The following is a 101,283-nucleotide window of genomic DNA, read 5'->3' as shown; positions in this document are numbered from 1 at the left end:
ATCAGGAGTCGTATCCCTGACTTTTAACAGTTAAAACATGAAGTTTCTGGCTTGAGCAGAAACTGGAAAGTTAAGTTTTGATTCCAAACAAATAGCATATAAAGAGGGCTGAGTTCCAGATGAAAAGCAAAAGCAAAAGTCCTACATAACTGGGCACTGGTAGGATTCTCATGAAACTAAAGATCTATTCTGCTGCTGATCCTGTTTAAGCTCTCTTGGGACTGAATTCCTTCACAGGGGAGAACTCTTCCTTAATCGCAATACCTCCCATATGAAATCCTCATCAACATGTGCCCCAAACAACTCACACTGGGACTTCAACATTTATAAACCATATCCCTTACCCTAACCCTCATCTTAACTGTGGGCTGACCTTAGCCAAACACCCCAAGGTACGGCCAAGATGGAAGAGTTCTCAGGGGACAATTCTTTGTGATGCACAAACCTGCCCTTGGTATCTCTTCTGCAGCGCCACCTTCACCTTTGTCTCTGTTCTAATCCTAACCCTTAAAGTGGCCAGGTAGCCCTTAAACCCAGAAAACCCAAACCCTAGCACAGATGAAAAAGTTCTCAGGAGAAAACTGGTTTGGCAGCCCACACCTTCCCTTGCCAGCCTGTCTGCAGCCCCACTTCATCTAGATTCCTAGCCTTTGTCTCTCTTCCAACCTTAATGGTCGAAGCGCATAGACCTTTAACAGCAGACAGCCCCAGATGTGGCCCAGATAAAAAAGTCCCTACAGAATTCCTTCTACAGCCCCACTCCAGCTAGACCCCTAGGAACTGTCCTTTCCGCACCCTAAATGTGCCCAGGGCCTTAAACCCAGGTAAACCCAAACATGGCCCTGATTGAAGTCTTTGAGGGCAATTGTTCTGCAGACCTAAACATCCCTAGGCAGGCCCTTTGCAGCCCCACCACAAATACACCCCTAGCAACTGTCTCTCTCCTAACCCTAAAATTGCCCAGGACCCATTCTGTAGCCCAAACCTTCCCTTGGCAGATTCTCTGCAGTCCCACTCCACACCCCCCCCTAGGCTTTGTCTCCCTCTACCCCCAGCCTTAACCCAAGCCATGTGCTGAGCCTTACCCTAAGACCTTAAATAAATAATAGCAATCATAATAAAATAATAATAAAAATTAAAAAATTGTTAAGGGAAATTTCTTTGTGGCTAAGCTTTCCTTTGACACTATCTTTGCAGCTGCACTCCATACATGCCACTAGGGTCTGTCTCTCATAAATGTAATGCTAGCCATAGCCATGGGCTGACCCTTATACAAGGATCCCAAGCCATGGCCAAGATGATGAAGTCCTGAGGGAAGGGGTTTTTTTGCAGCCCAAACCTTCCCTTGCCAGTCCATTTGCAGTCCCACTTCACCTGGGCCTCTGCACTTCGTCTCTTTCTCATCAATTAAGTCTATCTATGAACAGCCAGGGCCTTAAGCCATGACAACTCCAGCTGTGGCCTCCTCTCAGCTGAGCAAGCTGCCAGGCAAGCAGCTCACAGCTGAGCAAGCCCTCAGCTTACCCTTTCCGTCTCAAAGATGGAGGCTTCAACAGTGCATCTGTGTGTGCACAAACTCACAGTTTCACTACCTACTCAATGCTGAGAGTTCACTTATGGTAACTGTCCTTCTCCAGAGGAAGGAATCAAATCTTGATTTGGCTCCTATCTTCTGGACTCCTGGATCTTCAGGGTGCAAGCATTTTAGCCCATTCTTGACTTTGGATTTTTCCTAGCATGCCTACAATCTCTGGTGGCCAAACCCTAACCTATTTATTCAAATGCTGTCTTTCTGACACGCTTCTGAACAGTAGTTTAGTTACAGTCGGTCAGCAACTTTGGAAAGCAAAACAGCTGCGCTGTCCTGTCTATCTTTTGGCCTTAGCCAGAACTGGTTGCCAGTGGAGCACTGTGAGCTGTAACCTCTGCCTTTTAGTACGTCGTCAGCACAGAGAGGCCGTCAGATCTTTGTCAGACAAGCCACTTGCAAATCATGACAGCTGGGGACAGAGAACAGGCAGGCCGTGAGGCCGGGCTTTCGGTTTCCGCCTTTACGATGCTCTTTGCAGCCCCCGCATACGGCCCGAGCCGGCACCTCCGCAGCCTGACAGCGCCGGGCGGCAAGGGGGCAGCCGGAGGCCGCAGGCCACGGGACCGCCCCGCAGCGAACAGGGCCGCCCGTGCCTCTCCGCACCGCCAGTACCCTCGGCGGGCAGCTGCCCCGGCCCGCGGCCTGCCCGCCGCCGGGGGGCCATGGACGCCGCCAGCCCGCCGGTGAGGTGACCGCCGGTAGCGCCCACCGGCCGCACCACCGCGCTGCGCCCCCGCCACAGGGCCGGGCCGAGCCGGGCCGGGCCGCTAGGGGGCAGGAGGGCCAAGTCGCAGCGGGGAAAAAGCGGCGCGAGCGCCTGGCGGGGCCGTCACTTCCTGCTGGTGCCTTCGTATCCGGGTGAGGGGGCAGCGCTCAGCTGGAGCGGTAGTTGCCCGCGTCCGGCCCGCGCTGCCGCCTCGGGGAGCCTGCGGAGCGCGGGGGGCTCCTCGGCGCCGCCTGCGGGCCCTCCCCGCCTGCCTCGGCTCGGGCCCTCCCCGCCTGCCTCGGCTTGGGCCCGGCGTGAGTTTGCCGGCGCAGCGGGGGTCCCCTGTTCCTGTCGGGAGAGGTACTGGGGGGGGGGTGTCGGTCGGGGCCCGAGGGGTCAGGGTGGTCGGTGGTCCTGGGCGCCTCCCGCTGGGCTGCCAGGGGCTGAGGCTGTGGGCTGGTGGGGCTCCGGTGGCCGCGGGAGCGGCCGTGCGCTTGGGCTTACCTACACGGGAGGTGTACCGGCACCTACTTGTGTGCTTCCCCCAAAAGCACACGCTTATTTGGAAAAAGTGCCCGCTGGGACAACTGTCCTGGAATTGTAAAGATTATGAAACTCTTTTTGGAGAGCCTGGCAGCTTCTGCCAGCGTAATCTCTACTGAAAGTCACGGTGAATGCTGTTATAACTCCTGTGAGACGGCCGTGTTACTGCACTGTTTTGTTTTGGTTTTGGGAAGGTAACTCCTCCGTTGCTTTTCTTTCTGGTATTTACAACTTAAAAGACTGAAACAGACGCGTTACTTGTGCAACTCAGTCTTGAATTCTGACGTACAGGTTTGTTACTGATGAACTACATCCATAAACTCCTCATGTACGCTCTATGTGATGCTGAGAGTGCCTGGGCTGCTTAGAGATTAATGAGGTGTGTTTACAGGTGTTACATTGCTTGTCTGTACTAGAAATGGAAAAGTTTAGACTGCGCATAAGTACCACTCAGATTAAATGTAAATGTCAGGTGACTTTCTTGTCATGCAATATGGGTTTGTTTCTTCAGCAGGATCAAAAGTAAACATCCCCAAAATAACTTTCACCAATACATAATACTTAAAATAAAAACCACATTCCACTGTAATATGTTACTTTTCCTTGAGATGAACACTGTTACATCTTGTGTCTTGTAATTTTTCTAAAATTAAACTTAAAATGAAAGAGAGCAAATAAAATTCACTTTTAAACATGAATAAAGTAAGTAGTAATTGTGAAACTTAAAAGTATGTAGTATTTTTATTTAGTTAGTATCTTCTCCTGAAAGGAGATAAAACTAGCCCACAATCACAATTCTTTTAAGCAATTTCTGGAAATAAATTGCAGATTATTTCAATTTTTAAACCAAGAGTTTAAAAGGTAACTAGTATTTCTTGTTGCCTAATTTCAATTTCTTTTTTTTTTTTAAGTAGGTGGGAGGATACATGTTCACTTCAAGTAGAAAGGAGAATGTTCCCAAATTCCTCCAACTTGGGTCGTCCATCCTTCCCTCCAAAGCAAAAGCAACAACAACAACAGCAGAGTGATTGCTTCAATAAGCTTCCTCTAAATACACCACCTACTCTTCTCCCTCACCAGCAAGTTACTGATACTCGGTTTAACTTTCAGAATGAAGCGTAAGTACAGTAAGGTTTGATAGTGGGGATTGGGTTCAAAAAGAGAGTTACAGTCTTTTGAAAGAAGTATTTCAGTTTATGGAGAATGTTTGTCACTGTTTTTAACATTAAACTGCATTAAGCTTTAAAAAAATAGGAAGGTGTCCTGTAAAACAGTTGTATAATTTCTGTTAGTGACCTGCAAGCTTTAATGTTCTCCTGCATTGTGCATAATGCATGGGATGCCATTGCACAGATGAGATTTAATAATCCACAGTTCAGTTTTAAAGATCTTCAATTGTATTTGTTTACTGAAGAAAACAGAGAGGAGATGAGAAAGGGAAGAACGTTTATCCTTGGGGCTAGATTTGGAGATACCCTAGTGTTCTTTAGGCTCTTAAATTTAACAGTACCTTAAGTTAACTTGTTTGCTAACCAATTCTTACACATGTGCTATGAAAAATGACCCTCTTCTATTTTTTTTTTAATGAAAAATATATTATATACTGAAATATCTTTTCATTTTGAGTAGAAAAGACAGATGTATTGCTTCTAAGAAAAAAGTGATGTGACTTGCTGAGTTTAATGTTTGCTTAAGAAAAACTACCAACCCATAAAAAGCATCTTAGTTATGATATGAATAACAGTTGCTGACTGTGGTCTTTCCAGGGCTCTTCTGAGTGGGAACCTTGCAACTATTCCAGCTGTTACACAGCAGCCAATGCCTAATGCAAATGACAGTCCAGCACATATGTCTGATGCCCCCATAGCCTTTCGAGGAAGAAAGTAAGTTCTTTGTGTGTGTGTGATTAATTCTGTTTCTAAAGTACCCATGGTGAAGCTTGTCTAATATAAATTTCTTGTGCAACTTAAATTTTGTTAGAAATTGCAATACTGAATAAAATGTTTTTTGATGAAACAGGCCATGTCATGACTCTTTAAAGCATTTATGTACCTGCTTTTGAGAATTTTAGTACTCATAAGTGACTTAGTATGTGTAGTTTTTCCTCTTCCAACAGCTGTAGCCTTACAGAACTGTGATTTTTACGTGCTTTATTTTAATACTATAATAGATCATAGTCTGTGTGTGCTTGACTATAAGAGGGTTTGTGGTAATTGAGTGTTCTCTTCCTGTTAATTTGTCAAGTTAAGAGTAAGACTGCACCCTCAATGTTTTATGGGAATGTGATGGTTTTCTGATGACATACTAGATGTTTCTCCTGATTTTCTTAATTATGTGGTGCTTTATTTTCCAAATACTAAGTGCTAAATTCAAGCATATGTAAGTTAAGTTCTTTTTTTTAAGGGGAATTTCATGGAAACATAGTTTTTCTACTTTTCAAAAAAGTAAACTTACTTTAATTGACATTAACTTCCTTTGTTGCTTTGGGTGCAACAGAAAGAGGAATTTCAGATTATTATTCTTTCAGAGGAATATATGGTTTTGTTTTCTTTTAACATTCTAGAAAAAAAAATCACTTATCATTTCAGAAATAGTAGTTGATATCTGTTATAATTCTGTGAATCAGCTGATAGGCAGGAAGATTCATGTAATCTGTCTTGAAAACTGTTTCCTATATGCTATTTCTTTTCCAGATTTAACAGATGAGAAAATAAGTGCAATTAAATATATGGTATTAAGTTATCGTTGAGTATATAATTATCATATTAACTAAAGAAGTTCCTGGTTTCATGCTGCATGCATGTTTTCCTCTTGACCAGTCTGGTTTATGGAAAGCTATGCTGTTTTAGGAGATTTTTAGTCAACTAGTTAATCCTTAGATCTTGAGTTGACTCTTCTTAAGGTATTTTTGCTGAACATGAGTTCATGCAAGTTATTCTCAGTCAAAATAGGCTGAAACAGCATTATGTTTTGATTTAATGTTACGTTATGAGTTCCTTTAAGATTGCAGTTAGGTAATGTTATCAGAACTTCTCTCAGACTTGAAAATTGAAATGATGACTTGAGGTCTCTTCAGCTGAATTTTTATTATTAATAATACTATCTGTCCACGTCCCCACATTACTTTGATGCCAGCTTTTCTGACTACAGGAAGTGACTGTAGTTTTATTAATAGTTAATTCTTTGATATATATGAACATATGATTTCATGTTCTTTAATTTAAAAAAAATAATGTACAAGTACCACCATACTGGTCAATCTTATGCAATACTTAATGTATAAACAAAACATGAATGTCCTCTGTTATTCTTTACTGTGGATGGACCACAGCATTCAAGTACTGATCAGCTTTCAGTACAACTTTTTCTTAATGAAGAGTTAGATGCCAAGCGACTGTCTGTAAGATCACTACACCTCTTCAAATACATTTGAATTGCTGTGACAAATGACTTAATGAGGACATAGGCTAGTGTTTGAACATGGAACATTAGGTTTATGACCTGTGTAGCTTAATACAATCATTAGTTAGATTTGTCAAATTACTAATGTTTCTTTTCTGCCCAGATTACACAGTTTACTGTCTGTGCAGTCTAAGACAGAGACAAATGCTACATTTTTGAATGGCTATTGTGATAAGTTTCTCTTCTCCCCTCCCCGCTACTGAATTTATTTTATTCATCACTGGGTTTTCAGAACTGACAAAACTTCTCACTGTATTTATGTTGATTTAAAAGAAAAGTACCCTTACGCAGTCTATATGTATCTTTTAAAAAAAACAAAAAACAAACCCCCAAACCCCTATGTTGTCAGCAAACTAGTATGACCAGCTTCCCAAGCTGTGCTGCTTAACTGAGCTTGCCATTTAGGTTTCAATTGGTTGATACAGACATTCTTGTAAAGCAGTTCCATCAATTCACTTCAAGGGTAGCTGCACTTTTGCAGTCGTGTGTTCTCTTTTCCCATTCCAGGTTTATTTTAACTAATATATAGAATGGGCACACCTTTTGTTCTGTGGAATACTAGCTTTTAGTGAAATAGTCACATAATTAAGCATTAGTATTTGTACTTTGTAGCAACTGTCTTCTAATGATAGGTTGAAGCTTGCAAACTAGAGCAATTACTGGTTTTCTCTCTCTCTCTCCCCCTCAGGAGACTCAGTGATCAAAGTATTCCACATGATGTCAAACGGCAGCGGTTTAATTCCCATCGTTCTGAAACAACCGTTGTTAACCAAGCAGTGCCTTTACCCGTGGAACATAGATACTCCCTCCCAGGATCAAATCAATCACCACTGTTCCATGCACATTCCATACCAGATTTAACTGGATGTGTCCCTCCGTTGCGATATACTTTGTTTCCAGACCCTATAGAAACCCCACTCCCTGTGGCCAAAGATAAGGTAGTATCTTTCTATGCCTATGCTTTACATCTGCATTCTGAGTAAGCAGGGTCCAATGGTGCTGTGGGAGACCACAAAAATTTCTGCAATGTTATTTGACAGTGTCATGGCGTCTCTATCACTGAGCTGTCATTAGAAGGAATATCAATAAATGTAGCTGCCTCTATGGTCTTGTGTAGCCTTGTTGGAGTTTGGAGCGTTTTGGGGGGTAGAGGTGTTTTGCTTGTGTTGTTTGGTTTCCATACTAATGTCAGGAAACCTACGTGTCCGCTCCAGGAAGTAGAAATTGGAGTGATAGTCCATGTGACACATGATTGGGAACAGGGAAAATCCTGATGGGGAAAAAAAAACCCCCACCCTAGTAATGTGAGAGAAGCCCATTCTGAATAAACACAGTATTTGGCCTGCAAAGATGTCCTCTACATCTCTTCAGAAGGAGGTAAAAGTTACTGTCCTAGCTGTTCGGGAATATAGAAGAGGATGTCTTCTTTAGGTGGACAGTGGAGTTGGAAATGTGTGGGCATGTGGCTAATCAGTCTTTGTACTTTATCTGCACCAGCATGACAGAAGTTTGGGGTTGGTTTTTTTAGTATAAATATGCCTGTTGATTGTAACATATAACACTGTTGTGAAAGAGAAACAGTTAATACCTCCTTCTACCAAAGAACTGACTACTTCTTTAGTAGTTTGTGTGGGATAAAAAAAAAAAGCTAACTTAAATCAGTCTTAATATTCATTTTTCTCCCTATTACCGGTAGGCACACTGTTGACATTGAAGTCAGCAGAAGATACCTCTGGTATTTCACTGCTTATTCCCTGAAAGGCTGCAGGTACTGATGAGGCAAAAACTATTTTCTATAGATTGAACAAATTTAAATTTAAAAGCTTTGCAGAAGTTTCTTCCAGGGAGTTGTTCAATATGAAGTCAAGGTGGGTAAAACTCTAGACAATGGAATAGGTCATGTGAAACAATGCTGGATTTTTTTAAATTTTTTTTTTTTTTTAATGGAGTCCTCTGTGTTTTGTGTAATTGCATCTCTGGCAGGAAAGAATGTTCACTTTTCTGTATCCTTACTTTTTGAATATGTGTGTCAAGTTAAGTCAGCAGGTTTTGGAGTTGTTTCAAGCATGTCAGCAACAGACCTGTGATTTGAACAGAAAAGAGCTCTGCAGAACAGAACTCCAGAGAGAAATTCAGCAAATTTTTCCACGTATGTTTTGAATTTGATTACTTAATACCAGTTTGAATGTTCTTCAGGTTTGCAGTTTTTCCTTCCTTTTAAACTATGATATGTTACATCAGTTTTTATTCTGTCATTCTTCTATTACAGAGAGCAGACTCTTTTTGGTTGGGTCCTCGCTGAATGGGTTTGGCACTCGTAGCAGTGATGGTGACTTGTGCCTGGTGGTTAAAGAAGAACCAGTAAGTAATTTAAAACATACAGTTAAAACAAAGTCTGCTTTTAAAATGAATATGCTTTTATAAGACTGGATTCTAAAATGAGAAACAAATGGTCAAATCCTTTTGATTTAATAACATATTTTTGTACTCATAATAGCTATGAACTGTGGGGCCAATAATGTTGCAAATATGAATTTAACCCTATAAAAAATAAGCATTACCTTCACTTCATAAGTGAAAAAAGCACAGCATAACAGAGAAGTAAATTTCCTAGAATCATGAAGAAAATTGTTTAGAGAACTTTAACTCATTTTAGATGCAGGAACAACTTTTAATAAGTACAATTTTTTCATTTCATTATTTAGATTCATAGTCACTAATTTTAGTGAGCAGGCATAAGAAGGAATTTGATATTTAAAGTATCTTAAGTGTTTTTGGTGAGAGAAGATGTTTAAGTAGAATTTAGATTTCTTTTCTCTCAACCTAAGTAGAGCATAACTTTGAAAGAATTGAAGCATCATTGAAAAGGAAGGAAAGGACATTTTTGTGTAAGTGGGGCTAGGTTTTCATCAAGTTCTGATTTGTGAATGTCTGATAGTTACTTTGCATACTGAATAAGAATTGTTCTGTCTGGCTTTTGCCACACTAAATGTATACGTAGGCTGTGGAATGTGTTGGCACACATGTTCATGTCTTATTCTGAGAATTGATTCTATTTGAAAAGTAAGGCATGCTTACTTGTAACCTCTGACAGAGAGATACCAACTCTTTTCTTTAATTTTGATGTCGTATTTCAGGTGAACCAGAAGACTGAAGCAAGGCATATACTCAGCTTAGTCCAAAAACTCTTCAGTACTAAACTTTGTAAGTTCCCAGTTATAGTGAGGTGGTAAGATTATTGACAATTATGGAAGAAGTATTGATGCACAATTGTAACTAATTTATGTAATTGCATCGTGTCTAGCTTCTAATCATAGTATTGTTTGGAGAAAAGCTATAAGTACTTAATAATGTTACTTATCTTGGTGCTGGTGGATAGTAATTAGAAAAACATAATGGTTGCCTTGCAAACTAGTGGACTTGAAAAACAGGTAGCATCTAAAATGACTTTTGAATTGTAAAACACAATTGGAGGGGTGGGGAGTAGATTTCTGTTTGGGAAACCTGTTAGTGAACTCTGACTACTCTTTTAGATTTCAGTGCCTTCCTGGGGACAGTAGTCTAAGAATTTGTAAAATAAGATGTCACTCACAGTAGACTGTGTAGAATTGATTATTGGGGGGCAAGGGAGGGGCTTGATAACAGTGAAATAATTAACTTAGGTGCCTAGTGAAGAAAGTATTAACTGTTGATAGTACCAGCACATATAGGAGAAACAGGTAAATTCATAGTTTGTAAGTTGTTGTTTAGACTCCCTTCAGATGAAGAATTCACATGGGCAGTTCTTGACTGAAACGTGAAAGCATCCTATTTCAAAGAGGCTTTGGTACCATCCTTTGAATTATAAAAGACCCTGTCATTTATTGATATCAATGACTGTGTCCCCCTCCTTCTCAGACTTGTGATATATTCTTTGATGCCACTCCTTATGTTGCTTTTCTGAACACTCCTGCAATGGTGAAAGGAACAAACCATGCAGACTTCAAAATTTCTTCATTGGCAAGTATGCATACCCAGATTTCAACAGCTCACTTGAAGAGAGATCCGTTGCAGAATAGGCATCTGATATTTAATGGCTTATTACTATTGTATATTGATGTTTGCATAAGGAGCCCAGAACTTAGTTTGGGTTTGCCTAAAATGCAAGTCATTCTAGTGCTTTCTGAGAAGCACCATGATAATATAGTTGTGTTTTCAGGGATCAGAAAGGGAGCATCTAAATAAACTTACAACCCTCTTCTTTTTTCAAGAGTTTGTGTTCTGTGACAGAGCTTTAGACAAAATCAAGTTTGTTTGCCAGGGAATATGAGATGGACATGATGGTCATGTGGGAGCGATCCCTGAAGGTTTTTGTGCCATTACTCATTTTTTATGCTTTCCTAATTCTCCGTTATCTTGCAAGTGCCCTTGGTTCAGCTTCATTTAATCAAAATATTCTTTGGAATGTGAGGCAAGACAAAACACTACCGATATTACCACTCCTGTCAGACTCTTAATTGTGCTATGTAGACCTCTTAGATCATCTCTTCATAATCTTAACATCACTGTGGACATGAATCCCTATACGTAGCCATCTGTCCTTCTGTCTGTGTATCGATGCTCTGTGGATAGAACTGATAGATAAAAGTTGTTTGAAAATGTTCACCTGATTCAAAATTAAAAGGCTTTGCCATATGGGTCTTCCCCTTTGGATTTAGTTCATTTACAAACTGTAGCTCAACTATGCTAAGGTTCAGTACTTCTGAAACAAGGGGCTTGCCCAGTTATTTTGGTTAAAGCTTATTTAGGCAAATATAATTGCTATCATCCTTAATTTCAAAACAGCTTGTGGGTTGGTTTTGGTTGGGGGCAGGGAGGGTGTTCCCCCCAGGCTAGACTTCAGAAGCTAATAGATTCATGTGCTTTTTCTTCGCCTCTGGGGAAACAATCTTAGCAGTACGCACTTCAGTGGTGTCCTGTTGGCACTCTGGGTCTGTGGAGTCAGGTTTATGTGCTTAGAAATGGCTGTTCATTGATAGCTCCAGATGAGCTGCTAAGTTCTTTTTTAATAGAACTTCAGTTTAAGTGATTTCCTACCTTCTGCTGTCTTCAGAAGTCAGCTGCTGCTTAAACATCAAGGATGTACATACATTTAAAGAGAAAGCCTACAGAAATTGTAATTCTTCTGAGGTGTTACTTCAACTTGAACCAGAATTCTAGATTTGCAAGTTTTAAAGGGTTAGCAATGCATGTGTGCTGCTGCCGTGTACAAGCAAGTGTAAGATTTGTCTTACCAAGCTTCTTTAAGAATTGCAATTTCATTCCAACAGTATTCTGTATTTTATTGCGTGTGCTTTTTAACAGCATAAAAGGTATGAAGCTTCTTCTGATCATTATTTTAAAGTTTTGTGCTGTCCAGTTTATATGCATTCCTGCAATCTTAAGGTAATCCCTCTTTGACAATACTAGTTAAGTATTTCTTTCTTTTGTAGAAGAAAGACTGCAGCGTGTTCTCAACAAGTGTATGAGCTGTCATTAAACTTATTCCTTGCTTCACACAAGAGAAGGAAATAAAAATAGTTTGGGCCAAACATGAAAGCTAGCAAAGTATGTTCTAAGATGTAAGGGAAGCAAGAAGGGGGAGGAAGGATGTTATTTAAAACAAAGTTCTTGGGCTGGTTTTGTGGAAGAGTTGAAAGACAACAAGAAATGAGGAGGAGATTGTGGCATAGGTAATGTTCTAGAGCTTTTTTTAACTTTTTTACAGATCACTTCAGAAACTTGGGAGAGGTTTTTTGTAGCTGTGCCTCTCCTAACATCTTCCTATTTGTTCTTGCACTCTGTGATGTTCCTGTACATTTCAAAATAAGGGCCATAAGAAGAGTGTGATTCTCTGTTTGTTTCACCTTAATTCCATGATTGATAAATTAGGAAGTATTGCAAGTACAGATTAGTTCAGTGTCTTTCACAATTTGTCTTTCTTTAAGGTAAATCACCTTCAGAACTTGTAAGTGCCATCTCTTCTATCCTTTGTATACAGATAACTGTGGTTGGTAGATTAGTGTTTCATTCTAGGAGGTTTGGGAAGTAGATTCAAAATTTATCTAAGCTACAGCTTCAGTTTCAGTCTTGCAAAAGGTAACAAGTGTGAGCAAGGAATTTGAGCCCATCAGATTTAAAGTCTTAGAGAATAGGCTTTTCTGTGTTGTCATTCTGCATGTAGAATACTGCTTGAAATGAAGATGTGTTCTTTTTTTGAATAGTCACAGAGTGAAGTAGGTCTTAAAGGTATGTATTGTCCTTCTAGAGCAGAGAGATGTAAGGATAGCAGTAATACATCTTCTGTTTCAAAGACTAGCAGAGTACGTGTAACTTTGACTTATTTGTTCAGACACCTGCACATATCTATTTCTGACAATATTGGCTAACATTCCCAGAACTGTACGCTCAAGTCAATGTCTTTTAGAAATGTGAAACATGAATTCGGGGTGAAAACTGTTACAACGTATTGAAGAGAGTATAATCCAAACCACTGAGAGTAAATATCAAACTGATTACTCTCTTTGGATTCGTCTTGGCAGGACTCATTTGAAAAACAACTTAGCAGTACTGGGTTGGCTGGTGTTTACTATCTGAATAAATAACGAAGAGCTCATTTTCTCTTATATAAAGAGGTGCAGTAGTGTTGAGACTGGGCTATCAGAGTGGAATCTGCCTAACAGTTTTCTTGTAGGGAATGTGCAACAGCTAGGACAAGCAAGGGAACTTGAACTTGAATGACCATGAAGGACTATGGAGATCAACAATTAATTCATCCTGTGCTGTGTTGTGCCCTCCTAGATTCTTTATGACTCTGGATTCAGACTTCTGTAGTGTAAGCCTATCAATGAAAGCAGGCTGTGTGTGCAGGATGCCAAAGATCTTTTTGGCATATATTATGTTTGGGATTAATATTTTGTACAATTGCTTAATCATTTATTCTGTAAAAGAAAAGAGAGACTTAACGCTGTTTAATGTGAAATTCTGCATGAATAAGTTATTTATGAAACAGTGCTTAGTCTTCTTTGAAGTGGTTATATTCTTTTTCACAACAGCTGAAGTGGCATTTGTGACTCTTTCATAGACATGCCCAAAACTGTGGAGCCGCTATGTGGAATTCTTCACATGTATTTTGGTATAGCCCCTCTAGTCATAGCTTCAAGGTCAGATAGTCAGGTTACTGAGGCACTTACTCAACCTATATGTATTTCAGTATTCCACATCCTGTGTTTGTGACTTATACATACAAGGGAAGAAACAATCTAATGTATAATAGGGATTCTGCTAACAGTGTCGTTGGTGTGAGCCAAGAAAGAGGGTACCAGCAGCAACTTACTGCCTTCTAACATCCTCTTTGCTTTGTTTCACCTTGGGAAGCAGATTGGGATTATGTTTGGGGATTTTATTTTTTTTCTTAGCCAACTAATTTGGCACAAGCATCCATGAAGTGTTGGGAGGCATTTGCAGACAAGGATGTGTTTGGAAATGGATTGCCCCTAGAATGAGTTCAGTTAACTTCTGAAGGGCACTTGAGAAAGGTCATAGTGAGAAAAGTTGAATTGCTGTGGCATGCAGATAGATACCCACCGTTGTCTACCATGTGCTAATGCGTTGGGCATATTTGTCTTAAATTTGATAGTGAAAGGAAAGGCAGAGAGGTCTACATGCTTTATAGCTTCACTCTAAGAGCATTCTAGGATGTTGGAGGAGGGATGCTTGGATGTGTCTGCAGGTGCAGCTGGAAAGAGGGGACTCCTGCGTAAGTTGTACTAGATTGTATGTTCAGTGAACTTGGATTTGAGTTCTGTAAGATGCTTCCTTTAACATTAGTAAGTTAATAAGATTATATCTTTTTGAGTGCCACTCTGTGTGTTACTTAGGATCATACAATGCCTTTAAATCCAGATAAAGGATTACCTCAGGTCAAATCTGTCTAAACATGTGTATCCATAGAACACTTTCAGAAAGTTTCAAAAGAAATTTGTTTTAATTGAATATTGCACAGTAGGGTTTTATCAAACCTGAAATTGTCATCCAGATGCAATGGAGATGACACTGTTTAATCAAGGTTTCTATTCAAACTATAGAAATAGCTTCCCCGCACTCCCTGCCCTGCCCCCCCGTAAAGTGAAGATCAGCTTTTATTTAAGGTTAGTTTGCATTATTTCTAGCTATGTCATACTTATTTATGCTAATTTGAGATTGATTTATAGAAGCAAGGGGAAAATGTATGATGTTAGATATGGGCAAATTCAAGTGGTCCTAGATTTTGCAACAGAAGAAATTACTAAAATCGTGCCTTTTGCCCAAACTCATATCCTGTAACCTACCGGTTCTGCTTTTCTTTGTCTTTTCCATTACTTTCTTGGGTGCATTTCTCACTTGGGATTATGGGCAACTACTAAATATAGCCTGAGATATCATCAAGAGTAGGGAAATTGCAGATAATATGACTCATGCAACAGTTTGGGGGAGCTGAGTGCAAACGTGCATTTGCTGGCACTGTGTGAGTCTGGCAGAGCTTCGTATGTTTGGGGTCGGGTGGTCTGGCATTGAGCCTATGTGTCTATACCTTGTAGGTAGTCACCTGAGGTGCAGTCCTGTGACTGTATATTTATTGCATGTCCTATCACCATTAAAACAAAAGGCAGGTAAAGCTTACCCAATCTTTGATGGAAAGCATTGTCCTGTTTTCTCTAACAATTCAACAGGAAATGTGTTTCTTGGTATGTATCTTAGTCAAATAAACAGTTTTTAAGGGAAGTTTTAAGCATAATCAGTGCATAGTGAAGACACAGTTATGTTATTTATTTTACTGATCAGAAAATATTGATTTCAACTGTAAGCAAACTAGACACGATTTAAAAGTACATGGCTAATCGTGTGTCCCTTGCTACAATGTAGTGCTGGGCTTAAGTGTCTGGCCATCCTGGATGGATATGTTCTTGCTCTCCTCTTTTTGACCCTTAATTATAACTATTCAGGATTTCTCTTACAAGTACTGCTCAGTGAAAGCATTATAGAACTGCATTCCTTATGCTCAAATTTCTTGAATATACTTCCCACAGAAAATCTTCCACTAATGTTTTTCTCTGATGTTTAGTGCATTCCCCCCCGCTTTCCTAGATTGTATTTTTGCTGCAGTTGCTAAAGGTTACTTAGTTTAGCACAACCCTTCTACAAATATTTTTGCTAAATTTTATAAGTTACTGTTTGCTATAAATCAGTCAATAGGACTCCACTTTAGGTTTTTGGGGTTTTTTTGTTTGTTTTGTTGTTGGTTTGGTTTTGTTTTTTTAAGATCGGTATCTTATATGAAACTTAATTGGATATTTTTCTCCCTTTCAGCAAGCTACATTGAGCGACCTCAGCTGATTCGAGCAAAAGTGCCAATAGTGAAGTTCAGGGATAAAGTCAGGCAAGTATTCTGTTCAATATAATTTTTTAGACTGACACAGGAAAGTACTCTATATATGTACTGTCCATACGAGTAGTCCCACTGAAGTCATGCTTTGTATATTTGTGTCCTACTATAGTTCTATTGCAAATTTGTACAGCTAGTGTGCAGTGGCAGTCAGCTTACTTCCTTGATGGCCTGACAGACCTCTTGTGGTTGAGATGCTGTTCAGTTTCTGTGGTGTGAATCAGTAGCAGTATATCGCTGCCATGGTTTAACCCCAGGCAGCAACTAAGCACCACTCAGCCACTTGCTCACTTCCCCTGGACCCAGTGGGATGGGGGAGAGAATCAGGGGAAAAAAAAGAAAAACTCGTGGGTTGAAGATTAGAACAGTTTAATAGGACAGAAAGGAAGAAAATAATAATGGTAATTATAACAATAACAAATGACAATAATAATAAAAGAATTGGAATATACAAAACAAGTGATGCACAGTGCAATTGTTTACCAATCACTGACTGATGCCCAGTTAGTTCCCAAGCAGCGATCCGCCCCCAAGGCCACCTCCCCTGAGTTTATATACTGGGTGTAACATCATGTGATATGGAATACCCAGTTGGCCACTTTGGATCAGCTGCCCTGGCTGTGTCCCCTCCCATCTTCTTGTGCCCCTCCAGCCTTCTTGCTGGCTGGGCGTGAGAAGCTGAAAAATCCTTGACTTAGCACTACTTAGGAACAACTGAAAACATCAGTGTGTTATCAACATTATTCTCATAATAAATCCAAAACATAACACAATACCAGCTACTAGAAAGAAAATTAACTCTATCCCAGCCAAAGCCAGGACACACATTCATGTAATAACATAGTTTGCCTATTCTTTGTAAATAGGACTTTGAACAACTGTCTTGTATCTAAGTATCTTATCCTGCCTATATCCTTGTAAAATTTTGCAGCCCTGTCTCTGTCTTTTAAAAACAAATAAGCCTACTTCTGTGGCCTCTCTTTATAAAGGCATATCACAATATGCTTTTATCACAATATGCTTTTATCACAATATGCTTTTATCACAATATGCTTTTATCACAATATGCTTTTATCAGGCAGAAACCCTGCTGTGATAAAACTGAATCTGTCATATTTACAATTTGAACTAATAAATGTCATCCATTTGAGCTTTTCTTGCATCTGAGATAACACTTGTTAGGGTTTTTGCTTCATACTTTTATCATTTACACCTAATCCCATATTTACTTCTGCACACTTCCTGCCTTTTAAAAATTTGAATAATTTTTATCTATTAACTTTCTCCGCTAACAGTACAGAAGGTTTTTTCTCCCATGCTATCTGAAAGCATTAAACTTGTCAAGCTAAGACTGGAGTTATATGGCTTAGCTACATATAACAATGGTAGTCTTTTCATAGATACACAAAATGTTAAATTCCTGGTACAAATATTGAATAAATTATGGGGTTATAGCAAAAATTCTTTTTCCATTTTAAAATCAGAAAATAAACTTTAAAAAGAACCCTTAAGTATGGAAGTGATTATGTCAGAAGATTGAAGTCTTTTTGTAGGCATTTATAGTCCGTACCATGGTCACTTGCAAAAAAAAGTAACCGTCATATTATTCATACACCTCGCAGACAGGATTTAAAGAATTCTTTATTTCCTACTAAATAAAAGTATAATCTTCTTAGACTAGAAGATACCTATTACATTTTTCAGAGGAAAAGACAGTTCTGTTCACCATCTGGTTTCCTGTGTTCTTTTTCTGGAAGAAGGGAATGGCAGGGAATGACATGACTTTGGGTTGCTTTGTTTTGTTTTGGTTTGGGGGTTTTTTTGTTTTTTTTTTCTCTTTCCAGTTATCCTTCTCTTATGTAACCTGTCACCTCCACCCATATTTTGTCTCTTCATTTAAGCATCTGTCTTCTTCCAATCTCTTATCAGCCTCTGTCTTTCATAGGCTTATACATATACATAAATGCACATTCATTCATTTTTTCAGAGGTCTTGAAAAATGGATTGAATGTTCTGTACCCAGGTCACTAAGCTTATTTTAGCGAAAACCAGAAACTAAACATGACAAGCTTCCTGTGAAAGCTAGTTTTCTTGATGCCCAGCTGCTGGCAGAAGATGGTAGAATTCAGTGTGTGGTATCTCTGCATCTGCATTCTAATGTGTTGCCAATGGTCCATATTATACCTGAAAATTGCCATTTCCCACTTACTTTGATTTGGTGAATGAGAAAGCATTCAGATGGTGTTTGTTCTCCTTTTTCATCTTAAAGGGGTTTTTAGTGCTATAACAGTAAGGGAAGATCCATTGCACTTAAAGACTTACTATCTATTTGGTTTTGTAGTCTTTCCCAGGAAATAATTCCAATGCTGGCTCTGCTACCAGACAAGCCTTTGATTAATTAAAAAGATTTCTGTACTACAGAGGATGCAAAAGCTTCCTCTTCTGCTACATTTGATGTGCAGTTGACTCTTTTCCTCATCTTTAGTGCTTTCAGTAGGACTTGAGTCCCAACAGTACAAAACCTTTTTCACTTGCCATAATTGCTACATCTATTAAATGTGCATATTGAAGTACAAAATAACGGCAATAGAACTTGCTTAATCAGCATTTGGTAAATAGTAATCTTGTCAGTTGGGGTTAATTGGAATTGCACATGCAGCCTGACATTTATTTATTATATTTGCTCATACAACTAATATTCTTACTGGTGTTTATGCTTATTTTTACAACTGTCAAGCAGTAGCCCAAGCTTGTAATTTCCTGTACTATTACGTACTATGCTCTTAAAACATAGGCTTGATATTAATTCTGGTTTGAAATTATGTAACATTTCTGATGTAAAGAATGTTTTAATGTAGTTAATGATGTCAAAAACCTTTTGTAGGCATCAAATTAATGTGTTTTATCCAGTTTAATAAATTCCAGGTCCATGCTCCCCTTACAACAATTCAAGAAAATCGAAAGGAATATTCAGGCAAACAAATGCTATGTGAATTAGACTTGGATATATAAAATGGAAGTAGCTGTACATTGCAGATACCTACTTCTTTGTCAGTAAGAAGCTCTTCCTGTTGCAAGTTATGGTGTTGCTATAGCTTATTGGCTACGAATTTAATATCTTTTATTGAGTACTGTGAGTAGTTAAGCTCTCTATGCAATATGAAATTCAGACTTTGGGGTGGGGTGTGATATAAATAAAGCAGGTAGTGCTTGTTTGCTGTGTTGTTATTTGCTGTTAACAGCATGAAACAGTTATTAAAACTGTTTTATCACAAAACATGTAATGTTTATTTATAAGCAGTTTTCATTTCAAAGCGCTTGCTCATTATCTCTGACCATTGTTCCAGAAAAGAAATTCTTAACTTTTTGATCTGTTCCAATTCTCCTTCTCAGTTCATTGGCATGATTTCCAAAACTAATACCTCAGAGAATCCTCCTTGGCATCAAAAGTTATCCATAGTAAATCATGTAGCGTGAGTCTAGTTGGGAGAAAGATTTCTTAAAAACAAAAAATAAATTGTGTGTTAAATTGTCATAAGGTCTAAATCTGGATATACATGTATTCTCTATGTAAAACAACAGTTACATTTTCGTAACAATGAAATTCAAATCTATAAGCAATTCAGGTACTATAAACAAAACAAGAGCAGAAATCACAGCATCAAAATTCTTTTTGAAGAAAGTTTCTAAAGTATTATCTTAAAGTTACCTTTCTTCACCTCTGTTACCAAGTAGGCAATAAATATTCTGAAATTGAATACCATGATGCTTCATTCTTTTTCTTTTCTCCTCCCCAATAGCTGTGTGGAGTTTGACTTGAATGTAAACAATGTTGTAGGAATAAGGAATACATTCCTTCTGAGAACCTATGCATACAGTAAGTTTTGAATGTATTTTCTTATTTCTATAAAATTTGCTTTTTGAATTTGTATTTTGATATTGACAGAATATTAAAATTCAGTTGAATATATCAGGTTACTATATGTATACCTAATTAGCTGCATTAGATAGCTTTAAGATAAGTTCTTGTTGCTCACTCTAAATATATGCAGAAAACTGATATATCAGCTAGGTATGTTTTTAATTGAATATTATAATATTCAGAAGATAAAGATGCTTTGTATTAAGGTCCACATGTTTACTACAAGGGCTGCTTCAGTATTCTGCAGATAACGAGATCATTATACTAATGATTATCTAGTGGTATAACCTCCAGTTTCTTTTATTTCCTTACAGCCACTGATAGGCGTGTAGCTGATAGCTAGCTGTGTCTGTATGCTGTTACAGAGTCTTTCCTTGGAAAATCCAAAATACTGTTTCCATTCTTATACCAACCCCAAAACAAAACTGGTGTTTGTCTCCTCAGGAGTTTGCATTTTGGGGAAAGATTGTGCAACAGACTTCTGAAGGGGAAGTAATAAGAACAGTACTCGGTGCTAAACTAGGGTTTTCTTACTTAGCATCACAATGTCATTTGGCAGATAAATACAAAAGGAGTGGACTTTGTGCTAATTCTTCTAGGCCACTGGCAGTTCTTCCTTTACCACCTTCTTCAGTTCTTGCATACAGGTATGCAAGGTGAGGGGTCACTTCACCAAGTCTAATGTTAATATAGTTGTTCCTAGCTTCTACCATGGATTTCCCCTTTATTGGCCATGTTGCATGCTAACTTTTTTATATACTAATTACTAGCACTAGCAGACAGAAGATCTTATCTCAGAATAAGGTCAATTAAAAAGAGATCTTTTCTACAGTGACACACACATGCAAAAGAGTCCTGTTTGGAATTTGAGCCTATCTGCATTTTTCTCTCATGGAAAAATCCTGTTTCAGTTAATGCATGCTCATATGATGTCAGTACAGGAATTCTTCTGCATCTCACAGTTAGTGTACTAATAGTCGTATTTTTTTAGTTCAACCACTGGTGAATAATGTCAGGAATGAGGTGACTGGTGGTAAGGAGTTTTGTTGTTTCTAAAAGGTCTTCCAGATCTAGGACATTCATTCTGAGAAGAAGAGTGCCACTGATGGGGTCATGTGTGCTGAACCAGTGTGGAGAGGTAGTGAGAAAATCACATGCTTGATAGGATTTTCAGAATAAGAGAGCACCCCTACTGGTGCTGTTGTAGCATGTCTGTTGTCCTGGATGAAGTGATTACCTATTGATATATTCCTGTCCTAATCTAGAGAATACAAAACTTTGCGCAATGATGTCAGGTTAGAAAAGATACAGAAGAACATATAAGGCATTGTAAGGCCATCATAAGGCACTTGACCGAGCTGATATTCTGCTTCCATGTATCTGCAAATAATAAATTAAGTATGCTGCGAGGTCCTGTGGTGGTGGTGGTGGTGAGTGATATCTCCCTACAACAGATTACTACCTTAATTAGAAGGCTATCTACATTCCCTAGAAATTCAGAAGATCATACCGAGAATAAGACTGTATTTATGTCTTTCCTCATGAAATGCATGTGTCTTGATTTAATGAGATATTGTATCTAACATCTCATCTACATAAAAAGCCAATGAGGACAAGGCAGATTTAAAATTAATGTTTGTATGCAGGGGTTGCTGCTTTCATGGATCTTGAGGAAAACTTACGAATAAGCTCTGTGTCCTCCAACCAGGAGAATTCTTTTCCCTGCCCTCAAAGTTTATATAACCTAAACTGAAAAACAAACAAGAAGTGGTCTGTCATGGCAGCAAGTTAATTCAGGGAAAATTAGTACAGTGAACTGGAGAGAACTTAAAAGTAGAATGTGACACTGCTACAGCAACTGATGAATCCAGTCTTGTCTTATCTGCAAGTTACCTGGCATACCCCTTGTAATGTGTCTGTGGATCTTAACTACTCAAAAAACTGTTTTCAAATGCAAGTATTTTTTTCTGATTTTTATAAGATGGAGAGTAGCTGTAGAATAACTAAGTAAACACTATAAAATGGTTGCAAAAGGTAACCTTAGACTACAAGAGTATCATGTTGATCAAGTAGGAGCAAATGTTGATTGCTGTCCAGTTAAATGTGCTTTTTTTTCAGATGTATTTATTTTACTTGCAGTTGAGAATCGAGTTCGTCCATTAGTACTTGTTGTTAAGAAGTGGGCAAGTTTTCATGAACTAAATGATGCCAGTCGTGGTACTTTAAGCAGCTATACACTTGTGTTGATGGTTTTGCACTATTTACAGAGTAAGTACTTTTTTTACATGTTGAAACTGTCCCTTTTAAGTTCAGATTTGTGTAGTTTTCCTCTTTAATAAAATTAAACACCAGCAGGAGTCATCTTCCACACAGAAAAATCTGAAAATAAAGTGGGTTTACTCTGTTTCCTTAGCGCCTTGGTGCTGCATTTCTCTTTAACTAGTGGACCTCTTCTCTGGAGGCAGAGTTACCAGCTTTAAAAAGGTGTAAAAAAAAAAAAAAAAAAAAAAAATATATCAATGTACCTGCAGGACACAGCGTAACTATAAAATAAACTCAAGCACAAGTTAACAAAAATCTACCTTTTCACAAAGGGAATAACCTAAACATAACGATTTCGGGGGGGGAGGGAGCAGGTTGGTGTGTTTTTGTTTGGGTGTTTTGTTTTGTTTTGTTTTTAAACTTGGGAACTGCCAAGAAAATTCAGAGGGGCAAGAAGTGCTGTGGGGTCATTTTTTGCAAAGGCCTGAACATGAGCCACGTGTATATGCAAGAATGTACTACCATGTGGTTAGACTTTTCCACTGATTGCCATTTCCTGTAAGGTCGCAGATGTTTAAGACCATTAGAAGTTGGAATATTTGACTGCCAGTGGCAGTAGCTTTTCTTGTGACTTCGGTATATTGAAACATTGAACTCTATGGAGCTAGAGAGTTTTACCTGAGAAACTAGGGATCCCTGTTGAGAATTCAAGAAACCCATGCAGTCCAGAAATGGTTTTGAGAAATAGATTGAAACGAGCTTATCTCCCGTTTCTTTCTTTCTTTAGAGGAAGTCCATGTTTGTGATTTTTGTAGTTTGCAATTCTTGCTTAAGATTTAAGGAATCATTTAAGAAATCATTTAGCTCAGTATGAGTTTCTTCGTTGGTTATGGGGAGCCAAGTGGCTTCAGAAAGGAACACAAGGAACCCCTGAAGTGTACATGTTGGGGAGTAACATCTCTGTAGAAGTATTTTCTTAGTTCCTGTCAATTCATGTATAGACTGTGTATTTTGCTGCTTGTATTCATTCTACATCTTTGATTTTTTTGTAATGAGCTGATTATTCTTGTTCATGTTGGTTTAATGACAACTGGGTTTTAACATTTTATGATCATATCTGTGGGCAAATTGCATAGGCTCTCATTTTAGACTTTTCTTCTTTGTCACTCTGTATAGGTTTTAATTTTATTTTTTCTAAATCAGGTAGAAACAATGTTTAGCTCCTCTGACAGCTTGTTTGGCCTGGAATGTAGATACTTGCTGTTACACAGATAGCCAACTGTTTATTAGTTTCAAGATCACGCTACATGGACTCTGTACTAGGGTGGAAAGCTTTTTATGATAGTTGACTCAAGCTGGTGGCTTGCTTTCAGCAGAACAGTATGTGTAGTAGAGGACCTAGGAGGGTGTTTTGTGTTTTGGGATCTGGCTGGCTGGGTTACTTGAATTCTTTGATGCCCATACTGTGTGCTTGTTGTTAATGTACCAATCGTGAGGACAGTAGGACGTAGGGTAGTCTGTCCAGTGACTGTGGTTTTTTCCTCTACATCTACTATGGTGGCATTCCACAGATTTCTTTGTTTCTGTGGAAAGAGAAGAAAAGGCAGCCAAGTCTGTTGTCACACCTCTGAAACCATACTGTAGGTGACAGAGTACTTTAATGTGGAACCTTAATACACACCAGGAAAAAAAAAACATAATGGTTAAACAGGCGTTGATTTGGAGGAGATGAAATGACAACTTAAAAATGCCAAAGTGATTATTAGATACAAGATTGAAAATGCTGGGAGCTACTGGATGTGAAGATTGCTATGCAAAGGTGAAGTGCAAGCAGGAGAGGAGAAAATGTATCTTTACGTCGTCCAGAACTTAGTGACCATCTTACCAGTGACTTGATAAACACTTGATAGTTAATGTTACACTTAATGGAAAAAGGCCTTTTCACTTGGAAATTTATTCTTGAAATCATTTTCATTGTATTACAGTTACTCCAGAGACTTGTATTGGGTGCTATGTGCAGTCATGGATAGCCAATTACTGAGCTGTGCATGAAAGTAATGCACAAAAGGGAAGAGAGTAGGACTTACAAGGAAGCATAAATGCATAGGCTTGCCAGAATGTTAACAACCCTGCAAGCATGAGGGCATTTGCTGTAGTCATTTGTGGCAGCTGCCACAGCTGTCTAGGGAAGGGGTGAAAAAGTTCAAATAATCCTTTTCATGCAGAACTGATCAGTTAGCTGCCTAGGAAGGATCAGCAGTCTACAAACCAAAGAGGAGCCTTTTGCCTTGCTTCATCAGCCTTTTCTGCTAAAAAAGGCTGAACTGTGGCTCTGGACAAAGATCTTGCACTAGCTGTTTGGATTCTGATGTTTTCTTCGTGCAGATTTTAACCTTTTTTTTTTCCCACTTCTGCTACATGCATGTGATGCTACTGAAAGTAGCTTGTGTCCTAGTCATAGAATTTCTAATAGAGCTTTTGTTGGTGTTACAGAGGAAGGGAAAAAATAAAAACAAAAGCTTTCTTTTGCAGTAGATAGTGTTTCTGTCTTCCCTAGGCAAATTTATTTCCTTCACTGCTTAATCCATTTCCATACTCTTAGATTCTTGTGGATGTCTTTGCACCTAAGGTTAAGGTGGCTTGAGTTTATTTTGTAGATATGTCAGTGACTTGTACATGAACTTTCCTCCAGGTAAGAGGTCCATCTATCTTGTACCGTAGGAAAAGGAAAACTCATGTGGCAAATGCTAGTCGTAAGTGGTAACTTTTCCCCTTAACTCCATCCTCTTAGTATAGCATACAGACGCAGATAAAATATCTTGATTGCTTGTATTGCTCAGACTTCGTTCCCTTTTACTTTAGTGTGGCAGAGAACTGGAAATTATCCAAGATGCTGCAGAAATAAGATGCTCTTGCATATTTCCAAACACCCACAAACAAAAGAAGAATATTGTTAAAGCAGCTATGATCATATTCTTAGCAGGCCTGCTAGTTGATATAGTATACTCTTTGAAGATATCCCAGTTCTGAGAATTCTGCTGTTCTGATTATTAGTCCCTAAGGAAAAACGATTCTGTAACTTCTCTTCCCCTGTGACACCTTGTCTGAAGGGTGAATTCAGTCCCAAGTCAAAGTCCTGTGTGCGAACTTAGTTATCGTTCTCCCTAGTGAATGATGTAGACCAATAGTTTAAAAAAATATGCTGAAGACCTGATGTTAAAGGTGTGCTCTATGTGGTGTTAAAAAAGTGGAGTGCTCTAACAGTTCTGTAGCTGCTTTAAGGCTTGAGTGGGATGTGAATGCTTTGGGATTTCTTTCTGTCTATCTGTAGGACCACCTAACCTTGGAGATAAGTTTTTTCCCCTGTTATTTTTATTATGCAATGGATGCTCTCCCCATCCATGACTTTATGAAAGTTAGAATTGTTTAGTTAATTTTGTGTTTGTTAGTTATCATTAATATCTACATGATCTTGATAATCTCTTTGCCATTTAGTAGACCAGCTAACAGCATTAGGCTGTATTTATGTATTTTATGGAGATTTTTCTAGCAATGCCTACTAATTGTGTAGGGCATTTTATCTTTAGGTTACTTTTGGAGACTCGGTATGTAATACTTTGCAGCTGAAGAATATGTACTTTTGCAGTATCTGGAGACTTCCTTTGCTGTGATAGAATCATGTGGTATTAGATGTAGGAAGAAAAAAAACAGTGAAGCTCTGACTTTTCCTTTAGGGAATCTTAGATGAGTTTCTTATGGCCATGAATGAACATGAATTTTAAAAGTGAAGTTGTACCCAGCTGCTGTAGAATTTTTCATGTCTTCTACAAATAGTAGTATCTTAGTAATAGCTTCCCTTAGCTGAATTAACTCCTTATACTACTATATACAAAATATAGTAATAGAAGTATTTGTGAATGACTTTTATTTTACAAAATGCATGAAAGTGAAGTTCTTGATAGATGGTTTTAAGGTGGAGTATCAGTCCAACCCTTTGGTGTAGCTGATATGATAATTGTTTCCCGTGAATTACATGAATCACAGCAACTTTAAACTTTTTTTTTTTATAGCCCTACCTGAACCCATCCTTCCATCCCTCCAAAAAAATTACCCAGTAAGTGTTTCTTACAAATTTACTACATCGTGTATGTGTATTAAGCTGCTTATCTAAAATGTATGAGTTCTTAAATATCTCTAATGCATTAAGTTAAACACAGTCTGTAAGCCTGGTCATTGATACACTAAACATAAGTGTTAAAAACGTTATTTGCTGCTTTTGATCATTTCTTCAGTCGAAACAGTCTGTTATAAAATTTCACACACAGTTGGAAATGAGTGCTGATTAGAGCTGCTGACCTAATTCTCTTTAAGCTGGCCTGAAAATATCCCTGTGTCATCTGTAACTTTCTGATTCTTGTTTCTTAATATGTTAAGTAGTGTTTTTTCCATCTACCTGTGGTGTTTCAGAATTCCATACCTTCCCACACCTGTTGAGTTGCCTGATATTTCTGGATGCAGAGAGTGAATGATGTTTACTAAGGAGACTTTTGAGAGACCTCACAGAATTGGGCTTCAGTCCAACAAGAAAACACCTTTTGGGGCCTTTGTTGTTATGTACAGATCATACTCTATTGATTTCCAGAGAATTCTGAGAATTGGTGTGCTATGATTCTCTGCAGAATTAGGACTGTAATTAGTGAGACTTAATCTAAGGAAGATTACCTAGAAATAACAGCTACACTCCTAAATATTTGTCTGGGGACAAAAAAGCTATTGCTTAATAGTTCTATGCTATCATTTATTTACAGAAATACTTCAATTATTTTCTTTCTTCTTTACCCTTCCTCTCACGTGTCACTTCCTTAAATTTTTCTTTATTCATAGTTGCTGTAGTTCAGTGTCCCTGTCTATGTATGGTTTTTTCTTACTGTTGCTGATAATTGTGCTGAGTTAGTATTAGAAAGCCATTCTTTCTTTTGCATATATTTTCTATAATGCTGAAATGGGAATATTTGATGACACTGTACATCAGGGAGAAAATACTGTGATGTCAGCCATTTTGGGTAATTAGGATAACTGAGATGCAGAAGAAAGCTTTTAGCTATAGTACACTGCAGTTTTATTTCTATTTTGTAAACCTGCTTAGGCATACCTCGGCTAAATTTTTATGGTCTTTATTTTTTTCCTCTGATTTTTTTTTTACTGTACTGTATACCTTCTAATTTCTTCACTGTTAGTGCTCAAAAGCATTTAAAGCTGTTTTTCATTTCTTGTACACTTAGCTTTATCCGATGGGTTTTTTGAATTGCAAAATTTGCTAATTATGTTTGCTTAAAGCTCATATGCTATAGTGTTTTAAGTTTTGTGTAGCATGTAATTTAAAGAAAACAACTGTAAGCACTGTTAACTTCTGACTCCTTTGTAATAATGCAAACATTTATATATGTAGTGTTTGAACTGTGTAAAGGCCTTCAGAGCACTGCAGATATTAATGGCTTAAATGATTAAAGCAAAAGTATACAATACCATAAGCTGAAAAATCTAATGGATTTGTGCTAAATGCAGGGTTTTATCTTGTGTCGTGTGAAACTGGCAAATCACTTGCAGGTTCCTGTGTTTCTAGAATGCTGCTGTAAGAACAGCATTTTTTACCCTGTTTCAACATAGATTTTTTGTTGTTGTTCTTGTTAGTTATCTTGCCTTTGGAGGATGGACTAAATATTCTAGGAGCGCTAATGAAATAAAAAGAGCGTTTTAGACATGCTTACTATAAAACCAAATCAAAACTATGGGTTAAGATAAATTATGCTAGAAGTTGGCAAATATATTTTTGGTCTACTGTCTCCATTAGGAATATAATTAAGTACTTAAAAATTGTGAAATTACAGCTTCTGAATACTGATATTGCAAAGAAATTTAAAATGAAAATGAGAAAAAACACCAAAACAATTCTGGTCTTGTAGTTTGCAGTAGTAATTACAAAGCATGGGCAAATGTCAGTATCCAAGGGAACCATATATTTCTCTTGTGGTTTTCATGCTGGTCAAAGCTGTGTCTCCATCCCAATACTACGCATAAATACTGCTGCTCCCCTTCTGAAACAAACCACCCTACCTACAGTTTTTCAAAATCAAATCTGCAGCTATTTCTGCAGCTTGAAAATACTTATGCATTTGAAGGAAACTGCCTGTTTTAAATTGTAGGTGCTATTTAAGAGAGATGTGCTTACTTTGACCAAGAAACAAAAGGCAGATTCTGTGACTCAGTATATCCCTTATTGCAGATGTGAAGGGTGAGAAGTCCTGGAAAGCCACCAGATCTGCCCACCTGTGCGTTCTGTTGTCATGGGGGAGTCTCCAGCTGGCACCGAGCTGTTGTGTTTTGCATCCACTAGTTTAGAGGGAGTACTGGACCATATCAGATGTGGGGCTGGATTCTGGGGCTTCCTGCCACCCTAGCCAGATGGGGTAGATGAGAGTAGCCCACAAAATGTGCTGATTGGTTCTGAAGTCTGTTTAGAACTTGCCTCCAAGTGAGGACTTTTACAGATGAGCTCTGGAGAACCTGTGGTGGCTTAGGCCATTATGGCTTCTGGTTGTTTTGCCTGTGTGTTTGCCAGAGGTGAACATTGCTGCAACTGGGAGTCAAAGGAATGTGTGCCTGAGTCTCCAGTGTTCCAGAGCAGCCTGGCATATTAGCTTAAATCCAGATGGAGGTGTATCTCCACTAGTGCTCTGGGTTGTGAACTTCATGGACTCTAGCATGAGCAATTTTTCGGCTGCCTCAGCTTCATGAGCAGTCATATCTTGCAAAAGGTGGGGCAGAAGATGGGATGGTGCTTACTGTAGCTCCTTCATGCACAGGAGTCAGTCCCTGGGTGGACATATTTGCTTCACTCGGAGTTGCACTTTTTAAAAGTATAAACATGAGTTAAATGTTCGTTTGTAAGACTGGGCAAGGGTATTTTATATGTGGGCGAATATAGATACCTATCAAAAATGGCAAGATACTATGCTGATGTTACCGCTATAAACTCTTTTGAAGGGAGAATCTTGTAGAGAGTTAAACTCGTACATCAAGATATTCAAATGTAAAGATTTTTTTGACGTATGCTTGTGTTCCTTTCCAGTGTGTAAGGGGGAATGAGAATGTGTGTAAGCATTATGTAACTTGAACATGAAGCATGTTATTGAATGCTAATGTTTTCTTGAGAAATAAGCCAGCCAAGGTAAAGATCAGAGATCCAGTAAAACAGAAAAAAAGACTTTGGGGTCCCTTTTTCTGGGGTATTTTGAAATAATGGATAGTTCATTTACATTTGTTGCTCAATCAGATCCTGAATTTCTTTTCCATTTCTTAAGATGGCATGAGGCAAAGACACAGCAAGCAAATTAGGGACTAGTTTTAAAACAAGCTGAATTTTTTGCCTTCTAGGGAAGACCTACTTGAAACTAAGCTAGTTTGAAGGATGCTTTGTAATTCTGTTATATTACCGACCTCTCTTATGTGCTGAAACTGTAAGCTGTACCTTGTTCTGTTTATCTAGTTATTCCCTGAGTCCCTCTGGCAGGAAGAAAAGTACTGTTATCCCTGTTTTACAATAGGTGAATGGAGGCAGGTTGAGGCTAATGGATTTTCATGGGCTGTCTGTGGCAAAGCAGAAAAATGAGTGTAGGTATCCTGTGGCTGGTCTGATGTCTTGTTCACTGGACACTGAGTGATTACTTTGTTAAGAAATGACCTTAAACAAAAGACATTGTTCGTTATTGATAATATTGAATATTGGTATATCTTGTCAGACATTTTTATTAAATCATCCCATACCCAATTTTAAGTAATAATTGATTTGGTTTTACATGTAAAACCTTCTAATCTGGTAATAGCAATTTCTTCGATAACAAATTTTCTGTATTGCAGAAAGATGAAACCTTTTTTTTTAATTCTACATGTGGTGATCAGCAACTCACAGTGTTTAAAAAAATAAGTTGACTGACAGTATCAGAAACGTGATTAACAGTTTGCTTTAGTTAGTGTAAAAAAAATTATTCTTCTAGAAAAGTAGTTTCAGTCATGCTTTCTATTTTGTAATACTTCGCTGTCTTTTTAAGAGTCATTTTCATAGTGGTATAACCCCTAAAGCAAGTGCAGTTGGGAGTTATTTATACGTGTGTCTCTTAAACTAGGTGGTTGGGTTTTTTAATGATTAGTTGCTGTAGACTGTAACTTGCATTTTTACTAGAGCACTCATATAGAATAATATGTGGGTTTTTTCCTCCTCTTTTGCCATAAGTTTTACTACAACTGTATTTGATAAATACTACTTTTGCTACTAGTATAACTGTTGATTTATTTTTTGTTATTCAAATGATGTATGAACACTAATTAATTGTGATCAATATACAAAATGTAAATAAAATGTACTTAAGGTCAAGATTGGTAAGAAAAAGCAACATCCTCTCTAAGCTTGTAATAGTGCTAAAGATAATAGCTTACTTACTATTCTGAAAAATAATATCCCAAAGTCTAACTTTTTAGCTGCTCAGGATGCCAACCTCACTGTAGTGGAAGATTTTTCTTTCAGTTGAGTTCAGGCATTTGAACATTAAAAACAAAAAAAAATTTTGTTCTCCTTTTCAAAAACGTCTGCTGCTTCCAAACATGTACTTACTAGTCTTAGTGGACATCTGTTGTGGTAATTTCATTGCGTTTCTGTTTTGTATTGTTTGGAGGTCAGCAGCCCTTGTTCCTTTCCCACCCCCACCCCACCCTGTGTCTGTTTCCTCATGAGCTGTTGTACTGCTAATACTAAATTCATTTGTTGTGACACTTCTACAACTTTGTGGCCATGGGCAAGGAGTGACTTTCACTCTAGTACCTGTCTGATTAACTTCAGGATTAAAACTGTATATACTGTATAACACAGGAAAAGCTGTTCCCCTTTCAGATCTTTATCTGATGCATATTTGCTTTTTATGTCTGTCTGTCTCCATGTTTTTGGTGTGTTCTGTTGGATTGTAAGCTGTTAAATTCTGAGCTCTGCTAACTATGATAGTATTTTATATGCAAAGGTATATCATGTAAGAACAAGACTTGAAATTTTTCATAGCTGGAAGAATGGCCTTTTTCTCCAGAAGGTGTTGCGCAAGGTTCTGGGAAGTTTTGCTAGAATTGGCAAAAGAGGACAGGCATCCCAAACTCTTCAGTCCTACTGGTTTGCTCGCTAACCATGCTTTTTCAAAGGAAGTGCTGCTGGCTGTGAACGTGGAAATAGTATTACAGTGTATAATGCTTCTGTAGTACTGTAAAGGTTGAGTGATGCCTGATAGGACTCTTTAAAATAACAAAGGAGTGGGGTGGAAGGGGAGATACAGTAATGACTGAATAGGTCCTTAAATTTACATAGATGTATTTCTTTGAGTGTAAAGCTTGGTCTTGTGTATCTTGGGTTCATATTCCTTAAAATAAACAACATTACCGTAAAATGTAGTATCCTGGTATTACCAGGTTTTAAAAATTGTTTCTCTAGCAAGAGAAGATATGTTCTTCTCCATGTACCCCAGTCTCTCGGAAGAACCTAAAGGATGCAATGGACACCCAAACAGTATAGCAAATCTAAAACCATGTTAATTTAGTCTTGTGTAGATTCCTTTTTAAGCTGGCAATAGTAACTTCTCTTTATAGCAAACCTGACTTTTTCTCCCCCTCACTGAAGAAAAGCATACTTCAGCTTAAATGCTGCATTCTGTATTCAGTCTTTTTATATAACTTTTTTTTTATTCTTTCAGATAGGTTGGCTAGAGGAGGTGCTGCTGCAGTCTTTGAACTCATGATGTGGGAGGATGCAGGTTCATATTAGAGCCAGTGGGTTGCATATGCAATTTTAACTCTATGCTGTGGGAAAAATGTCAGGCCTTCCTTTTGGACAGTTTCTGTACCACAGTTATGGGAACTTGGTGATAAGTCCATTAGCTTCACCTACCTTATCTCAGTTCAGCTGCAGCCAGCTCAGTGCAGGCTACATTACTCAGCTTCTGTTCTTGTGGTTTCACTAGCATGTAAACAGAAGTCCAGTTCAAAGATTCTCCCATGTTAAAATTCTTTAGCAAACAGAAGGCAAGCGGTGGTCTTGGACGCTCCTGTGCAAGATCATTCTACCTGAGTTCAGGGGGAGCAACTAGTATTAAACAGAGGAGCACAAGAGAAATAGAGTCCTTTGCTTTTAAGTTGTCCTTGAACTTATAATAAGCAAATGATAGGCAACTTCTTTTATTGTGAAAAATACATGCACCTAGATTAAGGGTCTGTGTGTATATATACATACGCTCTGATTTTATTTTGACAGGAATCTTTTGATCCTACTATGCAGTTGCATCTTGTTCATCAAGCTCCATGTACCATTCCTCCTTACCTCTCAAAAAACGGATCAAGCCTTGGGGATTTGCTAATAGGCTTCTTCAAGTATTATGCCACAGAATTTGAGTAAGTAATAAGCTCATCTTAGTGTTTCAGAGTATGCAAAAATTTGATTTCTTCTATTCAACATATCAACACTTTATAACACTTGAAGAGAAAGAATAGCATTAATGCAGGAGTGGTAACTGACAGAGAGGAAATGGGTGAAAAGACTAAAGGACAACAGGAATGCTCATAAAGAGTGTCTGACATCTTTTGCTTAGCCAAGCATCCTATCCTGTAAAAGAGCTGCTGGAAGTTAGAGCTGTGTCCTTTAAAAATAGCTGGGTTTTGTTATATTACACTATTCTGTAACTGCTTAGCCATGAGTGAGAAAGATCTGTTCTTCTTAGTTGTACTGTAAGGTATTGATTGTGATGTGAATTATTTGGACCTTAATAGGGGCACTTGCCTTCACTGTCACCCCGAGTCAATGGAGGTAACTGACCAGGTGGCTCCTTACTTTGACTATAATATACACCAATATAGTCCACATCTAGTGAAGATTTCTCCCATATATAGTTGGTTCACTAACTTGTCAGTTTCCTAGAATCTGAGTTTAATTCTGGCATCTGGACTTGCTTGTAGAAGAGAAGGAGAAGCTAAAGTTGTGAGGACATCTGAGAAAACTAGATTACGAACATTTTGCCAAATTGTCACTCGAGAATTTCTTAGGGAAAGTGCTTGTCCATGTGAAATACAAATGGTTGTATTTCAGAAAGCTTAAAGATCTTCTAAAGGACTTGTTTCTGAGGCAGTTGGTTCATACGTGTTGCTGTCCTGTGTGTGTATGTCATATCCATTTCCTGGAAGGAGAACAAAATGTTTAACTGCTGGATACTCATTATAATTTTTGAATGTTCATATTTTACTTCAGTGTAAGAAGTGAACAATCATGAAATCCATAAAGGAAAACATTGCTGGTGTGTGCACCACATGTGGAATATGTAAGCTAAATCCATATGGCCTGTGGCAATTCATGAACTAATTGTCCTTTGTGCGTGCTTAAGCCTAATTCTGAGAGATTTTCACATAAAGGATTTTCCTTCAATGATCTCTGCAGATAAGGGAATGGTCTCTTGTCCTAAAAGTTTCTCCTGAGTATCTGTCCTTTCAGCTGGCAAGGTGCTGTTTGCTAAACAGGTGAATTAGAAGATACTGCTGGAGGATATCCTCAGGTTCCCAATTTGTGGGACACTAGATACATGCTTTAGTACTGGTCTGTATAACAAGCTGTTAATCTTCTCATACATGAAAGTAAATACCTTTTCCACCAAGGAAAAAATTTCAGGTTTGCTTGTGCAAATTAGCAGTGAAGATCTCATCCAAATGTAGGAAAAATACCCAATTTGACTTTTCTGGTTTGGGTGCTTGTCAACATGGTCAAGAGCAGATTTCTACATAAGTCAGTAGCTGGTCCAGGAAGACTTTTTTGTTTGCTCTTAGACGTGCAGGATATACTAGGGAGCATGAAGACTGAAAATGCTGTATTATTAGTACTTGAATTGATGGTAATCCCTGCATATTATTTTTCATGATGATCATAAATGAGGAAAAAATGTTACCTAAATTTAATCACAGAGGTACAGGGAAGCTTCTGGTTAAAACAAAGCTTGAAATAGTGGACAGTGAAGGTAATCATAGAATTGTTTAGGTTGGAAAAGACCTTTAAGATCATCAAGTCCAACCGTCAACCCAACGCCATCATGCCCACTAAACCATGTCCTGAGGTGCCATGTCTATGTGTTTTTTGAACACCTCCAGGGATGGTGACTCCACCACTTCCCTGGGCAGCCTGTTCCAATGCCTGAAAACCCTTTCGGTAAAGAAATTTTTTCTGATATCCAATCTAAACCTTCCCTGCCACAACTTGAGGCCATTTGCTCTTGTCCTATCACTAGCTACTTGACAGAAGAGACCAGCACCCACCTCACTACAACCGCCCTTCAGGCAGTTGTAGAGAGCGATAAGGTCTCCCCTCAGCCTCCTTTTCTTCAGGCTAAACAGCCCCAGCTCCCTCAGCTGCTCCTCATAAGACTTGTGCTCCAGGCCCCTCACCAACTTGGTTGCCCTTCTCTGGACACGTTCCAGCACCTCAATGTCTTTCTTGTAGTGAGGGGCCCAAAACTGAACACAGGACTCGAGGTGTGGCCTCGCCAGTGCCCAGTACAGGGGAACAACCACCTCCCTGCTCCTGCTGGCCACACTATTTCTGATACAGGCCAGGATGCCGTTGGCCTTCTTGGCCACCTGGGCACACTGCTGGCTCACATTCAGCCGGCTGTCAACCAACACCCCCAGGTCCTTTTCCACCAGGCAGCTTTCCAGCCACTCTTCCCCAAGCCTGTAGTGCTGCATGGGGTTGTTGTGACCCAAGTTCAGGACCCGGCACTCGGCCTTGTTGAACCTCATACAATTGGCCTCAGCCCATCGGTCCAGCCTGTCCAGATCCCTCTGTAGAGCCTCCCTACCCTCAAGCAGATCAACCCTGCCTCCCAACTTGGTGTCATCTGCGAACTTGCTGAGGGTGCACTCGATCCCTTCGTCCAGATCACTGATAAAGATGTTAAAGAGAACTTGCCCCAAAACTGAGCCCTGGGGAACACCACTTGTGACCAGCTGCCAAGTGGATTTACTTCCATTCACCACAACCCTCTGGGCTCGGCCATCCAGCCAGTTTTTCGCCCAGTGAAGAATGCACTTATCGAGGCCACGAGACGCCAGCCTCTCAAGGAGTATGCCATGAGAGACAGTGTCAAAGGCCTTGCTGAAGTCGAGGTAGACAACATCCACAGCCTTCCCCTCATCCACTAGGCGGGTCACCCGGTCGTAGAAGGAGATCAGGTTGGTCAAGCAGGACTGGCCTTTCATGGACCCATCCTGCCTGGGCCTGATCCCCTGGTTGTCCTACACACACCAAGTGCGCGCACTCAAGACAAATTGCTCCATAATCTTTGGCGGTTCTGAGGTCAGGCTGACAGGCCTGTAGTTCCCTGGATCCTCCCTCCGACCCTTCTTGTAAATGGGCATCACATTGGCAAGCCTCCAGTCATCTGGGACCTGCCCTGTTGACCAGGACTGATGATAAATGATGGGGGGTCGCTTGGCAAGCTCCTCTGCCAGCTCCCTCAGTACTCTTGGATGCATCCCATCTGGTCCTGTAGACTTGTGAGTGTCCAGGTGGCGTAGCAGGTCATTAGCTGCTTCCCCCCTGGATTATGGGGGCTATATTCTGCTCTCTGTCCCTGTCTTCCAGCCCAGGGAACTGACTACCCTGAGGATAACTGGTCTCGCTATTAAAGACTGAGGCAAAGACAGTTGCTGATGTCAAGGGAAGAAAAGATTTTTAAAAAACAACCAACCTAGCAAAAAAAATACCTGGCTTGTTTTTCCAGTGTTAAATGCCTATTAAGTAAAAATTTGACTGGTGATAATCTGTTAGAAAAAGCGGGGGGGGGGGGGGGAACACCACCAAAAAAAACCAAGCCTGAAACCACTAAAAAATAGCTATTAGAGTTCCATGAAAATGTTACATAGCTGAGAAGTCGTATCAGGAAATGACATGCCTAATACAGCAACCTATGTTATTTTGAACTCTTTCTGCTACAGAAATAAAACTTAGATTTACTGTTCACTTGACTATCTCTGTATCCCTGTCAAATATAAATCCTCTTTGAAGGGAGTAGGGTGTGTGTCTCGAAGATACTAAAATTCAGTATAGTTTCATAAAACCTGGTAAATGGCTGGAGAAGAGAAACCCAATTAATGCCCATGTAGGGGAAAAGGTGGGCAGAACATGGTGTTTAAACATTTGTGTGTGTGTGTGATAGCCAGCCACTGAGAACAGGTACAGTGTCACACTATCCACAGCACTTGTTATCTTTGCTTTGAGGTTGCTGATGAAAACAACGTTATAGGTGGGAATGACACTAAGAATTAAATACACACAACACGAAGACACTGTTAGTTCTGCCTTTCATGGAAGAACTAGTATTTTATTCCTGAATGTGTTGAATATTTTCATTGCTGTAATCAGTACTTTTTTTTTTCCAATGTTTGCTTTCCCTGTAAAACATTTACTAGTGGTTTTATGCACAGAAATTTTGAGTTTATATTTCAGATACTGTGACTATTAAGTTAGGTTATATTTAAATGACCTGTACTGTGCCTGTGAAATTTCGCTATTGAACTGTAATGTGTTTGAAAAGATTACTAAGGAGAATACTACTACAATTTTCATAAAAGTGACTTTTGAAGATTCCTATCTATGGTATAGGACACAACACTACCAGGTTTGATACACCCAATCTGTTTTGCTGAAAGAACAGCATGCAGTCAAGAATGATCAGATCATGTGCGAAGATCATAATTTTGGACGCAATGAGTAGTTGATGCCACCTGCCTGGAATGCTTAACTGATAACTATTTTACATGTATTGGTCAGGAAGATGAAGGCAAGATGGAGATACATTGTGTTAAACTTCCCCCTTGATCTAGCAAAGGCCACTAGGTATTTCAGTTAAAAATCTATGTTGTATTTTATTTGTAGTGAATAATATTTAAGGGTAAGATGGGCCCAAAGAGTAGAGCACAAAGGAGGAAACAAGAGTCTTGCATGCTGTGTAGCCGTGAGTAAGCTCATCTCCTTGTGCTGTATTTTTTTCCCTTATGCTTTTAATCTGCTTTGTTTATTTAGACTATAAGATGTTTCAGAAAATTGCTGATTACCATGTATTTATACAGTGCCCATTCCACAGTGCTAGTCTGGGATTTTTGGTGTCTCCATAAGAAGTAATTTTTATCCCCATTCATAACTTACCAGAAATGTGATTTGGAAATTGCTGCATATATTGGATTTACACAAGACATATAGCAAAGCTTGATTTGCTGACATGCCATAAGAGTTCAAGCCTGCATAATGTTTCTCATGATACAGCTGGCTAAAAGTATGCTTAGAATTCCATTTTAACGTTAAGTATTTCAAACTATCAAAGGTCTGCTGATCACGCAGTGAATGTGACCAAGTAAAAATGTATGGAGGTGTTCTCAAAAGAAAGTATTTGGAAACTGGTCCATGTTTACCAGGCCCTCTGAAGAGAGTGTCTGATTTCATTTCTGCAGCTGTGAGTGAAGGCAGCAGGTTTTCACTTGGCTGTCTCTTTGCAAAGTGAGACCTTGAAGCAAGGCCTTGCCACCCTGAAGTTACTGCTAGGGAACCTAGAGATTGTCCTTTGGGACTGTACTACTTATATTTATCGTTCCAAGCTATGTGGTAGTTGTTTGAGATAATTCACTGATTAAGTTGTATTTGGTGGACAGGATAAAAGATTGGGTACATATTGTGACAAAATACAGTTGCTTATGGCTTTCTTCAGGGTAGAATTCTTCAGGTAATAAAGGGATGATTTTTTATTAGTATCTTGAATTAAATATGCTTGCAATTTGTACCCACCTTAGTGTGTTTATGCAAGTGGCTTTGGCTTATAAGAACGCTCTGGAAAAGATAAGCTTTTTAATGCATCTGTAGTATATTCATACACACACCTGGAAATGCCTGCTCTTTCAGATTCTTGGCTTCTCCATGAGGAGCACGTACCTAATGTGGGCGGTGACACCAGAAATAACTGATAATTGGAATAGCTGTTTAAATGGTTATTACTAACTTACGGATTGAAAGTGTGTATGTGGAGAATATTTCCTTTGTGTTGGCAATAATGAAGTTATTGTGTGCAAGCCAAAATGGTTAAAACTGATACACAAATCATCTGCTATTGGTAATTCATTTCTAATTCAGGCTGATTTTGGTACCAAAGTGGGGTTAGTGAAGGTTTAATGAGACTATTAGATAAAATAGTTGTTTTCAAGTTTAAATAAAAAGCTGTTTAAATAGCTAGAAATGTCACTTTTTTGTTGCTTTTTGCTAAACCAGTGTATTATAAACACATTTATTTTTTGCTGAGGAATCAAGCCAAGTATAACCTAGAGAAAAAGAAGTCAAGAGAAGAATTACATGTTCGAAGTGGAACAATACTGCCTGGTTTAACCAAACACAGATCAAATACTTTGCTGCATGACTGTTATTTTTTTCCCCACTGGCCTGGCACTCTCTGATTTTTAAATAAGCTTTTAGAAAAAGCAGAAGAGTTGAACTGTCGGCTTCTGCTCTTGACCAATGTTCTGGAGCTGCAGTTTAAGCTTCTTTGATGCTCTAGTCACATGCTTTTTCTCTTTTGTCTTTTTTGTGGGGTTTTTTTGAGAAATGTATCTTAATTTCATGTTAAGCTTGTGTTGATGGTTGTTTATTAAAAAGACATGATACAAAAGTATTTGGTACTTCACAATATCTCTAATACTTGCAAAAGTAGTCTGCTATGGGAATTAAGGAGAGGGAGAGTGATCGGTTAGAATGAAAGCTTTAGTTTGCATTGAATGCTAGAAATTATCAGGACGTGTACTAATTTTCTAAAGAATATATCAAGAGAAATCTAAATATACACAGCAGTGGGTGTATAAGTAGTCTGAGGTATCCTAAACTATGCTTCATATGCTGTGTCCTGCACCTTTTTGAAATGGGCCCTATTCATATTCTTAAATAGAAGAATAATGTACTTGTTCTAATGGTTATTCAAACAGCTGGCTTTCATGAGTGGTTTTAATCATGAGTTGTACCCAAAATAATTTGTAGAATTACAGGCATAGATTTCTAGGTGGTATAAACTGTCTTATCACCACTGACTTAATGGAATTATGACAGCTGATCTGTGGCCTAGGGAACACAGAGCTCTTCCAGATTTAACTGATGAATTATAGACTGTATTTTGATTTACAGTTATATTTACAGATTTACTGCAGGTGGTTGATGCACCCAGCCAAGCTCCTCTCTCTTTGCATTATATCAAAAGATTGATTCAGTCAGGAGATCATGTCAGGTGTATATAACACCAGTACAGCTAGCAGTACACTACTTAGCTATTTCTACACCCCATTTAGTCAAGGCGTATGGTGACACGTTGGTGGTCTAGGTGTTTTGCTGATATCATAGTTCCCTTGTTTACTTAAGAGCACCTGAAAACTGGCTGGGTAGATACGAACATAAAACTTCAAGTGGTTACTTTGGCTTCCATCATGTTTGGCACGTTGTTGTGCCAAGCATCATAAGGATCATAAAGATGCTTGGCACATCATAAAGCTGCCCTGTAAACTGCCTGCTGTTCCTCTTCAGTGTCATCATTTCCTATGGTTTTGTTGTAAAAATGTGTGCAGAAAGTGGTAGAATATCTTCAAACGCATATTTGAGTTGTTGTGCTGTTTTTGCACTTATAGGAGATCTAAAATTCAGCATACACGGAGTGTTAGTGCTTTCTAACAATAGGTTTCTTGCACCAGAAATGCAGGCCTATAAGCAAGATATCTTTATATATCTTTATACTGTTTAATATTTTTTTAAATGGAATGCAGTATGTGACTTCATCTGCACTTACGCTCCTTATGTTCCTTTTCTCCCCACAGAAAACTCTGAAGGATAGATCTGAGACTATAATTTCTTTTGAAATTAGAAATAAATGTAGGTGTCCATATTCAAGTTGACATTGTTTTTTGAAAAAAAATTGTCATGAATATATGTTACTGATAGATGTGATGTTTTTGCAGACGTTTTGGTAAATAAACTTCTGTTTGTGGACAATTCTCTTGTTTCCTACCCATCATTCCTTACTCTTATATAGTGAATTATGAAGATTAGACTGTTAGACTAAATTATTCGTTATTATAAAGTACTGTGTTATTCAGGCTTATGACATAGCAATCTGACAATCTTTTACTGTAAACTGACATTACTAATTTAGAATCAAGAGTTAAAAGTTCTGCACATTGTTTTCTTTTTCCCTAGTTGGAGCCATCAGATGATTTCCATTCGTGAGGCCAAAGCTATTCCAAGACCTGATGGTATTGAATGGAGAAACAAATTTATTTGTGTAGAAGGTAAAATGTGAAGCCGCATTACCATTTTTAACTGTTAAGAGACTAAATACATAAATCTGTCAATTAGACTTTACCTTGGTAGTGTTTTAATAGTCCACATGCATAATACATTTATGTAGAAAATTAAATTTAACCAATGTAAATAGTTTTGGAAACAGTCCCGCCAAAAACATTTGAGAAGGAAGCTTTAAGTTCTATAGTGTTTAAAAATAGTTCTGACCTTTTCTTCAAGAGCACTCATTGCCCTGTTACTGTTGGAACAGAGATTAGGACTTTGACAAGGAATGGCCTTTATGACCAGTAGTGTGTGTTTTCCTGCTCTGTAAAAGTAGTCGTCAGTTTTGCCAAGATTGAGCTTTTGAAAAAACACAGCAGGCACATATTGAGATTACTCTCTTAAGAATATTCTTTGTTCTAGAAATGCTCTGATGTCCCAAGTCCTAGCAATGACTAGATCATGCATATGTTCATCCCCTTGTGGCTACTATTTTTGGCTGGCTTGTGAATGTACAGTTTCTGCAGAGACTGTATGAAGGCCTCCAGAACCAGAGGGTAAACCCAGGCTAACTTTTGGAGTTGCAGTTCTGAGCCTTCTTGGTGCAGGCTGAACTGGACAGTAGTGCTATACGGGGTACCTGCTTCATGTGCTCTTGATGCTTTTCGGCTGCTGTGGGGGACCTACATGGAGAAGATGAACAGTTAGCATGTGTAGGAGACGAAGCTTGGATGAGGGAAAGAGAAGAAATAGACCAAGAGAAGTATTGAGATGTTAGAAGAATGAAAAGAGAAGCAGGGAAGGGACTGAGAGGTGCTGTGTAACTGGAAACAGTTAACACAGAGAGATAAGAAAGGGGAGTGAGAATCAGAATGCAGTAGGTGAAGGGGAATTGGCTGGGCAAGGCACTGTGGATAAGGAACCAAAGTGGAATGGGGGCAGAATCAGAAGTATGTGGTTTAGGACACTGGGGTGAAGAGGGAAGGTTTGAAATGGGAGAGGTGGCCTGGGCCCAGGCTGTAAATAAATGGTGGCTATTAGGATCAGGATATCCAGGGTTGAAGTTTTAGGATAAAAGAGGAATAGAACTTGGATGGGAGCCCAAATGGTATGGAAAGAGTTGTCAGACTGGGAAAATTTTGCTGGGGCAGGAGGGGAATAAGGCAGAAGTCCTGTAGCTGGACAGACATTCCTCAACATTGTTGGGGATGGGAGCACACCCATGTGTGTATGTATGTGATTTCCTGCATTTGTGCTGCTCTGTGCAGAGAATAATTACCTACTGGTGAAGTTACTTATTTTGTTGCCCAGAGCGTACCAGCTTGACTATAATCATATGGATTGCAATGTGAAGCCACATGACGGGATTCCTTTCATTTGACTTTTGGGGTGAAAAATCAACTACCAGTCATAGGGGAAAAAGTACACTGAAAGACGACTGCATGCTTGACTCTACAGTCTCAGAGTTGAGAAATGTGAGAATTAAGAGTATCTGCACAGCTGAAATGATTCTGGATAGTGTCTGCAGACATTGCCAAGGCTCTGGTCTGAATGTGGGAGGTGGGAATGCTGGGCAGCTGTGTCTGCTGCTGTCACATGATGCTGATCTGCTGTGTTGCTGGGGAGCTGTGTGTTTCAAGCGCTCAGTTTTTTTTATGATGTTACAAAGTGGTTGAATAATTAGGTTTTCTTTCTGTCAGGTTGGAAAATAGAGTTGCAGCATACAGAGTAGGCACTTCAGAATTTGTATTAAATGGACATGGTTACATACAACTTTTTCCTTACTAGTGCATTTTGCATTTGAACTACTAAAAAAGCAAAATTATCTGTAGGTGACACGTCTTATCCCTTCCCGTTACAATGTACTTCAAGCCTTTATTAAGAGTGGGTTTTAGCCTCACAGACCAAGTTTTTACCTCTAAAATGGAAGGGAAAAATTAAATTTCTTATTTCAACTCAAAGTAGGCTTCATGTTTATAACAGCTGTTAAGCTGGACTAGTTTAACAAAGTATGTAGATAAACTTCAGTGTTCTTTGAGCTTTTAAAAGGTAGCTAAACATGTCAACATATTGTGGTTTCCAAGTCTTTGTCAGATTTTCCAGTTAGCAGACTAAAATTTCAGTAATCGGTATTAGTGCATATATTTTTAAATATTTTAAATATATTTGATAGATTACACAAGTCTATGCCTGCAAGTTGCCATATTCTGCATGTAGCACTGTATTTAGGCTCACTTACTCAAAGAAAATTTTGTGTTCTGTTTTAATTTTTATTGGCCTTGAGACTGATTCTCATTTGTGTTTCTGTTGTTAGAGAAACAAATATATTAGAGATGCTCTTTTCAGACAGTCAGGCTATTACCATTACAAGGATACAGAGAACACTGGGTTGAGCTGATGTTTGTGAACATTGCTTGGCAGAATCTCTAAACTGCTAGTGACTATTCTGGTTTCAGTTTAAATATTGTCTATATCAAATAATATCATATACTCTCCTATTGAAAAAGACACAGTTTGGAAAAGCTAGAAACATGGCAATTTTGTGAGACAAATTCATAGTCATTTAGGGAAACTGGATCAGAAGCTCTCTAAGCTGCAGCTGATTCATGCATGTACTTTTAAATCTCTCAGATCCACATGTTAAAAATAATTCTAAAAATAATTCCTTAGGGCTTGGTTTGCAGCAGTTCTGAAGTTTCATGATTTCTTGTATTTTCATTTGGAAAGACGATACCCTTTAGCCTTTCCCTCAAGCATCCATGTTGAAGTTGTATTTTTTTTTTCTTTTAATATTCTCATTTCTTTGTGTGTGAACAAAATAACTTATGATGGACTCTCACTGTCTTGATGGTTAGAAAATGTAGTGGTGTAAATAGTACCTGATTGCAAAATTAGTCTTGCTGCACTCCAGGGAATGAGTTTGTCTTTTGTCAGTCAGTAAATATGCAGGAAGAATAAAAGGAAGATGTGAGTCAGCTTTTGTGACTAGAGTACCTTTTTTCTCGCTGACAGTTTCAGAAGATTGCACAGCTTTGCTCTTGTTGCTTTAAAAAAATATGTATCTATTGATTCAACAAAGTACATGAAGGTCCTAGCATTAAAGAAACAGTTAATGTCACATTTAAGACACGCAAAAGAAATGCTGTACTGCTTCACATTGTAAGGGACATGGAATTCTTGGTGGCAGTAGGTCACTGTGTCAAATTATGTGACTGACTTTAGAGAATTATGTACCTTTTTTATCTGATAGTTTTTTGTTCCAATCTAAATGTATGATACGTTCTAAAGTAAAATACATTTGGCTGTAAAGTCCACTGAAAACTTCATAGGTAGTTTGAAGAGAAACCTTTTAGAAACCTGCCAAATACAACATTGATGCATGAAACAATTTCTTTATGAATTTAAATAGCTTGCAGAAATAAAAACCCAGTGCCATGGAGCATGTTCAACATTTGAAGTCCCACTCTCCATAATAGCATAAGCCCTTCTGATGTCTAATACTTTATTTTACTATATGTCCCTATTTGAATAAAAGCAATTCATAACCAACTTAACAAAAAAGCTACCTGATCTAGCAAAAACTTCTGTGGTTCTGTGGCCCTTAAGGACTTTCATACATTCTGCCAGTGTGAATATACCATGTTACTTAAGCAGTTAAGGAAAAAAAGACTTTAAAATCTGTTTTGTAGTGCATCATAATGCATAGTCTCTGCATCATGATTTTTTAGTATCTATCTCTTTAATGTTGGCAACCCTATCAGTAGCAAGGAGTACTTTTTTAATCCCTCAATATTTTTTTTTTTTTAAAAAAAGGTTCCAAAGTATTAATTATGTTAGCAAAAAAAAAAAAAAACACCAACCAGGGAAGACATCACATGAATTTGTAGTCTGTTAGATGGTGGAAGCCCAAAATTAACTTATGAGTAGATATTGTTTAATAGGTATGAACTGATAAAGTATATTTTTACAGCAGTTGACGCATCTTCCATAAAAAGTGATCGTAAATACTTTACTGTACTCCTTGTATTTCACTGAGAAGCTGTTGAATGAATCTAAAGTGAACAGTTCCAAGAGGCACATGTGTAGTAAGTTTCAAAACATTTTTATATGCAAAATCATGTTCTGATATCACAGACTGTTAAGCAGTAACAATTACTGATGCATAAATTCAGCACAATCATAGTGTGCTTCAACAGTTATAATAACCTGACTTTATTATGGATTACGTACCATTACAGCATTCAGGGTTTGGGGCTGCCTTTTTTTCTTTTTTTTTTTTTGATGAATGTTACATAGAAATAAAGATTGAGAAGCAAAGTGGAATCAGCCACTCAAAACACTCTTGGGAAGCAATGATACATTGACCCTTCTGGGTTTTGTCTGATTACTTGCTCAGTGAAGACAGCCTAGCTCTAGGGGTTTTTTTAACACTTTTAATGTTTGTGTTTGATCTTGCAGAGCCCTTTGATAGGACAAACACTGCTAGAGCTGTACATGAGAAACACAAGTTTGATATTATCAAAGGTGAAATTCTGAAGGTAAAAAGTGCATCTCATTTAATATTTCCGGTCACTTTGGCTTTCAAGATAGTCATACAAATGCTAGTCATTGACCTGCCTATTTCTGATGTTTGTGTTATGAATATTTTTATGCTTTGTACTATAGGAATAACAGAAATGTGTTGTCAGAAAATCTTATGGAAAATTATTTAGTAAGATTATTTATTAATGTCTGCCATTAAGCATCAGGCTTATGTTGAAATGGGTACTTGAAATAGTAAAACCTTTGTCTTTAGATTTTCTTGTGTGTGTAAAATTCTAATGATCGTTAATAGCTTTAGAATTACAACTTTATCTTCATTATTTCTTCCTACCTGAATTTGACTGGTCACAAACAATGTTTTATACTTCTTAGTATCCCTTTTTTATAAATATCACCACCAATGGTTATCTGTTGGTTTCTGACAACTGAATTAAATTGATGCATACTTCAGGGAGACCACACTCATGATTTTAGAACATAAGTAGCTCAGACTGGAGCTTTCACTGTTCCAGTCAGTGGAGGAGGCAAGGACACTTTTTGAAGAAAGCAAAGATTTAGGCCTCGGTTAAATATCTTTCTTCTAAAAATACTTGCTACCAATACTCTTTTACATTTGTCTCCTATCATAGGCATTGCATTTGGAATCACAGCTCAAATTCTAGTTTTCTGAGATCTCTGAGTATTCATAATGTAGTTATGCCTAGGAATTAGTGCACAGAACTCACTTTCAGCTTTAACCAGACAGAATCCCCTGTTACACTGTCACTGGAGGCTCCTGTTTACTCCAGTTAATCACGTCCTTAAATACTTTGAGGGCTTCTCCAGCAAAAAGGAAAACAGTACCAGATACTTGTAATAGAACAACTGCTATAAGGTGTTGCCTTAGTCAGAAAAGAATAATGTTTTTGCTTTGTAATTCTGTTCAGAAATGCAAGTTTCCTTCTATTTAACCATGTTAGCATACAAAATACTGAACTGTTAACATACTTTTACATAAAATACTTGATTTTGTGAATCTGATAAAGCAGTGCTTTACAGAGGAGCTTGGGCTCTGTCACTGTTCTGTGAAATCAGAGTGAAATTCTCTGGAAATAGTTTTCAGTTAAAAAATTGGCTTCAAACCTGTGTGGTGGTCAGAAAAATGCAAAAGCAGTTGTTTCATCCTAGCTGTCTGGAAGCCTATATTATATATCTTGCACTTTTTTTAAGAAGCCTAACAAATCTGTTTGTCTCATTGCCCTTGAGACGTTATTCTTCCTGTGGTTTTTATTACACATTGTGGTTTACATGAATTCTGTGTAAAGACAGGAGGGTCTCTGCAGTTATTTGTAGGTTCATGACCTGACAGATGTGTCTTGGAATTCACACTAGAATACAGAAGAAAATTGAAATAACCTATTTTAAAGACACAATTAAGTCTGGAAATGTCAGAGTATAACATATTCTATTAGGAATTTTGACATGTGTGAATTTGAGACAATTATTTTGCAGTCAGAATATCAAATGTAATGCTTAAATAATGTTAACATCTCAGTCTCCACAAATACGGTCTCTTCAAAGCCTGCACCTTCCTCAGTAGTTCATTGCATTTTGTATACCTTTTGGATTTTTTTCTTCCCCTAACACCCAAATCCACCCCCCTCTCTTTTCAAGAAGGGTAAAAATACTGACCTTATTTTTGTGTATCTATGAGGCTTACTGCTTACAGTGGTATTTAAGTATTAATGGTAAAGATGATTTAGCCTTTTAAAACCTTGTATTTTTTCCCCAGTCTTGGCAGGTATTACGAGACAAGAAGGACCTGAATTGCATACTACCTTTAAGAATGACCGTACAGAAAAGATAACCAGCTTCTTTCACTTTCTTCTTCTTACTGGATCTTGCTGAAATAAAGAGTATCAAAATCAAGAGGCAGTTACCCCATGGTTTTTTATTACATGTTTTTCTCTGTAAACTTTTGTTAAGGAAATGTTTATAAGAAAGATTGCATATTTTATTATCAACATTTGTTAATACAGCTGTTCATTCAAAGATGTTTTCTGAAAATGTTTGCATTGTTGACTTCTAGAAGAAACTCAAACGGCAAACCACAAGAATAAATCCATTTGAAGGAAGTATGGGAATATACCAACTTGTTGGTTCCATAATCTGTGTAATCATTAATTCAGGCACACTTAACCATGAAATGAAGACATTCAGAGCTAAACAATATGCAAGCCTGACTATATCCTTAAGGCATTGTGCACAGTATCCACTTCTTGATGAACAGACAGCCCATGCTTTACATCTGCTTAATTGCAGTAAGCACTTTTGTTCAACTTTCCAGTTTTATTTCTCTTACATGGAATAACAAGCAACAATTTATGAAAATTAAGCTAGTTTATGGTTGGTAGTGTTCTGGATATCAAGAACAGTAATCTAAACTGGAATTTCCAAGTAACAGTTCTACTACAAAGAAGTTGGAATAAAAAAGGACAAATCAATATAGATAAATACTTCATAGTCACACAGAGTAGGCAAGATACTTTTCAGTGCTTCCTTCTACATATTTGAAGTAGTAGTGATACCTGCTTTGGGGAAAACAAACAAACAAACCCCATACCAAAACACCCCACAACACTACCACTGCCACAATAAGGTGGGCTTTTGTTTTGATTTTGTGTAAATGTTTGTAAATTGGTCACCTACTGTAAATTGAATTTAAATAAGTAATCTTGAAAATTTAGCTTTTCCAAAAAAGTTGTGTACCCTCTTCTAGACTTATTGTAGCACACTTTGTGCCTCTCATATATTTGTTATTGAATACCAATAACATTGTTAAAATTGTACTTACCATTGATGTCAAGTTCACATTTTCATTTTAAGTCTAATATTTTGTATGGTGCTTAGTGGAATAAAGTTTGTATATGGAAGATACAGCTTATTTTTCCACTTTATTTTGTACTGCATATTTAAAATATTTCCTGTAATTAAGTAGAAAATGAAATGCCCTGTAAAGGTAAAATGCCTGTTGCAAATCATAAACTTCTGTATGGCTATTCTGTGCTGTGTCTCTGTACAGGTAAAAGTTTCATCTATTGCTGTATCTAACGAGATTGTGAAAACCATTATAACTGTGTGAAATAACAAGCACTATCTCTTGCAAACTTCTGAGCTCTAATTTATTTCAAGTTCTACAATTTAGAAGTTCTAGAAACTGTAAATTATTTGCCTGCTGTGAGGTTACTTACTACACAGTTCATCATCTAGTCTACGTAAGATTTTGACTTGCTTCTTAAAGCAGCTTCTTTCTGCAATTTAAACAGTCTTTCAGTTTTAATCTGACTCTCACAATCCACTAAAATGTTTTCCCTCCATGCGTGTGTTCCCCCTCACCGCCCTTCCTCTTTATAAGATGGTGGACTTGGCCTCAGTGAAACATTCACTTTGACCTGCTTTATGTAAAATGGAAGCACAAGTTTTTTGTACAGGGTGATGTCTGGATTCAAAGATGCTTTACAAGCCCTAGGTGGATTTTGGGGGGAGGAGAGGGCTGCTCTTTTTTTGAAAAAGGTGCTATCTCTTCATCTAGAGAGTTTAAAACTTTCACAATGTAGCCTAACTAAGAAGGGACATACATGTTCAAACTTGGCAAAATGTATTTCAAGTGAGCTGGATGTGAGGCACAAGACTTTGTGTCTGCCTCTTCCGAGTTTGCATTACATCACCTAATGTGGCAGCATCTCTCACACCTTAGATTACTGCTTTATGTTTGAAACCACTTCTTCCTAACTGTTTTAAAATGGACAGTTAAATTGTGGTACCTCCATGCAACTCCGTAAAAAGTGACCCACCAGGTCAGTGATCTTTTTAATACAAATCAAGATCTGTAACCACACTGGCCTGTGTCTTTCAAAAGAATCCTTTTGCCTTTCTTAATTTTATGTACTTTTGACAAGCTACATTTATAATCAGAAATATGAAGTCTAGATGGTAGTTTTCCCCAGTTGTTTGGGGACAAGCCTGTTTGTTGCAGCCTCTCTAACAACAGAAAACTCCCCAGTAATTTCCTGTGTTAGATAAGCAAGGTGCAAGGTGGTGTAACTTGATTTAGTTTACAGCAAAAGAAGCTAGTGGGTGACCTGGCGGGAGCATGGGAAGTGGCAGTGCTCTCACATGTTAACAAATTTCAGCAGATGTCACATTATATTATTCTCCTGTCAAGGCAAACAAGAGCAGAACCACTTTCTGTGAGTGGGCATAATGATACTGGTTAAATGGTGGGCTGTAGCTTTCATCAGAAAACTCCAGATAAAATAGAACAAAATAAATGGTTTGGGGACAGTGAGTAGGATCTGAACTTTAACTAACTTTGGATGCAGTTCTGCATAGTCTGAAGTTGTTCACAGGTTTAATGACCTGGATTTTCATCTACTCTGAGCAGGTATCCAGAGCAAGAAATCCACCAATGGCTATCATAAATCTTAGTGGTTAGCATGAAGTTTTCCCTTCTCCTCAACTTCAAAATAAAAACCTTCACACACCTATCCCTTAGTCTACACCCCACCAGGAATAGTTTTTCTGGGACACCTTTGGTAAAATGTGTTTTTCATGGCTGACCGAGGGAAGTTTCAGCATGTGTGCAAGATGCTAACTTCTCTGAGGCTTCTTACTGCCTTGAAATAAAAATGTTTTAGTTCAGCTCTGTTATTTTAGGACTAGTTTTGACTACTGATTTTGGCACTGGGTTTGCCTGTCATTTCTCACCTATAATGTCAGAAACTACTGGTGTGTCTCATTTGGGATTTTAGGAACTCTCTTTAGTCCTCTAGCAGTGCTTTTAATTAACAGGCTCAGAGGTGTACTGGTGGACTGAACTATTGCAAGAGCTTCCCATTCAGTAATAGTAGTGCCAGAACTGGCATAGGCTGTCTACTGTGAAACTTGGAAGTTTCTCTTCTAGCTCTCTTGCTCTCACTTCTAAAATGTGTAAGTGTTCTCCCTGTACCTTAAGGTGTTCTGACAGTATGGGAGGTTATTTTTAAGAAATCCTTTACAAAGAATTCAATATAAACCAGTTTTAAAACTCAAATTGAAAGGTGACATGGTTATTTGGAGAAATGGGCAGCCACGATAAATGGATGTAAGACAATTTGTAGGTAACCTGAAGTTAGTGTTTATGAATACCATCCCAAATGCTTATTTGGAACCAATGCTTTGCTTGAACTTGGGTCACTGGACTCAATTCACAGTATACTTGGTGTTAAATTTAAGTTCATCAGAGAATGTCACTCTTAATTTAATGGACTCTACTTGCTCTGGGTTCTCTCACATGTATTTTGTAGTGTTTGTTTTTGTTACGTTTGCCTTGTTTTCTCTCATACTTGTGTGTTTTATTAGAAATCATTCCCTCATTGGTTTTACAGAGTATGACACTTGTAGGAAGAGTGTGAAAGAATATGCTATTTTGGTCAACTTACAGGTCAAATTAAGTTGTGAGAAGTATAGAAGGGAGAGCACTAAATCTGGAAATAATTTGAAGGGATTCTGGTAAAAGGGTACTCACCTTCCTCTTGCCGAGCTAAAGACTGAATCAAAACTTGTGCAATATATATATGCTTTGTATATAAGCATTTCTAGAAGATTGTAATGCTCTTGCCTTCAATGTGTAAAGAATATGAAGTCCTCTACCTTAAATTTCATTGTGCTGTGTACACTGTTTCTGTGCTCATGATAAAATCTGGAGTTTAAGTTAGTATCTGCTTCAAGAACAATTTTTTGAGGAATTATGTTCTGGCCTTGTAAATTGTGTACCTCAGTCAAGAGAGCAGATAGGTTTTATCTGTATGTAACCTTTGGGAAATATTTTACTTCAAGTGAATCTGTCGGTAGAATTTTAAGTTAGCATTGCAGAGAGAGCTTGTACTCAGAAATACCTGCTTGGGTGTTTCTGTACTTGTAACACAAGGAAGAGTTCGCTGACTGATTTATAACCAGCTATTTATTGGGGGGGGGAGAAAGAAAAAATGGGATTGGAGTTATACGGTGCATATAGTGTTTTATACCTGAAATAACTTGGAATTTCTTTATTTAGAATCAGAGTTTCGGTGCTTCACCCCCTCTTCTAAAAAATTATTTTTTTTAAAGTCATTATTTTGGCTAGTACAGGTTGGAAATATTTCCATTTTGTCTGTGAAAAGCACTGCGTTTTGTGTGAAATGCAGAATAATAAAGGGTAAATGTGGCTTAACCTAAATCCTACATGGTATTGTAGTTTGTCCTTGCTTTAAATTAAAATCAGTTAAAGTCCACTCAAAGAAGAAATTTGAAATTACCTGTGATTTAAGACATTTACAAATTTGGGGGTTCAAATCTATTGCCTGTGTGTTGTTAAAAGCTACAGTGCATCTGATCACTCTTAGGGTATGGTATTAATTATTAAAGATGTGTGTCCTAGGCTCATCCACTAGAAACTGTACTTGACCTCTCTAGCTCAAATGTGAGGCACTCTGGGTGTGCTCAGGTTGCTTTTGAACGTACTAAATGCACTTTTTCTGGGGGCCACAAGGAAACTCTCCTTCCTCTTCATCTGTGCCGTCCACCCCAAATTCGCCAGAGGTGGCTTGGGAAGGTGTGCTGGGGCCCCAGCCCCTTCCTCCCCGCTGCTGCCTGGCTGCCCCGTCTCCACTGCAGAAACACCTTGTCGGCACTGGTGGGCGGGTGAAGGGGGCGAGCAGCTGGATGGGTGGATGGGTGGCTGTCGGGTTTTGCCACGTGTCCTGGCACCCGATTGGGTTGGTGCTAGGACCCAGGGTAGGACCAGCAGCAGCTCGGCGCTGTAACTTCACTGCCTTCTATTTAAAGACTGCCCTGAGTCAGGAGAAGCGAGAGCTGCTGGGGATGACAGTTGGTTCAGGCAACCCTGAGGAGGACAGGGTCGGAGGTAAAAATCACCGGCGAGGGCCTGAGCTGGGAAGGGCATGGAGGGTTACCGCGGCGCCGAGTGTGACAGGGTGTCTGAGACCTCGTCCTTCATAGAGGATGAAGAAGAAGAGGAAGAAGAGGAGGAGGAGGAAGAAGAGGAGGAGGAGGAAGAAGAGGAGGAGGAGGCTGTGGACCCAGAGGAAGCGGAGGAGCTGACTAACAGGTACTGTCTCTCCAGGGACTTGCAGCCCTGGGGGGAGCTGACAGCTCCATCCCAATACACCAGCCCAGGGGGATACCAGGACTGGGGGCCCATGCTGGTTTTAGTGCCTTTCCCCCTTTCCTTCCCCAACTACTGCAGCTAAAAAGTGGGGGGGGGCTGTTAAAGGGGGGGGGATGGGGGGATGGGTATGGCTGTAATTAAGTTTTGTGCAGTAAGCGCCTGCCCTGAGTTCCCTGAAAGCTTTTCTATTTAAAGATCTGGTGTGCCAGCTCAAGTGGCATCTCCCTCTGCACCTCCCTCTCTGTCTGACTCTGTCACATATTGATCTTAAATGTTCTGCAGATTTGCTTGTCAGGGAGAAGATAGTCAAAAATTATAATGGCACACTGAAATTTGTTCCTTTTTATGGCCTTTTCTTCCTTCCCATTTGTCCCTCCCTCTTTAGTCTCTTCTTCCCCCAAAAAGGAAAAACTTGTTGTACGTGCTCGCCACCACCAGTCACGATTTGTGTGGCTGATTTTTGGGGTGGAATGAGGAACACTTTATCGCTTTGATTTTTTTTTTTTAATATCTTTTTTTTTTCTTAATAACTCCCGTACAGAAACTGTTTGTTGTCCTAACACTGCTCTCCTACTGTCAGGAGAATAACGAGCAAGACAGTGGCCCGGTGCCCAGCACATGGCCTTGGTCTTGCGCAGGATGCAGAGGCGTCTGCAACCCGATCTGTGCAGCCGGACTCCTCTGGCTGTGCCAGCGCTTTCAAAAAGCCAGTGTCTTTCCAAAAGAGACTGTGAGGCCTGAGAGCCTCCCAGCGCATATCGGGTTGCAAGATTTCTTCCTTGTCTTGAGTAAAGCCTATCAGGTTTGGGAGAATACTGTAGGAATAACCAAAGACATCAATGTGGATGGTTTAAGGTATTTCCAGAAACAAGTTTTTTAAGAAATTTGGGCCATAATGTTCCTAAAACCTCAGTGCTGTAGAGCCATCCTGCATTTACAAGCCATTCTGGCTGTATCGCAGCTCAAGGTGCTTTCTGACATTGCTGATGATAGTCACTGGGAGAAAAAAGATAGCAGAAGAGATGCGGGGGCGTCTCTGTGCAGCCTAACCCTCCCTGAGTGCTGCTGAAAGCCAAAGAGGGAAACATAGCCCAGGACTGTAGGAAAACCTCCTTGCAGAGGGAATAGAGAGCTAGTTTGTCAAAGAAGTGGGGGGACGCCCCTGGTGTGTAATGCTGCTTTTCTGCCAAGGGGGATGTTGACTCTTCAGTCCCACACTGGCAGAGAGAGAGGTTACATGCCAATAAACGCTGCTTGCACATGGGTGCAACCCTATGAGAAAACCAGCTGAAGTCGGTAGAGTGGAGCTAGTCACTGCAGACAGCTAAAACACAACTGACTGGGTATTTTTTAATAGAATCTGCAATTAAATGGCTAACAATAAAACTCAAATTATAAAACATAAGTGGGAATGGCTAACTTTTCCCTTAATGGGAGGGAAATCTGTGTTGCCTCACAGTTATTTACTGCCTGTGCTGGGAGGACAGTTTCTTCAAGGCTGCCTGTTAGCAGCTCCCCACAGCTGGGTCTTGCTTCTGGCGGGCAGCCTCTGCAATGCAAACTTGGGCATTGCATCTCACTGCTTAATTAAATCACAGCAACCATTCCCTTTAGCTCTCAGTTATATTAAGCACTGCAGAGTTTGTCTCTATCCTTAACTGTCTTACTAATAAGAAAGGTCAGAGTCTACCAGAGAAGTTTTTAACAGCTGTGCTCAGTAGTCACTGAGTACATTTAAATCCATTTGATTAGTTTAATTAGATTAAAGGAGACGTAAAATTTTGAGTTTGGCACAGATATGGTAACTGCACCAAGCGCTCACCTATACCCTAGTAAAGTTATATAAAACTGACTCTTTAACTGCTTAAATTTTGTTGTTGCAAATGTCTGCACGGTTGTTGAGCTTAAGGCCTTTTCCCATGCTGAGTGCCTAGGCAGAGCTCCTGGGAGGTGGTGGCTAAGCAAGAACAGCCAGCCTAGCCTCTGGCACATACTCAGGCTGTAAGCTAATTATTTGTTGACAAACAGGTTTTCAAGCCCCTGTTGCAGAACAGATTTTTGTGTGTGTGTGTGTGTGTGTATGCTTTGAAAACATAGCTTAGGGGAGGTGTAACCAATACGCAAACTTGGCTGAAGACAGCCTGTCCTGGACCCTGCTGTCACTGATTTATTTTTAACAACCCCAAGCTCTCTGCTGCTTTTGTCTTCCTCCTCTGCATGCACTTGAACAGCACCTGGTTATGCAACATTCCAGTCAGGGGGAAATTGCCCATCAGCTCCTATTTCCACCTTTCAAGCATGCTAAATATCCTCATACCTATTTTATAAGAGAGTTATGCAGCAAGATGGCTGGCCCAAGGTCAGCAACTACCCGTGGAAGGAGAGGAGAAGCCCTGGTGTTCCTCCAGGACACCAACCCCTGAGCCCTGACCAACCCACTCTGCTTCCACACCAGTCCCTCTGCAGCAGCCGCGGGGAATAAAATCCCCAAAACTGCAGCAGAGCTTATGGCTTGCCCCCAAATTATGATGCACACACATAAAAAGCAGAAAAGTTCCGGTTTCATGTCTTTACTACCCCTTTTAATGTAATCTTCGAATAATTTGGTTTCCTAACACAGGTTTTTATGCAAATAATGAGGCTAACATACAGCATCAGAACCTATTATAAAGGTGGGATATGGCATCATATCTTTGTCAGCATAAATAACCTTCTGATCTTCAGAAGGTTCATGCAATATTTTCTGGCCTTTGGGCATTCTACTATCTGAGATGGATCGTAGTAGAAGTCTTTTCCTTCTAGCTCCATGTAGAATTAATCATCTAAAAAGGGAAAATATTTTGAAAGCATGTATTCTGTGTTTTAAGGCAAACATGAGGATGAAGTTAATAGGTTTTAATTTTTGTGTTCATAACGGTGAGAATTAAGCCTAGCTATAGGAAAATAGTTTACTGGTTAACTGGCTTACATACCCACAGGCATATCCGTGACTCTAACAACTACATGATGGACAAGCTGCTCTGACACAGCTCTGTCTCTTGGACCAGTCCCGGCTGATTGCTGTGTGCAGTGGGAAGGTCTCTGGATGCGTCTGTGTGCAGGGCTTACATAAAAATGGCTCTGCAGCCAATTTATACATGTTTCCAGGTAGCTGGTTTGCTTGGGGAGCAAGTATGGAGCTCATTTTATCTATTCATTTAGTGGTGACCTAAGACCAGTAAATGAGGAGAAAGTCCTGGAGTTCTGGAATTTATTTATTTATTTATTTTTGTTTTTAATGAAGCAGTCCTTCCACAAGAAGATCTGAGGTATGAAAGCTTTAGAGCCAAGTCTGGCTTAGAATAATAAGTGACACAGATGAAAGGGGAAGCAGAGTGGAGAAGGGGACTGCCTGCTACGTGGGGGATGCTGCGGCATCCAGGAGAGCAAAGGAGTGGAATGGTAGGAAGTGGGATGGTGGGGAAGAAGGGGTGGGAAGGGGAGTGCTGGGGATTTGCCTTCCCAAGGGAAGGTTTGCCGTACCCTCCTCAAAGCAGAGAAAGATGTGGGGAAAGGGTGTGTGATCTTCGTTTCCTAGACGAGGCAGCGCCTGCCTCGAGCCGGGCTGGAAGGGGCTGGCAGGGCCCTCCGTCCGCCGCCGGCTGCCGGTGGGCGCGCAGGGCAGGCGACGGCACGTGGCGGGAAGCGGAGCCTTCCCCTTGCCCTTGAGCGTGGCAGGGCAGAGGCTCGGGCAGAAGGGCACTGGGAGCAGCTGAACGGGGCGGAACGTCGTCGAGGTGGGGGCATTGCCGCGGGGAGCTGTGCGGCCGGCGAGACCACGGCCCGGCCCGGCCCCTGCCAGCGGCTGCAACCGGGCATCCTGTGTTTTGCTTCTTTTCAGCCTTTTGGGTAACCCTGAGTCCTTGATAAAGGTCTGTATTGCAGTTGGGATCTCAAATAACACACAGACTTCGAGAAGTTCCCCATGAGGTCTCAACAAAGTGCTTAAACCACTGTGTAAAGGAAGTCTCCCACCCCGACCAAAGTGTTTGTTCCATACCTGCGCTCCCTCCGCGACCTGTGTGGTGGAGAATCCAGAATGTGGGAGCAAGGCAGACCTCTGGGGCACGAAGGTGCTGTGGTTTCTCAAGCAGCATCTAAAGGTGTGAGTGGCGATGCCACCGGGCCATGCCATGACCTGATGTCTGCAAAACAGACTAGTGCTGCAGCAGGTCGTGTCCCTTCTCAGACATTTGCAAGCATCAGGGTGGAACAAAAAGTGTGAGATGGGCCCAGCTCCTGGCTCCCAGCTACTCTTAATAAAAGTCAGCTTTGTAGCAGAGCAAGCAGCCGTCTTACTGCTTTCAGATAATTACTCATTTGGATTTGGACACATGCGTGAGCCACTGTGTTGCCAGAAGGGGCATCATTAACACTGAAGGAAGTTAGCAGTAGGTTAACAAGTGAAAGGCTAGGTTTAAAATAGTGACTTTCTGTAGCTCTTAATTCTCTTACCCTGAAGGAGGAGATGGGTGAGCTACAGCCCTAGGAAATGCAGAGCAATAGGCAGAGACCTCACTGAGCATACTGATTGCTGTAGGGGGAAAGGGGCAGTATGGTAAAGGCAGAAACTACAGGAACGTACAGAACAAAAACACAAACACAGAAAAAATAAAGTATTTCCTTCAACTGGGAAGGCAAGCTGGCAAATACCAATTTCCAACTCCCCTGCACTGTGCCTGCAGGGCTGAAGTAGGAGCCTTCAGGGAATGAGAGATCTTGTCAGTGCAGGCCACTGCCACAGCTTCACATCTCGGTCATTTTATCTGGGTTGTTCTCAGCTTGCGAGGTATTATGCGGCAAAAAGCAACAAATTTTGATGCTGCCAAGACTGGAGGATTTTAGAAAGCTGATGGGCTGGCTGTGCTTCTCCATGACAGTGGTTGTGTAGCACAGGTGGACAGACCTCACTCAGCATATCTGAACACGGCTGCTCTGGCAGCTGGGAAGGTGAAAACTTCTTCCCTGGTATGATACGTAAGGGAAAGTGTGCCCGGCCTGCCAGGCTGGACTAGACACCCAAAATCCCAGTGGACACAGCACGGCAGTCACGGTGAGAAGCAGATTGCTGTGAGAAGCAGAAGGAGGTGATAAGAAAAACCTGCTTTTGAGCTATTATGACAGGAAGCACAAAACCAGTCGTCAGTGTCTTCAAGAATTAGAAAAGGCTTGAGTCAATGTCCTATCAGTGAAATAACACACTGACAGCACACGGGCTGACAGGAGTGGATGTGGAATGTCTACGTGGAAAAAAGGCAGCACTGGCTTTTGCCCCGGGATGTTGGTGGCTTCGTATCTGCATTTATGGACCTGAAACATTGCAAATGTCTTTTTGCAATGACAGATGCTTCCTCTGACTAGAGAGGGGTCTTTCAGCTACTACTCTGCAGCATGCCAATTGTATACAAAACTAGGGCAGCATCTGGAATTATATTGGAAGGAAATGCTTGATTTAGGTGTCTTTCATTCTGGTCTTAAAAATGTAAAGCACCATCTCATCGCATGTAGAGGAGTATGGACTGTGACCGCAACCTTGGAAATGAGACAATGATGTGAATAATTCAAACTTTTTGCATAGGCAGAGCCAGAGCAGCCCATTCTTATTCACTAGTATCAGCTGAAGTGGGAGTGCTGCTCTGTTCTGCATGGGGGTTTATTTAATAACACCAGGTAGTGTAGAAAAATTGGTTTAAAAATATATAGGGTGATTTAGAAGGTGAAAAATGTAAAAAAAGATTAGTCTGTTATTGTGGACTAAAATAAGACCTGAAATATTCCTTAGTACTACTGCTATTTATTTTCTTTTCTGTTATTGTGGACTAAAATAAGACCTGAAATATTCCTTAGTACTACTGCTATTTATTTTATTTTATTTTATTTCATTTCATTTTGTTTTATTTTCCTATGCCCAAGCCACCCTAATGCCAAGCCATGAAACTGGCAAAGGAAAAGCTAGAAGCAAAGTTGGTATAGAATTGTTTGCTTTGGCTCTTTCTGCAACCTGTGAATTTTACCTTAGGGAGCTAGCCTTGCTAGAGAGTACTGCACCAAGGCAGATAATCAGCTGTACATCCTGGGGCTTGTATCTGTTTGAGGGCTGGTTTGGGGGCTTTTTTTGGCTAAGATCTGATTGCTTAGTATTGCACTGTCAGACTTGCTTTGAATTGTAGGCTTTAGTCCAAGCTGTCCTGCTAGTCATGGTCTCCAGGCCAGCCCAGTCACCACAGCTGGCTTTAAGCCCCATCAGTGGACTTTGATACCATGTTGTCCCACTACTGCCTGGTCAGGCTGTTGTTCCACAGGGTGACTTCAGTCTTCATTTAGCACCAAGGACATCAGAGATGAGATGGTCTGTGCATCAGTCTGCATAGACCTCAGCATGGGCCAGCCCAGGGCATCTCTTCTTGTTCGGTGCTCTAGAGAGTAAATTCATGGAAAGGTAGGACCAGCATGGCTAGTATCAGGATTACCTTTTTGTTTCCAATAGGTACTGAGCAGTTTTGCTGAGTGTCCTTTACAAAACCCGAATGGTTCAGAGGATTAGCTTGTTGGAGCAATTATGGCTCTTCCCAGGATTTCATCTTCTCCTTCAAAGACCTCTGCCTTCTGCCAGGCGCTCAGTGCTCTCCGGAGCGATGCTGACTGCTCCTCAGGGCTGTCCCCCCACCTCTGCAGCCTGCAGGCGTCTCTGGCACCCATGTGGTGCTGGGTCGCAGCCTGTGCCAGTTGGTGAGATGGGTCCTGCTTCTCCAATCCCATGGCAAAGAGCTAGATTTCTTCACTCTCGTTGAAGAAGTGCTTTATCTTAATCACCTAGAAAGTGACCCTTGCCTCTGTTCAAGTAGAAATAGGACGTTGTGTGGCCACAGGTTTGCATCCTATCATGGGAGTCACAGAGACTTCACCACTTCTTCTGCTCTACTTAAGCCTCTGCCTTTGTCAGCAGATACTCTGCCTTTTTCTCCATCAGCTACTAATATGATTTCCCTAAATGAACTACTGTCTACTGAAGAAATGTTGGGGGTTGAGTGTTTTGATTACCTTTTCTATGCTTTTTTCCAAGAACTTTTGCAACCCTAAAAATACTTTTTTTTTTTTTTTAAATAATGTCTTCTAACTGGTTTTGCTATTCTTTACACTCTTATTTCTAAGCCCTTTTTTTTCGTAAAACTTCCCAGAAAATATTTCTCCAGCCTTTTTTTTTAACTGAGAGAGATTTGATTGCAGCATATAATAGTGTACTGATTACATATCATAAGGTTTAAAGTTAGCTTTATAAAACATTGTTATTTCATTTGGGGAGGGCTCAGTATATTTTTATTGTTGAATGTATTCCAAATTACTTTGTTAAGTATGTAAAGTGCTTAGAGGATGAAACATATGAGAAGACAGTAACAAACTAGTGGATAGATTCTCTACTTCCTTGAGTGTTGTATAATCATTTATAATTGGGCAAAGCAAGTGTGAGTGCTATTAAAACACTGAGACTATCTTATAAGTGTTTAATGCAAGGTTTACATTATACTGTGAGATAACCATGCACTGGAGAATAGCCCCAGAATCAGCTCAATCTCACACTGGCAAAACAAGGTCAGATCAAAGACTGATTTTCCTGCATTGTCAAGAGCATTTAAAGACCACCCCTTCATTAAACTAATCTTGCAACATGCACCTTATAAAAATTTATCTAAAATACATTTGTCAGATGAAATATGACTTTGCTTATGCTTGTGTTTCAAAATTTATGCGCATGCATTATTTTTACAACTTTGAAAAGTATTTTTGCTTTAATGCAAAAATCTAGAATTTACTGCAATAATTTAATTTGTTATGTGTTTTTACAGCTTTTTTTTTTCCTGTTGTTCTTTTTGCTTTTAGTTTAAAAGATCTTATCCAAGGTGAAGATGTGAAACCCAAGCTGCAGTACATCATTACTAACCCTTCCTTTTCTATGGTAACAGTTCAAAGTGAAGATAGTGGGATAACCTGGGAAACCAGCTCGAGCAGATGTTCTACTCCCTGGACCTCAGAAACTAGTACAACTTCTGATCTTTACAGTATGGAAAGTTCGCCAGTAGGTTCTCCTCCAGGAAAAGTTATCTTTATTATGGACGAAGGTAAGATTGTTCGGAAAAGGAAACGCAAATCTTCAAATAGGGTGCTGATGGCTACAAGCCTGAAGGGAGGCCAGGGCAATAAAAAACGTGACTCTTCTGGAATGCAGAGGCAAGAACCAAGAACTGTTCTAGGAGATCTGCAGGCCTCTGTGTTGAATGTTGAACAGGTGGAAGCACAAGACATAGATGAGGAAATGTTGGATGACAAAGAAGATCTAGAGGACATCACAGAAGAGCCAGTAAAACGTGCTCCGATAAGATCAATATTTAGAGAGAGCAGACTGAGAAAAGTAGGGCCGATTCTTGGAGGACCAGTACAAGCTAGAATCCAGCTGTTTAACTCAATTTTTGGAGGGACTGAGCCAGCCCCTGAAACACTCGAGAAAACCAGAATCCAGAGAAGTAGCTCAGTTTCAGGAGATTCTGAACAGTTCCTTGAAACATCAGTAAAAGAAAGACTGCAGAAGTTCAGTTCATTTTCAGAAGCAACATATCCAAAACCTTTCCAGAGAGCAAGAAGTAGAAATCTTGAAACACCATCAGAGAGAAGAAGGAAGCAAAGACAACAACCCACAGCACATGCGAATCAAAGCTATTCTTCACCAACAATGCCTCTTGAAAAAGAGCTTACTAATAAAGATGATGTTTCATCTGAAAATATTAAACCCATTAAAATGAAAGATAAACCAAGCAGATTTTCAAGCTTTGGTGCAGAAACAACTTTTCAACATGAAGAAAGAAAAGACAGACAATCTCTTTCAGAGACTCCAAATCAGGTATCAGGACATTCACTGGAGTCCTGCTCTCCTGAAGAAGCCAGGAAGCAGCAAAGTTATTCACCTGCAGCCAAAACATCAATAACTGAGCAAACAACCTCTGTTTCCTTAGAGTCTGATAATAAATCAGAGAAACAAGTGCCACTTTCCTCAGCTGAAGATGCAAACAAGAAACCAGACCAGTCTCTGCTGACAGCATCAGATCATCTCGATGAACCGAAGCAGCAGGAAATTCAGCCCGATTCTGCACCACTATCTGTTTCAGCAGATTTTGTTAATGAATTGGATAGACAAAGTACCCAACCTATTTTGCCTACAGCATCTGTGTCAGAACATCCTGAGAGGAAAGCACAGAAGTCAGCAGTTCAGTCCTACTTACCTAGTGCTCCATCAGCTAAATCCAAATATTCCAGTCTGTCTGAAACAAGACAGGAGGATATTATTCCTCAGTCATCAGAAACTGCACAACCTCAGTCTGAACATGTGCTTTTACCATATTCTGTAGATGAAACAGAGAAGCGAGAAACTGAGTGTCCCTCATCAGCAACTGCACTGTCAGAAAGTGAGCCTTCAGGTCTATTGTTTTCTGGTAAAAAAAATGAGGGTCAAAAGACCCCATTACCAGAAACCCAAAATGTTCACTTAGAGAAGCAAATAAAGTCTGACCAAGACTTTTCTTCCTCCTTTCAGGAAACAGAGGAGCAAGGAATTAAACAAAGTTCACCTATTCCTGGAAAGATAGATTCTAAATATTTTGGCATTTCATATCCTATTCTCACAGAAACAGAAGAATCTCAGAAAACTTCAGCTATAAATAAAGCAGTAGATTTGGATCACCCTGATTTTTCCATTGAAAAAAGCAAACAAGCAGAGAGTGCACAAATGGAGATGGAGCATCCAGATTTCTCATATTCCAGCAAAGAAATTGGAGAATCAGAGAGAACACAGATGGAGACAGAGCATCCGGACTTCCCTTTTTCCAAGGAAGAAGCAGAGGAATCAGAGAGTGTACAGCTGGAGATGGAGCGTCCAGACTTTTCTTTTTCCAGGGAAGAAATGGAGGAATCAGAAAGTGCACAACTTGAGACAGAACATCCAGATTTCTCATATGCCAGGGAAGAAATGGAGGAATTGGAGAGTGCACAACCAGAGACCAAGCATCCAGATTTCTCATACTCCAGGGAAGAAACAGAGGAATCAGAGTGTGCAAAACTGGAAACAGAATATCCAGAATTGCTTTTTTCCATGAAAGAAACAGAGGAATCAGGGAGTGCACAGCTGGAGATGGAGCATCCAGACTTTTCTTTTTCCAGGGAAGCAGTGGAGGAATCAGAAAGTGCCCAACTAGAGACAGAGTATCTAGATTTCTCATACTGCAAGGAACAAACAGAGGAATTGGAGAGTGCTCGACTGGAGACAGAGCAGCCAGATTTCTCACCTTCCATGGAAGAAACAAAGGAATCGGAGAGTTCAGAGCTGGAGAAAGAGCATCCAGATTTTTTTTCCAAGGAAGAAACAGAGGAATCAGAAAGTGCACAGCGGGAGACAGAACATCCAGATTTCTCATGTTCCAGCAAAGAAATTGGAGAATCAGAAAGTGTACAACTGAAGATGGAACATCAGGAGTTTTTATTTTCCAGGGAAGAAACAGAAAAACAAAAATCCATTCCTTTTAAACTGAAACAGCTAGAGTCTTATTCCCCTGAAGAAGAAGAGCAAGAAGAAACAGCACAGCTTGTGCTGGTACCTTCAGATTTATCATGTCTGATGCAAGAAGCAGAGAAAGAAAACACTACAGAACTCCAGTTGGTACATCCAGATATATTTGATACCACCAGAAGAGCTGAGACACAGCAAACTGGGTATCTGGAAACAGCATGTTCACGTTTACCATATTCCACGAATAAAACAAAGCAGCAAGAATTGACACAAGCAGATTTGGACAATTCTCTTACGTCATATTTTGGTGATGAAGGAGAACAGCCACAGCCTGTACAGCAGGATTCACAGCCCTCAGGTAAGCAGTATTCCTGTGCCAAGGGACTGCAAGCAGAAACTACTCAACTGCAGTCAGAGCATCCAGTTTTGTCATATTCTGCCAGAAAAGAACAGCAACATAAAACCTCACAGCTGAGGGCAGAACAGCTAGAGCCATCATATTCCAGTGGCAAAACAGAACAACAGGAAACATGGCAACCAAAATTGGAACAAGCAGATTCACCATATTCCCAGGGAGAAATAGCACAAGAAGCTGTACAAAGAGAGTTAAAAGGTCCAGAGCCTTCACATTTCATTAGTGAAACAGAACAACATGAAAATGTACAACTAGCTTCAGAAAATAGGGATTTCTCATTTACTACTGGAGAAGTAATGCAAGAAGGAGTGGAGTCAGGATCTTTGGGGCCCTCATATTCGACTGACAGAGCAAAGCCCTGGGAAATGGCACAAATGGAGCAGGAGCAGTCACTTCCTTCCTGTTCCACTGCTGGTAGTCAGCAACAGGAGACACCATCGCTGAATGTGGCCCAGCCAGATATATCATATTCCTTTGGCAGGATGGAACAACAAGATGTAGTACAAAGAGAGCTGGAACAGGAGAGAACAGCCCAACAAAAAGCTATGCAAATGGAAATGGAGTACTCAGATTTGTCAGAAACCTGGAGGAAAGAAGAGCCACAGGTCATAGACCAAATTAATTTGGCACAGCAAGAAATAGGTCAGCCAGAGTTAGTGCCTCCATCTTTGCCATATACTTTCAGTGAACAAATGCAAGAAGAAATGCAAACAGAGCCAGCATATCCAGAACAGACATTTTATATAAGTACGGAAATGCAAGACAATATGACAGAACACAAATCAGAGCAACCATTTCTTTCATGTTTTACTGGCAAAACAGAGCAACAAGAAATAGTACATCCAGAGCTGGAGCACATATTTTTGCCATCATCCAGCGGAAAAGAAGCTCCACTGGAAATGGAAATGAGTTCAGAATATCCAGATTTGTCATATTTCTTTCATGAACCTGAACAACAAAAAAAATTGAAACATCCAACCTTACCATCTCATTTGAAACAACAAGAAACTGCACCACTGGTGATGGAACATCCAGATTTTTCATGCGACAGTGGTGAAGCAAAACCAGGTGACATTGTAGAGCAAGAGCCAGGACATCCACAGCTCTCATACTCCATGGGAGAAACACAGCAACAATCAGATCATTTGGATTCAACAGGAACCCTGGGTGAAGCAACACAAGATGAAAGTATGGAAGTGGAATCTAAATACCCAAATTTGTCATGTTCTGATGGCCAAAGAAACCAGCAAGAAACTTCACAATTGGATTCAAAATATCCAGATTTGTCATTTTCCTTTGGTAAAACCAAAGAACAAGCAACTCAGGAGTTTGAGTCTAAACATCAAGGATTGCCTAAAGAAGCCAGAAAAAGAGCTTCTCCAACAACTGCACAAATAGAGTCAAAACACCCAGGTTTGACATACTCCCCTGGCAAAGCAAATGAGCCAGAAATTGCAACATGGGAAATGAAGCATCCTGATTCATCACATTCCGCTGATGAGACAAACCAACAAGAAGTAGTACTGTTGGATCAGAAACACAGAAAAATTTCTGTTGGCAGAGAAAAGCAGCAGCAAGCCACAAAACAGCAGTTAGAGCAAGAAACATTATCACATTCTCCTGGTAAAACAGAGCAATTAAAACATGCCCAGGAAGACTTGAAACAACCAGGTTTATCATTTTCCATTGACAGGCCAGATGATGAAGTGGCCCCACCAAAGGCAGAGCACACTGATGTGATATATCCTCTGGACAACACAGAGGTGCAACAAAGAGTACAACAAGAAACAGAGCAAACTTACCCCTTTGGAAAAGCAGAAGTGAAAATGGTTCAGCCAGAAGTGGAAATTCCACATTTGGCCCATTCTGTGTGTATGTCAGAAGAAGAAGAAATGGCAGAACCAGGGCAGGGACATCCTAACTTGCCTTATTCTGTTTTCAAAGCAGAAGGACTGCAAATTGCAGAGCTGAAACCTGAACACCCTTGTCTAGCACGTTCCCTCAACGAAGTGAAGGAAACAACCCAGCTGGGGTTGGAACAGCCAGATCTGTTGTATGTTCATGACAAAACAGAGCAAATCCCACCTATCCAGCTGGAGATAGGCCACACAGACTTGACATCCCCCACTGAGAAAGTGGGGCAGCGAGGGATGGAGCACACAGCCTTGGGACACCCTAATGAGGGACAGTCTGTCAGCAGAGCAGACCATCCACAAGCTGCAGAAGAGAAACTAGGAGTTCCAGATGCATCATCTCATAGTGGAAAAGCAGAGCAAAGAGAAATGGCAAAACCAGAGCCAAAGCATCCTAATCTATCATATTTCATTGATAAAACACAAACACAAGAAAGTACACAACTAATTTTAGGAAATCCAGATCTATCATCTTGGCCTGGCAAAACAGAGCAAGCACAAACAGCTCAAGAGGAGCAGCCAGGCTTCTTGCCTTCTTTCAAAAAAGCTGCACAAGGTGAGAAAACACAGCCAGAATTGGGGCATTCACAGTTACCTTATTCTGTTAGTGAAGCAGAACAAGAAACTACACATACGAAATCAAACCATTCAGATTTATCTGCTGGCAGATTAGAACACCATGAAATTATAGAACCAGAGGCAGAAGTTATGGATTTATCATGTTCAATTGGTGAAACACAGCAACCTCAAATTGCTGAAGTGGATTTGGAGTATCCAGATTTATCGCATTCCACTGGCACAGTACAGCAACAAGAAAAGATTCAACCAAAGCAGGAACAGCCAGGTGATTTTTCATCATCTCTCAGCAAGGCAGGGCAATGGGAAGGTGCAGGAATGCAGGCAGAACACCCTGAGCTGCAGTGCTCTATGGAGAAAACAGAAGGACTGCAAAATTCCCAAGCAAAATCAGAGTATGCAGATTGGTCATTCTCTGTTGGCACAGCAGAACCTCATAAAGTAACAGAGCCAGAACTGAAAGAACATGATTTGTTACATTCTTTTGTCAAAACAAAGCCATCATGGGCTTCCCCACTGGAGCCTGAACATCCAGACATCTCAGATGCCACAGACAAAGTACTGCACCCCATTTTGTCCTCTTCTGTTAGTGAAGAAAAACGAAGTGCACAACTGGAGGTCAAACAGGAGAGGGGAAGCTATACATTACACCCAGGAGAAACAGTACAACTGAAATTGGAACAGCCGATGTTTTCAAGTTCCCATGACACAGCAGAGCAACCAAATAGGGCCCCACTGGAAGGGGAATTCCTGGACTTCTTGTATTCCTCTGGTGAAAAAGAGCAACAAGAAATGGCAAAACAAGAGTTGGAGCATTCAGATTTATTACATTCCACTGATAAAACACAGCAACAAGAAACCACACAACCTGGGTTGGAACAACCAGATTTATCATCTTGCCCTGGGAAAACAGAGCAACGACAAACTTTTCAAGTGGAAGCAGAGCATCAGGACTTGCTGCATTTCACTGGCAAAACAGAACAGCAAGGAACAGCACAACTAGAAGTTGAGCATCGAGATTTGTCGTATTCCAGTGACACAGTAGAGCAGCCACCAGCTACACAACGGAAATCAGAGCTGCCTGTAACACCCCATCCCATTGGAAAAACAAAGCAACAAGGAATGGCACATCCAGAGCAGGAACTTCCCAGTATATTGTATTCCATTTGCCAAACACTGTCACAAGAAGCAACACAAATGGACTTAGGGCAACAAGATTTAACATATGCCCTTGGTAAAACAGGTGAAATGCAAACTGCACAAGGTGAACTGGAACATACAGGTTCATTGTATTCTTCTGGCAAAAGAGAACAAGAAATGGTATTGCCAGAGTTGCGACACCCACAGTTATCTTATCCTGTTAGAGAAATAGAAGAGGAAGCTACACATCAGAAATCAAACTATCCAGATGTGTCATATTCTATTGGTCATGAAGAGCACCATGAAATTGAACAGCCAGTGGAAGAAATGGATTTATTATATCCAGCTGGCAAATCAGAGCACTCACAACCTGCCCAAGAAGTACTGCAACAGTCAGAGCTTTTGGAGTCCTTTGGCAAACTAGACAAAAAAGGAATGTCCCAGCCTGGCTTTTTGCACTCCCTTGGTGAAGAAAAGCAGAAAGCAGCTTCACAGTTAGGCTTAGTGCAACCAGGTTTATCACATTCACTTGGCAAAACAGAAAAACAGGAAACTGCACAAGCAGGGTTCGTGTCTTCTGATTTTTCATATTCCACAGAAAAAGCAGAACAGTTGCAACCAGAACAACAAAAATCAAAATGTCCAGATTTGTCATACTCTCTTAGCAAAGCAGAGACTCATGGAATCGAACCACCAGACTTATTGTACTCCTATGGCAAAGCAGAACAATCACAGACTACCCAGCTGGAGCATCCAGAGACATCATATTTCATGGGTGAAACGGAGAGGAGGGATGGGGCCCAACCTGAACCTCAGTGCATTAACTTGCAGTACTCTGTTGTTGAAACAGAGCAACCAGAAACACTTTCTGTATCATACATCTTTGGCAGGACTGAGGAGCAGGGAACTGCACAAACGGACTTTGAACAATCAGATTTATTAAGACCTACTGACAAAGCAGAAAAGCATGAAATGGCCCCACTGAGAGCAGGACATTCAGAGAAGCGAGACACTGGGGCTACCTCATCTCTAACTGCTCAGTTGAAAACTGAACAAGATTTATCCTTTTCCACTGAGGAAGCAGAGTGCCAAAAAATTCAACAGTATTCATCTCTTACTGAACTAACAGCATCTGGAAGTCCAAAGTCTTCACCTGTAACTGAAGGCCTGTCCCCCAAGCACTTAGATTTATCTTACACCCACTGTCAAACAGAGCAGTCAGAAACTGTCCAGCCTGAGTCAGGCTTCTTCTTTGCAAGCAAAGAAGCAGAGAATACAAAAAATCCTCTACATGTGCCTGTAGCTGCACAGTCAGAGGCTGAACATGTAAGAGAACAGACTCCACATTACTTCCACACAGCTACACAATTAGAATCTGAACAATTAAATTTATTGTATTCTACAGATAAAGCAGAAACTCTAGAAAGTCAGGAGTATTTAACTGCACCTTCAAAACTAGAGTCTGAACCTTCAGTTCCATTTTATTCAGCCGATGAAACATGTCAGCAAGAAATTCCACCTTATTCAAAACCAGCCTCTGAGTATTTGATTCCCTCATGGTCCCTTGCTGAACAACAAAAGCAAAGCATGCAGCCACTTATTCCCCAGTCTACACAATCAGAGTGTAAACATCTAATTCCACCACATGATGAAAAAGAATTGCAAAAAATTCAGCTCTGTTCACCTAAAGCAGCAAGCTTGAACACAGTGCAGTTGGAGAATATGTCTCTAGCACACACACAAGACAAAGACAAGCAAGAATCTCAAGATAGTTCATTGGACACAAAATATTTGACATCAGAGCAGCTAAGAAGTCCCCCCAAATTCACTACTGAGCAGGATAAGCAAGAAATGCAACTTGATGTGCAGACAGTGCCAAGGTCGTTGACTACAGAGTTAAAGGTGACTTCTGTAGCAGACCAGCAAGCGATGTCATCAGATTCATTTGTACCTTTTCATACATCACCTGAAAAGTCAGTATTGGTGGCTTTCACTGATGATGAAGAGAAACAAAATATTCCATCATCTTTATCTGATGTAGTAGGCCTGCTTGGAGAGCGGTCTAACATAGTTTCAGGCATTTGTACTGAAGGAGAGGATAGACGTGAAATGCAACGGTATTTTGCAGACCAAAGACATACAACCTTAGAGCATCTGGGAGCTGTTTCATCAGATATTGCTTATGAAACTGCAACACACAAAACTCAGGATTATTCTGGTGAACAGGGTAGACTTTCTTCAGGAGAAATGAAGTCCGTTAGCTCTAGTTCTGATGAAAAGCAGAATCCAGATATTCCATCTTTTGGGCTAGCTAGCTGGCTGGCAGAAGAGGTGAAAGTTCGATCAATTAGTCCAGTAAGAGCTGCAGAAGTAGGCAGGCAAGGAATTCAACTTTCTCCAAATGAAGCTTCTGGTTTTGGATCAAAACAATTCCCAGCTGGAAGTTGCAGAGAACTTACAGTTCATGGTGCTACAAAGAATAAAGGACATATGTTTAGAGTTTCTGATTCAGTGTCAAGTGAAATTTCCCACACACTGTCCCCAGACACTAGTCAGAGAACACAAAGGTATGATTTATCATCTCTGGTAGGAGATAATCCAGGTCCAGACAAAGTTCCAGAGCATGAAACTGGCATTGGAAACCCTGCAAAAATGAAAGCAATGCAACATCCGGAGGTAGACAAAGTGTCTGAAGTGCCTGAACATTACCTGAGAGGACAAGATGAAGAAATGGAACATGTGAGCATTGTAGAAGAGAGTCAGTGTCCTCCAGAGACTGCTGAACAAAAAGATCTATTTAATATAATTTCAGAAGGTTATGAAATACTCAATATTCATGCTCCTACACATATTTCTTCTGTTGATCAAGAAGAAAGTAAACACATGCCAGATAAACTAGAATACTTGGAAACAAATCCTTCATTTAAAAGAAAATTATCTGGTGATGGCCACAGAGCCCTAGCTTCTGGAACCACAGAAATTTCAGAAAGCTCATTGTTGGGAAGGCCTGCAAGCCAAGAACTAAAAGATTTGGTCAAAAATGATGATGTTGAGGAAACTAGAGAAACCCAACAAGAAAATCCCGTGTTGCCAGAAAACAACAATAATGCAGCGTTGGATCATAATAATGGTATGTCCGATATGGATTATTTTGAAAAGTATACATTGATTGATGACAAATCCCCCATTAAACCACATTTTGAAAGACCGAGTTCATTGTTTCCTGTGACAGAAGATCCCAGTGAACCTGTGGAAGAAGCTGCCTCTTTTAAAGAAAGTGCTGAGGTAGGAACTTTGGAAGAGGAGTTTTCCTTACTTGAGGATCTGGATGAAGTCTTTTATGGTACTGTGAAAGGAGAAAGCAAAATGCAGTCCTATGCAGATGCTCCAAACCCTTTACCTCTGCAGAAATCAACTGATATTAGCAGTAAAAAGGTTTCAAATGTAGAAGATGTACGGAAGTCACCAGGGACCCCACTCTTTGATTCAGCAGAAGGAGTGCTAGAACGATCTTTGTTGTTCCCTACCACTGTTGCTGCAGTTAATCCAGAGCTTCTAGAGGAGCCACCTGCTCTGTCATTTTTATACAAGGACCTCTATGCAGAAGCAATAGGAGAAAAGAAAAAGGATGAGACTCCCTCTGATGAGGAAAGTGCTAATTCTAATGCATCTTTCCCTAGTAGAAATTCAGACACAGATGATGGAACGGGAATATATTTTGAAAAATACATTCTTAAAGATGAAATTCCAAGTAAGGCCATAGGGCCTCAAAAGGATCAGATACCAGAGGATGAGTCCTTTAGTGGAGGAATTTCATTTCAGAGTTCAGAGGACAAACACAAGCAGGGGTCTGGTGATGTTCAACATGTCACAACTGAGGTTCTGCCAGAAAGGGGTGTTGTGGAAAGAGAGAAAGTCCAGGTTGACAGTGACATTCAAGCAACAATTTGTAAACCAATGCATGCCATTCCTTTTGGAAGCAAAGTAATTCTTTCAGGTGCAAGAACTGATACCACTGAACAAAGAGAAGAAGAAAATGTACCTGTAGAAACAACTGAGGAGTTGCCAGAGCAATCAAGTAATCAAGCGTATAGTCAACTAGTGGATTATCAGCGAGCTGCATATCAAGAAGCTGGTAATAAGCAGGAAGAACAGCATGATATAACAGCAGTTCCTCAAATGGAAAAATACATCCCATATGTCAGGACTCCTGTTGAAGACAGTGAAGATGATCAGTATACTCAGGAAAATCGTTCCTGTGTCCCTACCATTCAGCAAACAGAGAAAACAGACTTGCAAAGGGAGAAGCAGCACCCTGATGTTGATGAAGATCTCGCTGAGTCAATGGACTATGACGTGATTACACAAGAAGAACTTTTGCAAGATGAAATATCATCAGAATTAACACATGAGGAGCTATTATTTGAAGACAGGGACTCCTTTGAGCAAGCTGGTGATAGTTATGAGTTTGTTAATGAGCCAGAGCAAAGAACACCTGTTGAGCTTGAAGATTCAGGCTTTGTGGTGATGTATCCTGAAAAATCAGCAACAAACATTCCTCAAGTTGAGAGCCCACAAAAAGAACTAAAGAAAGCACAAGCAGACACATATTGTTACCACTGCAAATGCCCAATATCTGCTATTGACAAGCTTTTTGGAGAACATAAAGACCATGAAGTCACAACACTAGATGATGCTGCAACAAAGATGAAGGTAAGAATTAATTTGGGTAAGGGAGGAAGCTACTGAGGCTAATTTCTCCAGAGAAAGTTCAGAGAGTAGTTCTCCAGACTCCAGAGAGTAGTTCAGAGGCTAAGTCACAATATCTATAAAATAAAAACTATTCCTAAACACTTGTTAGAGATCTTGAAGGGACACTGTCCTATTAAGGTATTCTCTAGAGTCCTAGGCTTGCTAAGCTGATGTTTTTATTTGTTCAGAATTTTGAATGACCTTGTTTATATGTAGCTGTTACCAGACTTTTCATCCTTTAGCATTCTCACCTGTGTAAGTGTGTTCTGCTTTGCATGTGCCGGGTGAGAAATGGGAAGAGTGTTGTTTCTATGAAAAGAAAATTTTAGTAACATCAGCTCATTTCACTTGAGAAGGTACAGAAACCTCCATATGTAAGGACCAGTATCACCATAAAGTGTTCTCTGTTCCAGTTACATGTGTTGGTTGCTCAGAGACATTAGACGAGTTACACAGTTTACACTACACGGTTTTGTTGAAATGCCATCCTCATCTGCTGTTCAGTTCATGTTCATCTGTGCCAATAGTGTTTTAGCTGTAGCACAGGTAAGAGTTTAGCAAGTTCTATTTCTTCCCACTATCTCTAAGCTGTACCACTCTAAAAGACAGATAAAAATGCCCTCTATTTCAGTAACCTAGTCCTTTGTTATCAATACTAGTGAAAATGTTTCATTTCTGTGGAAGCTATTCTTCATTAAATTGCAGTTCTGCTTGTGAAAACAGCATGAATATGATGTCTCACTTTTCCCATATCAGATTTGTTCATGTACAAGTATACAGATGTTTCTTTCTTGGTTACCAGCTATTTAATCTCACTCCAGTATCTGAAAGGCGAGGTCTCTTTCCTGGCACTTGTTTGGTGGAGGATAATATAGATTTTGTGTAATTTCACTGAAATTCCAGAAGAGCTTTTATCGATGGTATTTATGTTATCTTTATGTTAACTTATATGCAAAAAAGAGAAATTAAAAGTAGGAGAAGTCAATGTGGCAGTTTCAAAGATCAGTATTTACAAACTATCTCCATGGTGTGCAGATGTATGACAGTGGAGCTGTTTTTTATATATGGCCATTCATGCTTGACTTAGAAGTAAGTCAAGTAATAAAGTCACAGACCCCAGCCATCCCTTGAATGTACCCATATTGCAGCGAGTCAAGTTAAGCTGCAAATAAACATTCCATTATATCACTCCCTGGCTGCAGGGCACAGACATGAAGCCAATATTAAATCTGGCCACAACACCAGCTTGGCTTCGTGTGATCTCTAGCACTTAGGGCTCAGGTTACTCTGGGATGGCATTTGTATGTTTCTTGTTACTTCTGTATAGTTACTGAGAAAACATTAAGATAGCAAAATGCTTCTTGCTTGAATTTTACTGTAGGAACATAGCTTCACAGTAAATGAAATGAGCTATGGATGGCATCTGTCAGATTTTATAGGTTATCTTGACAAACAGAAGTTTGCCTCTGAATTTTGGTGATTGGCCCTAAATATTTATAAAGTGAGCTTTCAATTGTACAGTCCAATGTGACATTTATAATTCATGGAAAATCATATGCTACTTTTCAACAGATCTAGCTGTAGAAGTTTGCCATAATAGGAAGCTGTTACCAAAAGAAGTTAACCTTCCTTTTAGATTTATGCTAGCTAATTAAAACTAAGTATTTTTATAAATTATAAATGGCACCTAAGCAGATAGCCAGCTTGTTTTCACAAAAGATCAAGAAGGACTAAGAAAAAGTTCTGAGTCATCTCTGATGCCTGTTGTCCCTTGAACTGCTTTTGTTTCCACACCTAATCCAACCATGGTCTATAGGAAATATCTTTAAAATTCTGATTAAAAAATCATGACACTGCATAATCTATTAGCTTCATAATTACCTGCATTGTCTTCCTTTTTATGGTGTTGTTCCCGTGATCTCTCGAGGACTCTCATGAGGCTCTGAGTACCCTCAGTCTCTAGCAAAGCTGTATTGGAATTCGTAACGTTCAACAACTTGTATAGGCACTCAGCACCTTGTCGAACTGAGCTCACTTTTTTTGGTTTGGAAACAGTTTTGTGACTGTTCCAGTTGCTATATCTGTGCTTGTCTTTGTAGCCAGGGCAATACTTGAACTTCATTTAGCAATTGTTCCAATGGTGGCTCGTGGCAAAACAAAAACATTCACCTAAAATAAGTTCCATGTAAAAGCTTTATAAAATAACATGCTTATGTTACTGAAACATTTTAAATTTCAGGATCAGTTAAGTGAATTGCTAATAGCACTGGAAGAAAAGTCAATGAAGATTGAACAGTTTGTGAGTGATATTGAATCGCTATTTAACTCTGTTGAGGTAAGTCCAGTGTTTTATCACACTAGTTTTCTTTCCCACTACAAAATTACTTCTAAGATATGTGTGCCTTGTTTTGTAGCGTCATTGCTTCCACTAAAAGAGGCTGTTTCTCCAGTCCTTAAATTGACTTCTCCCACTGGAAGGTGTCAACTTTAGGGGACGAAAAAGATTGCTTTTTTTGCACATTATTGCGAAGTGGAATATGTGACTGGCAAGCACTGGAGGAAAAAGTTCCCTTAATTTTGTTTATGCTTATAAAAAGCTCACACTGTGTCTTTATTTAGAAACCTGTATGAAGCATCTAAATGAGTTGCCCAGTGTCTTAAGTTCTTAATGTGCAAGTTCTTAACCCTTGAGGACTGTCTTAATTTCAGTTGGAAGTATGGATTTTTAGCTATTTTGTAGTCAGATTTCCTGTCTCAGTGCTTAAATATAGAAGTTTAATTTTAAACACTAACAGTAAAAAAAAAAAATCTGCCATTGTTTTTAATGTATTTCTCTAGCATTACTTCTCCCAGATGAGCTTGCTTACAGAAATAAAGTTGTCTTATTGTCAGGATGCCAGAAGGAGTCTGGTGGATGGCTCATGTATGGGTAATTGAGAATTTCTGTATATTCATTAAATGTTGTAATTTTATTCCGCAGATCAATTTACATTTGTTTTTATTTTGCAGGAAAACTGTAAGAAAAATGCAGAGTTATTGGAAAAGCAGAATGAAGAGATGCTTAAGAAAGTGGTAGCACAATATGATGAGAAATCAGAGAACTTTGAGGAGGTAAAGAAGATGAAAATGGAGTACCTGTATGAGCAGATGGTTAACTTCCAGCAAACTGTTGATTCAGCAAAGGAAGCTTTGGAGACAACAGTAAAAGAAATGGAAGAACTTGATGGATTTGTTTTCCTAAATGTACGTAAAGGTGGCTTTCATACTGTAGTTTTTATGATACTAGTTAGGAAAGCACTTATACTGTACCTAGGGTGGGAATTAGTTATTTACCTTACCTTTTTTCTCCAGATAGCTAAATCCTGCAAGCTCAGCTATTCCACTCTGAAACTGCTAGATCATTTGCTTTTGTCATGTGAATGCTAGAGAGAATTGCAAAGATGATGCACAGGATGAAAATGAGACTTATGCCATTAAAATGGTTCTGTTTTGTTTTGTGAAGAACAGGCTAAGAGACAGTCTGATAATTTATCCAGAATTAATTATCCACTGAGGAGTAAGAAATGTTAGAGTAAAAGGTACTTTACTGTATGAAAAATATAGGTCAAATAAGAAAGTGTAACTGAAAATTATCTGAAATGGAGTTGTTGGGTTGTGGGGTTTCTATGTGTTTTTTTTTAAATGAGCAGACACAGACAATAGTTATGCACTCAAATTATTGAGGCTGTGATAAATGTTTACTGCTGAAAAACAGTGAGTAGCTGTGTGGTGCTTAGCTGCTGGCTGGAGTTACACCACGACGATGGGCTAGGTTTACGAATGTGTATGTGAGGTACATGTCTGTAATGGTCCTTTCTGGATGTAAAAATCATCCCTTGTGAATCTGCATGACTGGAGTTACCTAGCTCATACGGTTATCAGCCATAAAGTGGTTTCAGAGGATCTTGCAGGTTAATTATTAATGGCCTAGGTCCACCAAGATTGTTCTTGTGCTGCAAGACTTGTCTATAATTGAGCCACGGCACTTTCTCCTCTGTAGAAGTGTATCAGCAGTCTTGAAGGGGATGGGATTTCTGGGACAATATCTTCTCCCATTACGGAATTAGCACATAGTCTGGAAACTGCAGAGAAACTATCCTGGGATGCAAGAAATGAAAAGTTCAAATTACTGTCTAAAGACTGATCATTCATGCAAAATAAAACAGCTTTCTAAATACAAGCCTGCAGCCCATATACCAGCAGTTATAGAAATGGTGGAGTAATATTTGGCTTTCTCCCCTGCTCCAAGCTATGCAATGTCTTAATATCTTGTAACCAAGTGAATGCTGGGGTAGATTTTGGGATGGATGAAAAATATAGCTTATTCTCCTGAACTTTGTGAAGTACTGGATCAGTGCTTTGGCAGAAAGATAACTTTGTAATCTGAAATTATTTTGTGGTGAAATTTGGTGAAAAATTATTAGATTCCCTGCCCTTTTCTGTCAGTGATAAAGGACAGGAACTTTTCTGTCATGAGCCAGGAAACATTAGCTGAAGATTCATGGAGCATGGGAGAAACTCTCACTCCATGACTACAAATCTCACCCATCTTCTACTAATAAAAAGTTATGAAGGAGATTTCAGCTGGAATTTGGATTTAAGTGTTCTTTATGTGCAGGTGATTTCTTTCTGCAAAAGCCTTGGTTTACGAAAGTATTTGACTGTTCTCTGGTATTTAAACCTGGATACTGAATCCTGACCCCTTAGGAGCTTAAAATCAGATTTAGACTCTAACAGCCTGCTGAGCCAGAGCTCTGAAGTGGAATATTCTTAAGGAACCAAATTCTCTGCTGGTGTGAATAAGCAGCATCCCAGACAACATCAAGTCAATAAAGCTGTGTGTATTTTATGTCTGTGGAGAGTAGCAAGACTGTCAGATGAGTGGCACTTCAACATTTTCAGGGTTTCAAAAACAGTTAATACATTTCTTTTTTTCCTCCTCTAGTCATCTAAAGAATTGAATAAAAGGTATATGAAGTATGGGTTAAGTGCACTGTAGTGAGTACTGGGCCTAGCATGCTGGATGCTTCATTTAGTATTTGCAAGCTTTGAAAACACACTGCTAATATTCATAGCTACTTTTATAAACCTTGCAAATAATGAAATTAAGTGAAGAGGTTTTATACTTGTTGCTGTAACTGACTGGTTTTGAAGTGTTTTGCACATGTTCTGTAATACATCAATTAAACAAATAGCATTTTAAAATGTCAGCTCAATTTTAAATCTCTATACAGACATTTTTAAACAGATGCTCCTTGTAGTTATTATTATACACACATATACTAAAAAGCATTTGGACCATGCTTCCATCTCTTAGAGATCAGTAGTATGTTCTTTTTTCACTAGTCTGGTTCTGTATTACCTGGTCTCTGAAAGGTTATAATGCAATGTGTCAGTCACATGGCTGGGGTTGTTGGACTGTATTTCTGAATACAACTGCAGAAAAAAAATGAGATTAAGTAGCTTTCAAAAGCTTACCAGGAGACTATGGGCTGATGTTTTCCCATGCCTCTTCATCGGCACTGCCTGATTCAGCATGTGTCAGAGGGCTGGTGCCTCATAACAGCTGCATCCTGGCCTGCCTGCACATACCAGTAAATACATACAATCACAAACAGTTCTTTGCCATGAGTGATTTCCTCAAGGGAGTCATTTTGGTGAGACCCATTCTTTATGAGAGAAGCGTTTGATCGTAAGCCCGTATCCCCCCAATAGGTTTTACAAGGTGAACTACAAACGCTCAGACATGCTGGCTGCAGGCTCCTCCTATGCAAGCCCCCCAACGTGCTTTGCCTACACCACCACCACTGACTTTGCCCAAAGGGCCTGGGCGTTGCGCAGTGCATATCAAACATACCTTCATCAGCGCTGCCTCAGCCGTCACAGCATTACATATGCTGACATGGTCTGGGGTATAACAATGACATGAGAGTTCCAGCTTGCAGTCAAATTACAACCCCAGAAGAGTGGTCCGAAGACAATGTGCCAAACACTCCTTCATGGTTCCTATTAATCTGCAGAATTAGGACTATAAATTTGGACTCACCTGTTGTAAGTCAAAATGTGAGAATCTGGCCACATATCTGCACCTAGTTTATTGTGTAATAGAGCAGGTATAATGGGACAAAACAATTTTCCAAGGCTCTCTGTATACTTGGTCTTTACTTGTTTACTTACACACACTAAACTTAAAGTTTATTCTGTTTTGTGCATGGGTTTGGTTATTACTTTACTTTGGTAATACCCGACTTGCTAAAAAAGGTTAAGAACAAGTCTATATAACAATGCATGTTTTTCTAAAGAAAGCATGTTTTATATTTATTGTGCTTTGTTAAGATTATGCATAATTAACTACTTTTGTGACTGAAAAAGAAGGCGAGAAAGGTAAAACTCTGTTGCCTTGAAAAAAATAATCTTTCAGTTCCTTGAAGCTGCTTCTGCCTCAGAGTTAAAAATATGTTGGGTTTTTTCCTATAATGAACTCATCAAGTATGGGCTAATTAAGTGGAATCTATGTTCCTTCTCCGTTTTTTTTTTTTGCTTGTCACAAGCAGCTGCTTTACATTACGTCTCTGGAGTCAGCTGCTGTAGTTTAGCTCTAAGGTTTGTAACCTTTAAAGGCACTGCGTTAGTAAGTCTGTACCCTTGTGCTCTTGGGAGTCTTGCTGTGAACTGCAAATCCTCACGTTCTCATGGGTTAAGCGTATACAGACAGTGTGCACTCTCCCTGCGCTCCTGATCTGAAATTGCAGTATGCTCTAAATGTTCAAAATCAGGGAAACAGCTTCTCCTTGCATGTTGTCCTCAAGTTCATGGGCAATATTTAGAGAAGCATACATTGCGTGGTCTTTGCTTCTGGCCTTTGGAAAACTATGTGATGCCACAAGGGATTTATACAGACAGCTATGTGTTTTCTTCCAAATAGGTTACTTTCTGCAATGGATACTACCCTCTCTTTAGAAAAGGTGCCCAGTGCATTTTCACTGTTTGAGCACTACGCGGACAGTCTAGGACAAAGCAACCAGGACTCCTTAAAACATGTGGCTGGTAAGAATCTCAGAATATTGTCTTTACAAAAGCTAATGTTTTGGCAATGCTTTGGAAATTTCACGAAGCTAAAAACAGAATCTGAGAAGTATAAATTTGCAAACCATGTAATTAGTAATCAGAGTTGAATGTAAAATGAAGTCTAATTGTGCACAAGTGTTTGGCTTATAGTAGGGCACTAAGATGAGCAACAGAGAGAAGAGTGCTAAAGTGGGGGATTCTTGCATCGTTTCAGATATCTGTACCTCAGACTAGCAGAAGGTCTCTTTCTGTAAATCTCTCTAGGCTAAAGTTGCTGTTTCCTTGCAGACAGGGACAGAAGAGGCAATCGAAGGGTCTCCTGAGCTGTCTTCCCCTGAGGGGGACAACCCCAGCATCGCTGGTGTGGGGAGGAGGGTAGGGGGCTGGCTGATGGCTGAGGTCCCTGGGATTGTGGCAAGTGAACAGAGGCAACTGAAACTTCATGGAACGTGAGGAGAAAGTGGTTAACTGTAGCTGGAAATAGCCTCTGCTTCAGAGGGCAGCAGTGAAAATGGGGTAATAATGGTGTTTATTAATCTCTATCTGATATTACATGTCCTGTAAAAATCCTGCCTATGTAGGCTTTCTGCTCTGCCTGTACATAGACCTATAGAAATTATCTGGATCTGGACAGCTGTCAATGAAGAAATTGTCAGCACCAATTTGTGGATTCATTTTCCTCATAATGGGGTCTCACTCCAGTGTTTCTTTCTCAAGAGAACGTTTGTTTAGGGATCTTGCATCTCACTGTCATACTTTGTTACCTTCCATTCACCATCACGTGTACCACCACTGCCATAGTCACTCTCTGGCTTTTCAAGCAAAGCCTCTTTCTCACATGTTTGGTCCCAGAGCACTGGAACTAGAACATCGGTTTCCCTAAGGTGATTTGTTTCCTGGCTGGATTTTCAGGTGCCTAAGGGACATTGGAGAAGTGCCGTCTTGTGCAGACTCTCCAGTGTCTAATAAGAGCTGGGTGCACTCAGCAGTGTCACTATGGGGAGATCATCTCTCTCCTCCACTCCACTACTTTTATTAGACATAGAGGAACTGAATTATCTCCGAGACTTTACCTTGCTGTCAGATTTCTATGAATTTGCCTGTGGCATTCAAAAGTTCTCAGGTGAATTTGGACAGGCACTTGTGCATACAGTGTAATCTCAGTGTCACTATTTAGCAAGTCAGATAAAAAGATCTTTTTGTAACCCACTCTCAGTCAGAGTTAACTGTGGTGCAAATGTGCTATGTGTCTTGCTTTAGTTCTTAAAATTCCTCTTGCAGTCCCATGGTTGCAACCATTCTTTCCTCCTGGGCTGCTAACTAGTGGCAAGGTCATCCAGGAGGACAGACCCATTTTGTCATGCTCTATTTCCTTTCTCACAAGTCACTCTGTTGTGGTTTCAGCCCAGCCAGTAACAAAGCACTACCCATCCGCTCACTCACATCCCCCCCAGACCCCCCCCGCCCCCGCCACGGAGTGAGATGAGGAGAAAATATAAAGAAAAGCTTGTAGGTCAAGACAAGGACAGGGAGGGATCACTCACCACTTATGGTCATGGGCAAAAGACAGGTTCAACTTGGGGAAGAAACAAAACCAATTTAATTTACTACACATCAAATCAAAATAAGGATATCAGGAAGTAAACCCAAACCTTAGAACACCTTCCCCCACCACTCCCACCTTCCCAGCTCAAATCCCAGTTCTCTCTCCCTCCTCCCCAGCAGTGCAGTGGAACAGGGGATGGGGGTTGGGGTCACCTCCCCACAGCTTGTCTCTGCTGCTCCTTCCTCCTCAGGGGGAGGACTCCTCAGTAGTCCCCTGCTCCACTGTGGGGTCCCTCCCACAGGAGGCAGTCCTTCACAAACTTCTCCAGCGTGGGTCCTTCCCACAGGCTGCAGTTCTTCATGAACTTCTCCAGTGTGGGTCCTTTCTGTGGGCTGCAGTCCTTCAGGCACAGACTGCTCCAGCCCGGGCTTTCCCATGGAGTCACGGCCTGCTCCATTGTGGGGTCCTCCCCAGGCTGCAGGTGGGCATCTGCTCCCCTGCTCCCCTCCATGGGCTGGGGGGGACAGCCTGACGTCTCACCACGGGCTGCAGGGGCATCCCCTCCTCCCCCGCTCCTCCTCCCCCTCCTTCCTCACTGACCTCGCTGTCTGCAGAGGGGTTTCTCTCACATTCCAATCCCACTACTCACTGCCGGTTCCCCTTCTTAAATCTGTTCTCCCAGAGCCACTACCACTGTCGCTGATGGGCTCGGCCTGGGTCAGCGGTGGGTCCGACTTGGAGCTGGGGAAGCTTCGAGCAGCTTCTCACAGGAGCCACCCCTGTGGCCCCCTCCCCTGCTACCAAAAAAAACCCCTGCACCACACAAATCCAAAACACACTCCAACACGTTTTTCCCTAAACTGCTGAGATCCGCTTTTCAGTTTCAATTACATTAACTACTGTGTTTGCTGAACACCAAATGGCTCCAGACCAGTTTGCTTTGACTAACTGGAAATGAATGACTGTCCACTAACAAGTGACCTTCAAAGCTCCTCATCCTTTATACTTTCTTCTCTTTCTCTTTCTAAAATACCTGGGTTTCATTTTCACTTCCACTACCAAGTATTTCAATTGCTATTGTGTTTTTTACTTTTGTGAGCAGCAGACAAAATATATATAATTTTTTTTCAAGAGTACACCCTTCCTGAAGGAAAATAGAGGTAAATGCCTACACAAAACTTTATTTGGAATTGAATGCCTTGAGTACATCATTTGTCACATACTGGAGGCAAATGTCAGACACTGTCAGAATTTTTTTTGACTGAAGCCATTTGATGAAATACGTGTGAATTTGCCATGTTTCTCCAATCCACTTATTTTCCCTTCAGAAAGTGTAGTCTTTTACAGAACAATTTCATAGAACTTTATTTTCACCACTTCAGAAACATCTTTCCTTCAAAATGCCCCCCATTTCCAAATTTTCCATATCCACTAGTGAAAAGTGCTTTTCCCTCAAATTCTTCCTCCTTTCATGTCAGCCACCCTCATTAACAAATTCATAAGCATAAAAAACACTTGCAGCATGCCACTGAGCACATTGGAACCCAGGCTCTGCCACAAGAAGAGTGGGAATAATTTAAAAATGGAAAAATTATTATTTCCAAAGCCTGCCATGCATCCTTCCCTTTTATACCAGAAGGTGAGGACCTTTGCTTATTGTAACAATCTTCCATTAGAGTCACAGAGGTATGTAACTACTCTCTTTCAAGTCCACAAAGCCAAGGAAACGTTATTTCTCATTACATTGGAAGGGGCTAAATGTCCATAAAAAATTTGGGATTATTATTTTTTCTCCTGGGGGCTGTGGAGATTAGGTAGCATGAAGGAAAAAATTCCTTACACTACAGCACTTCAGTGAAAAACTGAACTGATGAGATAATGTCACACTGTTGCAAAACATGATTTAGTCAAACTTGTGGTGCAAATATCTCATTTCTTTGACTAAAATTCATTTAAAAAAGGGATCATCACTTTGATAACATATAAATGTTCTCCTTCTGAAGAGAATAGTTCGACTTCTTGCTTTGAAATGACTTCCTTTCGAAAGTTTGTTTCATATTATGCAAAAGGAAATTAGAAATCAAATGTTTTGCAATGTTACTGAACTGGATTTTGATATTTTTTTTTTCCCAGAAGTTTCATTCATTAAGCTAGCTTCTATTCAAATTTGGCATAATAATAAATCTTGCAGTTGTGGGGTTTCTGTGATCATAAATAGCGGTTTCTAGGCAACTTCACGGGGAAAAAAAAAAGCTGGTTTCCCCACTGGGTCCACTGAAAGGAAGTCTTTTCCTAAACACGATCAATTTTTAAATTGACCAACTCTACATGCAGTCAAAAGACAAAATGTGGATTGTTTTTAGCAATGAGAAGGATAATTTTTTTCAATGGGAAGCAGATGTAGTCCAACTGTACTGGTAGCTGTCTGTATAAATCATAAGGAAACAGCCAGCATCTGCATTTGCCTTGTTCATGCCACAGGGGATCATCATCATTACTGTGAAGATAAATGAAAAAAAGCAAAAGCTTTTTGCTGAGATTCTAGGAGAATTCATGCAATATGGAAATTTACTGGGTGAAGAAATAGAACCATGTCTTTTCATTCCCTGCAATCACTTTAACAATGAACATCTTTGGGGGCTTTTTGCCTCTTTCTCTCTCCTCCCTCTCTTTTAAGCCATAATCGTAGAGGGGAACAATATCTCATCAGGGATGGATCTGTGCCAATCAGGAGACAAAGTTTATATGAAATGTGGGGAGCCTTGGAGGTCTTTGAAGCACTCTTTGTGAGGGATGCTCCTGGTTGTCCCATGGGGTTCAGGTGCTTTGGCAGAGCTTGGATTCACCAGTGCACCAAGGATTCTCTGTCCACTGGGTCTGTGGGGAAAATGGCCATGCCAGGCAGGAGCATCTAGCTGTGCAGCTGCAGCAGGAGTCCACCTCTGGGGAAGGGTGGACTCAAGGCTGCAGGTAGCCTCCTGCGCTCCAGTGTTGTTAGAGCCTTCTTCTGCCTAAAGCACATTCCTGCTGCTGTCAATGTCAGTGGATTTCACACACTGCATGAATCCCTTCCTAGTGTGGCAGGTCCTTTCCCCTGCCAGCCTTTCTGGGATCAGCCATATATGTCTGTCTCTGGAGGAGGCTTTCTTCCTCTGCAAGCTCCCACTCCCTGTCAGTGAGCTATCCCATGCTGTTTGCTACAAACAAGTGCTTTCAGTCTCCGCTTTCACGGGCTTCCTCTTCATAGGGTGTTCTCTCCTCTGGTGCCTGTGCTGCAAGGCAAGGTCAGGTAATGGAGAAGACAGTCACCCAAAGGAGCCTGTGTTAGGCTCCAGGGCCTTCTGGCCTTTCTGAGGAGGTGTCCTGAAGTCATCAAGAGTGTCTTGGGGTTTCAGCAGCATGTGCGCCTCAAAGTGGAATGCAGAGCTGGAGAGCTCTCCCTCTGACCTGAAGGGAGCAGTTCACCTGGGGAAAGGAGAGGGGTTGGTGGAGCTGTATGACAGCTCTGTGTGTCCAGGATTGCCATAGCCCTGGGAGGCTCCCTGCTGGAGATGGAAAATGAACAGCCATGCTGCGACTCATCTGCATGGTGGTCCTGCCCCATGGGGAAGGACCCCAAGAGCTGGGCAGGGTGTGGGCACACACTTTGCGCTGGGTTCAGGTGGTCCCAGTACTAGGACTGGATCTTATTCTGTCCAGACTGTGAGGGAAATGGGCAGATTCAAACACTGAGCAATTACTTTACTCTGTTCCTAGTTTAGGAGGACCTATTGCTCTAAAACTGCACCAGTATTCCATGTTTCATGTACTTGCTGTACTTGTTCTGTGGAAATAAGCAACCTGAGTGAAAATAAGCAACTGGCTTGCCCATGAACGTGTAGGTAATTTGGCTGAAAATAAAGGAGTGTGAATAACAATGGGAGACTTTCCTCTCAGTCCCACAGACACCGACTGTCATACCTCAGGAACCAAACTCAGCCACCAGCACCTCCATTGCCATCTACTGGGCTGTGAACGACGGGGACGCCATCGACTGCTTCCAGGTCTACTGTATGGAGGAGCTGCAAGCCAGCAAAGATGCAGAGGGTGCGTAAGGTCTTGCCTTCATGATGGCAGTAGTCCTTTCTGCTCTGGGCTGGGGTCAGTAGAGGGGAGGCCAAGCTACAGGGGAGGCCACAGGATGCAGAGAGAAGAGGAGCTGTGAAGACATCATGCATAGAATTAAGGATGGGTAAAGGTTGAGGACAGCATGAGGTAGATACCATTCCTTCTTCTCCCCTTCATATCCCAAAATGCAAGATAAATATCATGGTCTGTAAAATGCAGGGCAGTTGTTTGCAGAGAAGCAGCACCATCCCTGTTGAGCTGCCCTTTTATTAAGTGGCCTGACCTTCAGAGAGGATATGTCCATGCTGCCCCATGGGTACTCGTGGGGACTGCAGATAGAGCTCCTAAAGGGATGGGCTGCATCAGGTTTTTAGGGCCCTGCATGTACTTTGGAAATGTGTTCTAATAAAAATAATGACAGAAAAAGACAATCAGTATCTCCACGTGTAGACAAAGATTTTTTTTCAAAATGACATTAAAATATTTCAGATGTTAAATATGAAGTTGAGAAAAGAGGATTGAAATGCTCATTCATTAAAAAGCTCAGACTGATCATAAAGTCACTTAAGCTCCTGGGCTCTGCACAAATACATGTGTGCATGTGTGTATGTGGGCACATGTGTGTAGGTGTGTGCATGCTAAAGGATGCTAAGGGCTTTTTATAATAGCTAATTTATAACTAAGGACTATAAAGTCCATTATGACAAATTGTTTCGTTATAGAGCAGTGAAACCAAGGTTGATAACTGCTGATTGTATGTCCCAAATTTGCAGTCTAGTTCTCAGCAGGACTGAGAGCCATAATCTCCCCTTGCCATCAATGGGGTTTGAGTGCACTCAACTCAAGGGCACATCAGAAACTTTGTTAAAACTGAGTCAGAGTAAAATACAGAGATCTTGGCTAGTAATGCTTTCTGGATTTTTTTTAATTGACTGGTTTTTACATGTTAGTTGAGAGGCACAATTGTGGGCCCTACCAGTGCAACACGAGTGTGACATCCCATGCGTTTGTGTGTTTTCCTCCTAGCTTTGGTGGAAGAGTACAGAGTGACGGTGAAGGAGAGCCACTGCATTTTGGAAGACCTGGAGCCAGATCACTGCTACAGTGTATGGGTCATGGCTGTGAATGGCACAGGCTGTAGCTTACCCAGTGAAAAAGCCATTTTTAAAACCGGTATGTACATATTTTGGCATTTGATTAATATAAGCTTCAGGTCCTTAGACGAATTCTAGTCCATAGCGTTACTGAAACAGAAGAAACGGCTTCATTTAGCCCATCTAGCAGATAGCAGGCAACTCACAGTTTTTTCCAAGATACAGCAGCATGATTGCTCCTGGGAGGAAACTTGAAGGCATTCAGATTTGAAGACATTTCCAGTTTTGGGCCTCATGACTAGGGCATTGGGATAGCACATTATGAATTTCTCTTGTGAGTGCACTGCAATGCTCTGGGTAAGCTCTGGGAAAGCCACTCGGCTGCTCCCTGCTGCTGCTGTTTCTCCTGTGGAAGAATGAAGGCAACAGCTGCATTTTTTTGCCTCTCCCGTCCTCCTAAATACATCTATGCTGCATTGATTCAAATTATTAACTTTTCAAGGGAAGGCCTGCTTCAGCTAGGTTACACGCTGCGTCTAGCTCAGTGGGACACAAATCTCAGGTGTGGCTGAGATGCTCTGCTGCTGTTTAAGTGGTATAAATTGAGTAATTAGATGAGTATTGTTTATGAGCTTAATTTGACTGATTAATTTTTTTGAGCTTTAATTTCTTTAATAATTTGTATTGACAAAACTATTGCTTCTTGAATTATGAGCAAGGTGAAGCATCTTGTGTCTGAGGCCCTCTTGTCAGACAATTTTTTTAGTGCTACAAGATAAAAATAATCATTCTATTCTTGCAGTCACAAAATACAGTCAAGAAAGAGTATTTAATAATTTTGTAATGAAATAACTCCATACAACACTGAGTATATTTTTGAAATCACTTGGCAGCAACCACAGCTTCAAGCCTTTTGCTTAATCCACTAGACTTCAAATTTGTTAATAAGTTCCTTGATATTCAATTTGTTATTCATATTTTTAGCAAAGATTACCTTCCAGAGAATTCAAAGTAGAAATTCAGATTTTTCAACAGTGTAATTGTGTGCATGGTGCAGAATTCCTGCAAAATGGTCAAATAATAATGAGTTATTACTAGCTAATAAATCATAATTTAAAAAGGGGTTCTCACCTCTCTGAAGCCATTATGTTAAGAACTGTCTTTGCCTTTTGGCATCAGGCTCACCATTCTTTTCCCAAAATCACAGCATTCAAAAGAGATTGATTTCCTGGAGTCTTTGATACCTTCCTTTAGCCTGTTTCTTTAAGAAAACAAATAAACTATATCAATTCAGGGCCCATTAAACACCTTCCCTCAAGCTGAAGTGAACCTTCTCTGGGAGTGCACTGAGCCCCAGGTGGACTTGTGGGGACAATGCTGAGCACTGACTAGCGCAAAACTGCTGCATCCCATTAACACCAAAGGTGGAAAGATGAGCACTGGTGATGGAAACCAGTTCTTCAGTGTGAGCCCAGCTACTTTGATATAAAGCTAGAATACTTTGATTCTTCAAGTAGCCCAGTGAACTCAGAAGCAAGAATTTAGAGTTTATTATTAGTAATTCAGATTAAAAGTTGGCACATAAAAAAAAAAAAATTTGCTGTTGTATGCAGTTACGGGAACATACACATTAACAGCAGATCAAAGCTGTGCCTCTTCCAGGTATTGGGAACCCCCACAAGATTTCTGTGTTGGAATTGCACCCGTGGAGGTGGCAGTGGGCCTGGGGAACTGCGGGGAATGCAGGCGGGTGCTGCTGCAGCATCCCTCCAGCACCTCCTGTCTCCTGCTCCTCCACCTCCCAGACTACAGCTTGTCCTCCCCTGCCCTCCCCTGGGGACCATGCTATTCCTAAGCAGTATTTTCTGTGGGGGAAGGATGCTGAAGGCAGCAAGTATCCCTCTATCCCCCCTCTTCCCTGTCCATCTCAAACTGATCTCCACATGAAGGCTTTTTTCTATCCTAAAGATATAGGAATGAATGCACCTTCTTCTGTTGTTCAAAACCTATGTGATTCTCACCCTGTATCTGAGGGACAGAGTAAGAACTTACCGGTTTGCGCTCTTTGGCTCTTTGCCTCTTATAAGATCACTTATGTAAGTGCTGGAATATTACAAGAACATCAGATATATATTCTAACTGCAGTTAATTTGTTAAAAAAATTTCAGAAGCACAGTAACACTTTTTCTGGTATGCTCACTCCATCTACTCTTTAGACAGATAATTTCCAATTAAAAAAAAAAGCTTGATGTCTTGTGACATACTGTTTGCACATACATAAATGTGGGTATGTGTGTCAGTTTTTGAATGCAGGTATTAGGGGATTTAGCTATTAATTTTTCATTCTTTAGGAACAGATGCATTTAAAAACAGACAATAATCAAATATGTCAGAAGAGAATTAAGGGATTATTGCTAAGGGAGCTACACAGATCTATTACCAGATGAGAATCTATCCCACGGGTTCATTGTTCTGCTGAATACCTAGATTAGCTGTTCCTGTAGTAAAACATCAATCTTAACCTGAATTGCTAACCTCCTGATTTTCACTAAACCAGGAAATTGATATGTACTTGTGGGGATTTTTGTTCCTTTTCTACTAATAACAAATTATTTTTTTAAAAGCAGAATGTATCTGGAATGCTTGTTGCAGCTCTGTAAGATTAGCTTGTCATAAAATTGTCTAATTTCTACTTTTGTCTTAGGCCTCCTATTTGGAACCAAACCCAATCTCTTCAAAAGCAAAATAACTTTCTATGACCTTTTTTTAATTAATAACCTTTCTTTTCAGGATTGATATTAAGACTTTTTATGTGATTTTCAACAACAGGTTGTAAGGTTCGTTTATGTTGTTATTCCCTGGAAAGGGAAAGAGCAAGTGAATACAACTAATCCATTTTCAGCCTATGTAGTTGGATGTGCAGTTTCGCACAATAGCTTTTGATTACTTGCATTCAGTGCACTATTCTACATTCCATTTTATGTCTTGCAGTTGGGTCTGTAGCTCTTAAGCTGAGGCTCCGAAAAAAAGAAATTACAGTACCAAATTTTAGCATTGCAAAAATAAACAGGATATAATTAAGCAGAAAGTCAGCATCGCCCTGTCAGTTCTGCAGCAGCATATTTGTTTCTGATGCAGTTCATGCAGAGACTGCTGAGGACAGGATTGAGGTGATGTAGGGAGAGCTGTAGGCAGTACGTCTTGGTGCCCTGCTCCTTGAAGATTAGCAGAAATGAGGAAAATGTGCTAGAGGAAAGGCATAAAAATCTACACGGGCGTTCTAAGGATGTGCAGAAATGCACAAATACTCACAGCGACTGTCCTAGCGTGGGATGGGGGGGTGTCCCTACAAAGTCGCCCTCCGCCATTGAAACACAAACAAGCAAAAGATCACTGCTGGACGGGCAAAACTAACTATCCCATGGGGTTTTAGGGACGTGACTCTTCCTTTCCCTCCCGAGCATCCCCCTCCAGCTGCTGGCACCCTCTTCGCAGTACAGCTGACGTGTTCCTCTATCCCCATGTCCCCAGCACCCGCCGTCCCCACCATCAAGGCCGAGGACTGCATGGTGTGTTGGGACACAGCCACCGTCCGCTGGTGTGCCGGCTCGGCGTCGGCGGAGTCCTTCACCCTGGAGTACTGCCGACAGCACTCGCCCGAAGGAGAGGGTCTCAGGTCAGTGCCGCGGTCGCAAGTGCCACTCAGTCGGATTAGGCAGCCACTAATGAGCGTCCACCAGACCACGGGTCATTACGCAAGATTTTATTCTGCCTTCAACCACGCAAGGAAGAAATCTGCTTCTGCGTGCCGAGTTACAGGACGGACACTAATCTATGAGATTAGTCTGAGACATAAAAATACTTCCTTTTTATTCTGCTTAACCGGGCAATCCCTTTCATTTGGGGCCAAAACCCCGGCGACATTGCGCTGCCTGCAATCAACCAGAAGTTTCAGGGCTGTGCTGGCCGGGGAAGCAATTGCTGTCCTGCAGCTGCCACGGCCCCAGGCAGGGTAGGGGAGGGCAGCTGAGCTCCATGGGAGGGAGTGGGATGGAGAAGCCTGGCCCAGTTTGCTCTCTGCTTGGGGGTGAACAAGATAGGAGCTGGCTTGGGGCATAGCAAGGGTGATGCAGGTGTCCCTGGAATACTGGTGACCCATCTGCGCTGTCTAGATGTGTGGGCAGGTGCTTCCCAAAGCACAGCTGAGCTCAGCACTGCCCAGCTGTGCAGGCATGCCACAGGGGTCAAAGAGCAGCTTTGAAATTGGGGGTGGTGTCTGCTTATGCCAGGCCCTCTGGTTTCCCCTACGCTAAGTCTGTGCTGCGTAGATGAGAGGGCAAGGAGGGATGTAGGCACCACTGAGTCATGAAACCATGCACTGCATTGAAATGAAGAGAAAATTATGTGGTGCTCTGTATGTCTTTGGGGCTTGGGTTTTTTTGTTTATTTGTTTTTTTAAAAACAAAGACAACAATATTCCAGCAAAATAGAGTTGCAAAGGTCTGAGAAGCCGGGGTGGGGGGGCATGGTTAACTTGCCATATCGGACCCTGAGGAAAAGCCTCAGCCCAGCTGAGTTTGTCATCTTCACCTCCCCGGGAGCCTGATTATGGTCTTCACCCCAGGGGCTAGTTCACAGGGACTTCATGGAGATGTGGCAGAGAGGGAAGAGGTCCACCCCCTGCAGTCAAAATTAGTTAAGTGGACTAAAGGGTTCACAGGTTTCTAGTAGGCAAGTATGACGGTGAAATTGTGTGTGCTTTGCTCCTTACAAAAGTAGGCTAAAACTTGACATAAAACCAATGTGCTGCATCAATGCGATCAAGGAGAGGTCTTGTCCAGCTCTCCTGCCTCTTGGAGGGCAGCCATGACCTGCTCTGTTTCATACATATTTCATGAGGCCATCAGGTCCCTGTCAACCTGCCAAAGTCACTGTTGGTCAGGGATAATGTAGCTGCTCCCAAAACCTGTGCTGTGTGTTTGCCCTTGTGTTTCCTTCCTGTTAACTGGAATTGCTTCTTTTTCTCAAAACTGAACCAGAAAGTGTGCCAGTTTCTGTAATCCATGAGTGAGGTGTCGATAACACCAAGCAGTTTTCTTGTGTGGTCTGAACTGTGGCAAAAAGCTGCCAGAACTGACCTATTCCCTTTCTCAAGTGACTCTGTGCAAAATCTAAAATGTTTATAATTATACTGAGTCACATTTGACTTTTTGGCCTCCCTTTCGGCAGAAGCTGGCCTTTTACTGTGATAACTGTGAAAAATTCCCATAGGACAAAATCATGAATTTTCTCAGAATTACTGTAGTTTAAATTTCTGTATCTGTAGAAGGGCTCTGACCTCTTTTTACAGTGTCAAAGACCATCTTTTACCACTTATTTTCCCTCAAAGCATTGTCCCACTTTCCTTTTCCAAAAGCAACCCCTGGAGATTGACCTCAGAAGCTTCTGTAATGGCACAGGATGTTTCAGTGATAATTTTTTTTTTTTTTAAGATTTCTATACAATTTTTTGCATAAAGGCAAGGAAAAAAGAGCCTGCTGGTAGACAGAGCATGCTGCCTGTATTGCTCACATCCAAGGCCCCCAAGGTGCAAGTTAGGACTAGAAATCAATTCCTTATGTAGCTGATGTAGTGAGAAGCTGCCTGCTGGAAGTACCTGTGGCGAGCTTAGACTTACTATGTCAAGTACCTGTATCAGGTGGAATAAAACTGTGTCTTTGTGCACACCTAGCATTTGGGTCTGGAAATGATGTAGTTTCTTCTGGTTGCTTTCCTTGAAAGCTGGGGGTTTGCCCTACACAAGTTTCCTGAGCAACACTCATCTTGGGGACCAGCCAAATGCAGAGCCCGTTGACAGAGAGCCTGTGCCTCTCATGCTTGCACCATCCCTGTAGCTGAGCGATTTGCCAGTCCCTGGGTAGGAGTTCAAACACATTTATCAGCAGCCCTGGAAATTTCATACAGCTGCTGCTGCGGGCAGAGTGTAAAAGCAGAGGTTGGGGAAGGACATCCAAGGGAAGTCCTGGAGAAAGCAGCATGGTCCCATCCCACAAGGCTGCTTTCATGGATGTCATTCTGGGAACCCACCCAGGGCAAGGGACACCACCAAGGGAGCAGGCAGGGAGAAATGCCCCTGTAGAACAGCCAGAGATGAGTGTGGAGCCCCTGGTCTGGGCTGGCCCCCTGCAGCCTGTTACAGAACCACAGGATGGTTGAGGTTGGAAGGGACCTTTGGAGGTCATCTGGTCCAACATCCCTGCTCAAACAGGGCTACCTAGAGCCAGTTGCCCAGATGGCTTTTGAATATCTCCAAGGAGGTCCTTGAAGCATGTCTGGAGCAGTCCCAGCTCCCCAAGGAGAGAATTTGAGGCACATCTGGAAATAAATCCTCATTTAAAGTTTCCTTCTAAATACCATAAACCAAATCTGGTTTTCCCTCTGGGTTCTCTCCCCTTGCCAGCTTGCCACCTGAGGGACATGGTTTCATACCAAACCATCTTAAGTCTTCTGCAGCAATGAGTCCCTGACCTGCTGCTGTGGTTTTAAAGCTCCTTCCCGGGTTGATTCTTTTTTCAGAATCTTTATGAGGCTTTGAAATGTTTCCTTCAGTTTCCAGAGCTCTGCTATTTTCTTGCTGTTCAGCCTCTGTGTTGAGAAGTCAATGGAGCTGTGGGTGGAAGATGGAAAACTGCGAGAAATGTAGTCCAGGGATTAGGTGTGTGGGCTGTTCAGATGGAAACCATGTATCACGTCATGAGAAATCTGTAAGACTCAGGGAGGCAGAAATTAGTACAATATGCAGTGAGTTCGTAAAAGTGGAAGTGACTGAGTGTCATCCTCTCCACCAATGCGAGACTGGCATTGCTAGTGACCAAAATTTTCTGTCTACTTATAGAGCAGGTCTAATGCTGGAAAAAGGAGAGGAAGCCTCCCTCCTATTGTGTTGCCTGCACGACTGTCCTGCCAGCTCAGCATATAAGGTGTGGAAAACAGGGAATCTTCCTCCCCTCTGGCTGTGCTGGGCTTGCCATCTCAGAGAGCAGCGAGGACCATTGCAGGTGGTGCTTTGGTGATCTAACCCCAAAACAGCCAGACCTGGGACAGAGGAGAGGAAGGGAAACATGCACAGCTGGGAGCAAATTCAGAGCTATTTGTTCTTTATTTTTAGCTTCAAAAACTTTTTTTCTGCTCATGGTGCACCCCTTTTGTGTGCTTCCACACGTATCTTGAGAAACTTGCATACTTTCAGCTCTAACTCCACATCGGTGGTACCAACACAGGTGCTGTTTCAGTGGGATATTGGGGGTGGAAATGACATACAGCAGAGAGGGTGTTCTGAAACACTGCAAGGCATTTCATTTGCTGGGTTCATGCAGTATTAAAAAATACCATACAGACATTGTTTCCTTGAAATAAATGAGGATACTGATGAGAGAAACATGCATCAAAACACAGCATCAGATTTCCCTAAAACCAAGAAAATCACAAATTTAACAGACAAATGCTACTATAATATTCCTTGGCAATTTAAAGGTGAGGAAACATAACTCCGTTCAGTTCTGCTTTGAATAGCACATACCTGAAATTTGGAGACTGTATTTTGAGACTTAAAGATTCCTTTTATAAAGAGAGGGATTAAGAGGAGATACTTAAAATATTTAACTTCAGATGTTTCTTGAAAGTCTATGCACTGTATTTTGTAACATGATACCAAGACGTTGTGGGGACAGTGCAAACGTGATAACATTTAGGCTAAAGATGAGGATGCCTCACACTTTAATAACAACATTATTACATTTCCAATCATCTATGAAGTGGGCAGGTGTATTTGAAGTAGAAAATAGCTGACATCAGAAATGTTGTAGGTCTATTTCTCTCTCTTTCATGACCAAAATTACACAGTTCAATACTTAAGGTGATCTTGAGGAAGATCTAGCTGCAATGCTTGTTACAAGAACTCGGAAATGAAACAGGGTTCCCCAAACACAGTTAGGATGCATTTTCCCTTCCCTTCTCCTGTGCCTGACCTGTATGCTGTAAGCCAAGCAGTAATCATACCTTCTCCTCATCCTTACTTTTTTGTCACTGATTGCAGGGTCAACCTCAAGCATGACAAACTACAGTGATTGCTAGGGAGCCTTTGGTATTCATTTTCCCTCTTCACCCTACCCTCTAGACAGAAGGAGAGGCAATAGCAAGACCTATTTCTTCTTTGCACGCAGCCTCTTGTGAGCTTAGACCTGGCTCAGAGTGGTGCAAATGAAATTCCTTCTTGTTGGCATATTCTGTTTCATTAGTTGGCAGCAGCAAGACTGTTTTTTAAGCCTTAATCGTAGCTAAAATTGACAAGCTCTTATTCTTAGGCAGCTTAAATCTGACTAAAATAGATTACCAAGCAGAGAATGCTGTTCAAAAATCTGATCACTGTTTCACTGACCAGATCTGCTTAAAGTCCAGACTTTTCTCTCTCACAATTACAACTGAAAAGAGGCATGCTGTTGCTCTCAGATTTAAACATACAATCAAATTCTGATTTGGAGAATTTCAGATTTGAAAGAGATGCAAGTCTGAACTCTGATGGCTGACCTATTCTGCAGTTAGCTGGACCCCAAATCTTCCCTGAATACCCATGCTCTGGGATCCAGACTCCAGAATATGAATACCCCAGGTCTACTCATTACACCAGAATGTACCTGTCTACTTGCATTTAGAAATAATTTTGTGTTTTATTAACTAATCATCAGTTAAATAGCACATAGTGAAAAAGAAGATCTCCTAATTTCTTTGGAAGGGTACTGATTTACATGGCATTTTCCAGAAGACGGAAGAAGGGCTCATATAGAGGCCATCACTATGCTTAAGACATGTTGACCTACATGATGCCACAAATTGCTTCTGATAAATAGCTTAGCATATCCTCCCTTCATCTTACTTAGAACTATTTGCTCAAAACTTTCTGGTGTTCTGTGCTTCAGATTCACATCAAAGATGTCAGGGTGGTGCTTTTAAGTAACATAGTGGGTGTGACTTTTCTAGGAAGCATGGACAAATTTCTTCGAAGTTAAGTGCCCACTACTTTTCCCCTGCCTTTTCTTCCATCCTGGTTTTCCTTTGTCTCACTTGTTTTATATTTGCTTCCTTGCCCAGTTCCTATCTTGTATGTTTGTTTGACTCATCTTCCCTTTTTCTCTTGTCCTCTATACTCAGATGAGCCTTTTTCCTCTTTCAAGTCTAAAGAGCTCAGGCTGTCATCAGGAAAATCATCAGGTTGCACCTTTTCCTGGAACCCTTCAGTAAGAACTGACCAGCCTGAAAAACTCCCAGGGCCTTGCTGAAGTGCTCTCACAGTTGGGGCTTTGGTTAGTCACGGGAATGAAGCAAACTGTTCAATTGCTACCATGTTTGGGCAACCCACTTCTGTTTACTGCATCAGTTCCAGCATTAATGTAACACATTCCCCAAAGGTGGCATGGCCCTGCACTGATCACGCAAGAGCCCAAAACTCTCTGAAATTCTCTCAAATTGAAAAAACAGATCACAGGAGCACCCAGTGCTTTTTCGCAATGCTTTCAATCACTTTAAATGACATCTGTCAGTAAAAAATGCCTGTTACAGACGAATCAAGATGATGCACCAGTCTTTCCCCAGGATGCCATCCACCTAGACACAGAGCTCTATGTGGTGTTAGCAGGAATTTGGTGTCTGTAGGGCTGTGGAATTTTACCTTTATGTCATAAATGCAGCAGAAGCAGGCACGTCAAAAATCCTGATGGATGAGCACTGATTATTCTTCAGATTATACTGCTCTCTGGTGGGAGATATGGAGAAAAACAGTCACTACAAATTAATAGCAACGATCTGATATGACTTCTGACTTGCCTGCCTTACCTCCTCTGCAGTCACAGTAATTAGTGCTGGAATAGGTAATTTGTTTAATTTAGCTTCCCGTAGAGACATTACCTGCAGGACAGAGGCCATCCTGGGCTCCACACTCAAACCTGAGGTGGAAGGAAAAGTGCCTTGCATGCTCTCGAAAGGCATGTCTTCTGTTCATGAATTTAAATACTTGCTTTGAAGATTCCTGTAAGCATTTCTGGGAGGAAATTATCTACTTTACACAGATAAATAGTCTTTACCTGCAGGCATACAATGCAGTGGGTATATACTGTCTGGCTTAGCTGTTATCATACAAGGCAAAAATGGGGAAAATCAGGATCCAGTGTAAGAATTTGTTAAGCCAATCTTTCATACTCCTGACAATATAGAAAATAACATTGGCATCTTTCTAGCCATCCAAAGCACTTTGGCACTTCAAAGCGCCTGTGAAGCAGATTGAGCGGGTGCTGATTCTTGCTTTCCAGTAGGTGTCAAGACATCAGTGGTTGAGGTTGTGGGGGCTGGAGTTTTGAGGCACCACAAAGGGGACACTTAGTCAAAACAGGGCACTGTCCAAAGGCAGTTCCCCTGCTGCTGCCTCTTGCAAAACCAGCCTGTTAGAGTGCACGGCACCATGAGGGAGACAAAGCAAAGACTTTGTTGAGGAACTATTTGTGAGTTCATAATAAGAAGTGTGTGGTTTCTGTGCAGTCTCAGATAAGGGTATCGGTTGTTTTGAATCTGGAGCCTGTGCCCAGATAGTACAAACACAAGTGCATTCACTGTCATGCAACTGAATTAATTAAAAGTGCTTTTCTTCTTCAGAAGCTTGTTCGTTTTGTAAAGCAGACTTTTCACAGGAGGCAGATGAGAATTTGATTCTGTGCTGCTTGCATTCTTTGTGATGACTTATGCTGCAAAATGAACATAAAGTGAGCATTACAACAAATGACTGCACTGAGTGAGAAGGTGGTACAGGAACAAAAGCCTGAAAATTTGTCAAAGTTAAGGAGGGTCGGTCCCTCAAGTAAAATACCAAAGCTCCTACATAACCCATTTTTTTGTGAAAACAGTGTTCACGTTTCCAATCTGGAGTTTCTCTGTGGTGCCTGTTGTTTCAGTAATCAACAATACTGTTAGGTGGCTTGGCTGTTTACATAAATCAGCTTTCCTGGTTTGGATATCTGCATACATTTTCATGTATGAAAATCTTCAAAATTTGCAGATCTTTTGCTGGTATAAGGAGACCTGAACTGAAAGTATCCCTGGAGCCCAATGTGAACTATTTCTTCTACTTGAGGGCTGTCAACACATTTGGGACAAGTGAACAAAGTGAAGCAGCTCTCATCTCAACGAAAGGTAGATCACCGTTTTCTGATGTCAAAACAATGGGATGGAGGGGCAAAGCAGCCAAAGATGGCATATTCCTCTGGAAATCATACCTGAACTTTCCAATATGAGAATAAGCAAGTTATTGAGGTAAAAGGGACCATATTTTATCTGCTTAAAATTAACACAATCGGGGACTACTTCACTTGAAGTTTGTATATTTATATCAATGTAAAACTGATGCAACCTCAGAAGCAAAAACATTGAATTCTGTCAGAGATATGAAATGATTAAATGTTCTTCAGGGATCCCAGTTTGTTTGAGTTTGGCAGAGCACGTTCTGATAAAAGATGCCATGACCTTAAAAAAAACCCACACAATTAAAACCTTATGGACTTTTGGTTTCAGGGATAAGGAAGCATGCAGAGCGGTTTTAAAATGTAATGGATGATTTAAACTTCAAGGTTTCTAGATAAATAGTGTTAAATCATGTATGGTTCTTTCAAACCAGTCTCAAAATTAAAATTTGCTATTTTGAAAAAGCAATTGGTTGAAAATTATTCAACCTTCTTAAATATGGAAGACTTCTTCATCACCTAGCTACATTTCTGAATATTAGACTGCCGTCCCAATCGGCAGCTTGGAAGATTCCTTGCATTCGCACCCAATTTTTTGTCATTCCTACCTGCCAGCAGACACAACTCTGTTCAGCTAAGATGGCAGTAATTGTTGCTTAACATTTTATGATGCATCTTGTGTTAATGTTGCCAGCCTCTCAGAACTGGTGTTTCTTTGTCATGAATTGTACCAGGAACTCGATTTCGCCTGCTGAGTGACACAGCCCATCCCGCTTTGCATATCTCCTCCAATGCAACAGTGATTCACCTTCCTGAGAAAACCAAATTCACTGGGTGAGTAGCAGCATGACGAGCACGACCACCGTATGGGGTTCAGGATGGGCCCTTCACTCTTATTTTTGCCTATAGGTAGCTTTCACATGGTGCTAACTAATTTTTGTGGAAGAACTGAGTCGCTTCAGTCATGCAGCCTCTGGACTTCATGTGATTGACCCTCATTTCAAGCACTGCAATATGTCAATAAAGCCAGTAGCAGCATTGATGCAGGTGCTGGGAAAACTTCAGTGTCACACTGAGGAACTGCCAGAAAGTTGAAGGCAGCAGTACTTAGTGGGACTGCTGGGTTTGCCTCAGTCCATGGTCACTGCTTAATCCTTCATAGCACTTCAGTCTCAAAGCAATTTGTTGCTGCCCTAAGAAGGCTAGATTTGTGGGCTTATTTTTTAATATATTGTGGCTAGAAGTAATCCATCTTCCATACTTTGCTCCTCTACTGATGGCATTATTGGTAACGTTTTCCAAAGCATCTGTGGCTTTGGAGAACTCAGAAGTGCTCCTGGGATATGTTTAAAACAGTTTTATCAGGCTATCTCCATCCATTGCAAATGTGATTTATTTTTTTGGCATACTGATATCAGTCCCATCATAAACACAGGTCCACTTGTATAAGTTGTGCCACACTGATATGGTTTCTTCAAAGGTAATGAGGTATTACTGTTTTAAGCACTTTTTTTACTCTTACAGCTGAACACACACAAGATGTTTGTCACTGTGCCTACTTAAAACAGCCATACTTTCGGTTTTGAACAAGCCTTCTAAATTTGAGGTCCATTTTTTGCCTCCAAAGTTACCTTTTCCGCCTTTTGCTAGCTTCAAATAATTTTGGGTAAAGTTGCATGTTTTTCACTCCTTAAGATGAGTCCATCTTAGTGCAAAGATTAAATTACTCTCACTGGCAACATTCAAATCTTTGATAAAACCCTGCAGTTAGAAGAACAGTGTGCAATCCATTAGTAATTTTAGGTGCTGCTGCATGACATGGCTGTAAGAAATATCACAATAGGGTTGATCTACTACTACACTCACTTTACTGTACATCTCTCCCACAAATAGGTTTCCTTCAGTCCTGGGTGAACTGCTGCCCGCTCGGGGATGTCATTACTGGGAAATCATTGTCTCTGCCTGCAGAAGCTACAGGATTGGGGTTTGCTATGAGACAATATCACGGAGCAGTGCTCTGGGGCTGAGTGATACTTCCTGGTGCATGCGGTGCTGTCCTACACAAACCAGGTAAAGCTGTGTCAGTCTGGTTGCTTGGGAAGTCACTTGTCCTTCATGTAAATAAAGCTGGCCAGCTTCAAGAATCAAGAGATCGAAAGGGTTCACCTGCTTTCTTTCTGCAAATTTGAGTAATAAGAAAGGCACAACTACAAAGGAGTTTTAGACCTCCTCTTAATTAAAAAAATCTTATCAAGCACCTTAAAAACTAAAATTAATCTCAAACAGACCAGTTTACTGCCCTTCACACAGCCGGTGAATAAAACTTAAAAACCTAATTTCCCACTGCTTTGTCATTCCAGGCTCATATCCTGAACTGCTTCACAAAATCTCAGCAAGTGTATTTATTTACATAAATGCAGTCTTTTTAGAATCTGTTGCGATCTGAAGGAGCTGTCAAGCCTCCATAGGGAATGCCTTCTCCTGCCTTGTCCTTCACAGTGATAGGCACCCACATGCCACTGTGGCAGGACTGCAGGGTGCTGGGGTAGACTTCAGCAGGCCAGTCCCAGGCTGCTTGGAGGTTTGTAAGGCGTAACCCTGTTGGTGGTGTAAAGGTGCTCTTGATCTAAATAAGTGTGCTTTTTTTTAGTGTGAAATCATATAGATGCATGAACATAACTAGCTAAATGAAACATCTGAAATGCAAAGGGTTTTGCCAAAGCAGAGCTCATGCTTAAATCCCCACAAAGACATGTAATAAGAAAGATCTAGATGAATATGCTTACACCAAGTCTGCTTTTATCCTGAGAGTCCACAGATGCCAAGCAAAAGGGCTAATCAGCATGCCAGGCAGGGCTTTGAAGCGATGCCACAATCACTTTGTTTATGTACTGAGCAAAATGCTGTTGCCACGTGATATGCTGCTGTGTGTAGCCACCTGTTAATAGGTGGGAATTAAGCTGCAGGTTATTTCTGGTAAATCGCCATGAAGAGGCTCACTGTATTCTGGTTTCCATTTTCCCACAGCTTGCTTTACAGATTTCTTCACACCGGTGTGATGAGCGATGTCTGTGTGACAGAACACCCAGCCAGGATTGGCATCCTCTTGGATTACAGTGGTGGCAGACTGTTGTTCTTCAATGCAGAGAGAGGACTGGTGCTGTTCGCCATCAGGCACAAATTCACTGACGCTGCTCACCCGGCCTTTGCCCTGGAGAAGGCTGGAGTGCTTACCCTGCGCACAGGCATGGAGCTGCCGGAGTTCGTGAAGCACAGCTAATCTCCTGCTTCACACTCTCAGGAAAACTGACAATTACAGCGTCAGGGGACGGGGAGGGGAAGGGGGGTGTCAGGGAGGGATGTCTAGTTTTCACCGATGAATGCCACACACACAGCTCTCCCCCACATCATCAATGACTGTAGTTAGTGCTCAGCCACGTCATCACCCTGAGCCTGGAGAGAAAATCTACTCCTTCAGATAGAGTGTGCACCTAGTGATATACACAGAAGTGCTTTTCAGGGGAAAAAAAATGTTTTGTTAGATAAGAACATTAAGAGTGGGGGGGGGGGGGGGAGGTACTTTCCCTGTGAAAATAACGACAGTGCTAACTGCCTTTTTAAAGTTGATGGTAAGCCTGTGTATAAAATAAATGCATCTCTCACTGCAATACATGAAAGCCATGATTTTGTCATTTGCCAGGACAGTCGGAGCCTGAATCCAAGATGATATGTTTGAAAAATGTGAAAAAATTTCAACAGCTGAACCATTCTGCAGGTTAATATATCTTGTGTTATTGTTTGCCAACTCTTTTATTTAAATGCACAAATTAAGAAAGCTTGGAAACTTAGAAATCTACATGTTTCCAAAATAAGTGAGTCCCAGACTAGTCTTCATATCAGTCATGTAAAGTTTGAGTATGCAACACTTACCTACCCTGCTCACAGCAGACTAACAGACAGCTACCTGACTGTTGTCAGTAACTGTCTGTGCCTGTAAATAGGTACTCATGAAACACATGTATGAGGAAACTAGATACTAGTGGTAAAAGTCTTCCCTATGTTTTTCATCCTCAATTTGTTGGCTAGGTGGTTTCAATGGTGAAGGAAATGCTGCCACCTGGGACCTTAGAGAAGAGTTAAATTGCTAGCTACCTTCTTGTGTATCACCTCTTTTCCATCACTGCTTTTTACCTTTGCACTTATCGATTTGGTGCTCTGAATTTCAGGCTTGCGGACATTTTCCTGCATCTGCCCCGCTCCCTACTGTTATCTGCACTAGTACCAGCATGACACCAGTGAGGCATGGTGTTTCAAGACCATTGAAACAGGCAGGCTAACAATGGCTGGTGCCAGCAAAGGAATAGGATGCAGATTTTCCCCCTTGGCTTTTTCAAAGCATTTTTCTAAGCACTTCACACATCGGTGGTATGGCTGCCTTCCTGCCTGCCCCAAGGGCTGAACGCATGGGTGCCAGTGGTGCTGAATTCCAGTGAATGTTGGGGCGAAATTAATCTTAAGGAAGGCGGGCATTGCTTTTCATGCTGTGCCTGCTCTGGAGATTTCTGCCGCAGGGGACTACACTGCCAGACTCATTTCTGAGCTCAGCTGAAGAGCTGTACTCCCCAAAGTAAATCAGATTTCAGAAGTCTAATGGAGAGGGTTTGCTTCTGAAGAGAG

General features: G+C 40.5%; 2 protein-coding genes across 6 annotated transcripts; both read left to right on the top strand.

Moving 5' to 3' along the window:
- The first annotated feature begins 2,473 nt into the window (after positions 1-2,473).
- TENT2 (terminal nucleotidyltransferase 2) lies at positions 2,474-47,463 on the top strand. Of its 5 annotated transcripts, none has more exons than XM_075019869.1 (16): positions 2,544-2,657; positions 3,132-3,219; positions 3,755-3,958; positions 4,607-4,723; positions 6,991-7,240; positions 8,337-8,451; positions 8,572-8,663; positions 9,440-9,506; positions 15,669-15,738; positions 19,545-19,621; positions 21,806-21,934; positions 25,999-26,042; positions 32,271-32,407; positions 40,269-40,360; positions 44,814-44,893; positions 46,669-47,463. In XM_075019869.1, the coding sequence occupies exons 2-16, from the start codon at positions 3,215-3,217 to the stop codon at positions 46,741-46,743; spliced, it is 1,554 nt and encodes a 517-aa protein (XP_074875970.1). In that variant the 5' UTR covers positions 2,544-2,657; positions 3,132-3,214; the 3' UTR covers positions 46,744-47,463. The 5 variants fall into 5 exon arrangements, with proteins under 5 accessions (XP_074875973.1, XP_074875971.1, XP_074875970.1 ...); XM_075019868.1 differs by having other exon boundaries at positions 3,752-3,958; XM_075019872.1 differs by lacking the exon at positions 3,132-3,219 and having other exon boundaries at positions 2,474-2,611; positions 3,752-3,958.
- Positions 47,464-51,763: 4,300 nt separating this feature from the next.
- Positions 51,764-100,283, top strand: CMYA5 (cardiomyopathy associated 5). The gene is made up of 13 exons (XM_075020690.1): positions 51,764-52,023; positions 60,001-71,431; positions 73,710-73,805; positions 74,480-74,713; positions 76,455-76,477; positions 78,435-78,556; positions 84,060-84,209; positions 85,257-85,403; positions 88,856-89,000; positions 96,426-96,559; positions 97,341-97,440; positions 98,500-98,676; positions 99,634-100,283. The coding sequence occupies exons 1-13, from the start codon at positions 51,857-51,859 to the stop codon at positions 99,884-99,886; spliced, it is 13,179 nt and encodes a 4,392-aa protein (XP_074876791.1). The 5' UTR covers positions 51,764-51,856; the 3' UTR covers positions 99,887-100,283.
- The last annotated feature ends 1,000 nt before the right edge of the window (positions 100,284-101,283 follow it).

The sequence above is a fragment of the Buteo buteo genome, chromosome Z (assembly GCF_964188355.1).
Source record: "Buteo buteo chromosome Z, bButBut1.hap1.1, whole genome shotgun sequence".
Taxonomy (NCBI): Eukaryota; Metazoa; Chordata; class Aves; order Accipitriformes; family Accipitridae; genus Buteo; species Buteo buteo.
This window is presented reverse-complemented; position numbering and strand designations above follow the sequence as displayed.

Bases quoted from the DNA above. Each gene is read 5' to 3' on its own strand.
- CMYA5 (XM_075020690.1), top strand. From the start codon at position 51,857: ATGGAGGGTTACCGCGGCGCCGAGTGTGACAGGGTGTCTGAGACCTCG. The intron at 71,432-73,709 runs GTAAGAATTAAT...TTTAAATTTCAG, and splicing joins ATGCTGCAACAAAGATGAAG to GATCAGTTAAGTGAATTGCT. The intron at 85,404-88,855 runs GTATGTACATAT...CCATGTCCCCAG, and splicing joins AAAAGCCATTTTTAAAACCG to CACCCGCCGTCCCCACCATC.
- TENT2 (XM_075019868.1), top strand. The intron at 8,664-9,439 runs GTAAGTAATTTA...GTCGTATTTCAG, and splicing joins TGGTGGTTAAAGAAGAACCA to GTGAACCAGAAGACTGAAGC. The intron at 15,739-19,544 runs GCAAGTATTCTG...CCTCCCCAATAG, and splicing joins AAGTTCAGGGATAAAGTCAG to CTGTGTGGAGTTTGACTTGA.